This window comes from Gavia stellata, chromosome 1 (assembly GCF_030936135.1).
Source record: "Gavia stellata isolate bGavSte3 chromosome 1, bGavSte3.hap2, whole genome shotgun sequence".
NCBI classification, from domain to species: domain Eukaryota; kingdom Metazoa; phylum Chordata; class Aves; order Gaviiformes; family Gaviidae; genus Gavia; species Gavia stellata.
In genome coordinates, this window is record NC_082594.1 from 59,035,040 (window position 1) to 59,179,218 (window position 144,179).

Genomic DNA, 144,179 nt, shown 5'->3' on the forward strand with positions numbered 1-144,179 from the left:
CCTTCAACAGGCTTAGATGAACAGAAGTTTTCTTTCTTGTCACAGGCCTTTTAAAAGTCTAAATAGTTATGTTGATAATTCTTCCCTTTCATTAGACCAATTATAAAAGGCATTTGTCCTCTTACATGCCTTGTTATTGATTACTATGGCTAAGGTGGCTACTAAAGCTTCACTAAATGAAATATAGCTCCAGACTCATCTCTCCCCAAGCAATGTTCACAGAGTTCTCAGAGTTACGGAATAAGCAATGAATTGAACAGTTTTGCTTAACTAAGATTCTTTTCTTACAGTTATCTGTACGTCCTTGGGAACTTCTTATATCACTTCCATTTACAGTTCATGCCACTGAAAAAAATCACGTTACTCAACAGCTCTATCAGCAGTTTCAGCTCTCTCTTGGTAGTTGTGCTAATAATGTTGACAAGAGCAAAGCAATGCAGCCAAGTTCTGTTCGGATTTCTTCTGGGCTTCAGATTCCATTTTTTCAAACACTAAATGCCAACTTAAACTTACTTATTCGGTGGTTACCAGCATTTTCATGTATATAGTCTGATAACTGTTCTAGACTAGTAGATAACTGGTTTTCCTCATATACTTGAAAGAAATCTGATGTCTCACTTTCATTAATTTGAAAATTATGTCTGTGTAAAGCTGGTTAAACCTTATACCAACTCTTAAAATATTAAATGGAAACTAAACTAATTTAAAAGAATATTTATTTTGGGGCATGAGCCTGTACTAAAGATCTCACCTGCAGTTCTGTCAATTTTGTTCACAATTTTCATGTCCCCTACCCTTAATTTGTCAAGTCAAACATTCACATTTTTGGGAGTCTGGTATCACAGTGACAAACATAAAACCACCATCCCAAGAAGCTACACACTCTGTTCAGGTATCTGGTGTCAATGAATCTTACAGGACAGAGAGGGGCAAAGTTAAAAAAAAAAAAAAAACAAACGGGCAATTTAAAACCAAGCACGCATTAGCTGAGTTCATGTAGTATTGTATTAAACTGGATGCAGCAAATGTGCAGTCTGTGGCTGCGTTATCCAGTATCTGGGGGCAGAAATAACAGGCCTGTCAACCCAAGATACAAGGGAAGATTCTCCACCCAGATGTTGGCTTTAAAAAGTATGGTATCCCTTCAGCCACAACTGCACGGCATTTAAAGTCATCCAAGCCCTCAAGCTTGATCAAAGTAGCAGCTGAACCAGCCCATGCACGGTGCTTTTTCATTCACAACATGTGTCAATTAAACAAGGTGTAGCATTCTCAAAGTACTTTACTAATATCGATTACACCTTGTTCTTGCAGAAAAAGCAATTGCAAGTTTTGCATAGAGAGAAGAAATTATAACATTCCACCTTAAGCAGAAAATGCCAGAAAACCCCCTGATACCTACTACAGTTAAACTTGAAAGGGAAATACTGCCTAATCACTAGATATAATTTAAGTTAATTGATTGTGTCAAGACCAAAAGGTATTTAGAGTCTAAAGGGCTTTTAAAAAACTCATTATATGTTCAATATAACACTTCAGAAAGGAAAAAGCCAGCATAAAAATATTTTAAAGGTGTTAAAATGATCACTTCTAAAAATATCAGAGACAACTGAAGTTAGTCATTATCTGCCTAATATTTCCGTTTTTTCTGCCCTTTGTCCAAGAAGCCCCAGGACCCCTAGTCTGAGCACAGTTAAAGACAGAGTTTTTCAGTTCACGAAAAACACAGAACACAAGTTTTCCCAAACTTCACCAGACAGCCTTCATGACAGATAGACAGTGACTTAGATGTCTTCTGTTTACTGAAACTAAGTCTTCTCACAAGAAAACAAAGATAAAAGGAACTGGGTATCAGAAAAAAGCATTCCTGACTTACTAGACTAGGTGTTTTCATTAAGAGCCAGGTTCATCTAAATACACTGTTTTATTTGAAATCATTCCATTTAATTAACTACTACTTTAAAAATATTTATAACATTATGGTTACATTTAACATTATGTTTACCACATCCAGCCTGAGAAAACTCACTGCAAAGATCCCCCCAAGACCACATTACAAGTTGCTATTGTATGTGTAACAGCAAAATAGAGCATGCTCAGCATCTTGAAAAAAAGATTTTTGTAGCACATGTATCAGAGAGGCCTGGTTTCCTGATTTGTCCATACACCCCCTCATCTCTCCTTGCCTCAAGCCCAACTTGCCTCCTCATTCCTGCGACTTTACCTCCCCTCCTCCAGAGTACCTGTAGTTTTCTTTCCACAGTACGCTACCTACCCACAGTATGCTATGGAGTACACGATCATCTGGGGAAGGAAACCATATTATCACTCATTTTGAGGTAAACTGACGCTAATTTCTTGGCCACCCTGGGCATACTGGTTGGCCAGCTGGAGAGCAAGTCATGTTCACATTGCAGCACTTCCATAAGCAATGCTGTCGATTTAAATCTATCGCCTCTGCCAGCCAATTTTTTCATTAAGCGTGTAGAAACTCTTTAGCCAAATTTGGCAAAGATCAAGACTGGTCAGCAGCTTCAAAAGTTACTAGGGAGAACACCAAATTGTCGGATGAATAGAGTGAACTGCATAAGCGGAATTTTCTTAAGGAATCAGGCTAAAAAGGAAGAACTAAAAATATCCCCACATCTCATGGGTAGGTAAAAAACCTTATCATAATAATCACCTGAAAAATATCATAGTATCTGCTGGTGAAGTACGCAAGAAAGTTGTTCTCCCCAAATTTTCTGAAACCGTGCCTATGTTAAGCATCTTGCCTGTGCAAACGTTTAATGCATGTTGAAATTTTTAGAACTTCAAGAACCAATACCTTATGATCACCCAGCGCAGTGTAAATATTTTTAAATAAGAAATAATGGAGAAATGAATTATAATACTGTGATACATAAAGCAGAAAACTATACAATTATACAGCATAGACAGAAAAAACACAAGAAACCAAGGCAAGGCAGACAAGCAATTGTATTTAGACAGCTTGGCTTTAGCTAATCAATATCTATATCCTTTCATGTATAAGACATTACAAATGTGTGTTACAGATATATACAGAGATATCATTCCCTTGGTCTACGGGCCACCCCTCTAAAATGTGCATTGAGTTCATTTAGTCCATGACTTTGGGCTCCATCTGGTTATGGTGGTCACTCAGGACCTTCTAATTCCTGACTACTGGCCCCAGTATCCCAGCATTGGATAAACCAGCTAATAATTCGCTCACCTTTGCTTATCACAGAATCACTAAGGTTGGAAAAGACCTGTAAGATCATCAAGTCCAACCATTATCTTGCAGCTCGCTTAGTGATCAGGTGGTTTCTGACTTGTTTACGATTTCTGTCTCTTCCCCCTCCTGTTCCTGTGACTGCTCTGCTGCAGAACTGGCTGCCTCTTTTGATTCTCCCTCCTGCTCTCAGGAAAAGCTTCTTCCTCCCTTACTAAACGAGCTGACTTCTGCTTCCATTGTTTCTTCTTGACTATTGGGGCAAATGATATAGTTGAGGGTTAGGTCTTTGGTTTAGCCAGGGCTGTTTGTATGTCTTCAGATCCAGAGACCCTCCTCTTCCCCTTGAGGGTACTGAATAGTGCTCGGTAGGCATATGCCAGGCCCTGGCACAGGGCAGTAAGTTGTGCTTCTGGCATAGCCAAGGCATCTTTTTTTCAAACATTCTGTCACTTCATCAAGATCCTACACTTGTTTGGGGGTGAAGTCCCAGACCATCTGAAATGACAACCCTCCTTGGTACCTGCCCATATTCTTGCACATGCCTTGCTACCCATAACCATACTGCCTTGGGACATATCCCTATGTGATATTCCTAAATAGTTGGTTAACCTTAGGAAAAGCTGGAAACACATTCTTGAAACATGCTAATAGTACTCTGATTTCCCAAGGATGTTCAAGATACTGAAGAGTTATTGTAAAAAGGGAGAAAATATCTACCCCACAGGAAAAGAAGGGGAAGGTGCCATTCATTCCCTCCAGCGATTGGTTCTTGGAGGAGAAAAGGGAAAAAGTATAATTGTTAATTGTCTTCATGAGATGGTTCCTGAAGTAAAGGGAAGGCAACAACGCAGGACCCAAATACTAGATTAGGTTCAAGGCCAATTCTTTTATCATAGTTCTCCCAGGCAAAACACAACCAAGTGCTACACTGCACAGCAAATGGCAGAAGTCAAATACAGCCTTTAACAAGCTCTCAAATTTGATGTACAGCAAAAAAAAGGGAGCATGGCATTGATCAGATAGACCAATGCCAAGGACAAGTAAATCACCGTTGCGACCAGCAACTGTTAAACACATAATAATTATAAGTTCCCTCTAACACGCTGTGGTCAAATCTGTTATCTTAAACCCTTCAAGCCCCGCACTGGGTGCCAAAAAGGACTGCTGTGGTTTAACTTCACACAGCTGATTGCTTGCTCCCCCCCAACAGGATAGGGGAAAGAATCAGAAGAGTAGAAGTGAGAAAACTTGTGGGTTGAAATAAAGACAGTTTAATACATAAAAAACAAAACCAGAGGAAAACAAAACCAAGAACAACAAATGATGCAGAAAAACCCAGCTGCTCACCACCAGCTGACCAATGCTCAGCAAGTCCCTGAGCAACCGCTGCCCTGCAAATTTTCGCCAGTTTTTGTTGCTGAGTATGGGATATCCCTCTGGTCAGTTGGGGTCAGCTATCCCACCTGCGTTCCCTCCCAGCTTATTGCGTGCACCCCCAGCCTGCTCACTGGCATGGCAGCGTAAGAAGCAGAAAAGGCCTTGACACTATGTAAGCACTGCTCAGCAATAACTAAAACATTCCTGTGTTATCAACACTGTTTTCATCAAATCTGAAACAGCATCATACCAGCTACTGTGAAGAAAATTAACTCTATCCCAACCAAAACCAGTACAGAGCCCAAGTCTTTATAAATAAAATAATCCATATTAGATATTTAATTTACACTTTGCAGAAGTAATGGCAGAAAAGGGAGGCTGGTACGGAATGAATTATTCAGGAGGTAAAACCCAACAATCATGATCTTAGTATATCTAAAACCAAAACAATACATTAGAGGGTGTGTTCTCTCACAAATGCATCATGTAAGATTATAAACAAAATGTCTGTATACTTAGAGTTGAACATGTGCTAATCATTAGTACTACCGTATGTAAACCTATGTCAACCTTTTGTCAACTACATTTCACTATTTTTCACAGGCCAACTTTCAGCAAGTAAGCAAAACAGTTACACATATATTTAGATGTATATAAATATACATAGATACATATGCAGTTATGAATACCAACTACATTTATACGTTGGTTAGCAGAAACAACTCCATCAAATCGAGGCGTCAGCACAAAAGGTGTTGTACAACTGGAGGAAACTGTCAGTTCTGCTCCCAGGGCAAAGGGGAAGCTAGAAAAAGTGGGGTAATTACAAGAAGCCTCCATGATCTACAAGATTTCTATTAATATATTGTTATGGAAATCTTTCTGAATGGCAAAACAACTTCACAGGATGTTTCTTTCTAATAATCAGGATATTTTCTCCTAATAATAAAATACCTTTTGAGACTAACTACATTGATATGTAACCAAGTATTCCTACACCCATTTCCACAAAGAACAAAAAAGTGAAAGCATATAGGGTGAAGGGGGGAAAAGAGGACTGTCTCTTACCACAGCATTATGGGTTCACTGTCTAGAAGTATTTATCTGGGTATTCCCCCCCCTCCCTTTTTTTTTTTTTAAGGAAAATAATTTTAAACAAACAGGAATGTTGTTTCAGAAACATAACTGGAAAAAACAGAGTTATCCAGCATTTCACTGTCAGGATAAGCCGTTTTGGAAAAATCTTTGATGAGTAATGACAACATATGAGTTTCATGCTGTGCTACAGAAAATTACAGTAAACTTTATGTCATAAGGAAAATATGATTTCTACTGTCATTTGACAAGAAGTTTTGAAGACTTCCTAATGCTAACTGCCCTGGTGAGTAACAACTTTTAGTTGCTGTAACATGCTACTTGAGTCAAACATGATGGATCCAAACCTGATGTCTTAACTAATAACATAAATTCCGTTTATTGACAAGGAATATGAAATACACCCTAGAGGTGTCTGCATCTCATCTCATACATAAGCTGCAAAAAGCCATTTTTTTTTGATCAAGCTTTCATCTTTCCCCAGTCTCAGGGACGTATCTAAAAAAACCCAGAGCACACAGTAAGAAAAGTAACTACTTTTTTCCTTTTAATATAGATGTAGTACAGAATGTTTAATTACAGCAGGACAGTGCTTCCAGTTAAATAAAATTAAAAACCTTTATTTTCCCCAAATATAAAATTACTAAATTAATGTCTTAAAAGAATATGGAAAAAGCTTTAAATTATACCACCATTTACCACAGTAACCATGATCACCAATTACATACTCCATTGCTTTGGCAAAAATTTTTTCTTTTAATAATTGCGTATAAACCTAACATAGCAAAGACTGTATACATCTTTATATTGCACTTATTTATATACAGGAATAAATGAACTGTAAAGTCTGCATATACTTGGAATGAGCGAATTTTCACAATAAACTGAAAGCAGAAGGATAAGAGCTGGTATGAATATTAAAAAATGCTTAGAAATGTAATACATTTATGTACAGACTGTATGGACTGTATTAACAAACAATATGTACATAACAATTTACTACTATTGATATTTTAGTATAACTCAGTGTTCATTAATACAGACCTTTGGTTGTATTTAGTTGTTTAGTAAGATCTAAGCTCACATACCTCCAAAATGCAACAAGGTATAAAATAACGCACAACAATTTGCCAAATGGTACAAAAACTACTATTGTCAGTTCCATTAAACCCAAAAAACTAGTGTCTCTGTCTAGCCTCAAAATAGTTCTTGTACTTGGAATCAACCTTTATGTGCCATACACAAAAAGAACACCTGAATGTTACATATCTGCAAAATTACACCCCACAACACTTTTTTTGTAATGTGCAATTCATTTTAATAATACTTCCTAATGAAAAAAGAGAAATTAACTTCAACTTTATAATTTTCCAACACGCACTTCTGCAATGACATTGTGAATACTTTTAAATGTTACCAGCAAGGTTAAAAAATATATGTGCGCCTCCCTTACTCTAAAAGACTATTACCAGTAACTGCTATTTGCTAAGTGTGCTCAGACATTCATATGAATTATGCAGCTTGCACGTGCCCAACATTTAGCTTCAAAATCATCCTGAGTTTGCACACAATGAAGCAAATCCACATACTTTTAAGAAAACTGAACATACTTTCCTTTACAAAACAATCATGCAACTGAAGAAGAACTGGGCATCCCATGAACTGTTGTGCTTGTTGGAGTTCCACTTATGGCGTTGAAAATGTGTAGTGAATTAGGCATGACACTGGCCTTTTCTTCAACAGGCGTAATCTTAAAATGGAAAACATGTATTTACCAAAATGTTACAAAATGACACAAGCATTTATAAAATAGCTAACCAATTTCATAACGTGCTGCTTATCAACTCAACTTTTTAGTACTTTCTGAATTGCAAAGAACTTCTTTTTGGGGATGGTTACTCTTTTCAGCCATCCTCGAGGGTAGTAGTTATTTCTCCAGCATCAGTTCTCCTAATTTAGATATTACACTGTCCTCTCTAGAGGAAGCTTGAATAGCTTCTCTCATTTCTCTTGTTAACTTTCAAAATGAGTTTCACAAGGACAACAGGCTTGCTTTTTACCCTTTTTTGTTTGTTTTCTTTTTTTTGACTTAGAGGTATGATTTGAGCATTTCTTATAAAACGCTATCAAAGCACCAAAAAGACTTCATTCTTAACAGCTATAAATCTACTGATGCTAAGATTAGAAATATTGGAAAGAAAGGAATTATATAAAGATTAGACAAACTAAAAACAGAAGTAAAGAAAACTAATTACCATCCCATCTGATCATATTGGCAAGCAGCAGAGGAGAAAAAAGAAAAATCTGTTAAGATTCTTTTCTATATTTTTAATAACAAAATTTTTGCAATCGTTTAAAATCCATGCTACTGTAAGACAGCTAATAGGTTTTTTTTAATTACATTAGACCAAACATTGTGAGAAGCTCTTTTTCCAAATACAGCATCAGGCAGGCACACAAGGGTGACATTTTTAAAGATATCAGTGAAGAGCCTCATGATTCTAAGCCTTCAGGGGAGTGAGCAATCTAATTTTAAAAAAAAACCAAAACAACAACCCAACAACATTGCATGTTTTGATTATTTCAACTAATTACATTTATATAAAAAGAACACAGTGGTAGGCTAATAGTACACATTATTGCAGTCAATGCTGTACTTTTATATTCTGGTCACACTATCTTACAGGTATCAGCTGTTTGCCCCTTCTTCTCTTTGTTTACTTTTAGACAATGTGATTTACTCCTGAAGTTTTGGGCATGACATGCTTTTTCTCATTGTCAATCTTTAGAAACTCATATACCTGAGCATTTTTTAAACACAAATATCTTGCATTGAGTTCAAAGTATTTTTTTGTGTGTACAAACTGTCATTATATACTTTTACTTTTTCCTATGCCAGGGGAATATTAATCTGTCATTTATTATCCTTATCATTAAATGATTTGACCAAAACATTTTCCTCTCTTTTCTGAAGGGGTCTTCTATACAGCTATATAATTCTCCCATATACCTCATTCATCTTAATCAGCTGCCCAGTTATCCTCCTTTCTAAAACCCTCCACTGCTTTCTGCTTTTCAATACATCACATTGAAATACAGTCTAACTGTCCGATTTTTGTCAGTCAAGAAATCTCTTTTGCTTTTCCAGGGATCTTTCAAAACTGTTTTCCTCTATACACATATCTGAAAGACACTGTTGTTTTGTTTTTTTTTTTTTTTTTAAAAAACAAAACAAAAAACCCACACATAACACATGGATCCTGACAAAAGGGTATCACTCCCTACAAACCTTGTTTCACAATATTCTCTGTCATTGGTGGTTAAAAAAAAGTTAGTTTTGTGGTAAGCTTTTCCCTGTGATAGTATAACAAAAAAATAAGAGAATGAAAATAAAGCCTATGTGCTTTCTGTATTCTTGTGCTTCACCATAATTATATCATAGCTACTCACAGCACAGTACCCGAGAAAACCACATCAGGAAATAATGGAGAGCAGGAAAGCGTGTGAAGTGAACTTTAGACACTTGACACATTTTTTTAACAGAAAAAAACTGTCATAGAAGTTTTGGATACCATCTAAGCAAGGGTAGAATAAAGGCAAATCTTTCTTAGATAAGCCTATGGATAAGCTGTTATACCAGCAAGCCAACTAGCTTTTTGAGCAAGTATTTCTTGGATAATAATAAAGTAATTTAGAGATGTCAAAAATAGTAAATGGGTAAAGTCACTGTACATCTAAAGGATGCAATCCTGGAAAAAAAAGCTGGAAGATTAACAGAGCGTTTAAATGTCAGCTAGACTGAACGCCTCAGGTAGGTCTCAAATTTTATTTTTTCTGTACAATTTGATTCCTGAGTAAAGCCTATCGCTTTTGTACACACAAGAGAAACTCAGAGATCCTCTTTGTATCAACTGGTTATCCAGACTAGGACGCACTGGTACCTAGACTAAGAAAAGTTGCTATTACGGTCATACATCTAAGGAGGTCTCATAGACATGTGTAAAATATTATCAGAAAACACAGGCATTTCTTGTGGACCAGAAATACAAGTCTTGAGGGTTAAGAACTGTGAGCCACTCTATGGCTCTGGGAAAAGATTAAACAAATAACAGTGGATGAAAGAAACAGAACCTGAAGTGATGAATATGATGAATAAAATGTCAAGAAAGCATGGATCAAGCATGAATCTTCAGCCCTTCCTGTCCTCCTGGAAATAATACCCTTGCCTCTGAAGTCACGAGACATTTCTACCATAGATCCCAGACGCAAGGTCCTACATCTTGCTCCATAAGAGTTCTGGTTTTCCTTCTCCCATGTCTCCAGCTTGTCTGTAGTGGATTCCCCTCAAGAAAGTGTGTTGGAATACCTCTTGAAAGATGTTTAACTCTTTGTTGCAGAAGTAAATGCTTATACCTCCAAAATCTAAAGAAAAAGAGCTAGGCTTGCAGATCAAATCCCCCTACAGTTACCAGGAAGTGTAGACTAAAACGAGTTTTTTGGGTCACTGAAGAGAGACCCCTGTAACTACACAGATGAAGTATAAATGACATATAATATTCACGTAATTAAATCTGTTTTATCTTTACTGCAATCTTCCTCTCCTACAAACAAAGCAGGCTGGAGCCAACCAGATTTACTTTCTTAATGAGGAAGACATAAATCTGAAGGTCAAGAAAGCATCTGCAGAAAATTCACAAACAGAAAAAAAGAGAAGTCCTGTAATTCCATGATATATATATATATAAAAGAAACAATCCTTTTGTGTAAAGCATTACATATACTTTTCCTAGTGGGTTCACATTACAGCTACATTCTGAATGCTGGTATGTTTAATTTAATTTCAGTACATACTTGTTCATGCATTATTTCAGAAAGCTCTTTTGCCATTTCTCTGTAGTTGGCCTTCATTTCTTCTTGATATTCCAACTGATCTTCCTTTATAAGTCGTTCATTTACACCCAGAGCATGCCCACAAGCTTCAACAAATTGCCTGATTTAGATAAAACAATTAAAAAAAAAATCTCAATCAGGAATACAAAAACCAAAAGATTAATTCAAAATGCCAGCTTAAAGTATGTTTTTAATGTAGTCAGAACACTATAAAAGTTAAAAGTTTAAAAAAAAATTCTTATGGTAACAGTCTCGAAAAAAAGCAATTTTTTTTTTTTCCCCAAAAAAGATACCAACATACCTAAAAACTTCCTTCAGGAGCTTTACTTTATTGTCTGGATATCTTTTGGTGTTTGTGTCATCTAAGAAAGCTCTTGCGTATGCTAATGGGCCAGCATTAACCTGAAAAGAACAAGAATTACAAAATAAAGTCAGTTCTCTGACATACTGTCTCAGCAATAACAGGTACTACAGGTGTCCGTCTGATTTGCTTTTTTTAGGAGAACACATTGATTACAAAAAACCTGGACTTATGAAATAAGAAAACTACTGGAGTTGGAACACAAGAGCAGGAGAGGTCTCTACAGCCCTCTGCATGAACCTGTCCTGGCACAAAGAAACCACTTCGATGATGTGGCACAGTAACTGGTGATATTGCCAATTTTTCATCTCTGTTTATGAAATTAGGGTGGGAAAATGAGGAAAATGAGCTAAATCTAATACTGTCTGGTCTACTTTTCTATTGAAAACACTCTTCCAAGCTGAAAATTCTGCAATAATTAGCGGAAATTTAATTGCGCTATTACGGCACCCACATGAAAAGTGGATTCAACTATTTCTGGCTCATCCCTATTATTCTTTTATATTAACAGTAAGACCCCCTCCCTTCTCATCCCAAATGCTAGCTTGACAACTCCCTGATTCTGGAACCTTGGTTTGGGTTTTGTTTTGTTTTGTTTTTCTTTTCTCTTCAACATGACAACAGTTCATTTTAGATGATTGCGTTTACTGTTCCCTTGATTAGAATCAGTTGAAAGTAATAGAGCAGCACTTCTGTCACTGTATTCTTAAGACCCTTACCATATTGATTTGTACATGCTAGAAATCTTTACTGCTTTATGTACCCTATTTCAGTGAATCTGATGGTTTATTTATACATTCAGTTCTTGCTTGCCTTAGGCAAAACGTTGCACAGTGAGATTTTCTACTATTACCCTCCTCCTATATTTTGGAACTCCCTCTTCATCTCCCTTACCAAAATACAAAAGCAATAACGCCCATGTTGAACTTACTGTCCATGATCAGGTCTGGTCACCAGACCTACATCTAGGCAAAATATGTTAATTCCTCTTCATATGGGAAGTCACTATTTTATGGTAGTTTCAGCTTTACACCAAAACCTGGTGGGGCTCAGACCACCATAGATTCCAGAGATGAATCTTAATCCTTTCATGTAACTGTCCATGATCAGTGTTTATATGACACACTTCTATTGCTTTTCCTATTCTGGAAGTAACTGCAAACAGCGAGCACATTTCTAATTTAGGACATTCTTGAATACACAGAATAGAAAATGCTACTTATATAATTTTTCAGGGAGAGAAGCAAGCGAAATAGCTGAATGGCAAAGTATATGGTCTTACCTGAACACTGACACTTCCTTGTAGCTTCAGCTGCAATTTGATCATATCTACGTCAGCTGAAGAGCAAAGCTGCCTAAGTTCTGCAACTTTTTTACTCATTTCATCAATGGCTACTTCAATTGGGTTTAAATCAGTATGGTGCTGGTACATTACTGGAATGCGCTTTTTCACATATGGGAAACAATGTATAGCTATGGACAGAAACAAGTTAAATATAGTTAGAACAAGGTTTTTGAATTCGGTGTGTTTTGATAGAATTTTATGCTAAAATCTCATTTTTATGTAATCAGTTGCCCAATTTAATAACATATTATACCATTAGAAATACTACCAAATATACAGGGAAACAAAATATTGAAAATGTAAATATGCATAGCTTTATGTGTATTACAGCAAAGAAAGATCATTGTCATTACCGCTACTAATAATAACCAAGAAATAAACCATTGGAACTTAATTCATATGAGAACTGTAAAAAGAATTGCTTATCACCCACGTATCTCAAAGAGGACAAGAATAAAAAAATAGCAAAGCTGTTATTTTCTATTTCCTCACAAGTATTAGCTATGGACAGCTGGCATCATAAAGTAATTTATTTAAGTTGGTTTTACCACTATATTAAGACAGTGATACAGAAGCCCACCCTTAACAGAGACAAAACACAAAATAGTTTTTTTCTAAGAACAAGGAAAGCTAGACTCCAAATTCACAATTCCTGAATCTTGAGGAAAAAACCCAAAAAATTATTTGAGGATTATCCTTTGAAGAAACCAAGCTGAAAACCTAGTTTTGGCTAAAAATATGAAAAGTATTTTAGCTGATAGCTATAAAGGAGCTTAAGTAAGTGAAATGGAAAAACCCATGCAGAACAGAATTACACCATTTGAATCAATGTTTCGAGTCAAAGCACAAATTATTATTGCACAAATTATTATTTCACAAATTCAGATTCACACGTTACGCAGAAACATTGCCAAACACACCATAACTCTTAATTATCTTTCTTAAAAGTATAATAAAATGTTTTGTATCAGTGAACTAGATATCTTTAAAGTTTGAGCATCTATGGGGAGATAGATGGGCACTCTCTCTCCCTTATAAAGCTAACAAATGAGAAATTAAAGCACAGCAATTAGAACAAAGTTACAATGGAACAGAGGCTGGAAATCAAACCAGAACCTGCCCTTCAGGCTCTTTTAGTGCTTTTAGCCAAAAGAACCAATGCTGCATTTTACATGTCCAAAGAATGAAAGAATGCTGAAAGACCCCATACCCAGCAAGCATAATATCACCATTCTTCAATGTTTTATAGCAAAGAGAGGTGAGCATAGGGAAGGGCAAAGGGAGAGATGCAGACACTCCAGTATTAAAAAAAAAACCAAAACACAACAGAATGAAAGGTAGTTAGAACATAGTCAAATATGAGATTTTACTCTCTTTTTCCAATACTTAGTGGTTATGAAATCACAAAATGATACATGTATTCTCAGATGGTCATTTATAAGGGTGTTTGCATATCACTCTTTTGAGTATTACTTTCAAGTATGTACTCAGTTTAAAAGATTGTTTTGTCTAACAATATTTTGATATACTTTGCAATCCTTGTCATCTCCAACAGTCATGTGTGAAACTTTCTGAAGGATTTTTTCTCCTGACTAAATATTCAACATACAGAAAAACCTAGTATCAAAAATTAAGTATAAAAAACAAAATAAAAAAGCAGTTTTCTCTTAAAGGAAATTTCCATCCAGTCAGTACCTGTCAAAATAGTCCGTCGCTTACACTGTTCTTCCACTCCTCCTTGTCTTTTACCAGCTTGAGTAAAAGGCATCTCAAACATAAAGCGGCGAATGTTATGAGTCCTTTCAAAATCCGTTTTTCTTTCTTGCAACTCTTTTTCTTCAAAGTATGGAATTACATGTGTAACTTGAATATATGCATATTTTGAATCCAAATCCTTAGGATTTACCTTAAAAACATGACAAAAAACCAAGTAGCTACATTGTGAATAAAGTGGATTTAATTGTATTCATACAACTTTCAGAAATTAAATTTGGTCTCAACCTATTAATTACTGAAAACACAGGAAACCTTAATGCTTCTCTGCATTCAGTTTGTAGCTATTAGGAAAACAGCTAGATGCATTATAACATGTTGTAGTTTTGTTTGTTTTTAATCGATATTTGCTATATGCAGAACTGCAAACAGAAACATAATACAGAGTTTTACCCATGCTTAACACTGGAAGGCACAGAAACAGAAAACCCTGAAACAAACACTTGCCCGCCATGACAGCTGATACAACAGTAGACTGGAGACCAAAAAATTCTAATGATATAAAAAAAGTTAATAGTGAAAAATAACACCCTACATTGTAAATCGTTCAGATATCACCTTCAGAAAGCACTCCTCCCAACCTGCCTGTCCCAACCCTGACACCCTATGAAGATTCCCAAAGAAGAAACGGGTAGAAACAGGTCAAATTGAAGGCTTCACTATTCAATTAATTTTGTTTCTAGAACCAGATGAGTAAGAGCCTCATGGACTGGCAGATCTTTAATTTGGTAAAAGTGGCAACTAATCCCCAGTACCAAGGATTTTATTTTTTTTTTTTAATTCCCCCAACCATTAGATAAAGAGGGTAATCTAAACCCATGCATCTTTCTAAAAGTTTTGTCTACCATTTTAGTCCCATGTCAAACATTCATGTTATCTCCACCTGTCTCTGAGCCACTTCACTTCTATAAACTAAGTGTGAAAAATGACAATGCAGATACACACATGAAGTCACCAAGCCAAGGAGCAATTTGGGAACAGAATTAAAGCCTCCCTTCTGTTATCGATTTTTACTGGAACATGCTGCTTGATTAATTTTTTTAAAAATCTGAAATGTTTTCAGATTATTGGACTGGAACTTAAATGGTAATTTATGTACTCATTCTGATACAGCTGATAGAAAATGTTCCCCACAAATGCTGACAAACATATGCATTATAATTAATTGTAAAGAATTCTCTTGCCTTCCACGGCATGAACTTTAGCCCTTGCATAAATCCTCCTCTCCTTTTAAAGTTCCAATTTGAGTAGGAGTATTGAAAAGTCCACCATTGCTGCACTTCCAGGTTGACAAGCCCATCACTTTGTAATCTTAGTGACAGAATCAAGGAACAGAAGAGACAAGAAATTTGTATTACAAGACCATAAAGTCTGAAGCCAAACAAAAGTTAAAAATTGGCTGAAGGAAGGGAACGAAAGGAATGCTGAGAGGCATCTCGTGCAGTATGTGTTCCTCTCAGCCTATAGGATACTGTAGTCCTCTTTAGTTCACCAGTTTTAGAGCCTTCAATTACAAAGGAAAGCATTTCCTACTACAGGTCTAGATTTCACCAGATAACTTCATGTGAGCAAGTTTTTTCCTACAGTTTAAGTGTTCATAAAATTGAACAGGCTCAGAGACATAGGCAAAGGGTAACAAGAACAACTGATACAGAATTAAAATGTTATTTATGTATGGTATTTTTCTCAGAAAAGGGATCTGTTTCTTATTTCAGAAGAAAGTTTGAACTCTGCTCTCTATGTGCAGAAAAGGGAAAACTTCCAAAGAATGACTGTGCATGAACGGGCAATAAATATAGATAAAGTAAACACACAATATGATCATAATCCAAATTTGTTCTAAGATACAATTACTATTTTGATAGGTAACACTATGGAAATTAAGCTTTTTCGTTGTTCTTAAAGGTAAACTTATTAGTAGATGATATTTTTCCCACGCCCTTCAACCAGGAGAGTTTTCAGACATATAAGTTTGTGTACCAAATGAGTAAAGGACAGTGATCCCACAGTATTTCAAGTGGATTAGAGGAGGTAATATATGAGATTTTTTAGAAAGAACAAAAATCATACTTTGCCAGAATCCTGAATCATTTTGACATTTTCAGATCCAAATTTGTCAGAGTAGAGTTTTTGGAGTCTTTGGGAAATTTCTGAAAGAGGCGTGAGTTTAGGCTCTTTATAGATGTATTCCTTTCCATCTTCATCCTCAAAGAATCCCTGTAAAAAAAGAAGTAATCAAAATATTGGAAAAAACCACATAGGACAATGATTAAGATGAACATGGTTCAAAGCAAATATAAACATTTAACATCAGGATTCAAGCAAACATAAATAAAGAGAAATTAAAATCTAAATAAAAAAGGTTTCTTAAGAGAATTAAAAAAAAACTAGAAAAATGTAATTATCTACTACAGAATGAGTGAAAGATAATGGAAACACACAGTTAAAATTTTAAAGGGTTGTTGTAATTTTATGGTACGCCAAGCCTTTGAGATAACTTTTCTCCACTTTTATTTAAAAGTGAACTTCCAGCACTGTTTCCCTTACCAAAACAGAAATCTTGTTGCCCAACCGGACTATCTCATTGACAAGTGAGTATTTTGGCAGTGGTTTACAAAAATAATCTGAAAAATTTCTTTATGTAGTAATAAAAAAATAATTCCAGAAAATGAAATTTAATTTCTGTAAAAATCTTAATTTAATGTTGTACTACATTGGCATATACGTCTTTGTTTTCATTATGTAAAGCATTTGTTTTAAAACTATAACTAAATGCAATATAGAGTACATGGAAAGTGAAACAGGGCATTGATTTAAAACAACAAGCCATGTCTGAGTTCATGTTTGAAATCAGAAAATAAATATTTTTGTCATAAACGAAACAGACAAAATAGAAAAGCACAACATATCATGTATAAACACAGGCTAGATTGACAAAAATACCCACATCAAACTAAGGTGAAATGCAGTAGTTTTTACCGCATTGCTTGCTTTGTAAGCAGTTACTATAATTACCTCAACATCTGTTTCACTGTCTGTAAACTGGTATTGCTATAGAGTTATAAAAGACAACAGAATACATGTAAAATTATACTGCTCAGAGCATTTTACAATTCTCCATGCTCAGCTGAACAATTAGCAACTGGGCTATGCATGTAGAAAGTGTATTACTTGATACTGCATGATACCATACTAATACAGATGCATTCTAGACATATATTAGAGGATGTGAAGCTGTCCAATACACAGCCAGAACTTTTGTTCGAAGCATGCAATATTGATGCATAGAAAAGAGTGATTTGTTCTCTAAATGGAACTGAATGTTAATTTTTTTAATTGCAATCGCTATTAATGCATACCAATCTAAGAAGCAGCCTTACAAACCACACTGTAGCACTACAGACATTAAGTCAATACATTGTTAAGAACTGACATTATAGAAAACTTACCGCTGCCTTAAAGGTAGTAAATAAAAGAAGAAAAAGAAAAAAAAGCAAAAAATTTACTGAGGAAAATAAGGAAGAATTGTATTGGAATTGATAAATGTTTTAAACTAAATTATTGATGGCGTTTAATTATTTATTACAGACCATATTTCTTGTGCTTTTTATGTCATGGTATCACTATAGATGATGAAATAGTATACCTTGTAAGATACTTTTTTCCCTACTGCATAGAGCAGACAAATGAAAGTTAAATAATACTCACCTGTCCAAAGAACGCTACCCTGAAATAAGTTCCGAGCAGTCTCTTGCCCGTATGCATAACTTCTGTGACTTTACTGTATGCTCGATGAAGAGTGTCATATAAATGAGCAAGCCTCTAAAAATAAAAGAAAACAATCATGGGGTAAAAGAATAACATAGAACTTGCCTATCTTAAAACAACAATGAATGATGTCCTTGTAGTTAATAACTAAAAACATTGTTTTATTGAACAGTAGTAATAGGTTTAGCACTTGTATCAGAATGACAATACATAAGATTGATTTTTAATTATTTATATTTAAAGCAAAACCTTTTTAATTATTTAAAATTAAAACAAAAAATTCAACACATTGATATTTCAGTTACAATTGTAATACTTTGTGAAGTGCAATGTGTCATGCAGTTAGACTAGAAAAATGAGGATTTTTTTCTTGCTCACATTTACTTATGATGAATACAGTACCTCAAAATCTCTCCGTTTTTCATAAATGGGTATTATAAGTTTATATATGTCAGCAATGAGTTCATAGCGTTCTGCCTTCCAGAGTCCATCAGCACACTGCTCCAACAATTCCATCAGCACATCCTAGATTTGGATACACATTTGAAAAAGTAAAACAATTCAGTACTCATTAAAAGCATGGCAAATAATTATACCCAAGTTCTTCCTAATGAAAAGGGAGATCCTGACTCAAAACAAAATTATCTACTCATAGTAATTTAAATTATTGTGGCAATCAAAAATTGCTAAAAGGAAACATAACAAAACAGAATGGTCTGAGTGTACACATGTACTCTTCGTATTTACCAGGAACAGCATTTTTCTTTTAGATACTCCTGACCTCTTAAGTCTACAAACAACACCTGTATGAGGACCCAAACTTGTCTTACCTCGTAACATGTTTTTTCAAAGTGTTGTTTCCTTGGGGTGTTTTGGTTTTGCACAAAGAACATTTTTAAAAAGGCAGCTATACAAACACTTTACTGTAATGGTTCTGAAGGAAACTATCATACAAATTACATCAACAATAAAACAAAAAGATACAATAACTACTTCTGAGTACAGATTTGGGTATCAAGGTACAACAGTGGAATTTGTTATACTTGACGCAGAATGAAAAGACATCTAACAACAGTTAGGGAAGCTGAGAAATCCTGAAGGGTCAAAACAGAGTCACAAGCAAGAAACCACCTTGGCTTTGTTGGGTTTGATCCTAATATCCTCGTAGCAAAAAGATACTTAAGGTTAAATGAGAACTATGCTTACCCTTACATTAGAATGGAAGCGTACATTTTGCATTAGAGCAGTTACATCATATTTATAAAGTCCCTTCCTTCAGTTTGTCATAATTCTTTATTTTCCATGCATTTAATTTCTTCTACTTCAATAAGCGTAACAAAACTAAGATAACATTATTACTTTGCTCTAGTTTTCATAAATTTAAAATTACCTGGCTAACTCTATTAACACAGTTATAACAGACAATTTTACAGATATTATGGAACAGCTTACAGGTCCTGTGACGAAGCTGTAATATACTTCGTCACGGCTTGAGTGTGACAGAACCACGGCGAAGAAGCCCATTTGCATCCACATACCCTAACAGATCTCAGTCCTCTTCAAACATGTCTGGAGCTCTAAGAACTTCCACAAGAATCCAAGTCTGAGACTGAGAGGTGTCAGAAGACATGACATTTCTACTTCTTGAGACATTCTGGTACCACTCTTGCTTTGCAGTGGTGAAGCCAGAAGCTCGAAATAACTCCTTTTATCCTTAGAAGGGATCCAACGCTACTCTATTCCTCTCCTCCCTTTGGTAGAGGACTAAGACAGCATACAGACATCACTAAGAAAAGTCAACTTTAATACTGAGAGAAAAAAAAAAATCTGAAAAAAAAAATGCTACCCTTATCCATATGCTGCAATGGTCCCTAAAACATCTCCTCCTTTCCCTCAGTCATTATGAGGTTGTATAGACTCCCCAGTATCTCCATCCTCAGCAACCAGGTGGCGAGAACTGAAAGACCAGTGTCACTGCTGGACCACAAGGGCTGTTCACCACCACTGTTTTATCACAAGAGTCTTAACTCAGACACCAGAGGGCATCCAAATGCAGCAAAGCAGCAAAATTTTGTTTGCACACAGGAAAAAAATATAAAGAGCAAAAGCTTCATGTGGGAGAGCTGAAGAAAACATTTCTGGGCCACCTGTCTCAGTGCTTATCCATCCTCATGGGAAGAGGCTTTTTTCCATATATCCAAACAGAGTTTTCCTTGTAACCTGTGAGAACGGTCTCTTACTCTTTTATTGTGCACCTCTTAGAGTCTGGCTCTTCACCTAACCACCTTAGTATTTCAACTTTTTCCAGTTTGTTGACATCTCCCTTGACTTTGGGGGCGGGGAGCGGGGGCAGCACTGGACACAAGATTACTGATGGGGTGCCACAAATGCCAAGTAGGAGGGGGAAAACCCACTTCCCTCCACTTCTTGCCTATGCTCTTTCTAATACAACCCAGCATGCAGTTGGCCTTTGTCGCCACAAGGCTACACTGCAGATTCCCATTCAAACTCTTGCCCACCAGAACTCCCAGGTCTTTCTGCAGAGTTGCTGCCCAGCCAGTCCATCCCCAGCCCGTTCTGAGACACTGGGTGTTTTTTTCGCACATGCAAGACTTTGCACTTCTCTTTGTAGAACTCTGAGAGGCTTCTGTTCCTTCGGTTTGAGGTCGCTCTAAATGGCAGCCCTGTTCCCCAGCGTATCAGTCACTCCCCCTCCATTTAGTTTCATCCACAGACTTGATGATACACTGTATCCCATGACCTAGATTGCTAATGAAGATGTTAAACAGTATCAGCCTGAGTATCCCTGAAGAATAGCATACTTAAAGTATCTTCTATTTTTGGCTAAGTATCTGTTTCTGATTTTCATAAAGTGCTTTAATATATTGAATTACACTGTATGTTGATCACTTACAAGAGCTATAACATCCTCTGAGCCATGAAGCTCTTCTATTGACCAATCTGCAAGTTGGAATTATTCCTGTCATGGAAAGTCATAGCTAACAAGAGACCAGGAAAAAAAAAATAGGAAGGTAGAGATTGACTTAATATCTGTGGTGGAGCTGTATTCTGGCAGGTTTTTTTTGGAAAAAACCAACAAATCTGAATGAAATTGTTTCCAACCTTAATCTGCATGGAATCTGGCACCTGCCACAGGCCTGTTAGCCATAGCCCAGATCTCTCACAGATGGACTGCTTTCAGCAAAGTCTAGCATGGAACAGATATCAGGTTCCAGGCTTTTGCCTTCCAATTTTTGACACCCAGAAGATTTCAGCTCTGCAAGGAGAATTTGACTTGTGCTGCTGAATAAGCTGTTTGGGTAAATGACTGGTTTAATGAAATGCACAAAATAGCTTTGTTAAAAAAAACCCCAAAATTTTGTTTTTTCAACTGGCTAGTTTAGGAAATGAGTCAGGGTAACCCTGGCCTGGGAGAGAATTCTTTTAAAATGAGAAATACATTAAGAATTTAAGAAATTTAATTTTTAAAATGAGAAACTACATGGAGTCTTAAGACAAATTTCACTTAATTGGGAAGAATATGAAAGAAGTTTTGCCCCTTTTAGAAACATGGAGGGATCCCCTCTTGACACACACTACCCGCCCCCCCCCCCCCCCCCCATTTGTAATTACTCTTTGGAGATTTAACTCTAAAGTAACTGGCATCCAGGGAAATCCCAAGTTTTAAGAAATAAATTCCACATGACCCTTGTTAGCAGGTGTAGGAAGAATTCCCATCAGAGTATCATTTTGCTCAGTAGCAGTAAAGTACAGCTTGAAGGATATGTTTCTACTTTCTGATTTCTGTACCCAACTGATCTGTCATACGATTCTTTTTTTCATAGACTAACACAGCTTTGCTTACATAAGAACATATTGAAGAAACACTCCATATATGAGTATGTTCCTGTTCTTAAAGCAACTAGACTATCTGTTTTGAAGTAGTTCTGTAAAATATTAGTAATTGTAATTTATCCATGATTTTTGGACTATGAAAAACCAGTTCTTTCCTATTACTATTCTTCCTGGGGTGAAGTATAAGAAGTTATATGAAAAACAGTAACTTTTTTCAATATTTAATCAGTTAAGACTTCTACATGGTTAAGTTTAAAAAGGGTTGCATGCAGAGAAGAATGAAATCTGGCAAGGTTTGATCCCTTTGCAAGCTCCACAGGCTTATAATTTCACTCTTGGCTTACTTCCGTTTCATGGAAATACTGAGAGATGGAAAAAAATTTGGGCAGGGTTCAATGACCCAGAAAAAACAGTATATTCTTTTTGTAGAGAATGACTAATCAGAAAAAGAATAAAGACATTCCAATTAAAAAAATACAAAAGAATTTAGCTCTGACAAACAGTTTGTCAGGTAGACACCGACAAGAGTTTCTAACAAGTTTCCATCAATAGCAGGCACTAGAAACACAATTCTTCGTTCACTTAGAGCAGCTCACGTCTTGCTTTAAGTAACTTGCTAAATTCCATGCTGGATCCAGAGAATCCTGTGTTTTAAAGACTACAGCACATAAATTTAAAAAAAACCCAATCTGCTATTGGGTGTCTTTGGAAATAAAAAGTGCTATATTTCTCATTTCAAGTAATTCCAATTCCTGCCTTCCCAGAAAAAGGCAAGTCAACAATTTTTTGTCTTAAAACTATAGAGCAAAGCAGTACCAGAACTTGGGAGTAAAACGCAGGTGCCCTAGCTCTAAACCCAGGCTTAAACCACTAAATCTTTCATCTATTCCTCCTAAATCTGTTAGTATAGACTCAATTTGCACAGTCAAACAATTTTGTCATACACTTTTACCATATACAAACTAAACCACAAAAGAAAAATATTTTTTGTTGTACTTACACACCAGGGATTTTTCCAACACAGCTACTGCAAGTAGTGGTCTGTCCCTCCCTCCCCCATGTATCCTGGCAAATACATAGTGTAGAGGTAGCTCTTCGTGAGCAAGATTATGAATAATCCTTTCATACAGGCTTCTTAATAGTAAAATTTACTGTACAGCCAGCACAGATGGATCAGCAAAGACACAAGCAGTGAAACTTAAGCCAGAAAAAAAAAACCCTTTGATGCAAGTCTGGTGTCAATAAAACCACTTTTGCTGTTATGGCTTATTTGCTTAGGGAAACTCTGTAAACCAGCAAAAAATGGTGAACACATTTTCACAATTGCTGGTGTAGTAGCAATCTAAATCAAAGTCAGCTTTAAAACAAAAACCAGATCTTGTTAACTGTAATAAATAAGCCACTCTAGTGCTCATCCTGTCAACTAAAAAAGCCCGTTTTGCTTATTTTTATTCCAATAGTGGTGTTGTGTTGATATGCTAGTGCTTTATTTAAAATATATGTATATAGTAAATTCTCTAAAGCTGGAACAACTCACAGAAATATTTTACTTCAGTTTTAGAATAAGAATAGTGGCTAAGAAAACAATGATAACATATGTCATAATAGTCAGCCTCAGGATTGAAACACAAAACTTGGAAAACCAAACAGCACTTCAATGTGCATCAATTCTAACACTCTTATGTTTACTTACTTCATTGAAGTGAACATCTTGCATTCCAACATCCTCCATCATCGAAGCCTCTTCATCTATATTAGGTGTGATTACTCTGAAAGCAGTACAACCTTGCCTAAACATCCCTATAATTGAAAAAGAAAAATAGACAAATTTACTTTTATCCAACAGGATAACATTAGGCCATTTTGTGATGCTGAATAAGGCAGAAGCCATATTTAAATGTACTTTCCACAAAATTAGTAAAAAAAATAATCCTGTCTTCCATTGCATGATTAAAATACTATAGCTCACATTACTGTTTAAGTATAAATAGGTTGTAATAAACCACAAATGTTAATATGTGGACTCCTACCCACCAAAATAAAATAGGAGATTCAGATGCTACTTATCTTAAACCTATGCCTAATCTACCCCACACCAAGCCTAAGGTAATCAAGGTAACTTTTACAGTATTTAATTAAACTGGTGTGAAGTCATGCTGGAACCGCGTACACAAACAGGCCCTGGAGTATCAGTTATATCAGTTTCCCCAGTCTGAACAATATGAATGGACTTACATCAGCCATACAAAATGATCAGACGGTGGCAACACGGATTATTAAGCTGTAGATACAGAAAGTCAGTCTACAAGCAAGAAAAAAACCCCAGCAATCTAACTTCCTTTACTGAAATGAATATTTAGCAAAAATGGGTTTAGAATGTTCTAACATGAAACCTACCTCTTTTAGTCATTCTGATTAGCTTTTTTTTATTATATCAGATTGCTAAATTAAGAAATCAGGATTTTTGGCCAATAACTGTATTAATTAAAGCCCCAAGAGCAATCAGTAAATACTATAGAAGCACAAGGACTTGCACATATTTATTTCACAGCTCATGCCTACAAATATTCTTTCTGCTTACGTGGGAGTCTGACCACCAGAGGTTTTATTGATTGATCACCTCAAATGCATGGTTTTGTTTTGCTCCTGGAAATACCACAGGTAGAAGTTTGACCCTCTATATTACTGAGGGGAAATAACTTTTATATGACAGTAGACAAAAATAGCAGATCACTCAAAGGAATCACAAATTAATACAGATTATCACTAGTTATTAGGCTTGCAAGAGGACATAGTAGTAGTAGGAACTTCGACAAGCAACTTAGTTTCAGATTTGGTCTCAGAGAAGCTTCTGAAATCATTGAGGCCTATACACTACACAAGTATCTGGCAAGAGGCACAGAAGGAACAGAGAAGAGGCATCCTATAAACCCATGACTTTGCTTCATTTTGAACTGTCACGCAAAGGTAAAGCTAAAAAGTTGCAAACATGAATTTGTCTGCCTACAAAAACAAAACACTATCTCAACATCATAATCAGTCTTAAGTGATTTCTGAAATTTTCTTCCAGAGATATCTTTTTCTTCATAAAAGCCATATAATCTTCTATTTTCTCAAATCCCTGAGAACACCTCTGATTCTACGGATGCAAGATCGTTTTCTACTCTATCTCAAGACGGTAGACAGCTGCTAGCACAAAACACCAAGACAGGTGAAGCATTCTGAGCACTGTTATCACTGACTCAACATCTGAAAATTTGTATTAATTTATTTTAACTTCTCTGGCAATGCCAGGTTTCCCTATGTGCAGTGAGAGACTACTTGTTGAACAAGAATATTCACTGTTAAATTTGCTTTAGAAAGGGTCTCACTTCAGCTATTAGCAGTTCTCGTGTAAAATTAAAATTTTTAATTTCCTAAAAATTTTACTTTACCTTCATCCGAAATGCTGCCCCTTAGATATGCAAGTATGCTCTTAAATACGTAAGTATGCTATCCAGTTAGGTTAGAATTTTTTCCTTGGTGAACACTGAAATGCCTATAACTTCCTTGGAGAAACTACTGCTTTTCCTAAACTATAATGAAACTCAATAAACATTAAAGTAAGGTTTCAAAATCGTACCTTTTCGTGTGAGATATTCTGCAACCAGAGCTGCTACATGGACATAGCACATTGCCGCCTAAAACAGAAATAGTATCTTATAAATTACAATTATAATGGAACTACTGAAAAGAAGGTATATAAGAAGAGCCCTAGTCTGAGATTGTCTTTGGTTTTCCTTTTTGCTGCTTTGCAGGAGATGTCCTATGACTGGTGTAAGAATTCTCCACCTCATTTACGCAAAACAGTAACTGTGCAAGTGCACTCCTTTTTCACCAGAGCATTGAGTAGCGTGGACAGCAGTACACAATCTGAGAGTGATCACGTATCACAAATTACAAGGTAAGAATGCCATGCTAGAATAAAAACAAGCAAATCTCTTTTTCAGATGTATTTTAAGTGTTAGGTGAAACAAAAGAGCTATTAATTATTCTACTCAACATTTGATGATTCTTCTGCTAACTCGTTGTGTCTGCCTTTTGGCTCCAGACCAAGAAAAATGTAAAAAATCTGGTGACAGACCATTTGAAAGCAGCAAAAGAAAAAGAGAAGAGATCTGACCTATGAATGGAATTCGAAGGAATTTGGTTGGTGTAGTCTGGAAAACAGAAGGAAAAGAGGGACAGAGTAGTCTTCACATTTGAGATGTTTTTTTGAAGTTGGCACTGATCACTTTTCTCCACAGAAAGGACAAAAAAAGATTCAAGATTCTTCTTTTACTAAAAAGGTTTAGGCTTACCGCAAGTGTTAATTCTAACTATAATTTGCAACCGAACAGTTTATACATGGAGACTGCGGCACTGGAGTTGAAGGAAAAAGCTAAGTATCTGTCAGAAATTCTCTCTAATTAGTACTTTGTATGGGGTTGGGCTTGGTGATTTACAGAAGACTAAAAGAGCCTGTCTGCTGAGAGCGCTGAAGTTGTTCAAAATACAAGCTAATAACGGAGTATTGTATATACCTTCTGCATTGCTACCATATAGAAAAAAAGAATTCCAGTACTAAGACATGAGTAAGAGAGCAGCTACTATTTCTTGGAGATATTTACTTGCTTACATGATGTTTAACGGACATATTTATGAAATTTAATGATGTGATGCAATGTGATTTACTTTCAGATGGAACAAACTTCCAAAGAAAGACAAAATTCATTCTGTATGCTGATAAAATACTTATCTGTATGCTGATAAAACAACTATTTTAAAAGCACAGTGAAATCAAATAGCTTTCTTCTTCCAAACAAAAAAATTTGCCATTTGTCCATTTTAAGAATATTAGGAGGTTTTCAATAAGCAGTCTGGAATAGAATCAAGCTAATTCTGTAAAGGCAACTCGAGAGGAATTCAAGGAGTGGCTTTAAGTGTTTTAGCAACTGCTAACAAAGATATTTTTAAGTAGGTGGTCTGTGTCTTCCATAGTTTGCACTGAGCATTCCTAGCTTAATAGCGTGTCAGCTACAGTAGTTAAACATATAGCTTACATTAGTAATCAGAAACTACTTAAAGATGTACTTGGGTAGGACAAAAAAACCCCTACTTATCAGCCATTGAAACTAATCTACTAACAACTCAAAATTTATTAAAAATACTTACTATATTATACACTAACAACTACACATAGTACATTCCATTTCAAGAAAGATAAGCTTAAGCTTATTACGAAGCTAAAACTAGTTTTACCTCTGAAAGATCTCCATTTTTAACATGGATCCTTGCCATGCTGTCTAACCATGTCTTCCTTAGTTCAGGTGTACTAGCATAAGACTTTGCCAAACTGTACTGGAGGTCTACAAGCATTTCTGGATCATTCTCATGCTCCTTCATCTGAGCTGTAGCCATCAGTACTGTACGAATCCGTTTTGTTAAATCCTTAACATCAGAAGGGAACGTAGTGTGCTAAAACATGCAAAAGCGAAGTTAACTATCTTTTTCTATTATTTGCATAATAAAAAGTTGAAACATAATTGCAAAAGACACTATGAAAGAGTTTTCAAGCATCCTTCTACAGTATGGAAAGAAGAATAAAAACAAACCTTTATAATTCTGTCATTATTGGCACAATTATTGATGATGGAAAGAGACTGTTGAAATCTAGTTCCTCCAATTCCAACAACATCAGCAATTAACTGGCTTACTGAAATAATAACCTTGAGAGAAACAAACGTCTTGTTAGTGCATATTTCATTAAATACCCTTGAGATGTACCTATGAAGCAATTACAAAGAAAGTTTTGTTCTTTTTAATTGAGTAAAATTACATTTGATTTTTTTTTTTTTTCAAAGTTACTTGTACAATAACACAGGCAAGAAAAAACAGGCTTGTGTAAATTTAATGCACATGCATCCTCTGCTCTAAAGACTGACTGCTAGGTGAACTAGCCAAAGGTCATAAAAATAACAAACTATTGTTCCCAGCTTTGTCAGAACACACCATTTCCTAAGTATTTGTTTTATTTTAGACTTTTAAGTGCTTGTTGCTGCATTCTTTTCTTCTCCAGATGCAACAGGGTATATCATTTAACAAATCAAAGTAACATCTACAAAACAGTATTTGCTACTGGCAAATAAAATTTATTTCCTACAAAACAGAGGGCCATCCAATTGTTTCTAAGTATTTCCTTGTACTGAAACATACTTTTATTGCCATCTTCTTACTCTTAGAATAGTACTATCCTTGTTTGAACCCAAAATAATTTCTTTTATGTCTTTAGCTGACAGGGTTTTGCACACTGGTATGCAACTGTGCATCTAACAGTATTTAAAAAAACAAAAAATAAAGGAAGTATACTAACTTGCAGATGTGTCCTAACGAAAGACTTCTTCCCTGTGTAATCAAAATTATTTCTCATTAAGAAGTACAGTAACTGTGAAGCTTCAGTACGAATTGAACTCAGTTTGGAATTGCAATACTTCAGAATTTCATAGCACAGTGCAGAACACATATCAGCTCTACCTTCATAAAATGTAGAAGGAAACTGAGGAAAAAGTAGAAAAGAAAGAAGTTATTCATTAAAACTAGCTTCAGTTCTTGATAAAATAAGCATGTCAAGAAAAATATAAATATATTAATATTCTCAAACTGTGGAAAAAAAGTAGAGTTATATTAGTTCATGACACAAAATTATTTTTACAGCAATTCAAAGGACAAGTATTCCACACTGTTGGGATCAGATCAGTCCTTATTCATGAATTTTAATTCCGGATTTTAGTTCTTAAATTTTTGCATAGTATATTGTTCATTAAAGAACTGGGTAAGTACTTGAAGATTAATTATTTTTAAACTTCTTACCTTAAAAATAAGTGCCCTTAAAGCAATGAAGACATTTTTCAATGCTGTTTCAGACTGATTCTTTTGAAGGAAGCAGAGGTATACATCAAATACTTTCTTCATTAGTGGATTATGCCCATGATCAGCCAGTAGTTGATTCTTTAAATTGATAGTGAGAATTTAGGAGTTTTGTACAGCGATACATTTATGCTATTCTAAGAACATCCACAGATCATCCAAAAGCAGGAAATAAAAAAAAAAATCTGCACAGTATTATCAAGCTGTTTAATAACACAAACTTATCTGAATTTTAATTAGCTATTTCTAACACTTCATTAATCTTGCTTATAAAGTGTTGGCTTCTGAATAGACTTACAGAACATGATTGTTTTTAACAGCTGCTAGTTAAATCAATTACTATGAACAGTTCTTTGACAGGCACGCTCGAAGTCTTAACACACTTTGGTTACACTGGCTTTAGCAGCTCAGACAGCGGAATTTTCTTACAGCAGTACCTCCTACTACAATGCTTTCAAAAAAAACTCCCCCCAAACTAAACCCCCACCCACTCACAATCTTTCATTACTGTCCTAGAACTGAAACTGAAAGGGCTTTTAAGGACGAAGATATTAGTTACTTTTCAGAGTTTTACCTGCATCAACATTCAAAAGCTTGTTCTGAGGCATGCAATACACAGGGTTACTCTTGATTTCTGCATCACCAACAGCTGCCTTCCACCCAAACTTTTTTTTTAAATCTGGTTTCCTCTAATTTCCCTAGCACAGGCACTGGCTGTGCTTCTACTTTTAACAGTCTGTATTGCTTCTGTTTTGCTCTGGGGACTTGTTTTCTCCTTTTGTCCACTGAGCATATGCACTAGGTTCCTATGGGACTCTAGGATGAAACAACGAGGTCTCTCCTTTCACAAGACACCAGAATAGGTTAATCAATTCAGGGACTGCTCAATCAAGTCTAGGGAGTCCAGAACTGAGAGGTCCATGGTTAAGTACTGCTCCCTCTGACTCCACTGGTACTCCAACATGATTCTACCAGGACTTGCACCTTCTGCAACTCCCCTCTTCCTTGTCATTACTATATACAGGCATCCAAATGGTATGCTGCAAGGCAGCTCCATTACTATCTCAAGTAAGTTTTAAGGTAATATTAACTCAAAGAATCTAGTTTAACAAATGTTTTTAAAAGATTCTTGAGGGCCAGTATAGACCTGGGCTCTTGTAGCATGCCTTAAGTTCTCTCAAACATGGAAGAGATGTCTAACTGCAGATGTCTCCTTTTCTATTCATGGAGATGCAGAAGAAATTCATCAGGCTAAAGAATTTCAGCACAGCCCTAGGCATTTCGGGTGTTCCTCAATATTAAAAAAATTGAAGGAGGCAGTCCTCCATTAAAAGTCATTCTAATAATGTGACTTGCAGACCAGAAGAACTCAGTGGGGTTTCAAGCTTTGTGGATGAATAGATACAAATGCTTGCAGGAGACCAAAGATCTCCAAATGCTATGCAGTGCAGCCACAGACAGGCCGTTTTAGAGGAAACTAGACATAAATGGTTGCATAGAAGCCGGTCAGCCTATTTGGTCATAGGAAAAAGTTTTATCTCTTGGAACAGTATACAGATCTCTGTAGATGACCCAAACCTAAACACCTACTGCAAGTTCTAAAAGATGGTAAGGCTTACTACTTCCAGATTTATAGCAAAATAATGAAACATTGTCTTACAAACCCCTATCCTTATAAGGAAATTGATATAATATCCTTTCTTCAGATGCCCCAACATCAGAGGTAGGTAGTTCAGTAAAACCACCTAGAGCAGTAGGAATTCACACACGATCAGTTAAAATTCTACCAAGAAGCAGACATAACTTGTGATTTCTCTGCTGTAATAGATAACAGAGATCTGGATCCTTACTAGTGAAAGATGATCTTGAGGAAAAAAAGTTGTCTGGCCTTCTATATAATACGCTAATTATTTGCAAAAGAAGCAGATTGGTATTACTAATCTAGTGGCCTTCTATGATGGAGTGACTGCCTCAGTGAACAAGGGAAGAGCTATGGATGTTGTCTACCTGGACTTCTGTAAGGCCTTTGATACGGTTCCCCACAACATTCTTGCCACTAAATTGGAAACATATTGGTTTGATGAATGGACTGTTAGAAGAATAAGGAATTGGTTGGATGGCTGCGTCCAAAGAGTTACACTCAATGGCTCAATGTCCAAGTGGAAACCAGTAACGAGTGGTGTCCCTCAAGGGTCTGTACTGGGACCAGTACTATTTAATATTTTCACCAACGACATAGACAGTGGGATCAAGTGCACCCTCAGCAAGTTTGCAGATGAAACCAAGCTGAGTGGTACAGTTGATTTGCTAGAGGCTTCCCTGTATCATGCCATCCAGAGGGACCTTGACAGGCTTGAGAACTGGGCCCGTGTGAACCTCATGAAGTTCAACAAGGCCAAGTGCAAGGTCCTGCACCCGGCTTCGGGCAATCTCCAGTATCAATACAGACTGGGGCATAAATGGATTGAGAGCAGCCCTGTGGAGAAAGACTTGCGGGTCCTGGTGGATGAAAATGGACATGGCTCATGGACACGAGCCAGCAATGTGTGCTTGCAGCCCAGAAAGCTAATTGTTTCCTGGGCTACATCAAAAGCAGCATGGCCAGCAGGTTGAAGGAGGTGATTCTCTTCCTCTACTCTGCTCTCATGAGACCCTACCTCGTGTACTGCATCCAGGTCTGTGGCCCCTGGTATATGAAAGACATGGACACATTAGAGCAGGTCCACAGGAGAGCTACGAAAATGGTCAGAGGGCTGGAACACCTCTCCTATGATGAAAGGCTGACAGAGTTGGGATTTTTCAGCCTTTAGAAGAAAAGGCTGCGGGGGAGACCTCATTGCAGCCTTGCAATATATAAAGGGTGTTTACAAGAAAGATGGAGAGAGACTTTTTACCGAGGCCTGTAGTGACAGGACAAGGGGCAACAGTTTTAAACAGAAAGAGGATAGGTTCAGATCAGACATAAGGAGGAATTTTTTACAATGAGGGTGGTGAGACACTGGAACAGGTTGCCCAGGGAAATTGTGGATGCCCCATCATTGGAAGTTTTCAAGGTCACGTTGGATGGGGCTTTGAGCAACCTGATGTAGTGAAAGGTGTCCCTGTCCATGGAAGGGGGGTTGGACTAGATGATGTTTCAAGGTCCCTTCCAACCCAAACCATCCTATGATTCTATGATTTTATGTATTTTAGTGCAGTTGACTGAATAGAAGCTCCTGATTCTCCTACCTGTTTTGTTTGGATCTTGTAGACTGTTCTGGTATACTCTACCTACTCAACATACTACATACTAAAACCCCCTTGAAGGGCTGTCACTCCAAGTGTGATGGGGAGCTGATAACTAAAAGATTAGTGTTCATTCTTCTTTAAATCTTAAAACTAGGTATCTTCATTTTCAATTCTGTCATGAAGTCTGTGGACAGAACTGGTTCTAAACTCTATATAATTAAATTACTAATAAAAGGAATCTCATTATAAATAAGTTCATGTTTTCATAACTAGATTAAAGATAAGACGCTAAATTTGAATCCTCAAGCAAGGATCTGGGTATAAAGAGGTGCACTGTTCTAATTAGGGGAGAAACAAGCTACAGCTATCATCTCTCCTTTGTATAGCTTCACCTTTAATGTTTGGAAAAGCTCAAAAAAATCAGACAGGAATTGTATGCAAGTGGGCGTGCTATAAAAAGACTCAACAAGAGAGCTAAGTAACTGATACAACTAAGAAGAAGCCTTACTAGTGGACAAACTGAAATAAAGTTATAGAAAAGGTACACACACAAATTATTGTTAATTAATGAGTGACTTAATATAAGAAGAAGCCAAGTTCAATATAAAAGTCTGACAGTGTCCAATTACGAATTATGGTTTTGCCATACAATAGATCTTCCACCCCACATGGCCTTTAAAAGACAGTTTTACCACTAATATTAGGTAGACACTAAAGTTTCTAGAAATATTTTTAGGAAGTTAGGATGAGGAAGGAGCTTTTCCCACAGATTACTGCTGATCTGAAAGGAGTCTGTGTGCAACGTGTAACTGAAGCCAAAGCATTTTGCTGCGAGGTTAACAGCTTTTACATGACACAATAATGAAACACAATGCTAGAAATGCTAAAAATACAATGCTATATTACTAGACTATAAAATATAATTTTAAAAATATTTTTTCTGAAGGATAATTATGGGACATGTTAACACCAAGTAAAGAACAAACCTTAAAAACCATTGTGAATAATGATAGAGTATCCAGAATTGTAAGGCAAACTTCAGTGGCAATATTTGCTTCAAGTAAAGACTGGTGAAGAACATCTGCATCTGAATGGCCATAGCCTACAGAAATTTCAAATAAAGTGTAAGTGCTGGATATACTCATTTAAATGTTTCTTATTTGCAAAAGACTTGCTGAACTAGGAAAAGATTAACAAGTAAAAAGCCTGACAGAAGTTAGTATTCAATACAGAAAAATAATTAATATGCACTTAAATATTTTTCAAATATGTGCATATAATTATTCTAACATAATTTGCACAAGATCATAAAATACATTAAGGACAAACGTCAACAACAGAAGTATTAAACAGCAGTTAAAACAATAAATATCTGATGTTTAATATATATGTCTATGTATGTGTAAACACATGTATATATATATAAATGTGGACAGTTATATACACACATAAATATTCTTAAAATAAGTACTGCAGTAGGATGGAGTTACAGCTGAAAATATGAACTGGTAATTTAGTGATGTTACAATGATCTCTAAGAGAATCATAAGTCAATCATCATAAAAATACAAAACACTAAGAGTTGAAGGAATACAATCATGTACTTATATGCAGCTGAAGACCCAAGTAATTAATTCTGCTCTGTAGCAATACCATGCAATAACTCCATATTTAAACAAAATACTTTATCACTTCTGGCTCCATACTGTGTTTAAATAATTTAAAAACCATATCCTGCTTCAACACTGGTTATAGTATGTTGTTTATGTTCCCTAACATTGATCTTTACGAACCACATTGACAAGTGTGCCCTGGTTGCTTTATAAAAATTTGGTCTGGATCATGTTGGCATGTTAGATTTACAGCCAACTTAGCATCAATGACAAGCATGACAAACTAGTTGAGACCAAGAAAAGAACAGAAGGAATTACATGCTCTTTTACAATGACACCTGGCCACTTCTTTCTGCACCTTCTTGCTTCCCTGGCTGAACTATACGTGCAGACCCATAACTACCAGTTTCTTTGGATTTATACATTCTTTCTGTTAGGAAGTGTACACCTCTTTCCTATCATCTTTTGCATTCTCTCTGCCTCCACCTCTTCCTCCTCCCATGTATTTTCTTTGTGGTTTCAATCCAGCTACAACCTTCACCTCTGTAATGACTGAAAGGAACAACTGGCATTTGGAAGAAAGTTTTAACACAACAGCCATTTGCCAAATATTTTGCTTTTAGTAAAAGTGTTCTTAAAGAAAATCAAACAAAAATCCTTTTTCATAGCAATCACCTTTGGGTGACCAGAAATCCTTAAGTTAGCCTGTGGTTTCGGTAATGTTGAAGATACCAAGAGATGACAACTATTTTGAGAACTGCATTGAGGACAGGGGAAATATTCTTTAAAGAAATTATTTGTTTGCTCTTCCAGATAAGAGGAAAGGTGCAAAGTTTATTATAAATACTAAGTAAAAACTGTAGTCAATGGACAGGATTCCAAACAGTTCAAATTTTGTTCTTCACATAAATAATTTAGAACAAACAAATAAATAGGTCATTGATTGATTACTCTACATTATTACTAGAGACAGAAGTTTTGGGCAGGATGCAAACTTAAACACTCAATTGGGTTGAGTTAAAAGACTGATTTAGCAGTGCTGTTTCCATATACACGCTAAAAACTGTCCTCTTTTCAATTTGCTATTATTTTAGAGAAGTTAGTATTGTATTCTTCATGTATAACTAACATACTGGATTCTATTTTTCACATGTAATTTAACAAGAAACCATGGAACTACAATTTCCACATATCATATGGACAGCTGCCTGGACACACACGAACATGCACCCATACATTCACACTACTGCAGAGTAACTGGATTTAAAACCATCTAAGAACACTGAAAATGGGATAACCTCTAATGACTAGGAGCTTTGACAATCATCATATGCTGCTATTACAGATCAGGGTATATCTCTTGTATTTCAGTACGTTTGCATGTCACTATTCTACTGGGCGTCCCTCCTCTCCTCCAGCCCCAACCACACACATAAATCTACATTCTTGTAGTCGGTATTGAGATGCTTTAGAAATTTGAACAGAAGGCCTAATTTCTTTCATACTTAAGCACAAAAGTATACTGAAATTCCTCAGAGATGTGAAATATCCCTTAGACCTTTACTTCAGTTCTATTCCTTGCTTAAACGATTAGAAAGGAAGAAATTAAGGTTATAATTTACATTTACAGACAACCATCTTGCCAAAGAATCATGATTTTAGAAACAAGTAAAGCAACTATTTACACCAGATACATCCTTCCTGTATGTGTCCCATACAGGATACCTACCAGATTTATTCAAGTTCTGAAAACTACTTTGGATACACAATACAGGTAGATTGACAACTAAACAGAAAAGTTAGACAACCACAAGACCAAAGATATAAAAATCAATCTCACATTTGACATGGCTTTTATAGCAACATATTTTCACCTTGTAAAACCTTGGTCAATATAAGGTGTAATATCCTGATACTCATTAAATGTCAGACATTAAAAAAAAAAAATTGCCACTTTACGTGAAGTTATCTGAATGAGACACCTTCCTTCATAATTCCCTTCAGATGGAAAAGAACAGAAAGTTTCTTTTTACATAAACATGCATTTATTAAAATCTTTCAGCTCACTGTTTCCTAAAAATCAGTAAACTTTGCCAAGTTCTGGAAGTATGAAAAATCTTTGCACAGGGCCCAGAAACAGCCATGTTATGTATTTCCCAGAGATTTAAAAAAAAAAAAATACTAAAAAAAAAATGTCTTTATCTACAAAGTATTTTACCTTACTAAATGTGCAGTCACATAGTGTAAAAGCTCTTTCTTTCATGTATCAAAAACCACCTCGAAATGATCATGATATAGCAGTAGCAGACTGATTACAAGGAGAAAAAAAAAAGTAATTTGCACAGCTATATACTTTTCTGACATTTTTAAAGTCAAAGAATTTAATTTCTTATATTTAAACAGGTATGAGAATGAATTTATAAACAGAGGGGTTTGGTGGGATTTTTTCAGTTTTCCACTAGACTATGTTGTAAGTCTTGTGCAGTTAGGCTAGCTGTTGCTTTCTATTGCAGATAACGAGCTAAAAGATTTTGAAGTACAGTTAGATATGCTTTGGGAAATAAAAGGATGAACACAGTGAACAGACAGTTAACTCAAATAATTGCTTTACTGTACATAATTCTTTTCAGTACCAGTGTTGTATTTTACTGGATTAGTCAACCAGTTTCATTGCTTTTTGAATCTGAAAACTGAAAAATGGTGCTTCAGAATACTTTACATACAGTGCATTTTGCAGTTTAAAAGCAGCATATTTAAGAAGATAGGCCACAAGCAGATTTAGTTTTCAATACAGCAGTCTTATACAAGCTGACTTCAACCTGATTAAATCTTACCATTGTCTACAGAAATTCCAAGAATACTTGATATCTTTCTCACACTGAAAACAGAAAAATCACGTCATTATTGGACGCTTTTTCACTTCCAGACAAACCAAATCATGGGCTTCACAATCTCTGTAGAAATTCTAAGAAACTTATTTCTCCTTAGGGGATGTCAAAACATGGAGATATGGTCAGAGTGCGTATTCTTACTTTCAGACTAATCATTTATAAGATCAAGTAGGGGAAAAAAAAATGAAGCTTAATAAAGCAAATAGTTACAAAACTTACTTTTTTTTTTTCTATAAGCAGCACAAAGCTGGAGTGCATATAATTAAAAAAAATTAAAATACAGTTTTAAAATACGCTCCATGTTATGACATCACAGCCGGCATTGATTGTTCTATCATAAAGCAGGGAACAGAGCATTGACTGATTCCAGCTATTTGTTTGACCTAGAACAATAAAAATCATTGAAATGCACTGGTACGGCTCTGGGACCTGTCTCTGGTGTTGTGGTACTGGTTGATGATGATGAATGTTATTATGCTATGAGACTTACTGTGGTTAAAAGTGAGAGAGTTATCCAGGCTGCTCAGCTGCTGCAATCTGGCATGCATCATTCCTGTTCTGTTACGGGAAACAGGCAATGTCTGAGATTTTCGATCATGAACTATGGATCCCAACCCCTCCTGGTTCCTGCAAGATGGGTGAAATGGGATAGAAGCAAAAGTTAGACATGTCAAACTGCAGCAAGACAGGAAGCGTTAGTTAAGCACAAGAAGTTTTGTAGAAAGAATTATAATGCAACCTATTTACTGTTTTAGTTATAAAACAAAAATAGGTAGCTTAAAAAAAAAGCATCACAGCAAACTCTTTCTTAAAACCTCAAAGCATGAAAGCAAAAGCACACAAGCAGTTGCTCTTGAAGTGTTAAATTTACTTCAGAGCTTTTGAAAACATAAATATTTGAGAACATAAATATTCTGAAAATATTCAGAACCCAAAACTATTTTGATTGTAAAAATTTTAGAAAAAAGTTAGAAGGACACACAGTGGTAAAATTAGAAAGCATACATGCAACAGAAGAGCAGGAATTAACTGAGGTATTATTATGTACATCTTACCCAAGCAGGAAGGGAGAAGAGCCATATACTTTGTTAAACTTGCAGCAATCAAGTGAAGAAAACAGAAAAGTGATCTGTGTTAGCAATCAGTACAGGCTAACTTCCTATTGTGTACCACCACCAGAGCTGATGAAAAATGAAAACCAGTGCTTGAATTACAGAATTCCCTGTTCCTTTTCATTCTGTCATTTGTGCATTTTAAGAGTACGTGCATTGATTGTGATATACTTCAGTGTAATGACAATGTGAAAGACTAGAAAGCTACATTTACTGGGAAAATTCAGTAACTCTGCAGAACACCAGATGATTTCAAGAGCTTAACGTTTTTAGAATTAACATGCAGTACACAGACTAGGTGATCAGTAAACAAAAAGAAAGTGCAGTAGTCTTCTCTACAAACTAGTCAAAACAAATTACTCTGAAGAATTTTTGTGAAAAGCCTGAAAATTACAGACTCCTGTAAATCCAGAGTTTGAAGTACATTTAAACACAACGGTTACAATAAAAACCTTAAGAAAGCCAGATTTATTTTGGCCTTTGATTTTTTTAGGGTATGTAAACAGAGATGAGATTTTTTTTCTGAAAAATCTCAAAGGAGATAGTCAAGTTTGTTGTTTGTAGAAAGAGATTCACATATCATTACAACTAAATTAAAAACAAAAAAGCTAACATTTTAGTTAGAATGCTTTACCAAAGTCAGCAATAATTTTCTTACTGAGTTAAAGAGGGCCAGTATTTCAACCCCACAAGTTTAATTATAACAGCATTACCATGTCAACTACAGTGCAAGGCCTAAACAAGTTGCTGTATTTTACTCTATTAAAAAACTACTTTGCATTAAAAAACACATTAATGCAAAGATATTAAAATAATTTAGTACACGTTTCTGACTCCCACAGAGTTTCTCCTAAACAACCTTAAATGGGAACGTACAGGTATCTAATGGTACTTCGGACTTCAAATTGAAAAACAGCAGCGTTGGAATGCTGACTACTCACCTTTCAGCAAAAACACTATATATAAAATTTCTAAAACATTTCAACGGACATGGTTTTATGGCCAAGTGTAAATCATAAAATCTCTTCCCAAAGATACTATTTCAAGGAAAAAAAAATGCTGTAAAAGATAGCATTTAAGGGGTGGATTTTAAAGTAATTGATAATAAAACACAACACACACATATCATTCTTAAACAGATACCAGACTTTCAGACAGGATACATATTTGTTAATATAGTAACCAATTACTTCAAACTGTTACGTATCATTTCACAATAACTCTTCTACTCATGCAATTTATTTGTAACAGAGATTCAAGGCATCTTCCACACACTATTATTCTTAGTGAACAAGACAGCAAAATTTAAATTCCACACAGTACCTGGCTATGTATCGTTTTCCCATGTACTGGAACTGATGTAAGCACACTCTGCAGAGAATACATAAGTCAGAGAAGCAACACTTAAAACAATCTCATCTAGATTTATGTACATCGGAATTATTCAACTTATGTCATAAAAATTCTTTAATTCTCCCACCCTTGAAACTCCCTTCCAGTCCCCAAGCCAAGAAAAGCATGCTCTTCTGAAATCAGTCACAGTTGGTTGTTGTTTTGGGCAAACTGGGACTAATAGCAAAAGGCACATAAGGCTGCCTCCGGAGCACACCTATCTCAACACTGAATTAAAACAGCTAGTGTGAGCCTAACAGTGACAAGGTAGAAGGGCCAAATGGTGAAAAACCAAAACACCTTAGAAAACTGTAAACAGTGAGTTCAAGTGCTTCATCTTGTAGAGATTTTTTAATATTTATAGAGAAAAAATGTTTAGCCTCAACTATCAGATAAAATTTCATTATGTGAAATGAGGCCCACAGTTAACAGTTATTTACAAATGAACAGCAGTCCAGGACCAGTAACATGAAGGACAGAAGCAAAGAGATAACCAGACATCATATATATAAACATACTTTGCAAAATGTGTATAAAGGTTCAAAACAAAGGCAATATATTTTGCTTTTTTTTTTCCCCTTGGCCTAAACCCTCTTGGTTACAGGTTGGGTATTTTGTTTTGTTGGGTGGTTTGGTTTTTGTTTTTTTTTTTTTAAGGTCTCCAGATTCCAGGATAACAACAGCAGGGTTTCTGACAGAACTACTTTCTAAAGGGAATCTGCTTTTACAATAAGAAGATGATAAAGGCAAATCCCCCCAAATAATTTTTCATTAAAAAAAAAAAAAATCTATACTTCAATGTGATGTTGTATTTTAAAGAATCATAATACTACTGGTTCAGATCCAGCAAGAAAGTTGAAAGTATAACCTAATCTGCCAGGTGCCTCTGCTTGTCTTCACAACTGATAAGTACACAACACTGACGACTAATAAACTAGAAGTCACACTTTCAAATCAAGAAAAGTTATGTGGATGGAGGCTGTAATAATGATTTTCTTTTACTCTTTTCCCACCGTAAGTAATTATCCTGATAATTCAGAACACAATGCAACTTCCCTTGGCCCCCGGGTAAGAATACTGTTAAAGTTCTTCTTTAAAGTGTAAATCCAAACTGAAAGCCAGTTTTCAGGCTTTCTCTTCCATGTGCCAGTTGTGAATGAGGGAGAAGATTGGCAGTCTCTTCAAACTCAGCTCCATTTTGTACTCAGACCTTAAGCAGATTAGCTGTCTCCAGTCTGCAGAGTCAGAATGGTGTTTGCCTCCCCCAAACTTGTCACTTTGTTTGGAAACTAACCTCAATTCCCCTGATATCTTCTTGTCTTTTTTGGATTCTAAGCCTTTCAGAAAAAGTTTTTTGCATGGCAAGTATTTACCTACCAGAAATACTGTCTTACTGAGATCATGAGAAACTATGGTATTGCCCTGTATTAATAAAAATCATCATCAAAACAAACATTATTTGCATTGGCAAAATACTCCTAGAATTAGAAGAGGTAGACTTTTATAAGCCTTGCTCCTGCTCTAGTTTAAGGAACTGTGATATTATCCACTGGACTAACAAGATGGAAATTTTATTCTGTATGCCATATACTGCTATTGTGATGGAAATCTTTGATAATTAGCAATTTGAGATTACTGATTTGACCATAAATCAATCCTATCCAGACCTCAAGTAAGAATCATCTAATGACAATATACTGTTCGCCACTGATTCTGTACTCTTTACACCTCAGACTTCATGGAGTCTACTAAGTAGGTTCATTTACTTGTTCAGTTCTGTCTCTGGTACAATCAATATCATGCCAGATGTACTCAAATGATGAGTTAAAACTATCTACAGTATATTCCTAAAATAAACCTTGAGTAGCACATTCCATAACACAATTAATGACTGATATTACATTGATTGAGCCTCTACTACAGAAACAAAGGAAAGCAGTCCAGTGAAACAAGCAAAGCAAGCAGAAAGGCTTCTGTTGCGCACCACTTCAAGCTTACAGCGCCTTCTTCACTTTTTATTAATGTATCAGTCAATTCTCATGAACAAACACACTAAGCGTTCATAGGGATGGAGTGTAGCCATTGATAACAAATACTGGATTCATCCTGTATCTTTTCCCCTACAGAATGGCAGAATACACAAGAGGAATGCTAGGAGGATGGTTCATATCCCTTTGTTTCTCAAGTTACACAATTCAATCAATTGATATGCAACCATATAATTTCAGCAGTTCACATTACAAGATGCATTTTAATGCAGACAGGTAACAAGACAGTTGGTTCCTCTTCCATGAGCATGGCAATATTCTGCACACTACTCACTGTTTAGGTACTTCTCGAGATCACTTCTGTATAGCCTAATTCCAGAAACTATGCTGGAATTAGACAGACATGCAATCGTGTACATGAAGTTAAGGACTTCTAAACAGACCAAGATGGCATTATTTTTTCAAATAAATAAATACAAAGGCGTATACACACTTATATCCACACTCACGTTTTTAACAGCATAACTAAACACGTGATTTTATGACAAGCTCAACAAAGATCTTACTCTGTAATCGTGAAAAAGTCCATGAGTTCAGATTTTGTAGCCTTGTTCCAATATGTAAACAATGCATCTAGGAAAATGAAAAATTTTAAAAACAAGACAAAGGCATGAAACACACAAAAATATTAAGTAGAAGAGTTAAAATCAGTTCTTTTCAGATAATGAGGATTCAGAGAATCTAAAAATGGCTTGTGGGGTACAGATAACTCTTACTATTTAAAGTTTTCCTTGAAGCTGATTATACAAATGCACATATCAATTCTCCAAATGAGTATCTATAATATGCTTTTAATTAATCCATAATATTCCCATACAATTTTATATTTAAACAGTAATAATTGTGTAGTCACTAGTGACCACAGTGTTCTAAAAACATAAGACTTCAGAATACTTTGGACTGTTATTCCTATAACCTGCTTCTTTATAGATTTTTAAAATTCAACATTTTTTAAATTCAAATTTATGATTTCTTCTTTTTTAACTTACAATGCTTTACTATGGATAGTTTTTCAGCACAGGTTTCAGATCTTCTTTATTTGCACAGATTTCAAAAATGGCTATATATTTCTTTGAAAGCTTGCAGTTACATAGCCAAGACCTGGTCTTTTTTTCCAAAAATGTTCAAAATTAGCTAACAGATTCAAAGTTACTACAAAGATGTGTGGCAAAGTTTATGAGACACTTGTTCTTTTCCAGGAGAATGGAGACCAAAAAATCCCCACTATGCTTATGTAAATTTTAACTTGAATTTCCTAGAAATCGACTAATTTTTACATATTTCAAAGTGTGAAATAGTAAAAAATATATTTTTTAGTTTTATTATTCTTTGTAATTAAAATACATAAAATAGTATTGATGTAATTACATGAAAATCTAATGGTATGACTGGATACTGAGTACTTACTAACCTTTCAATTCTCATTCTTGATTAAGTGGTGTAATAAATTAGATTTCAACTAATTTTAAACTTGATTCTTAGAAATTAACATCAAAATAGGCACAAAAAATACATTAACTACTTTTGATACGTTTAGCACAAACTGAAAAATTCAATGTTTTTACCAAAAGGGACTTGCCCTCTTTTTTAAATATTGGTCAAGGATAAGGATGATTCTGAGTTGTATGATCCTAGTAAAAAATTAAGATTTGCCACTCATGTAGTATTTCTACACCTCTGCAACCTTCTCCAGGATAATATGGCGCTCTCAAAAATTCAGTGGATCATCTCACAAACATCCCAGGAGAATGAAGAAGCACTAATATCCCCATTCCAGAAATGGAAATATACACAGTGATCAAATAATTTGGTTACATTTTAATACAGGAAGTTCTGCAGAATGGAGGAATGGACTAGCCTAAGACTCTTCTACTGATCACTGAACTATTCTTCACCTCCATTTTCCAAACTGGACTGTACAATCACACACAAATATTTGCTTTCTTACCAAGTCCTTTAGTTAGCTTCACACTTTGAAGAAATCATGAGTACTTAATGCTTACAAGGTTTCAGTCAGAGTTTAATTTGATCAATCACACATATTTGTAAAATGCAGCACAACATGGTACCTACACCTAAAATATTCTGCTGATTTTGAAAAGGTATTAAAATCACAGGCATAAATCCAACACATGATTTCGAATTTGTGAAAAATAGGTGGAACTACCTACCTTCTGACATGTTTCTTAAAATATGAAGGAAACACATGAGCAGACTTTTGATCTCTGCTTGGTCAAGTTTGTCATATCGAACTACAGAACTTCCTAAAGTGCTGCTCTGTTGGTTCTGAAAAGAAAACAGACATTTTTTGGCTGAAGAGTTCTTAAACTGATAATAGACTAAAATGTTTTAAATTGCCTTATTAATTCCTGCAACAGAAAAAGGATCTCAGAACGGAGACAAAAATGTTTCATGTAGAGACAGGTCACTAAAACACACATTACACACATGAAGTATACCAAATCAAGCCTCTTTACCTTTGTTTATTTTTATTTCCTTCTTTGTATGATTTTTTTTTTCCCCCAGAGGGAGGAATAAGAGGAAAAGTTACCTAACAATAATTATTAATCAAGTTAATTACACATAATAGATACCCACATTGTAGAAATCAGGCATACCCCTTCTGCTTAGATGAAATACTTTAAAACTAAATGCTACTGTTAGATGAAACATATATGCTCCTTTACTTTTGAAGAGACTTTATGCTGAACTGTAAACAGACCTTCCTCTACAAAATTCTTTCCATTTAAAGATGTAAGAACCTCAAGGAAAACATACATGAATGGCAATAATATGCTTTCTGGAAGATTAACTACTGATAAGTAACTTGCCCTTGCCTCAAAAAGAAAAAAAAAAAAAAAAATCTTTCTCCCTGCTTCATTTGTTTATAAGGGAGGTTAATCAGCAATGCTCAATACTAAAGTCTGTCCAAAAAAAAAAACCAACCCATAACTGGTCATTCAAAGTGTGTGCACCAAAAAAAAGGGAAAAAATAAAACTGAGAATATATAAATCGAACATTAGGCAAAGACTTATCTGCAAAAGAATAATTTCCACACAATCAAGTGTTACAAAACCCTCAGTCTGAGGCTTTTACAGATACACTATTTAAATGTTTGTTTAAAGGATAAATTATGCCCTTTTTAGTGCCTAAATCTCACTTCCAATATGAGGTCACTTAATAGACATTTAATAAGTTTTCTGTAAAGTCAACAGTTTGGTACAATTGATCTGTGCAACTCTTTGGTTTCTACAAGAAAGTTGGATCATCTTGGCTCCATGAGCTTTTTAAGGACACATACCAGTGTTGGAAGAAATCCTTCATATCAAAATTAGAAAAAAACCAAAACAAAACACAGACTCAAGGGAGAAAAGCACTTGGTTTCACAAATAAAGCGAGAAGTGCCAATACCTCACGGGTAGGACAACCCTTCCAGGAACACTCTTCACTGAAAGCAGGAGACATGCTAATCCATGAGGGAACATTTCACAGCATACACATCAATTGACTGATGAGCCCTTTAACACATTCCGTGTAAAAGGAAAGAGATGCTGTCCTAAAATAATCTGTGTAAATTTGTCACATACTAGCCATTGAATGGATGCACAGTGAAACTGAATGTGAAACTAGGGTTAACACTAGTCAGAAGTTACTGTAATTTAGGAGGAAACGGACACTTATATAAGCCTGATTATTGCAGATTCTAAAGAGTTCACAAACTGTTTATTTTTGAAATATCTCTGGTGAACAAGGAGGTGCTACTATACAGCTTTATGGATACTGAAATAGAGCAGGCAATTACGGGGTGGCAGAGCAGAAACAGAATTTGAGTTTCCTGGACTTTTGGATACTGTCCAGAGCACTAGATAATACTCCCTCTAAAATAATTGAACATGTACATGGATAATAAACATGAACATGTACATAGGACTATAGCTACTCACAAGCTTAATTTAAAATCATGTCAATAACCTATAAAGTGTGCACATATTAAAATAGAAACTGATATACTTCCAGCCAATTCTGATTCCACAAGTACAGTTCTACAGGTTATTCTGAAAGAAAATTAGAACAATAACATGGCTCTTCAATAATTATATCAAGCAACGAGCAAAAACTCGAAGATAACGTGCACCGAACAACTGATCTACTAGAAAGAAAGTTTGGAAAGCAACGAATAAGACGACAGGATTAATTATTATTAGGGGAAAATATTAACAGCATGCAAAACATAAATCCTGCATTACCTAAATTGGCAGACCAGAGTAGAATTTTCAAAGGATGTTGACTCCTTTGAAAACCCTTTTCCTTGGTAAAAACACTACATATTAGTAATTAGCAACATGACAACTAAGTAATAGATGACAGCATTGCCATTTAGCAACAGTGTATGCAAAGGATATTTCTTTATTTACTTGGTCAATGTCAAAAAAGATTTTTTAGTTCTATTTAAAGACCTCAAGACTCAAATTCTGCTGATTGGATTTTTATGCTTAAATTAAATCATGTACATGAACTATTCCAGGTTTGGCATTCGAAGGTATTTTACATGGTTACATTGTACATACTTGGCTTAAGATTCAACTGTTGCAAAGAAGTGGCAAAAATACTGATCACACACTGCACTCAGAAGCTCAACTATACCAAGCACAAAAAACAAATACTTCTTGTAACTGAAGAGAGAAAGCAGCATGCAAAATTTTCTCTGGCAAAGCTGGAATTGTCAGAAGTGAAAAATCCATAGTAACACGGTTTTTCTTTGCAGGGTGAGAATTTTCTTCTTCTTCTCCATTAGGGCGCATAGCATGAGCAGAGTGCCTTCTGAGAAGCTTCTCTCTCTGCCACACGAAGGCATGTCAGAGTCAAGGGGAAAAAGTTAACATGTTGTGACTTGCACAACAAGATCTAAGAAAATGAAACGTGATCAGTAGCAACACAAGGTCTAGTAAGACATGACTGAATACCTCATAGCTACTGCAGCCAGAACTCCTAATTTGTAACAGCTTTAAAGTGAAATTATTTATTAAAGTCAAACTAATATAAAAGAAATCACCTAGAGAAAGCACGGCAACTGTTTTTTCAACATTTTAAAAGTGCTATGTATATTGTGTATAGAGCAGGATGGAGTGAAGGTCTCCACAACATCAAAAGAAGCTGTCCTAACTAGAATTCAGTTCTCACACGAAATTCAATGCACTTCATCTAGTGCCTTTCTCTAGCAAAAGAAAAAACAACTGCTTGCTTATGTCTCTACACTGAAAATCTGTTTGTATTTTCTGCAAAACAGATTAATAAACTCAATGCAAAAAGAGTTCATATGATAATTATTTTGCAAAAGAAAAACTTATGTAAAATAGTGCTCTACAGTTACTCCGGAAAGCCTATTCCCAATGGAGATTAGAGAAGTTAACTCCTATGATAATTAAGATGAAATTTTAGGAATACACTTTGGGTTTTTTATTTTGGTTTGTTTTTTTTTTACCTTGTCAAGAGAATTGCTCTTGTCACTGTGTCTTTCTGGGAGACTGTTTCCTGAGTCCGTACTTATAAGAGAGCCTCTTGAGTCAGCGTTCCTCACGCTATTCATATTTGGAGTTGACGTGGTGTACGGAGAAGCTAAAAAATCCCAAAACAATATGAAAGTCTCAAACAATACATATACTGAAAAAAGTCACTCCATAGTTTAGTCAGAATTCTAAACCCACCATATATGCATATATTTTTTTAAGACGGCAAATAATTAATTCCATTTAGTTACTTTTAATGAAGACAAACTTTTTCTAGAGTTTCAGCAAAGTATATATGTATGTACATACACACAGACTTATGTACAACTACATACATACGTAAAAAACGTATGTAGCAATACATGCACACTTACATGAAGCAGCATGTACATTTAAAAAACTCCCCTTCCCCCTTTTTTTTTTTAATTGGCTAGTAGATGACACAACTAATTACAGCAGACAACAACAAATAGAAAAACACATTAAGATGACAGACAGGAGGATGCCCACAGGTGTGCACAAGCAGGTGGTCTCTAACATGATGTACAAAACCGTGGATTATGGCACTCTTGCCATAAGTGACTAAGGCTAGCCTTGTCTCCTATTTCTCTGCAGCAAGATAAGAACTATCACCTTTGACGGGGGAAAAAGCAGCTCTCTCCAGGAAATAGCTTCAGTTTCAAACAGAAAAGCAAAACCAGAAAGATCCCAAAAGAAAGTTTTCATGTACAGACTGTGAATTCTGACCCATGCTGAACAGCTGAGTGTATTAGGGTTCTGTTAATGAAAGTAGCAGTAACCTTCAAGTATATATGCAGAAAGCAACTGAAGTTGGACACAGAACAATTATTTCTGGTAACAAATGAAAAAGGAAACTGGTTCCTTTTTTAATTATTTTATTGTATTTTTTAAGTGCTTACCAATGCCAGAGATAACACCAAATAGATCTTTAGGAAGATTGTTATCCAATGTGTTTCCTGATTTTTGTGGTGTCACTAGCTGACTTGCAGTTGGCAAATTAAGTGCATCATCCTTTGCACTCTGTTTGGAAAAAGAGAGGAAAATGTGATTAATGTTTTCCAACATTATGGACTTAGTGACTATGACATACTTTATCTTCTAGAGTAGTATTTTTTACATATTTCTTTCTTAAATTTTAATTTCTATTAATTATGCTCAAAAGCATGTAATGAGATGTTCAGGTATTTGCACAAGCTTGGAATAGCCTAAAACTTAAGATACCTCAGGAAACATTGAAGAAATTAACATTCCATTGAATTTTAAACACTGTAAAACAGATATTTCCAAAAGAACCAAATTACTTCTATTTCAAACACCCAAACATTTCTCACCTTGGAAGAGAATTCCCTCTTTTGAATTTATTTTTTAATACCAAATGAAACACAGCAAGATACAGACAAAACAAAATACATTCATAATTACATCTTAGATTCAATAACTGTATGCAACTATAATATACCAATATACCCCTTCACAAATTCCATTTGAATTCATTCTCCTGTAGCCCTCCTACACCACATCTGTTCCAAAAGCACACTCCTTTAAGGTTTAAAATTATTCTCTAATTTCTAGAAAATTAACCATTTTTTGATAGTCCATTTATTTCAGTGTTGGACTGAATTGAAAAATAAGATTTAAAAACAAAAGATCTACCACCAATATACAATCTTTTCTGCTGAACAGCAACAGCAACTACTGAATCTGTTGGGATTTTAGTGAACATAACTAATTCTCTATGTGTTAAATGTTGGGGGAGTATCCTCTTGCATAAAAATGAACTGTGTGCAAATGCCTCCATGCCAGGATCTACAAGAATAGAGGCAAACTGTTTATACAGATTGGCAGGCAGACTAAACAAAAGTGTAATTCTTTAGTAAAAAACAGAGACAATTTAATGAAAACTCCTCTCAGAAACTGTATCAAAACTGGGTAACAGATACAAACAGAAGGCCGTTAAATTGCAGAAACAACTGATATTTTTTATTTCAAATACACTGTTCCTTCAGCTTCTTTGGCTGCTCTTCTTAGAACACTCAAACAGATGCAGTGGATCCAATCCTGTGTGGTCTATAGTTTGTATTGAAATATAGGCACATGCACCAGACATAGAAAAAGGAAGATGTTACATGGCAGTATAATCACATGGCATAACTTAGCTGGACAAGAGAAACTGCAGCCAAAACCATAAAGGTTAACTAAGCTTTAAAGCTCAGAAAAAGCAAGGAGAACAAACTCACAGAATTCTGACGCTTATGAAACTCTTTGTTTGCCAGAAGTATGCAGTGTTTCATATACACGTTACCAATAAATTACGATAAAAATAATTTAGAATACCAAGTAGAAATGGTCACTCACATTGCTGGAAGGGTTAACAGGAAATGGAGACACATCTTTAACATTGATTCGTTGAACATTTTCTATGAGCAGTCCAAAGAGCGGCAAATACATAGTGGCTATTCTTGCTTGATGGCTCTAAATAGAGTTTACCAGTTCATTAAAAAATTATGGATTTAATTTTTAATCACCAATATTTTTTTAAGCTATTCACTCCTAAATTGCAAAAAAAAGCATTTAATAAATATTTGCCAAGCCAGAGCCCACATTCATAAGTTCATAAATGGCAAAAGCGGTGATCATCACTGTATTTCATTCTAATTTACAGAAGGTCAGTAAATTTTATTTACTGTTTCAATATAATGCAGAAAAAACCCTAAATTAATGTGATTTTAGCTAAGATTAACCAAGTAAATTAATATTATGTTAGCTTGATATTAATTAATGATATCGTCCATTAAAATTTTATGGCTTGTCCATAGCACAGCTGATGTTAAAAACAAGTCAGGAAAATTAAAAAAATCACTCAAAATTTACTATCATGACCTGTAGCTTTCTTATACTCATTTTACAAATAATAGATAATGGAAAGGCAGCTGCCAAATATTAAGAGTTAAAGTTTAATGAAAATAAGAGCTTTAAAAATGTTTGTAAAAATCTGTTTACTTTAAGAACAGCAGTTAGATTACACTGTGCCAGAATGTAATAAACACATGTAATTATGTTAAAAGCTGCTTTGTGCTTTCATTTGGTAAAAACATGGGATTTGCAGATTGATTTTGATACAATTTTCATACATATTTTCTTCACAGTCCGAACAGAAATAGCATTGCTACAAATTAACAAATTTTTTGTGAAAGATAAAACTTTCTGCATGTGTGCATGCTTAATCTTTATTATTTTGTACTACTAGCATAGTAATACACTTACCCTAGAGGCATATCTATCATCAAAAGAATGCTTTATCATCAAGTTCTTGAGCACACTAATAGCAATCTGCCGCACCTCTCTGAACTCTTGTAATGCATTGCCCACCTCCCTTAGAAGCAGTCCCACTAAGAAGTGGTTTTTACAGAACTCATCGGTTAATGAATAGTCCAGGTGAAGGTCTGGAAGTAAAGAACAAGTTCTATGTAAGGAATGGTATTACTTAAACCAATTTATCAATTAACTTACAGCTGAACTAAAATGTTTCCAACATTATTGACAAATTCATATATATTCATACATATAGTCATAGTTATTCATATATCCCTAGCCCAATTCACTGCATAATGATGCATTTATTAAACAATGATGATGTATATTCAATCAACAGAAGCTGGAGAAATCTAAATACATTATTTAAAAAAAATATATATTAAATACTGTCCAATATTCAAAAGCGTTCCTATTAAATTTACCTAGACCAGCATCTTACAGCTCCAAATTCAAATTCTAAATCTATATTCAGGCACTGAAAACACACACAGTGCACAAAGGTCGTGCACATTCTATCTTTCAGTAATTTAGTAGTATGGTAGAAGTAAAATTTAATTTTTAGTCTATGGTTCAGTCCCAGGCTAGTAAATTTGAAGGACTGCAAGCAAAACATGGATTACGAAGTTTTAGATTTCTGTACTGTAGTTTTAAGTTCCTTCTTCATTATCCTACACATGTATCTATTATGAATATAGCCTATAAAGCCTGCTAACAACTGTGAACTTGGTTAATTAATATTCTCTACAGAAAATGGTCCCAAAAATTTGCAGTGTGTAGTAGAAATGTAATGAAGAGACTGCATTTGCAACACCCGTGTCCAAATTAAGCAATTTCTTTTCAATGTATCAGAACACAAAAGGACAAAATAATTTTTAAACAATGTAAATTGAATGAATCTATGGAAATTAGACCTGCATTGTAATACAGTAGGCAATTTTTCTGCTACAATTAAACAATACTATATTTTCCAGAAATGTTTATATATTCAGCATTAATTACAATAGAATTAAAGAACATTTTATTTGAACATTTGTGCTTAAACCACTGCAATGTAATTTTATTTCATAATGTATTTCTAGTAGTAACTAACTGTAAATCTATACTAAGCCCCATATAGATATATAGATATTATATAGACACATACACACACACAAAAACACAGCACGTCTGACACAGCAAAGTCAAAGTCAAACTCCTCCCTTTTAAAAGTATTTTTTGTGTAATGAAATAATCCAGTGTATTTATGTACTGAATATATGACAGATTTAAGAGAAACTTTAGCTTGAAGATCTTATTTATTAGAAAATATATATGTTTAAAATTTCAGCTGAGGATGTGTTCAAGAGTTTCTCATATTCACTGTCATTGTTCAATGCAGTAATCAAAAAACAGATGCTAATCTCAAAGCACTTTCATCTTTCAAAGAACTCTTCCAGTAAGGGAATCCATTAAGTCAGAAACATAAATAAGACAGCACAGACATTCTATAGGCCTTCGTGTAACTCAATTAAGAGCCAACCACATCACCTGAGATCTCTTTAGCTTCAGACAGCAAACCTTTAATGTGGATTTACCATGTACATAGTTTTCTGTAGTTTAGCGTATCCTTCAGTGACTAGACAGTTTGGATAGATTATTCTACTACCTAAACTATTCCTTTAAGTTTAAATGAAACGACTACAACTTTAGGCTTCCATTTAACAATTTTGAGGTTTCCAACATCTCATAGACCTGTAGTTACACAGTCTACACATCTAATAATAAAAAGGTGGCATCTAAAAAATATAACATACACTTCTTTGGAAAAATTTACCTTGATATCTCTGAACTCTGCCTTTTCCAAATGGCATTGGTAGATTCAAAGGTATGTAGTGTTCATGATTACAGACTACACGGAGAAATTCAAATTTGAATTCAAAAAGAGTCTGCAAAAATAATTTTAAAGTACAAATTAAACAATGGATGCACTGATTTAAATAACACATTAAAAACAGCTTTCTAACACAAAAGGGTGATTTCTCTCAGTCTTGCATTACGAGGGATATAGACCTGTCAAAGTTCCATATGTCAGTGTAAAATAATTCCAGCATAATTCACACTTGACAACTGGATATAGTTCTATTTTCTGTTCCTGTTGTCTTAAGTTATTTAAGTTTACTAGCATATTATGTACTGATGTAAGAAAAGTTTGGACCCACAGAAGAAATTCTTTGGGCATCTGGTACAATCTTTCACCACTATACTAAATGTACAGAAACTTATCAGATATCAACTTTTCCAACTTTAGCGTTTCTCACATTCATGCTTAAAATTTCTGCTTAGTGTTGCACCCCCACCCCCCACCACTTTTGCAATACACACGCTCTAGGGTGGTAAAGCTGCACCTGAAGATGGGAATCAAAATATGAAAAAGTGATTTGATGGGGAAAAAAATGCTCTAGGCGCAGTGCAGGGACTTCTAATGTAACTGGGAAGAAGTCTGAAGACTTAATGCATGACTCTATTCACATGCATCAAGACGACGCAGCTCCTAAAAATATTTTTTCAAAAAACACTGAGTACCTTCGGATCTCCTGGGGCAAAGCAGCTGATGTAGTTATTAATTTGCTTGAAAACAAAGCCTCTATCCATAAAAGTAAAACACCTCTGGGGAAAACAAGTAAAACCAAGATAGAATTGATTTAGTACTGTCTCAGTGCTCAGTAATTATATTTCTGTATTTAACAAGTTTATTTTCCAAACACATTATTGGTATTTCAGTTTGAATATCAAAATGAATAAAACAAGCAAACTAAAAATATGTATACATATATGAATACCAAATTTTCCCTTAGAGTGCAGATAAAAAGCAGTTTGAAGAGAAGAACTCTATCTTGCCAGAAACGAAAATGGCATGCCACTAGCAGCTTTATCTACCATTTTATTTACCATCTTTTTTTCTCCCTACTGGACCTTATTGGCTGAAAAAGAAAAGACACTGAATGTCTGTCTACATAAAATGCATGCAAATAAAACATTACTCAATGTATGAAGCTTTTGTAGCATTAGAAAGTAACGTAGATGACATTTTTAAAGAAAAAAAGAAAAATCAAAAAACATTTTGGATAAAATACAGATTCATTTTAAAAATATCAAACTTTTGAACAGATGTCTTCTTGATTACAGAAGACACAAATTATACTTCAATGCATTTTAACTTGGACATAGAATTATACTCAAAAAGCATTGTGCACATTCAGTTTTACGTGAGTTGGCTTTAACATTCTTTAAAATCCACGAAGAAGCAGTATTATTGAAAAAGTAACCTCAGAGCCCAAGTCGCTTGTGTACCTACTTTTATAAAGGCAGCAAGGCTATGGTTTGCATTTTTTGAAGCCTCTGGATTGTCTCTGTACTTCTGAGTGATGTGTGGCATTAGCATATTAACAACTGTTTCAACTGCATGATGAAAGGAAGCGGAAAATCTCTGGTTTCGCAACAGCTAGAAATAAATTCAGATACAATATTTAATATGGTTTATAACACTAAAATAGATCAGAAAACTTACCTGAGATAAAATATAGATAACCTGACAGGGAGAGGGAAGACAAAGTTTTCAAATTTTCTCATTTGTCATTTAAAGTAATATTTTCTTTATATTCAATATTTTCCTGAACCTTCTAGACTGAGGGGGGAAAAAGAGCATTTGGTTAAAAGAAAATATTACAACACGCACGAACATCTGTTATCAAAATTCAAGCAAGGCAGTCTTTGATGACAAAAACACGTGTATAAAAGTTTGTAAGTGTAATGCATTAATATTTTTCTATACTACAATAAACTTGATGACAGAAGCTAAGAATAAGAGGGAATCATTTAATTTTATCTATCTTCCTTTTGAAGGCAGACATCAGCTGGTTCACATATAGTAACTGCATTATCAGACTCTCCTTTCTGTCTTGGAAAAAAAACAAAAACAATTTTTGCTGTTCTGCAACTATATTTTTAACAATTCCTTTGCCTTTTGCCATTGTGGAAATTCTCATCCATGCTTCTTTGTTTCTCTTGCTCATCAGCAACTTCAAATCTCAGCTCTTCCAGGCTTCAGAATCTTACTCTCCATGTTTTTAAGTTTCCACAATCAAAACTGTTTTCCCTTGCTTTTAGGTAGTTTGCCAATTAGCTTAAAAGAGTTCATTCATCCATGTTCACAATTTCCTCCTTTCCCCTCACCATCTATATTATCTTCATCAATGATTTTGTACATTCTGACCAATATTGGTCAATAAGTTCTCTTCAGCTCTTCGGCACTGCAGAGCCTCTTTTATTTTTCTACATCTTACAATCTTTCATAAAGATTCTGTCTTTTGTCTGAAGGGACTTAATGACAAGCGGGGTGAGGCTGAAGAAGTTGATGTTGACAAAAACTGATCCAACTGTAAAGTCATTATGTCTTTTCTTTCTGAAAACTGAAATCAAAACACCCAAGTGCTCTGAATACTTTGTTATTTAAATAGTTTTTTTGAACTATATTGAATGCAACATTCCTAGGCACAAGAAGTCATTGTGTCAAGGCCCTGCATAAATTGATGATCACACAATTTGCTCTAGTGTCTAGTTCTATTTTTAAAAAAGTATTAAAAAAGTATTTTAAAAAATAGATATATTAAGTTTGAAAAAGATCCCTGTATAAATATCAACAGTACTAATTAATAAAATAACAATTAAAAATTAAAAATTCTGTTGGTGGGTATGCCAGTCAGTGTCTTGTAACTCAGTCTTTATTGGACAGTAATTAAATATTTTTTTTAAATATTACAAAATTCTTGCCATAGAAATAATTTTGCTGCACCCAGAAATGCATCTTTGTATCAGATCTCATAAGTATTTCCTACGTTTCCTGGATGTTCTATTTATTAGCTTACCCAGTAAGACAGAAAAAAGCTAGCAAAATAATTTATTTGATATTTAAGGAGCTTGTAAATCAAAAAGCAATGTTCAGGAATGGGGATACATGCAAACAAGAGGTGAGTTCTGCTGCTTTTTCTTTCATGTCACAGGGAAGATGACAACGAGGTTAGTTCTAAAAGTGGAAATGTCTTTTTTAACATGAAATGTGGAGACAACAAAAATCTGTCATAAAAAGTCACTCCAGTAGTTTATAAGCTATGAACCTTACTTCATGCGATTGCAGGAGATGAATTAGAAAGAACAGCAGTTCAAGGTGATTCACAGTAAAGTACTGGAATCTAAAGGTAGTGTTAAAAGAATTTGTTTCCTTTGTAAAATTGAACAGTTCATATTTGGGGGTTGCTTTTGAAGATACGATTAAAAGCAAACAAAATATTAACCTGATGTGAATGGGGTTCCTTTGCAACAAGTAAACCTAGCATGTAGAACACTCTATTGAGTGGGACATCAACAGAAACCAGACAGGTATTTTCCAGTATGAAGCTTAGGGCTTTGGGGGTGGGGCTTTTTTGTTTGTTTTGGGGTGGTTTTCCTCTTCAGGTAGAATTACTGCATGCTTCTATACCTTTAAGTCCTAACAAAAAACACGGCAACATTTTGGTAGTTTCAATGTTCCATAAGAAAATCTCTGCATGAACTGTTATCATCTTAGAAAGATTTATGTCTACAGAACCTACTAAATCTATAAAAAAACCTCACTGCATATCCTTATTTTCCAAAATAAAATGGGGTCTCTTATAGAGTTAAAAGTGGCATCGGTATTTAGATGACATCTTGGTGGTTTATCTACTTCTTTCTGGCAACTTGGAATCATAAATAAAATGCAACTAGCAATTTGTACTTTCTTTGAAAGACTCATGCTCTTTCCATGCTCAGTATTTTCTCAGCCCACCTTCTACAAAATGCGTGTTAACAATTATGCTGTTAAGAGGTAGAGCAAACATTCATTAAAATGAAATTATGTAAATTTTTAGCCTACCTAAAGAATTTTGTAGGGCAGAAAGATTACTTAAAATGACCAAGACTTTTTTTCCCCAGAATTTACATGACCATATAAGCCCATGTAATAGACAAAATTTGATGCAACAAGTTGATGTAAAACATCACTTAAAGAAAGGTCATAATTCCTAGACCAATCTTCAGAAATATAAACATACACTGAATTGTCTCTTGCCTACATCTTTTGGTGCATTTTAATGAAAATCCTATGCTTAGTTATAACAACCCTTAGAAATCAATCCCAGAAGACCACAGTTTGTACAGCACGTAATTAGTAAATCACAAAATGAACTGCTCAGTCTTTCAAGTACAGCAAAGTTGAGGCCATTAGGTCTCAGCCACTGGTTGTTACTACTAAACAAAGAAAATAATCAGTGCCTTTTCTTTTAGTTACTTAGGTCACTTGGACATCTAGGTTTTTATGAGTAGTAGCAATTTTTCAGATTGTATTGTAGGTGTACCTTCACACCGTATTTCCATAACACCAGGTAATTAAATCAGTCTCAGGCATCTGTAATTGACACACTGTTCCTCCACCAACTTTGTTTTCCCTAAAATGAAAGTCTTGTTAAATTGAATTTGTTCTTCAGACATATGTGCTGGTGCTCTCCAAATATAATTTATGTATTAAAAATAAAAAAAAATTAAAAAAATAAAAAGGAACTAGCAGTAATGTGAATGCTCATCAATGGTAGTGTACCATACTATACAAGAGATGCAGATTATATGGGAGAGGATACCGAAGACTTGGACATTGGTGGAATCATTCTGAAAAGTAAATTGCATTTGGTTTTTGTTTGTTTACACAGATTCCTGCTTTAAAAAAGATGATATTCTACTGTACTTATTTTATCCACCGTCTGATGTCAATTTAAAAATGTAATCCCTATTGGCAGGAAGATATAATTAAATTAAGGAAATGGGTTTGCATGACAGCAAATTAGTGGTTTCTTTGAAGTTTTTTTTTAAACCAATATGCTGCTTCCAAACTTGTAAAGACTTCTGTAGGTTTGTTAAAATCTGGAAAAATTATGTAAACTTTGTTTAGCCAAGCACAAATCAGCATATTGTTGTTTTTCAGAGTATCATCTACGAAATCCAACAGAAAACTTCCTCAAGCTATATAAGCTTCACAAACACCATGTTTTGAAAAACCTTGCCCAGATGCACCACATTCTGTAATCAGAAAAACTGTATCCTTCTTTCAGAGCTGAACACTGTAAAATAAAAAGTACTGCCAGCACTGTCAGGTAAGTACTGAAACCAACTGAAACCAACAAAAATTATTTCAGTTTTTTTAATAGAATTTTTAAATTATAAAATTTTAATTCAATTCCAGAAGTCTCTAGAAAATTTCAGCTTTAAATAAGAAGCAGTGTTTTCTGCTTTATAAGACTATACTTTCATTTCAGTTGAATTGATTAAAGTAATATAATTAATTTAACTGATTACAATAAGCTCAAAATAGTGGGGGTGAAATAAGAAATACTCCATTCAGAGTGAACAGAAGCACAAACTCCTTCCTCAGGGAACATCAAATCAATAATGGAAATTTAAACTTAAAGATCCATCCTGAATTATTTGAACAGATACTATGAAACAGAAAAAAGTGAACAAGAAAAAAACTCCATCTGAATATTTTTCTTACTTTGGCTTGAAATAACAGTATTTCTATTGATTAGTGGTAGAAAAAGTTGTAAGTCTTTTCTTTCTGCTAGAAATTTTGAGGAATTCCCAAACAGCTGATCAGTTAAAACGAGAAAGAAGTTTGACATCTTAAATGCAAAAGCATGCACGGCACTACATGCACAGCAAACCCTTTGTGCATCTATTTGCATTCTAAAAACTCCTGAAACAAACGGTAGCTGTCACACTTCCCTAGACAGTTTAAGAAGTTAGTGATAAAAGCTTGCCTTTTTCCACATTTCAAAAGATACTTAAATCTGTAGTACTGGTACCATGTAAATATTCAAATTCCCCCCACCTCCTTAAACTAAAGACCTATTTCTAGATTAAACAGACTACAAATACCAGGTAAAAGTTTATGTCTGTATACTAGAGTGCATCAGGTTGTTTTTGCACCAAACATTTTCCCTGACAACAATTGTCTAACCTGGTTTTAAAAAAATCTGCCAGTAAAGGTTCCAGAATTTCCAGAAAAACTGCCCCAATTGAAAGCTGAGATTTTATTTAAAAAACAAAATTATTTCATCCTTTCTTTTTAGTAACAGAAAGGAGATCATTCTCTTCATTATATTTTAAATGGCGACAACTCCTTTTCACCCATACAAAAATGCAACACAGCAGCTAGCATCTCATGACGCTACAAGCAAAATTTTAGGTCCTCTTCAAATGCAAAATAACAGGATGAAGTCAGATAGTCTTTGCAGATTTTATCTACTCATAGAAACTGAAAGTCAGAATAAAACATAGCTGGGCAGACTGAGGTGGGGGGAAGTTAAGCTTAAAATACACAACCGATTTTGCTATTAAATGAGGAGCCTCACAAACTGACTTGAGCTCCTCCTGCATTTCAAAGCAATGGGAAAAATAGTTACGCATATTTCAGATTTTTCTCCTTATTTAATTTGGATTGTTAAAAAAAAATAATTCCTTCTATTTCTACAAAGGGTGCAATGCTGAAGCCTGGTATCTTTACTGTGTGATGTATTTCAGTAGAACGCATAGTTCAACTTGAATCCATAAATCATGCTTTTCTTCTCTATTATTATGATTTTCTGCAAATTATGTCTCACTAATTAGTGCTAAAATGAGTCCAGTTGAACACTGTATTAAGGCAGATTTTTTTATTTACTACTAGATAACAGTCGGTCTGGTGATACAATTTAATTCTTCTAACTAAAAGCAAACCAGTAACATGAACAGGAAAACATTTTTATTCTGTATTAGTATTCTAAGAAAAAGTGATGGTTACTAGGATTTCGACATCAAACACGTTACTTTAGAGAATATCTAATGACGAAAAATTCATTTGACCAATTACCACATGGAGCTTACTTCTTAAATGAAAAATTAAGCAATAATTTCTTTAAAGATTAAATCTACTGAAATAGAAAAGTCCAGACACTTAAAGTAAGTTGAACTGAGACTCAAACTCTACGACCATACCACAGCAGAACAGTATTAAGTGTAGCACTCTAAAGCTTTTTTCCTGATCATTGGCCTATTATTCCCCCCTGCCTCCATGTACTTCAGACTTCCAGTTATGTTCTAAATACACATTGAAAATACTGATAAAGATTTCAGAACAACCTGGTATGTTACTCAGCTGGGACTATTTTGTATACTTGAAACTTTACTTTCAAGACTTGTTTTAACACAGAAGTAAGTAAACTAAAAAGCTGTCACCAATGTAAGAAAAATACTGCTTATAGGCCAAGCTGGTAGAAAAATGCCTGTTTCTAAATTTTAGCATTCTCCTTCCAGCATAGGAAATAACACAGAATTAAACATTGATACTTCTTATCACATACAGGAGGACTGTAAACTGCATGATTCACCATTCTCAGTCATTTTATATCACAGCTACTGTACTACTCAGGAAAAAGCCCACATATTTTTGGGTAGTACTTACATCAAAGCCCACAGTGTTACCTATTGCTTCCAGCTTCATTGTACCGTAAGTATTAAGAAATCTTACTAGAGGGTCTGATGATTTACATAGACTACTCCACTGTACGGATTTTAAGGGGTTTCTATCCTTTTACAGTAACACTGAATCTAGCCCTGCAGTTTTTCCTATCTAATATTTCAACTGATTTCTCCTGCTGCTTTGCTCTTTCCCTCCCTTTCTTACAAATAATGTTATTACATATAAAACATAACCAAGTATATATAAAACTTTTTCTTCTAATAGGCAATAAAAATATGTGATTGAAGAAAGAAGAGACTATACAAATTCTTTTTATAACTTTTTTTTTGCAAAAGTTGACATACCTTCACTTTAGAGTTTTCTATCAAATGCTGAGCCATTGATTTTATCAGAACTTCAAAGAAAAACCATGAATACTGCAGAGAAAAGAAAATTTTCCGTAAAATTGTGTCATGCATTCAATAATTATTTCAATACAATTAGTTACTATTCTTCAGTTATGACCAGATAAGAACATAGAGTAAGAAGTATAGTTCAATATATACCTTAAGTAGCTTGTTGCTTGTAAGAAAGTCAGCAGATGGCTTTAAAATTGTTGTCATGGACTTTGTCAATTCTTCATGTACTGTCTTATATTCAGAAGCAACATAGGGTTCAGCTTTATAAGCATACTGGGGGAGGAAAACAGGAATATAATATGAAACTACGACATAATAGGAAACAATTGAAATTAAACAGATGCAACTAAATCTAAATATACTCTTTTTAGAGAAATGAAAAAAGGAAACATTTACTTTTACCAACCTTGACATAAGATCTCAGGTAGCTATCCAAGCCTTCTTCATGACACTGAGCAACAATATGGATAATAACCCTAAACAGAAGTCAGAAACCAAGTAAGCCTACAAAGAAAGCTATGATTGCAATAGCAAAAATGCTACTCAGTTACAGATTTACGTGATAACCCAGCCATCACTTAAACTCTATGAAGCACTTAAAATTATTTACCTTGTCACATTCACTGCAACTTCCTCTTGAGTTGCTCTAGTGAGAACTCTAAACAACTGGTTTAGAACAGTTGGCAGGAAAGCTATCATCACATGGCCTTCCATAGCATGAAGGCTCTAAAAAAAAGCAGTAATACTGTCACTCCCTTGAAACAATGGCATTTAAATCACAAGTTCTGAAATGATAATATTTACTGCAAGTCTTTTTCCAAAAATACACTGCTTGCACTATTTGGTGTTAATTATCTGAAATACTGCACAGAAAGCAATTGAGAGTAGTTTCCAACATAAATATTTGGTAAATAGCTTCTACATTCATGTAAATTAGGGATAAAAATTAGGTTTTATTTAAAGCATTTTAGAAGTAGTTATTTGTACTTTTCCATTGAAACGCATACTAGGTAATGTGTCAGTGAAAAGACTACCTGTGTACACCATAGCAAGCTGACACTGACACTCTGGTATACTTTGCTATTTCATCCACCAACGCAGACATTTAGCAAACAGAAGTTCCACAAAAACATACAGATTACTCATCTGTGATAAGTGCAATACTAGTTACTGCAAAACAATAAACTAATATGTTAAAAAACACAATTAACTAAAATCCCTACCTAATGCTGGAAATTGGAAACAGTGAATTACTAACCACTCAACTTCACGATATGCCTTTGCATTCCATGACGTGCAAAAAATATTACAGACATAACCACCCTGACATGAAAGGCAGTGTATGGCATTTCATCCTACATTGTTTTATGCCACAAAATTCGCTGGAGTAAAGGGGAGTTAGACAAAAAAAATTTGCTGAACACGCACACAGACAACACATTTCAAACATTTCGATTCAGTGTTAAGTAGCTGTCTTGTCTTTGAATGTTTGCCTGTATGCACATTCACACTATTCAGGACTCAAAACAGTCCTCCTTCCTATGTGATGTATGATTTTTCCTGGAAACAGCAGTCATAGGCTACAGCATCTTTTCTATAAGCCTTGAATATCAGAGCATTGGGTAAACATGTTAATGGAACTTCAGCTCACACTTTTGTTCATGATGCAGACATTTTTTCTTAAAGGTGCTGTTTTAAGTAGGACTCTGAAATGGACGCATAACCCAACTTCTGATGCTGTTGAGTATTCATTTACACTTAAGACTGCCAGAAGTAGCTGTGCCCTTTGATCTCTCAGGCAGCAATGGAAGTAACTACAAGCAGATACCTCAAACTTATGAGATGCTAAGTGATGTTTGGGTTCATGAAACATGAAGGAGAGCATACAAACATCTTGAGTCCGGTGAGTCTCAGAAAACCTTTAATTAGAGGTGTCAAATGGTGCTTACACAAAATCCTGTTAGGGAGGGCAAGAGCAGAAAGAAGAGAGAACAGGAGAACACTTGTCAGGTTCGGTAACCCAAGCTACTCTGCCAGTAGCACACTGACTTCGTGGAGAAAAGTAAATCTTAAGTATTTAAATGTGTCATTGCCATTATAGCATAGACAGTACCGTAGGAAACTGTCACCAACAAACTGAAACACTGATCTTGAAGAACATTTAGCACTCAGGCTGGCCAAGTCTGCCACAGGTAGGTACAGGCTGACACACAGAAGGCAAGCTCTCAATACACAGGAGAAGTATTTGGGTCCCTGTGAGGCCTAGCTAGACAGGAATTTGGCCCAATGCAATTGAGAATAGCCATAATTTGTAAATGACACAGAAGATAGCATTTGTTTTCTGCTACCATGAAGTGAGGCAATAAAGTCAATATGATGTGTTAATCTAGTGGTGTGGAACATGTCCATACTGTGTGGTGAGAGTGTTCTGGTGTTTGACAACAAGCAAAAGTTATACAGAGGCTCTGCAGTTGCATTATTCTGTCCCAGGGATTTTGGCAAGACGTGGTCTTGTCACTGAAGCTAAAGATTTTGCTACTGTGGAATTAATATAAATAAATTAAGTGTTTAAGCAAAGGAATAAGCTACCCAAATATGTTACAGTATATGTGATCATACATGATTTATATCAGTAAATGATGTGATTTGGGAGTGATCTGAGAAAGTGTTCTTTGGAGCCTTCCCTAAAATGATACTTTAATATCTGATGGTCCCTTTGTTCTACCAGACTAACAAGAGTTGTGAATACCAAGAAGAGAATCAAGCCTTGGATTCCATCCAACTGTCATTTTTGATGGTCAGCAGGTAACAAGATAAATCTGAAATTGCCATGCTAATCCCTGGAAGATATTTTGATTATATCAGATTCAAGTAGAGCTCTAGCATACTTAAGAAACAGTGGGATTTCTTGAAGTACTGTGAATCCCGATGAATCAAACAGGTCAGAAACTGACTGAGGGTTGTTTACAACGTCAGCTCCTGAGGTGAGAATCAACCAACTGCCCACAAAGTACAGAGTTGTTCCATTCCTCATAACATGAACAGTCACTGCTGCCAGGACCCTGATAAAGAGGCTCTCCATAGTGCGCAAACTGATTTTTTTAATAGTAGTGATTCAGACTTGTTATGTATGCAGAGATTTTAGTAATAATGGTTCTTTTCATGTAACATCTGGCTGTTTCCCAGACCAACTGCTTTATATTACAGCACCAGAAAGAGCAAATTCTGTTTTTTCACCTGAATTTATCAATAAAGGCATTCAATTCCCTGAGGTCCAGTACGGGTAACAAGCCTTCCCTTCTTTTCGATACCAGAAAACATCTGCCATTTTCTCTGGCACCTCAAGTAGCAGGAAGGCTACACCCCTTGAAAAAAAGTGATGGAAATGATACTGACAATTTTAAAGAGCTTCAGTGAAGACCTCTAAGACCTCTAATTCATGATGACAGATACTCAGAACATACCACCTTTTTTTTTTTCTCTCTGTATAATAAAGACAGGTTAAGTCCAATGATAAAGGTTCAGTGTCCCAACTGATCTCAAAACCACAGCCAGAGGACAAGAAGGCAAAGCTGCACTAAAGAGAAAAATGCCTTTTATGACTAGGACTTCTGAAAACATGGGTGATTCCTTTGTTTGTAGTTTGATAGAACACAGGAGGAAATTGAATACCAGTAACTTCAAATCCCTTGCCAGAAAAGTACAAACAGTAGGAAGTAAGAGGTAAAGAGTCTCCCTTCTTCAAACAGAAATCTCAGACAGCAGGACCACAATCTCCCAGAAGGATTACTTGGGGAAAGATGGAATAATCCCCTTAGCCTCAAGGCAAGATGAAACACTCTGAAGCAGTGGTTCTTGTCTTCTGTCTCTATTGGAGAGACTTCTTCAGGGCACAAACCACATATATGCAGTTAGAAAGACTATATTTTGAAAAGTGTCATGATGACAGAGGATTTGCAAGTGTGGTACCAGGGAGGGATTCTGCCAATAAGCTGCCTCTAACTCCAGTAGGGCCTCTTGATACTGCAGAGTGCTGACTTTTAAAGCCAAAACACTACCAGGCTTAGTGCTAGTGCCATCTAATTTGGGGCTATTTGGTACAATTACTGCTACAGAAAGCAGTGGAAATAAGGATGGCTCCAGATCTAAAATTATCAAGGAACTCGGAACAGACACTTGAAGTGAGAAACACAGACAGAGAAATGACATCTTATAACAAAACAGGAACGTCAGTAGCAGAAACCCAAGTGAGAGGCATCTCTAGTGACTCATTAAGTAACCATGGGGGATGATAAAGTTCAGCTACAAGACTGTTTGTTCTTTGCCTTACACTTTATGTGAAGCTACCATGGCCAGAATCCCTTCTAAGGGGTTGTATTATTGTCATACGCTTTGCCAGCCCGTTTTGGGATTGCAACATTTCAGAATGATAAGGACAAATAGAAGATTGAGAAACAGGTCTATCAGTAAAAAATGGTAATAATAAAAAAACCTATTTCCAAATAGACTTATTCTCTCTTCCTGCTATTAATGTACTGTGTCCTGTTTTGTACCAAAGTTGATCACTGAAGTCTTGAGGCAAGGAATATGACATGGTTTTGACATAACCAAGGTCACAAAGCAAGTCCAGTCCAGAATTGCACCACATTCAATAGCTAAGTTGTTACTTAAATGTCCTGAGTAGATAGTCCAGTTATATTAATTGATGGTATTCAATTACAACAATAAACTCTGTTGTGCCTAAGAAAAATCAGGAGTTACTTGTGATACCTTACATAGATTTTTTTAAGGTGACTGAATTTTGGGCTTCATTTTAGAAATCTGGCCTACTTGGTTAAGACAAAATTGCTGTGGAAACCATGCACTCTACTGCTCTAATCCTGAAAGAGAACTGTAGACATGACAATGATGACCTCCTAAGCAAAATTTTAGAAAATCAAGAGTCATCATTCCTTACCAGTCCCACATGCAATTCAATTTGATTATTTTGACAAACTAAGCCATTAATGTTTCAAAATTATCGCTCATAAGGCTGACCAATACTGTCTCATTATTTCCTCTTATATTGCAATTGTAAATTTTTCTAGGGCAGGAAGTATCTTTTTGTTCTTTTTATAATGCATATTCCACTAATGAGACCTAGAAAATGTCTGAAGCCCCTAGATTTTGTGAAAGTATAAATAAATAATACAATCTGTTATTCACTGACATTTTATACCTTAAGATATTTTACAAGATCAGTTCCTAGTGCACGAGCTCCAGACTCTGTTTTCTGACAGTACTGAAAAAAATTATGCAAGTGCTGGTCCTGTCAAAGACAAAAAGAACAACAAATTAAACAATATCTAACGTAACTACCCATAATCCAAAACAGAACACATTACAAATATTTAAATAGAGAAAACCATATACAAGTCCATAGATTCAAAAGTAATTGAAATACTCCGAAGACTAATTTAGTCTACGTGTAACATTGATTTTTTTTAACATAAGAAACTTCCAGTGATTTTTTAATACCTGTTATACAAAACACCACCTATATTTGCTTCAAAGCCACTGACATGCGGAAAATAGCATACCTAATGTTAGTTATCCCAAGCGATCATAATGTGTGTTTTATCAGCAGCTATAACAGGACTCACTGCTTTGTAGACATGCCAGTAAATAACTTTCAGACAACTATGACCTCTCATCTAACAGGAAAATTCAGATTGGAATGGACGACAATGAACAGCTTCCATTTAAGATCAGCTGTTTTTCACAGCTGATGTGAAAAAGAGATACCATGCAGAGTGTCCAAGAGACAAAAAAGTAAGAGACCAGCATATTGAGTTTAAGAATCTTCCCAAATATTGTATATACATAACAAACATACAACATATACAAACATATAACAAACAAACAATCCTAAAACTTTCTCTAATTTAATTTGTTTTATAACTCACCTGCGTATACACAGTAGACACCAGATGAGTGGATATTTTTAACAGTTGTTTGCCTCCATCTACCCATTTAATTTCAGGACCAGAATGCTGCACGCACACATGCAGAGGAAAAGTAAAATAATGCAGTGGTATACTAGAGTAAAACAATTTGTATACAGTACCACAAACACCACTTCTTTTTTAAAAACAGGTTGAAGAAATGTGTGCAATGAATAAAGTCATAAAAAAAGGAAAATTATGCAGCCAATATTACCAAAAGCATTTATGAAGCTTAACATGTTTTTTTATAAGTCCCAAAGTAGTTTCCTCACTGGCTAACAAAATTGATTTTCTGTAAGTCACAGATTTCATGTTTCCCCTACAACTCTGCAAAGAAACTTCTAACTAGAGAGAAATATCTACTAGTTTTCTGAGAAAAATAACACAAGAATTTCCACAGGTACCGACACAGTTTAAACCTTAATATAGGTCACCAATAGGTAGCAGCCAGTGCCTCCTTTCCATCCCATTTCCAAAGAACTGAGAATGGCAATGCTCAGCTGTCTACCATGACAACCAGTTAGGGAAGAGATTTTACTGACAGATCTACAACTAGTCATATTGGTCCTAACCTTCTACCTATGGGCATGAGCAGAGACAAACAGCAGAGGCATAAAGAATACACCTATAATGTGAAAAGATGAAAGATGTGAAGGAGACAATGGTTGGAAAGCTTACAGCAGAGTTTAAAAAGGAAAAAGTGGTAGAATAGGAGGAGATCAGCACCTCTTGCTGTTGATTTTAGACCTCTTCCACCAGAATGAGTCAATTTTGTCTCTGCATTTCATTCTCTTCGTCAAATCCCCTACCACATTTTACATTTTGTATCCTCCTCAGTATAATTTTTATCACTACAATTTTGCAAGCTTTCTGCTTTGAAAAATACAACCATAAATTTTACTAGTGAAGTATAAAGATCACAAAAATCAAGATGTGAGAATAAGACTTTTTCAGGAATAAAGGACTTACTGAAAGCAGACAGCATGAAATGCTAAAAAAGATTTAGTAAAGGACTTCAGATTATTTGCATATCTTCATAAACTCAGAATAGTTTAATATATTTAAAAATTACTGTAACTTCTAGTTAATCATTACTACAAAAAATGAAACTTAAACATTTCCTAAGTACATCAGCTAAATAATAACAGAAATAAGTATTTAACAATTTAAACAAAAAACTGTATCAGAGCGGTTGATTCAAATTCTTGTAAAAATCAGAATTTAGTCATAAGTTTTATCTCCCATTTCTGTTTGGGTTTGTTTGTTTCCTTTAAGTCAGATGTCTAACTTTTGCAAAGTACTCCATTTCAACTACAAAAGAAAAAAATTTCTACTAGAAAATTACTTAAATCTTATCAGACTGGGGAATTACAAACCTTCTCTCCACATTTTTTTTTTTTAAAATTAGAGCAATTTTTTTATAACATACCTTTCCAACCCCCACTTCTTGATAACTAAGATAGCCTGACGGAAGATTTACTGACACTGGGGTGTGTTGCTCATTGGTCACCACTCTTCCATCTTTTATTAAAGGAAGCCAAGAATACCCAACTACGGAACATGAAAGGTAAGTAATTTTAAACATGTTATGAATCTTTACATAAACCCTTACAAAAGTCTTACTGTACACTTTTGATATATAATTCATAAACCAGAAAATGTTACCGTAAGGGCCAAATGATTTGAACTCAAATTATTAGAAATAATTAAAAAAGCAAATAAATTGTCATGAAAAAAAACCATACATTTGATAGACATTCTAAAACAACATTTGAAACATTTAAATTAAAAGAAATATTTAATGAAATCTTTCAGTCAGTATAATGCAATTAGAAAGCATTATATGGATCACAAAAGTCACAGGTTACCAAATATGCATACTTCATAATATCTCCCCTATTGTTACTGGAAGTAAAGCATTAGTATACAAACCTTGTGTTTCAACAACATCTTTCTTCTTTGTACTCCCTTTGCTTGAATTATCACAGCTGACATGGTAGAAGGTAAACAACAAATGGTGCTTTTCATGTAACTGAGTGGGCAATTCTATTTTAATCTGAAAGGGAAAGAATCACAAGCTTTGTAGAAGTCTTCAGCTAGAGTAGTGACATACCTTACTGGTTGCACGCTTAAAAAGCAATTCCAGGTTACATGTTATTCGAAGCAAGATCAAGAAACACACCCACAAAACTTAGAAAAATTTACTTCAACTGAAAAAGGGGGTCTGATTTAACTGAAATCATTATCTTTGCAATCCTCAAATCTTTTCTTGTATTTCTGAAACTTACATAATACCTAAACCAGTAAAAGTTACCTCAGAAAGGTAGCTTACCTCATCATAAAACTCTGGATTTTGATGGTGATGTAGAACAGCAGCAAACGCACTTCTAGTAAATACTGGTCCACCTGGCCTACCATAGATACACTAATAATAGAAAAAAGAACAAAAAAACACAAACCCTGTGATCCTTTTTCACTGTCAGCTTAGAATCTGTTTCACCTAGAATTTGAAATATTTCAACTTGTGTTTAACTTGGTTCCTTTGCACAGACAGGGGATTACATGATCTGTAGTCTGCCTGCTGTGCAGTAGAGCTGACACTTTGATTTCACCTCAGGATTCCCATACATTTTTCTCCTTCTTTTCTTCCAGGCACCTCTTATACACTGTGGCAGCTCATAAGCGCAGATCTTGGCTCTGCAGTTGATCTAAAGCTTTACTGCTTTAACCTTCTGTGAAGTAGGCATAAGCCACCCTTGTTTGCAACAAGGTTATTCTTGGAAATTTTGTTGATATAAAAGAAATGAATGAGGGTTCTTTAGTAATCTTTAATATTAAAAACAAGCAAGTCATCTAGAAGTTACTCTTGGGCCAAATGCAAAAGGAGGACAGAAAGCCACCATCCTAAACTAGATAAATTAATCCGGTACTACTGTGTTACTTGGCTAACTGTTCACTATTTTCTTTTATCAGTCGCAAAAATCAAAAGACTAACCTTTAATGGCAAAGAATCCTCTTCATCAGAATCCTTGAACTCAATGCATACTGCAATATTTCTAGCCTAAAGCAGTATTTAAAAACAAAAACCCAAACACTTAATCGTAAGGATCATCACAGAAATATAATGTGTAAACAAACTTAACCAAACCTGAGAAAGAATAACGTACAGTTTTACTGTACTCACCTTTGCAAAAGACTTTTGACTGTCATATTTCAAGTATTTTGGATAAACATAAAGATGATTGTTGTAGATGGTGAAAGGCTGAGTGTGTTTTGGTATACAGGGAACAAATTCCTCTATTTCAAACGTTACTAGTGTCTTGGTACTGTTTTCAAACTGTTTCATGGGAATGTATGATGAGTTAACATAATCTGAAAATACATAAAAAACAATAAAAAACTGAAGAGAAAAAGCCTGAATGACCATTTAACAGTGTTTATTAATACTTACTTGGAAAATCTGGTGACACATTATCAATTGTAACATCCAGATTTCCTAAAATAACAGGAAGTTTGGCCATCTTTTCAGGTCTATAGGAAGGAAAAAAACCTCAAAGTCAGGCTAAATGCAAAACTATCAGATGCCAGAGAAAAGTCATAATAGGAAACAGAGGCAAAAGTAATATCCTGAAATAGGAGTATGAGAGGAAAGGCGGTTTGGGAGTAGATGACTGATCTGATCCTTGTTTTTTGCCTAGAATCACAGTTTTCTTCTTTAAATTTTAAAAAAAAAAAAAGTAAGGCTTTATTCACAAGTGTGGAGAAGGTTAAGACAAAGCATGATGTTTTTCTTTCTTTAAATCCAAATGAAAAACTTTGTTAAAGATAGGTTTTGTTTGCCATATCAAAACTCACTATCATTTGCAGCAAAGAGGGGAGCTATAAGTAAGCTTTTTAAATCTCGATGGCCAATGATAAGCATTTATGGTAATGGAGTAAACTTGGGGGAAAAGCAAAGGAGGAGAGAAATCAGTAAGTTAACAAAATACATCTTCTACGCAGTAATTTTTTTCCTACCTCCTCCTTTTTCTAGAGTAATAACTCACCCTGCAAAATATTTACTATTAACTAGCCTACTATGAGATTTCTTAGATATTATCATGTAGCTAGTTCAGAAATACTATTTGAAATAGGAGTATTTTCCATGTGAAAACACCAGTGCAGAACCCTTGATTAGTAAAAGACAGTCAGCAGCATGGGTTTTTAAAAATTATTACAGAGGAAGTGGATACAAAATTTTCCCAAAATGCAATCCCATGCTGTGAAGCAAACAACTTTTTCTGGCTGGAGTCTGGATTCTAATTCCAATAGCTAAGCCTTAGACATTACAAACTCTTTCTTACTAAAATTTGTGTGAAATACTGTACATGATTCCACAAACAGGATGCTGAAATAGCCAAAAGCATTTCCTTAATTCACAAAGTAAGTGATGTGGCAGGCTAATTTGCTATATTAGTTTCAGTTTCAATAATACTGTTTATGGCAAGGAGTATCAGTACACAGCAATTTCAATGCTATGTGAATTTCAATGAAACTTTATAAGCAGCTTGCTAAACTAGAATTAAAATATCTATTACAAACCACATCTCCTTGTCAGATTTGGTAAGCAAGAATAAAATTAAGCAGCTATAGCCCAAGCCTCTTGCGATTAGCGATTGTTCAAATTAATACAACTCCAGATAACTGTACCATAACAGAAGTGGAAATGCCTTTGCAAAGTAGCAAAGATTGCTCTATTATTTTACATCCTATTTAATAAGAAAGGGGATTAAAACTAGTTTATTAATAAGGTCATCTGTTAGTAGGAGATTCTTAAGCCTTGAACAGAAACTAATGCAGTCTTTAAGAATACTTTGTAAAAAAGTATGACCAATGTTCTGTTACTTAGGCATCCTGCGCTGCATGTACTCCCAAGGAAGGTGGAATGGATACTGGCTTGAATCCCTTTCCCTGAGAGCTAGCATTCTCCGTCCAAGGTCAGTGAACACATGATTTATGCTAATACTTGCTTTCCTTTGAGAATCAGAAGACTGTAGTGTACAAGCATAACTCCTAACACAAATCTACTTCAGGATATGATGCTTACTGCATGTTAAACATGCCATAATACTTCAGTCCTGCTTGTGGCCCCCAAATACTGCAAAGGAAAGATCTGTAGCTTGTATGAAGGCCTTGATTATATTTATACAACTTCTATATTTGAAGTGAAAACATATAAATACATACATCAAAAGATTAGATGCTCCAGTTCAAGACCATAACAAAAAATGGTGGGGCTTGGGGGTGCCTGGGTGGTCGTCGTGTGTGTTAGGGTGTGGTTGGTTTGTTTGGTTTTGTTTTTTGAAGCGGGGAAATTACACTTACTTCCTGAAATCCGCTAACAATTTCAGCATGTCTTCATTTGAAAGTTTATTACTGTCTTGTCTGAAGAGAGGAGAAAATCTTGCATTTTTGTCCAGGGTTCCTGAGGCATCTTTAAACAGCGTCCTGAAAGTCAAAATCTTGCTTTAAGCTGAGTTTATGAAAGTGTTGAAATTCACTTCAGGAATTTTCCTTACCACAAATAGAACGTATGGCACCACCCTTCACATTAAGCATTTAATACTCTTGTCATTGTAGGTGAGTTTTAACATATAAATATCTCACAGTCTAACAAATCAAGTGTGAACTATTTCACTCTTAGTAAAAAAAATATTGACCCTAGAAAACAGTTGGTAATATTCAATGGTTTGAATAATAATACAATGAATGTTTCTAACTTTTTTCCCTACTACAGAGCTGAAGTGTAAGTTTGTCAGAAATCTTTGGTTAATTGAGAGTAAGACAAGAAATAATTTAAATAGCACATTGTTTTAGAAGAAGTGTAATGCAGATAATAATGTTAAAGAAAAGTTAGGAAAAAATACAGATTGACAAGATCTGTCCTTACCTAGCTGCCCAGGCAAAAGGCATTCTGTATTGACCTAATCTCTGGCATGCCTGCTTAGCATTCTTCAAAACTTTCTGTGCAACCTGCAAGGGACACAAGAAATAGCCACATTTTAAAAGCTACATTTTTTGCACCATTAGTACACAAGGAAAACCCCACATATTGACACTGATATGAATTGGAAAATTTTCTTTAGAAGATTAATCCTAAGTATGCGAGTAAAAGACAAATGAAAATACCTCTTAACAATTCATTTCAGGTTAAGCAGGGCCTGCTGATTTCACAGCATTTCATGGGTGAAAACACAGACTCATCTACACTCCCAATAATACATATTTAATTAAGCAAGAAAAAAAATTGTTATATACAAAACTCATACAAAAGCTAGAGCAAAATTCAACTGGAATTTAAGACAAAATTGGGACTCCAGATAAAAGCATTTCCCCTTTCACTTGCTCCCCTATTCACCACCCAGTCTATGTACCAGAACACATTCCTGCAGAGTAAATAGTAAAATACTCTGCAATACTTGTATTACAAGTACACACACAATATGGGGAAAAGTTGTATAAAGATCACACGGACAATCCTATGTATGGACATTGCAACATTGTTTTCATTAAAACTTGAAATTTTTGGGTTTGTTAACTTTTAAGTGAAGACACAATTCCATTATACAGAACCAACATGTGTAAGAACCAGAGCTAGAAACCCACTAGGTTGAGTTGTTCAACACTGAGCTGAACCACTTAAGCTAAAGCAGAAGTTCCTGCCAGAGTAGCAGGCTTCTCTTTTCCAGAAACCAGATTCTCCTATGTGCCTACACAGAGCAAAATTATTTGCCAGAGACAAAAAACCCCCACAGAATAAACCTGCATGAATATCATCCCTGATCTATGCTGTTGACATTATGAAGAGCTGTTTCTATTAGTGTGTTGTTTAAGCCAACTCTCCATTATCCTTTCCTATAAAAAGGGGGAAATTGCACTCAGAAGTGTAGAACCTTGATAAGTAATCATCATTAATTCACTGTATTCAGTGAATTCACTCTTGGCTACAGAATTTGCTGCTTCCATTTTTCCTTTTTCTTGTCCAGAGTAGTAATTCTCCAGGGAACTGGAACTGGCTCATTGCACTGACACACATGGATGGCTGTATGGTTGGTAATGTTCTGTTTTGTTTCAAATTAATACGGTGTAATCCCAGAGAGATCCCAGAGAACAAGAACAGAAAAAAATTCAAACTAAGTGTTCAATTGTATAAAATTATAAGCAAATGAATACCAGAAATGCACAGCCTAAGGTGGTATAACCATGAATGTCCCTATTGGCTACTCCCGCAGTACAGGGCAACCCAAGTCTAGCACTCTACATCAAATTTGGGAACACTCAGGCTTACTTAACCTTCCCATGTGGATCAGGCTCAAGATCACCTAAACCAGTTACTCAGTTCAGATTTGTTTTAACTCAGGAACAGTCAGCATACATTTCAAAACCAGACTCCTAAAATACAAAACTGCTGTTTTCCAATGATAGCTGAAAAAAGAATCTCAAGTATTCCTGGAAAAGCAAATCAGTAGTTTGATCTATATTAAGACCAAGTGAAAAATACAGGTTTTTTACATGTAATTTAGCCAGCATTAAATCAGTAGGAATGAAACTGTTCCTCTGCAGAGACTGCAAGTTAACCCTTCCTTCTTCCCTTTCACTAGCTGAGAACAGGAAGAATGTCAACAGTAGCCAACACTGCTTACAAAAAACTTTTCTCCAAGTATCCTGGTCCAACTATTTAAGCACAACTGTAAATCAACAAAATTAAAACTCTATTTCTTCAGCGACAAACAAGAAGCAGCAACTGACAAAGCTTCTTGTAGATATGTTTCAGAAAACATCAAAATGTTATGTCATCCTAGAGTCCTGCAAATTTAAGATGTTTCAGTGGTTTATGTCCAAAAGTGATCTGGAGTTCTATTAAATCTGCAAAGCATTTTCTACATAAAAACACAGGCTTAATGATCTCAATGGTTCTGAAAGGAAAAACAGCAAGAGTGCAGACAAAGTTACAGTAAACTACGGTCACCAAAAGTGAGACAAAGGAAAAGTTAACAATGATACAGGAAATAAGATGCATTAACTAAGAGAGACAAACAGTTAATTTCTGACCTATACTTAATATTTCATTATTCAACAATTTTCAGCTCAACTTTCACATTGAAGCCTAATACTCTCTTGCCAAATCAGTTTACTTAAAGCCATTTTGAAAATTACAGATTATGTCACGATTATAAAAAGCTAAATAAATATTTCCCAATAATATATTAGACTTTATCTATAACATTTCAATTAATAATATTTACTAGTAGTAACTACAACTTCTAAATCAAATCATCCAGTTATCTGAATTTCCTATAAAAGAATTAAGCTTTTGATTGATATTTATTAATTTGAAATCAACCTGTCTTGCCTCGGCATTTTTTCCGTGCCACAGAAGAAGATAACGTACCTTTGAAGAATCTGAACTTTTCATATACGGTTCAGCACAATGTGTAATACTTCCCTGCAATACTTTTTCTATTCTAGCCACGAGGAAAATGTCAGTATGAGGACATGTGACTGAGAATATGCCCTAGAAATAAAACAAGAGATAAATATAAAAGGAAAATGCAGGCACATTTTACATCACATAACAGAAAGCCATCTGAAGCATGTAGAAAAACTCTCTACTTGTATCCAAAATCCTACCAATTTTTTAGGTTACTAGTTCTTACCTGCTTTGGATATTGTAACACAGTTTCGTGAATGTCTTGAATTCTGTGTAAGCTATCACCACTGCCATTCATCATTTGTTGAGATGCATTGCATATCATGTGCCTTACTGAGGCGTGGTTCAAATCAACATGGAAATCTGCTGAAATCTTCCGGTTGTTTTTAATATCAAATAGTGATAATGTGACAAAGAAAGGTTCTACCTAGACATTTTAAAAAAAATAATCAAGTGTCATTGCTGGCATCTATATTACTGTAAAAATGTGCATGAAAGGAAGATGAGTAACATTTTAGAAACAGTTACACAGGGCCATCACTCTAGATATTACTGACAAGATGTAAAAGGCAGTAAAAGAAAAATTCCACTTTCTACAACCCAACAAAAAGATTAGTAGCAAAGTTACTTTTTGTAGGATTTAGGCTCTCATTTTGATTTAAAGGAGTAGAGAAAAACCCCACAATATAAGTTTCTCAATCACAGCAAGTAATTCCTGCCATTAACAACAGTGCCAACAAAACATTACAATATTAACAGAAAATAATTAGATGAATTATTTACATTTGTTGTTGGTCCTTCTTCATTTTCTGCAACACAGCTTTGCAAATTAAAAGATAAATCGTTACACTTCACAAGAATTTTTTTTCCAAATTTCTCTTCAAATGGCTTCACTTCTGGTTCAATACCAGAAAAGTCAAGTTTCTTTAAAAAGAGAAAAGAAGAATTAAGGTAAGTTGTTTCTCACCTCAAAAGGATCAACATAAAAGAAAATAACATGCTTCCCTGTAAAAAAAGTCTAACCTGTGCATCTGGATCCAAGGCAAAAAGTTTAACTCTGCTTTCACTTTTCAACTTGATTTCTGCTTCTCTGGTACTCTGTTCAAAATAAGAAAAAAGTCTTAGTATCACACAATTAAATGAAAGTAGTTTTCAATTTCATTAATTTTTCTGTGACGTTAAAGTTTTACATGTTTTTAATTCATGCACTCTTCTCCCCCTAACTGAGCTTTGCAACTCCTTCGTTTAAATTGCTCCATCACGTCCAAGTAAAAAGCGAGAGCAGGCTACTCTCCTCTAAAGGCTTTTCCAGGCCTCAAAACACAAAAACATCCATCAGCAACATGTAACCTTCCAAGCTCATGGGAATTATACTCCAGCGTAGCTCATATAGCACTTTGCCTCCTTAAACAATAAATAACTTTCATAACACTATTTTATTTTTAAAAAAGAAGTACAAATGTAGGTCAAAGCTCAGAGTTATCCTGAGACCACAAGATTGCTCAGGAAACAACAGGTTACCTAAATTAAGAAACACCATCAGAGCTCTTTTTCTTTTTTTCCTTTTTCTTTTTTTTTTTTTCCTTTTCTTGCACTCTACTGCCAAAGAAGTGATTTTCCTGGGGGTAGATGGAAAAAACCCCAAAACTTCCAAAAGATAAAACCCTCACAATTAAAAGTTAGTTTGCAGAGTACACTGTACACTGATCCTGCCTGGGATTTCTGGATATCTACCTATTAACAGTAAAACGAAAGTAAAGTGGAACAAAATAGAATGTGAAAACTGATGGTAGACATAGGTTACTTTTTTTTTTTTATTTAAAGAGTATTCTATGATTTTTAAAGTCACAAGACACGACAAATGGATATATGTATGTGCCAAAATTACCATGTAGGAGAGCTGCCCTTCCCAAAGTAGTAGCTGGCTAAACAGGGATACAAAGTATTACATTACAGACAGGTGTGTATTTTTGGATCAGCCTGTATGGGTTAAAAGAAGTTACCAACTCAAAATGCTCATCACTGACCATCAGCTGGAAGTGGGCTACTGTCTACATCTGCTTTGCTGGAGATTGAAGAAACTCCTACTATGTCTCAAGAAAAAGAAAAAAAACAACAAAAAAAAACATCAGCTCTAAGAGCTCAAAATCCTGTTTTAGGTTGATAATAATAATTAAAAACAAAAAGAATTTGACTTAAAGGACGCATTACAGAAGAGGAACTTCTGAGGTGTGATTTTGAGTATAGATGCTCTAATGGATTTCATTTACTTTGTTATGTTTAACACACGCAGGAGATCTAGTCATAGGAGCAAGACAGAAACTGTTTCAGCTAAATCATCTTGAATAGTTTTAAATTCTTTGGTGTTTTGTGCATGAAAGACAAGACAAGACAAAAATATGCATTTTTGACTGACAGATCAGGGGCAATCAGTCAGAAGTCAGGAACGGAAAATGTATGTAGTCATCAACCGTGTCTTCAGCACAGCAGTGACTCTGTAATTCCGTTTCCTCAACTGTAAAACAGGGACAATATTTTCCTACCTCAAGGAATACTGGGACCCATAATGGTTAAGGAGGTACTTGGCACACTGATCATGACAGTCACATAGTTATTTAAGATAGAGGTCTAATTTGTTTTCTCCGAAGATTAAAAAACACCCCCAACAGCGCCCCCCCCCCCCCCCCCCCCCCCCAAAAAAAAAAAACCCCAAAACTGAAACCACCTACATTCACTCTTTGTACTTAGGTTACAGATAAAAGGAACATGAAGTAGGCAGGACAGACAGATTGAGATATATGTGTGCACATCTGTGCACTGAAGCACACAATACCATCCTGTTTAGTTTATGTTATAAACCAACAGCTGTTGATAGAAAAATTAAGGCTTGGAGATGTATTCACAAGGCTTAAACCTCTCCTAGGAAGACAGTTTTTTCCCCTATTGTCAGGTGCTCTACAATCACCCCTGAAGGAATTTCTCTTTCCTCATAAGGATATGAGGTCAGCTATTGTGAAAATCTCTTCCTAAACCCAACAAAAATAATAGAGCAACTATAAACTCTTCTAAAAGAAGGCTCAATGCCTTGTAAGTCTTCCACTGGGGGAAAAAAGAACCAAACCCAAATAACAGCTGAAAAGACAATGCAAGAAAGAATAGAGGGAAAAAAAAAAAAATCCTCAAAACAAACAGCATTTATATAAAGTAATCAAGTTAAGGCACAAACAGTGTACTAATGCAAACCGGCAGATTTTTTCCTGTACTTCTCCTCAGGGAAAAAAGGCTAGAAAAATACTTTAGAGCAAATTATTTTGAAAGATACTATTTAGTAAAGATGAACTAGAATGGGAAAACCAAAAAACTTATTTTGAAGAAAATAGAAATTTAAATGGGTTATAACCATAGGAAAAAAAAAGCGCCAAGGCTTAAAGAGCTGAGAAAAATACCATGCTAGAAAAACACCTAGCTTAAAAAGCTGCATGATTCCTATCAGAACGTTATGGAAACAGGAAGCAGCATTTGTAGCACTAAAAATATATGCAGGTGCTGCAGCCCTGAATAAAAGTCCCCTCTGGAAGTCATACAGAACCCAAACATTCCAATAACTCTGACTATAAAGAAAGAACAATCTTCCATACAACAAGAGCATCTAATTTTGTATTAGTTTCTGAAATAAATTTTCATAGCCTCACATAAGTATACTGTTTGATGCTTACAGCTCTTCCAAGGAAAACTTGATTGTCTGCATCACAATCCCAATTAATTTCCAAATACAGCTGCAGCTGGAGTTAGATTATCACGTAATAGCTTTTTGTGTACATGTGCTAAGTTGATTACAAAGCAGTAACAGAAAGAATTAAGACAGCCAACCAATTTGGGTGCAAAAAGCTTGTTAATGTATTCTGGTTGGATCTTTTGATACGTTAGCTATTGTAATAGATAGAATTTGTTGTACTGCTTGTTCTCAGTTTATAAGCTGCACTTCCTTCATGAGTAGTTACTAGCTCAGACAGAGCCTCAGAAAAGAAGCATCTTAAAATACATTCACATCATCACTGCTATTAAGCTCCTCTGGACTTCTAACTATAAAAATAAAACTTGACTTCAGTACAATTAGATTTCTATAGAAATACTTTAGCACTTACCCGCATGCAATAAAACAATACAAAATATGCAAAATACAATAAACTAATAAAATAAAACAACATGCTGCTTTTAAACAGCATGTAAAGATTTATATAAGCAACTTAAAGACAGTAGCTAGTTCGCTTCCAAAAACAGAAAATGAAGAAGCTCAATAACCACATCTATTCACGGAAGAGCTTCTAAGCTTTCAAAGCACCACAAACTGACTGGATGCTAGAAGCCAATACCTTACCTTTACTGCAAATTCCTGTGGCTAATTCATGTTTAGTACTTTATAACCTGAGTTGGCATTTACAATATATTACCTTGGCAATTTCAGGATAGTAGTTATCAAAACTACTTGATGAGCTTTCCATTTTGCTTTGTTCATCATCTGCAATTATAAAACCACATTTTAAAAAAAAATATATATATATATATAAAAAAACAAAACCAAAAAAACCCACTCACAAAACTCCGTAGCATAAATATTTCTGATTTTTTAATTTTATTTTTTTTTTAAACTCCTACCCCCTCAAAAATTACAACTGTTAACATAAACAGGTTGAGGACAACTTCATAATTTCATTTTGATGCAGTGACTTCTTGGAGGATGTAATCAGTTACATGAATTGTTAAAGTTGCAGTTATTTCTAATCTTACCTGGAAAACAGCTTTAATATTAATTTTGATATCTGCATGGGGAAAGAGGATACTCAATGCACAAATTTATGTTACGCTTTCCACTACGCATTGTAACTTGCTTTCAAAACAAGTTCCCTCTGTTCATTAGGTTCCCAGCTCTACTCTCCAGCAGTTACTGGATTTACAAAGCAACCATTCAGTTAGCTATAAGCATCTTAGAGTTCTAAGGTCAATTGGGGACCACTGACCAAAACGTCGTTACAGAGCTACAGGCTTCTCTTTTTCCAATTCACTTTTGTTGCACACATCATGTTAAATTCCAGCAATCTTCACCAGAGATATCCAATTTTAAACTCTAATAATCCTTTTGGTATATTGTGCTATTTATAAGCAGAACAACCTTCTGTAACCTCTTCCAGGTTCTTCTGGATATGCATACACTTGGTCTCATACCAGTTGCCTTCCCCATCCATTCTCAAGAGGAAAAATGCACAAGAGGACATCTAGACTATCCTTTTGTCACAAAACTATCAACTATACCTACATCACATTTCTTACAGATATCTGCCTTATCTATTCTTAAAGGGCTCAAACAGAAAAGATTTTACACCCAAGCAATCTATTTCAGCACTTTAGGGAAATATTTGTGGTCAGGGGAGTTACATCTAAATTTGTAGTCCCTCACTGGAACCGCAATTTCTTATTCTTCTACCTACAGTGACCACAGAACAAATTATTCCATTTTCAGCAGCATTTTACACATTTCAAAACAAGTCTCTAAGTTTTCTCTTTTCCTTAAACTGCCTCGGTCCTGAATTTTCATTGTGGGTTCTATTTTTCTAGACTTCTGATCAGGCTCATTATGCTCTTCTGGACTTAGCTCAGTTGGAAGGAATACACAACAACAGTGCTATTTTAATGCCAGAAGGTCAAAACTCTCATCAGTTCAACCAGACAGTGAAAAGGACTATAATTTTTATGACCAAAGAAAACAAAAGAAATTTAGCCACAATAAAGCCTTTCTTTCCAAATGCATGTGTGCAGATGTTATCATCTAACTGTATTAGCATTGCTAGAAACTCTGCTTACCTTCGTGGGACTCTCCATTTCTTTTTTCTTGCATTGCAGCCTCAAAGTTAAGCTGCAGGATTTTGTTCAGAGTGTTTATCCATTCTTCCATTTCAAGTTCACTATCTGCAGCTAAAAGGTAACTACTCTTGTCTTGCATCTTGAGCTCAAATGCAAAACGTCTGACTTTATTGTTCTATAAGAAAATAGAAGAACTTTATAATATTTTTACATACTGTCTACTCACAATCAAAAGAAGTTACACATATTTCAGATCTTTTAACAAAAATACATAGTTTGATATTTTGAACAAGTGCATTATAATGACACTTTTTTCCTCTCTGACATTTAACCTTTTGAAGTTATCTGTATCACTGCAACAAGTGGAAGTATGAAAGATAACAGCCTATTTCTCAGTTTCCCCTCATCATTCTGCTTGTAATCATTTAAAAAAAAAAAAATCCAATTTCCAAATATCAAGTCTTCATGTACTCAGGTCATCTAGTAATGAAGCTAACTAAGATCTACTGATAAAAAAAAGCATGAAACTCTATTAATATTTGAGTGAGAATCATTTGCACATTAGGATTCTATACCAGAGGTTAAATCATAACCAACCTCAACCCTAAATGCCCCGACACTGCTAGTCTTTTAAATACAAATGAAGATGGGAATCAATTCCTCCTTTGTTCCTCAACCATTATTGTCATCCTTTTTTACACAATTTAAATCAAGGCATCAAACACTACCTAGCTTGACTCATGTTCCTGGGAATGAATTCACAAGTCTGATGATAACATAGACTTTTCATTTAAATTTAATTTTAAAAACTGGTAATTCATTAGATAAACTTTAAAATAAATAAGACAAACTTAATGGTTAGGAGTTTTTGTTTGTTTAAGTTAAATTAAATGCCAAATTACATTTTAGTTTCACTATACCTTAGATTTTTTCAATTAACAGACAAACTAGTGGTTGGCAAAACAGTCAGCTTTCTACCAAAGATGAGTTTCTGCTAAGGAGGATACAAACAAATGTGTGCACTGCAGATCTAAGGCAGTCTTACCAACTAAAATCAGTACTGAAGTAAATGAAAAATCTTAAGAACACTAACCTTTAACTTTCACAGTATAAAACCTTGACATAGGTGGTACATATCACACATCTCGGTTTTCACAAATCACTGAATTAGAGCAACCATGCCTATGTGAGTGTATATATATACACTGTTTATACTATGTGACTGCACTTCTCTGTGACGCAGAGAAGTCTCAATATACTTCAGCATTAAAACAAAACAAAAACCCCAACAAAACAAACCAAACAAAAAAAACCCCAAACAGTATTTTGGGAATTCCCAACTTTTCATTTAATGTTTTTAAGTTGTGTGTGTGTGTGTGTGTGTGTGTGTAAAAAAAAAACCAAACACCTAAACAAAAACCAAACAAAAATAAAAATCCCAGAAAACCCCTTTTGCACATATTCAGCATTCCTTTTATACAAGTACTGATGAAGGAGCATATTCTCCTCTCGTCTGCTTTATCTTTAATGTCTGGAAGTGAAGTCAGCATTTTGCCCTTTTGTGCATATACTGCCTTTGAAGAACAAGTAAGCATATGTACTAAATGAACTCAAAACAGAAATGAGAAGTGTTATACAAATGCAATAGGAACTAATCCCCCCTCACCAAAAAGACTTACTCTGAAACAAGTAGTTTGATTCTGAGAACAAAAGCTTGTAAGCATGTCTACCTAAGAAGACTACTGCAAAGTACAGTGGCTGGGGTCCTTACAATTTTTTATATTATTTTCCTCTTCCATTAAATGGAAATGCAATTTCTACTGCGTAGAGACCACTTTTTTCCCATACAAATTTCTAGATGCTGATACAACACTAATAATAAGTAACAGTAAAATGATTAATAAAGTAAGATCAGCCAAAGAGGATACAGTACATAATATGAAATAATAGAATCACACATCTTAAATAGGGCCATTATGTATAATATTTTATAGTTCAAAATCTCATTTACTTGCCCCTCACCAACAGTTCAAGTGAAGAAAATAGCTATTTCCAAACTCCTTTATTCTAGCCATTGAATGACTTCTTGGCTTCATAGAAGGGAGCATTAACTGCTTTCAGTTTTGCACCTGATGTCGATCCATAACTAGTCTCAAATTTCTACATGCAGTTCTGAACATCCAGATGCCAAGATGAATGCTATTGGTACTGTAGAATACAGCATTCAAGACACAAGCCAACTATAAACTTTAAGCATCCAAAGTACAGTTTTACTTAAAGACTACTGTATCAGCCCAAAACCTTACTTGCAGTAAAACAAAGGAATAGTAATTAAAAAAACCAATCAAACAAACAAAAAAAACTTCTGACAAAGTCTGAGGAGATGTCAGGTTACTTGAATTGAACTGATGGAACTGAAAATATGGAACAGTACTTCATAAAAAGATGATTTAGAACAAAAGGGGATTTTCAGGATTAAAAAGAAACCCCAAAAACATAGAAACACAGAATGGTTAGAGGTTCGAAGGGGCCTCTGGGCATCACCTGGTCCAACCTCCCTGCTCAAGCTGGGCCACCTAGAGCCAGTTGCCCAGGACCATGTCCAGGCAGATTTTGAGTATCTCCAAGGACGGAGACTCCACAACCTCTGTGGGCAACTTGGGTGCTTCATTACCCTCACAGTGAAAAAGTGTTTTCCAATGTTCAGAGAGAACCTCCTGTGTTTGAGGTTGTGACCATTGCCTCTGGTCCTGTCACTAGGCACCACTGAGCAGAGCCTGGCTCCACCCTCTTTGCATTCTCCGTTCAGGTATTTACAAACATTGATGAGATCCCCCTGAGCCTCCTCTTCTCCAGGCTGAGCAGTCCCAGCTCTCTCAGCCTCTCCTCATAGGAGAGATGCTCCATCCTTTCATCATCTTCATAGCCCTTCACTGGAATCTCTCTAGTATGTCCATGTCTCTTTTTTACTGGGGAGCCCAGTATAGGGCACAGCACTCCAGGTATGGCCTCACCAGTGCTATTTAGCTGTTCAGAAGTGAAGGATCACCTCCCTTGACCTGCTGGCAACAATCCTTCTAATGCAGCCCAAGATACTATTAGCCTTCTTTGCTGCAAGGGCACATTGCTGGCTCATGTTCAACTTGGTGTCCACCAGGACCCCCAGGTCCTTTTCTGCCAACTGGGTGGCCTGTCCAGCATGTACTGGTGCCTGGGGTTGTTCTCCCCAGCTGCAGGACTTAGCACTGCCTTTTGCTGCAGTGCCTTTCTTTCATTTGTAACAACTTAATATCTCAACGTTTTCTGATGACGTAAACTAGTATTGTAGTGCCCACAATAGTCTGTATCAGAGCCACAGGCTGAGAACCAGAAACAAGCCATCACGTAAGTGGGAAACAAGAGGCCAGAAACAGCCCAAAAGATGGAAAATTTATATTATCAGAGAGACGATCGCCAAAGCAGAGGAAGCTGAGGAGCAGAAGGAAAGATACAGTTTAAGTGCAAAACAAATACTATAACTGTATTTAGGAACCACTTTGTTTGTTGGTTTGTTTGTTTTAAAAACACAAATCAAATTCATTTCAGTGGAGTTGGCCAGAATTCCATCCCTAAGGCAAAACAATTTGTGTAAATCAAATTGCAATAATTGCAATTAATTGCAATTTAATCATATTGCATACAACTTGCAATATGATTAAATTTACTACAGTTATAAGAATTTCCATGCAAAAGTATCTATTAAAAGTGTATCCAAAAACATTATTACAATATTTGGAAAAAAATAATCCTCTGTAAAGCTGTTGTATCTCTCTGCATAAATCTTCAAACAACTTTATACTAAAAAAAAATTATTTCAGAAATATATTTTTATTAAACTTTGCCTATTTCTATCCAAGTTAACAAAACCCTAAAACCCAAGAGTTTTTTCCAGGTATGCTGTGCCTAACAAAACAGTTACATGTTGTACTGTAAATACATAATAGAATCACAAGAAAAAAAAAAAAGAATCTTTTCTTTGGCACTTGCTACTGTCAGCAAAGCCCTTAGCTTTTTAAAATAAAGAAAAGCACATGGAAGTAACATTATAAAAGTCAAATGAAAGCATCTGGAAGGGTGACTGAATTTAATACAATTCCCACAACAAAAATCCCACACAAGAAGTTATGCAAAACATTTTACAGCTCATGTAAGCACAAAATGCAACTGAAATGAATTTTAGTTTTATGCTGTCATTACTTTGCCATGATTTAAGGTTGGGCTTTTTGCATGCTTGCCTTAAAATTTGTTTTATATTTTTGATAAATACTTGACATCAACTAGTAATTTATGTTCTTTTCAGAAAGATTTTTAAAATTCAGCCTCCTGCCCTTTAAGATCTTGTTCACTGTTTCTGCAAGATGCAGCATATCTAATTGTTCCTCTGTATAATAGGTACTTATCTACATCTGACAAAAGTTATCTCTATTTTTAAAAAAATCTATTTGCTATCAAATACAGAATTAACTGAAGAACAGGCAGAAGAATGATAATTACCTGAACCACTCCCATGCATGAATCTAGAAATATTGATCCTTTAGGTTCTTTTGATATTTTTTCATCTTTGTAGAAATTGAGATTATAGGATCCATCACCAAGTTGGATTAAGTGGAAAAATCTTCTTTTAAATGACTAGTGAGAAGAAAGGAGGAAAGAAAAAGAATTACAACACCAGTATTAATCAGCTTCATATTACAAAACTCGTGCATGCTATTTATACAGTAGGTTATAGAAAAAAGCTTTCATTTACATATAACCTAATCAGTATACCCGGAAAACAAAACAGCAACCTTTAATTTAAACAAAAAAAAAAACTAACTTAAAAACCTGCAGCAAGATTGTAACATATTATTTGAAAGTATTTTTGATCCATTGACAGGTATTTAAAACTGACTCTACAATATTATACATAGTAGATATTTATTGTGATAACTGTAAAAATAACAAGTTTGTTTCTCTATAAAGAGGCAATACAAATAAGAACTCATATTACATAGTCCTTTTCTACTAATAACACACCAAGGTTCAGTTAAGAAAATTATTTAAAACACTGGAATTCTGCCACATACTGGATTTTTAATGCATTTTTTCTGATTTAAGTAGAGTAAAAGGAAAGTAAGATTTCACAGCTGTAAATGACATACAAGCTTCCCTCTTTCATCCCACACTATTATTTTTTGTTTTAGAAGTAAACCACATAGAAATTGAATTCTCAAAGGCACAGTGGTATTTTAGTATTGGTGTTCAGTTTTTACCATGTGTAAGACATTCTTAAACTTACTCTCATTGTCACACTGATTGCACTGTTCATGTTGCCTTTGTACAGCCATCCTTGTTTTGTTATTCCACCCTTCTGAGACCCAAGAGATGCTGCATCCTGGACATGAAGAAAGGGGGATGGGAAAACAAAAAGAAGTAAAGTTTTGCATGACAGTCTGAAACTGTTCTATTTATCAAAAATTTCAGAAGTCATTTTTAAAAGATGGAACAGTTATGCTTATGATGTAATGATAATAACGTACTATGAGACCCTGCTGGAATTCTGTAGCTTTCCAATTCCAATTATTTTATTTAAATAATCTCACCTAACTTTTTATATGTAACCTGGCCACTTATACAGGCTTTCTCTATAGCCAGCAGCATGATCCAACTTCTAGATAGCTAATTATTAGTCAAGATAAATCCCACTGAAATAGGAGAAAGAGGGAAAACTCAAAACATTTACTTACATTTACTTTGTAAGCTTTTTCATATATTCTAATCTTCCAGTGCAAGAATTTTTACCAATTTCCATCACCAAAAAGAACAATGTAAACTTACACTTATCAAAAACTTCAATTGAGATTTCTTACACCATTTTGCTTTATATGTATTACTGTGAAGACATTACTTACTTAAGAATTTACAGAGAACTAAGTCTTGAATTCTTGAATTGGATCTGCCCTTTTACAGATCAGAATCAAAGCTTTCTAGAAAGAACAAGACCAAACCTGGCAGTAATGGCAAGTTCACAAACAGCAGATCCAATGCATGCATCACACATCACACCCACTGCCTGTATACCACTTCCATCTGCTAGTTGATGGAACTTCATCAGTACATCAAAACCCATAGGATGTTAACAACTACCAAAAAGCAGCACTCTACTATCAAAACCAATTACAATGACAGATCTACAGTTGCCACACAATAAATATTAAATCACCAATTCAAGTAATCTTTTAGAGCAGTACCAAGCTGACTTTACCATGGTTTCCAGTTGACATAACCCATTTTGACACAACAAAAACACTAATGAATTAGATGTGTAAGAAGATTTTCAGCCATCTAGAGGAGAAATATTCCTGATAATTTATTATCCAAACATTCAAAATTAGCTTCGTATCCAGTTGAAAACCAACCCACAAAACTTCCTCAAGTGCCTCAACTACTTTTTCTAATTCCTTTTCTCAGCTATTAAGAGAACGTACAATAAAAAATGATTACATATGGGGGACAGAGTCATTAGCTCAACAACTGAACCTTAAAACCAAATTTTGGAATAATATTAATTAGTTTCTGGACCTAAATCAAGGAATATTCTGTAAAAGTTACTAGTTAATTTATTACAGCTTATTTAGTCTGTCTAGCTTGCATATTCATATGCATATGCACATGCGAACTTCAAAAAACTGCAAAAGAAGGCAAAAGATGCATCAATCCATTCCTTCAAAAATTCTAGTCAGCTTGATACTATGGAAGTTAGGCCCAGTAACGATGATATGGTCACCAATTATCAGAGCATCTGATATAATGCCCCAGAAGCATAGACCAGAAATACTCCGTAAATTTTCATATGCCCCAGTGATTCTCACTGTCCAAGCAATACAGTCTACTTGTTTCCCATTTTCAAGTCATTAGTGCCCACCCCTGTTCTATTACCTAGATAACCATTTTTCTTGTACAACAATCAATATACAGAGACAACTTAAAACACTGGGTTTCCAACTATGATTCTCCACCTTCGCTGGTGGGAGTTATCCCCAAAGAAAGGATGGTTTAAAACCACCTTTGCAAGTGTAAGATGATGAGTAGATGACGAGTTATCATCAAAACTTGGCACAAAACAACCAATGCTTTTCTGTAATTTCACAAACCATACATAGGATCACCTGACACAACAAGAATTCATTACCTGTGTTAACAAATGCAAGATTTAGCTCTCTTAAGACTCTCTTTCCAATTCCAAGTCTCTGAGATGCACTGTTTCCCAACTCTGTTGAGCTGCATGCTGTTTTCTAACAATAAAACTGACTGTCATTTGGGCCTCTCTAGTTACACCATTTCTTTCTGTCAGACAGAATTCCTGCCTACAGAGCCAAAAAGCTGCTGAATCTTTCCAGCTGACCATCTGTTAATACAAAGGAACCCCGAACCCGGTTGTTAACACACAACTTCTACACTGAAAACATACTTCCTGTTTCCAACTGCTAAGTTAATTTCCTCACTTTTATTATTACTGCTGCACACTGTGCCTCACTTTTTTTAAATTATCTTTCCCACAAAGTCAGCTCCAAAATTTACTTCAACAGCAACTGTTTCAACAAAAACAATTCCTTATCTTGATCCCATACCCCAGGCTGATTCAAAAATTCCATTTACAAACATCAACCTGATGGCCTGATAGCCCAAATTAGTTTTGGAAAGGTAATTCTCTCCTTTTTAATGATGCAAAATTAAACTAATCTTTATCTGGTTTTCCTCCAATTTTTAATCCCTTGCAGCTTTTTGTTTTCTATCATTCTCTTCATAAATCATCTTTCTTAAAAAAACCACAAACAAAAGCGAACCAAAAAGAAGAACAAACAACCTTTAATCTAAGATTTGCATATACACTTTTTGGCATACAAAGATGTTAATGTTTGAAAGAAAAACCTCTTGCATTAATTCTTCCCTTGAGGAAAGAATTTATGGTCCCCCCACCCTATTCCCACTAAGCTCCCTTTTCTTCCTAGCATGCTTTTATCTTGTGTTTATATTTTGAGTTCCTCCACAAAGCACCGCAGACCTCTTCTCCAGTGACTGTACCTCTGAAAGAGATATTATGTTCCTGCTGCCCTAACAGGAAACTGGGCAGAAGGAAATAGAAAGTCCTCCCACTTATACTTCCTAGTAAAACACATACCACCTGATAATAGCCAAGCTATAGTTTTTCGGCGTTTAACTAACTCTAGCCATAAGTATTTTTCCTAGTAACAATCAGTCAATTATATCTCCATTTAATTTTTTTCATGTTTAACTCACTGTTTTCTAAAACACTTCTGTTGTTTGAAATATTACCACAGTAAATAACGCCAAGTCTTTTTAACTTCAGTATAATAGAAATCATAATTATTCCCATCTTACAAATAGGAGGATTTGGATACAGATGCGTGACATTATTTGTCCAAATGTCACAATGCAGATTAACAGCAGCAGCGCTGGAGAAATGGCATCCTGAGACTATCTGTTCAGGAATCTACCCTATTCAGACGCACTCCCTGAACTACTTTTTCACATTTAATCCAGGAAAACTTGTAAGAAATTAATTTTCTTTCATATGCAACCTTTCTGAATATAAGGAATTTAGAAGCAAAGTAATTGCCAAAGGGTAAAAACCACAAAAAATAATTTTATTTTAATCCTTTTCTGTGATGCAAGAGATCAAGTACTTATAAGAAAAGAACACACTGGCATTTAAACACTGTATTTTGAAACAGGGCACAGTAAAAATTAATTAAATCACACAAATAACAGAAGCAGTTACTGAAAAAAAGTCTTTGACATTTGAAACATACTTGAAAATTACTTGAGGCTATAGATCTCTGGTTTCCCTAAGCCGATGACAAAAAGAGAAAATACCTTAGAGTTTTAGACAATTTTTTTAGCTTTTATTTCCATGATGGCTCTCCAGGCCTTATCCTATAAAATTAGTCTGTCACAAATTTGAGTAACTCACACTGTATGCTATACTGTCATGCATGCTTAAGTGTGCGTACTGGCATGTTGGAACAGATTAACCTATGATTTTACTCAACTTCGTGATTAAACCGCATGAAACATTCCTCTCTATATACCTGTCTACACAGAAACAGTACAAGACAAGACAGATTTTATGAAAGCTGAAGGATTATATGTCACCAAGTATTACAACTTCAATTTCACCATCTGTCAAAACTTGTTCTAATCAAATGACAGATCTCAGGAGTACAAGGCTGTTTGAAAGTAGATAGGTAAAGTAACTACATTTGTTTCCCAGTCAGGCTGTTCAAGCTAATGTCTGTTTTCATTTACTGATATCAACACCTAACCCAACTTGTAACCTCTCCTTACCCAACGTTCTTTGCTGAAAGCAAGAGAAAGTAAGGAATTACTATTATCTCACCTCATCTTTATCTGCTTCTTCATCCACTTCATATAAATGAACCGGAAGCTTCTCCGATTTTGTCCCTTTACTATGAAAGAAAAAGCTTCTAAAATACTAGAAATCTTGTGATTAGTTACACATTTTACAGCTGCAAAAATAAAGATGTTATTTTCCTAACTGAAAAGGAAAAAGCACAAGCATAACTGAGTAAAAGCATGTATTTTTCATGAAATGTATTTCTTAGCCAGCAATTTTCCTGATTTGCATATCTGCCCACAGTCTTTCTTTTGTTCCGCTTGTCACTGTCCTTATGTGCAACTGGAGAGAACCAAATGCCTTCTCATTCACTGCAATCCTAATACCTTAGGAGCAAGATTTCATACCTGTAACCATTCGCTCCTTTTAGGACAATGCATTTATTCAAATTCCTATTGACTAGTGTGGTTTCTGTCCAGGGCAAGTAAAAACCAGGCATTGACTTTTACAAAAACTGTGAGTATAATCAGAACTTTTCACAGGGAAAGAAAGCTATTTCTTAACTGATAGATGCAGGAGAGTAGGTAGGGAAGGCATAGATCTTCCAGAGTTGTGGGATTTGGAGTATTCAGCCACTCTCAGATATTTTAAGTTAAGGGTCTAATCTCTAGACTCTCCCTACAAAGTTTTGAAGAAGTTGGAAAAGATTTCTCTAGCAGATGGTTTAGAAAGTCTGTAATAGATGTGGGTTAGGCTTTTGCTTTGATTCATCCTGTGAAAATATGCACTAGTTCAAACATTTGCTCTAATCATCTCAGTTAGGTTCTATTCTAAAGAGAGTTCCAAAAGCTGCCTTTGAAGCTACAAAAACAGGATATCACCATTTTAGTTTCATCTAAACATTAGCCGGTTTTAGTTACAATACTTACATTCACATTGTCAATGATACAATTTCTTGTTTTGACCTGCCTATTAATAAGGCAGTGTTATTACGGTATCTTTCCAACAAATGGTTTAACGAGATTTTACACCTTCAAGTTCATCAGTATAAATGCCATCCAAGAAATCCTTATCATCTCTACTGACTACTAAACACTGATATAGCGTATTTCAAGTTACGTATTACATGTATTAATACATTTCTGTAATAAATACATTTATATTAAATACAGTTAGAGTTCCTTCACAAATTCAAAGTCTTTATTACACCACTAGATAACACACTTACTTTGGAAGCTGTCGAAACTCTCCTGAGTAATCTTCATATCTATAGTTAACAACATGCCAGTCTGAATTGTAGGTTTTGATGCACTGTTTTAATGAAAACCAAATATCAATATTAATTGAAAGAGGATTAACAGCATACCCTAGACACACACACAAGAACCTCTTAAGATATGGCTGTTTATAAACTACTATGGTTACATGTTGATCTCTGAAAATGTTGTACGCTTCCTTTCTTTTGCAACAGTCTAGTGCAATACAGCTTTTTGCAACAAGTGATATGTTTCAATAGGACGTTATCACCTGTTAGACATGTATCTTATAAGACCAGAAAACGGTGAATACACTCAGCATCTGGATTAACCATCTTCAGTTGTCTGAAAAGTTAAAGCAGCATTTTGCTGCAGCTTGAAAACATGACTGAGCCTTTAGAAAACTCAGCATTAAAATACAGATGTATTATTAAAATAGAATATTCAAATTTGCATGTACAGGTATGGAGAAAGTAAAAACATATTCTCCTTAAATTTATACTTCTAGTGCAATTACATTAATATTTAAATTCAAACTACATGCTTCCAGCTGTTGAAAAGCAATTATGTCATTAAGCTCTGCACTAGATCACAGGAAATACCATTTTACTCCACCCATACTGCTACAACATAAAAGTACTGATTTATCTTGGCTTTGACCAAAGTAACATAAAACTGACAAAATCTGTTGCCAGAAACCATACGGTACAAAATTTTACATGTTACACGAATAGACTTACATGTACACAAAAACAGTGTCTAATAATCAAAAAATATTTTCTTTATATTTCAAAACACAAAGTTAATACTTGCCAAGCAATTGTTTCTGCAGAAACTCATTAAACTTCATGAATACCTGTAACGCTCCTCCCTCTTTGTCTACCTTCTTCAAATTTATCTTAGAGCTGTTTAGGTTAGGTATTAAGGGTATGTATCACTGTGAAGAAAACACTTTGAGGTTTGACGTAGATTCAGCTATTTGGAGGTCCTTCAGTTTTCTTGGAATTACAACAGACTTTTACTTGTTTCAGATGTTAAAATATCAGCTTAAAGTATATCAGTAGAAAACCAGTAGATAATATAAAAAAGACTAAAATTTTAAACCTTTCATTCCTAAAAGGCTTCAACAAGACACTAAATGAAACAACATCAGAGTCAGAATCAAGGGAATGCCAACATAAGCAAGCAATTACGAGAAACTTTAAGTTTGAGGATGTTTCTTCTACATATAGTAATACAAACTGAGCAGTCACAATGAATTCTGGCCTCTACAAGTATTACAGTTATGAATACCTCTGCTCCAGCAAACTGTACAAGATTATTATGAACAAACTAAGAATGACTGGTGTGAAACACTATCAGGGAAAACAAGTCACATTGATTCATTCAGATTTACTATTGCTTCCGATATTATATATGGAAATTACCCATGTTCATCTAGGAAAGCCAAAAGTATAAAGAAGGTGGGGGAGAAGCATCTGCAAAAGCCAATTACACAAACAAAATTATTCAAAGATATCCTGTAATTCTTCTTTTCCAGCCACCAATGGAAAAAATACTAGATTTTCCTGGAAATTTTCTCTTGAAATCATTGACAATTAAATGGCAATATACATTTAATAATTTTTTCAGAGCTTTTTTTCCTGTTTTTTAAATGGTAAATGAAGCAGAAGAAAAACAATTTAGGTATAATACTGCTATTACACACAGCCACACGCAATTCCAATATTACCTCAGTTACAAACAAGCTTTGAGCTTCCTTCTCTGCATTTTCAGGAACTGTTGAACGAATGTATCGACTCTGCCGTTTCAATAATGCTGTCTGATAAACAACAAAAACAATTAATGCAACTTGCAATTAAAGGAAAGATGACACATTATGGCAACACTCAGTTACATCACTGTAACTAAGACAGAAGCTTAGCAGAAAACATCCTGTGAACACACTGTTTCAGAACAGCCAATTGATGAGAATTTGCTTTCATTCAAAGATTAGCAACGTGTTCCTTCTCTCACAGCCAGTGCAAGATTGGAATTAGTAAGAAATAGGTGCCATAGAAAAGTGTTTTCCTCTATTTTCTGAACACAGGCAAGATAATACTAGTAAAAATAATTCTACCATGACAACATAATTCCAATATTTTGAAGACAGACATTAGGGCAGTGTTATTACTACATACAAAAACTATTACTCAAGAAAAGTAACAAACCCACACCAAAATAAGAAGAGTAGTTCAACGGCAGATCTCAGCTGGCAAAAAAATGAGATTTGTACTGTTAAACTGAAGGTTTAGAAAGAAGGCCTGGATCACTGAAGTATACTGCTTACCAAGTCAGAACTTATTCCTATCCTACACCAAAGTTCAGAGAGGCAGAGAAAGACTGCCAGAGAGGAAATTTCACTGTGACCATGAAATTCTGCTTCTCAGATCAACACTAAAGTAAGCCTTAGGGTACTTTAAATTTGTACGTGTAAAAGAGGAAAACTTCACAAAATCTTCTGGATCACAAATGCAAATAACTACACAGCAACAGAAATTACTTTGCATAGTGAAATTTCTTTCAACATTTCAAAATAAGTTACTGTATTTTGACTAGTTTACTTTGTGCTCTCTAAAATGAGGACGTTACTTGAACATTTTTTTTGCTTGTTCCTTCTACTCAAGATGTGTTGTAGAATTACCTGGGTTTACTTTTATTTCTGCAAAGTTGGCATAATATCTATTTTTCAGAGTTACTTAACATTACCTAAAAGCCAAGAGCTTTAAGTGAAAGTGTGCTAAATCCATATGGCTCAAAACCAAATGTAACAAAGGTGAAACAATGTCTAAGCTAAACAGCAGAATGCCTTCAAAATAATGTGGGATAACTTTGTAATGGTGTATTTAATTTGGAGAGGAATATACCCACATTGTATTTGCTACAAGTAAACTTATCCTGTACTGGGATAATATTTCCTATAAGAATGGAGGTAGTACTCAGAAGTTAGGTATTCTGAAACAAAAACATTTAGATACAAGGCGTCTTATTGCAAAGTAATCACTAGTAGAGTTTTGGGTTAAGGTTTCTTTTAATAATTTACATACTATGCAGTTAACAAACATCACCAATTTCACAGTCATTGAGCATATGATTTTCATGTGATCCATGAAGGTGGTCTGTTTTAAACTAATGCTACTTAGTTATGAAGCCACTTCATTATTGAGTAAATTACTGAAATTCAGGTGACTTGGAATAATTATAATAAGCCACGAGGAGGCACAAAATTGGATACAAGAGTACCCAATGGATATAGTCATTCAAGGTTATGAAAGAGAAGACTGTCTTCTCAGCAAGAGTCTAGAAGAGCTATAGCCTCGATCGACTGACAGCATTGTAATTGAGAGTAGCAAAAACATTAATTGGAGATGTTCCAATGGGTGGCAGGAAAGTGGTTCTATCACCTTAATTAAACAAATGCATTATATGGGGACCATAATGAAAACAAAACAATGACAAAAAAGTAGCTAGAAATGAACAGACTACAAAGCACGAAGGCACTGAAAGTTTAGACAGCCCAATTACTAAGAATGAAAGCAAACTCAGTGATGTTCACAGTAAAAAGGGTCTCCAAACGCAACATGACTGCCCATATAAATTTGATGAGAACGAGTTAGGGAATAACCTGATTAGTGAATGCAGTGCAGAAAACTCAGAACTTGAGCTTGTGGAAAGCAACTGAAAGAATCTTGAAACGGTGAATTAAAAAATGACCCAATATGTGGAGAGAAAGTTCCTGATAAAGAGCTCTTCTGGAAACTACAGAAAAGCAAAACTTGCTATTATTTGGATATAATAGCATCAAGGAAAATGTAGATACTCAAAAGAAAGAAAAAAATTATACAGCCTACTTATTTAGATTTGAAGATCTTCACGAAGCAGGACAAAAATCATGCTTTTCTGAAAAGTAAATGACCTGCTACCAAACATATATAAAAGGAGAGAAAACAGGATTCATAACCTCAGCTAACCAAGTTTAGGACGATGGCAAATGCAGTTAAGTGGAAGTCTGGAAAGGTTCAGGTAACTAAATCAGTCGGCTGAAGAACAATCCTTCAATCTTTATGAGTTTTCCCAGAACAGAGCATCTTCTGCTTCATCCATGCTCAAGTATTTCTTTGGTAGTGGTTTGAGCTTAGAGCTACTTCTGACAGCATGTTTGGAGAACAGTCACAGCTGAACAGAAAAGATGACTTACTGGGTTTTTCCCTTTCCCCCACTAGGCAAATAACTTTCATCAGGGGAAAGAAAGAAAAGCAAGCTGTACATGGTCCAAAGAAGCCAGTTGCTGTGCAAGCTTTCTTTTCTGATATGGACTAACAATTTATATCAGCTCTCCTTTAGTATCTAGTTTCTAACACCTATTAAATTACATTTCAGTTATCGAACTGCATTACCTGAAAAAAAAAGTTATCCAAATTAAGCACAAACTTTTAGCTCCAATTTCTCCCAAAGGAATTCCAACTTCAGCACAAATTCAATAGCTGTATCAATCTGCCTCTTTGAAACTACATAGCTGCTTCTACAATCTACTGAAAACTGTGGAAGTGATATCCAGTGCTGAAAAGTAAGTATTTTCAGTGCCATTTTAAGTGCTAGTATTAGGGCCATGCTAAAATAGCCTTACTCTTAATGTCTTTATAAATTAACAGGGCTTGGCTTCCTTTTTAGGCAAGTGTTTTTTAGATTGTAATCAATTTAACCTAAGGGTGAGGAAAAACTTTGTAAAAATAAAAACTGAATGCTCTAAGAGGAAATGGCTTGAACAGGTTTTTAGACAATGGTAGGAGTTTCCACCTACAAACTGTTCTGAGTGTGCATACAGGTAGTTCTAAATACTCTAACTCACTATTTTAAATTCATCTTGTGGGGGATGAGGGCAGTATCAAACATTTGAGCTGAGGCTTACCCAAGAGCTGCCCACACATTGTATGACAGCAACAAGTTAGGAAAAAGGAATTAAAAAAAAAAAAAAAAGAAGTGAAGCAGAATGGCAAATACAGGAAATATGCCATTATTTAAATGATCCAAATTATACTGGCAACCATATCAAGACTAATGGTTTCAAAATTGTAAATATGATTATGGAAAACTGCACAGGGTTAAAAGGTTTAACTTGCAAAAGAATAAATAAGCACATAAGGGATTTCTGTCTTCTGACCTGGTAATATTTTCTTAATACATTGAATGACAGATTTAAAAACACTTTGTTGAAAACAAGCTAGATAGATCAAAGTAATATTGGAGAGTCATGTGTACAATAAAAATATTTGGAGTAAGTTTGTGCCAGCAAATCTTAGAAGGAAATAGAAGTTTGATACCATAAGAATACAATTTGATAGTACAAACCAGTTCATATAAATCAAGTATAAAATGAGACTCTGCCAGAGACTATATAGGGGAAACCCAGAAAATGTGTTCAGATACTACACTACTGAGGGATAAAGAAACAGGAAATCTGACTATATTCCAAAACTGTGACTACCTGAAGGAAAAACTCTGATGTAACACACACTTTAATGACTGCCTTGATGAAAATTTGACCATAGAATCCGAACAAAGGATGACAAAAGGCATTACAGTTTGTGAACAAAATTCAGTCATTCCCTTTAAAGGACCAGACTGATAACTATGGACTAGCTTCATTCATACAGGCCTGAGGTTAAGAATTGGAGAAGAGGCCTCTTGAAACAGCAGTTAAACACTTCAGACAGCCCCCACACTGTTCAAACAAAATGCCTGAGAATATTCTTGATAGTTTGTTTCTGGTCCATTGATAATTCAGAGCCATTCACCAGAATGACCCCCAGTAAGTGTCAATTAGATAAGAGTACACTTAGGAGAAGTATCCTTGACTCCTCTTTATCTGCAATACTGAAGAGCCACACTGTAGAAGAGGACCTGGGTGGTATAGCCTACTCACGCTCTTCAGTCCCGAAGCCAATGCCTGGTGTAGGGCATCATCATGAGTGATCTAGCATTTGAACACTAGTATCATTATGTAATGTTCATAGGCAGTACAACTTCCTTTCGTATGAAGTCTTACCTGCAGTCCTTCAAACTTTCACATGTGGCTGAGAACACATGAAGCCCAAACTATTCTTTAAATACCTGTAGCTTGCTAAAACCAAAATTTTTAGCTCGAGTGGGAAGGCTACAGGTAGAGTTATTCATGTAAGAATCAGCACACAGACTGTATTAAAAACAGAGTCCAGGTGCACTCAGGTAAATACTTTAATAGGCCAGAGAGAATTCATGAAAAACTCAACATGTGTAATTTATGGGACTTTATATGCCCTTCTGTGGAAGTACACCAACTCATGACCAACTTTCCCCATGATAAACATAAACTTAGCTTCAACCACTTGGCTGAATGAAGTGCTCCGCTTTTCAGGTAGGTTTTTACAGAACAATTCTAAGGTATTCAACAAGAACACAGTCCCTAGAAGTAGCTAATTTACAAACCATTCAGAAGTCTGTGTACTCTTCAAACACAGGTAGACATTTTGACCACAGGTATGGGCATGTGTGAGAGAGACTTTCCTCACTATTTACAACAACTCCAGTCTCTAAGATGTTTGGTGGTTATCCTAACTGCATCTACAACAAGATTCAAAAAAGTGTGCTTAAATAAACTATTTATTTAGATAAACATGGTTATTTTATAGAAATATATCAAGATGATCACAAATCTTGGTTAAGTCTGGGTTAATCAAGTCAGAATTCTGTTATGCAGGGGATATTTTGCCAAAACCCAATTTTGGCTGGTAACACGCAGCTGAGAGTAACAGCTTTCATTTGAACACGTTCACGTGCCCCACTGTTAAGAAGGGGCGGGGGGAATCACCAATTTAAGAATTAAAGCATGACAAAAAGCAGGTGCTGTTTTTGAACAAACATCACATGATTTCCTACATCAGAACGGGGGGGAAATATCTAAAAATGACTGATCACCTACTTCAAAAGGCAGTAAGATTGCTGAGTTGCAGAAGTAGACCTTAGAATCTGAACAGATGAAGAAGTTGTGCTATTTCTTCTTCTGTAACCTGACAGAATAAATTGAGCAGTGTAAAGGGACTCATGGCAAAGATTTTTTTTTTTTGTAGCTAAAGAGAGTAAAACCGAAGAAATGGGAAGTTACCATCTCATGACTACTACTGCTAAGAATCTGTCTTATTAAAAAAAAAAAAAGTGAGGGGGGATTAAATTACCTGGAAGTCATCATAAGGAAATAGTAGCATCTCACGTAAAGCATCATTCAAAATCTGTGTTTTCCTCTGAACGATGACATTTTCATAGTCTATTGGTTCTATGAGCTTTGGTTTTGCCTAGGGGGGAAAAAAAAAAAAGGAAAATATATTCAGGTATATTGAGGAAAAATTACAATTGTTGACTCACTTTAAGAAGTTAGTCTTTAAAAAGTTGGCAGAATGAGATTTTATCTACATTGAAAGCTTACAGTATTCAAAATGCAGACTTTATGTCACACTATACCATATGGATAACTGCAACTAATAATTACACAGACAAGCATGCTATTTGCCTCAGAAGGAAGAAACAGAAATATTTCACAAAACATACTAAGTCAGTGCTTATCAGAATAACCATGTATGTATTTTCACTGCAAAAAAATTATAAAGGAATTACTAGTCTCTTACATTGGTGGTTACCTTTGCTTGATACTGACATTCCTCCTTCTCTATAGTTTTTTCAAAATTCCCCTACGGCATCTGCTTCCTCTTAACTGCATGAGTAGCTTTCTTCAGTTACTATGCATTAATTCAACATTTAAACCCTACACCGCTGTCAAGGCATTACAGCTGGCTGTGTACAATCAGACAGAGAAAAACCCTCACCCTGCCAAGCATTCTGTTAAGTGGTCAGATGGCAAAGCAGGTTTAGAGAGCTCTCAATGAGGCAGCACTACATCGGAATGTGCAAACTAATGCAAAGCTGGAGTTATAATCTAGCTTGCACTTTCTGCAACTAAAATTGTGCATCACAGTATCAGACATAAAATTACCATTTTTTTTTTACAAGTGGCAATTACAAAGAGACTTTCCAATTGATACTTTTTTAAGAGCAGTGGTACTAATTTCGAAGTAAGGTATATTAAACATAAGAATAGCAGGAAGGCCAGATTATACCATCATTATAGGTAATCAGACAAGATGAGATTTATATATATTTTTGCATAACTTATGTTAATAACCTTTCAAATTCCAGCTGTACTACACAGAAGAAGTATCTTTATGTCTAGCAGTAACTGCTCTTAATCTTTAGTATATTAATAATATTCCTGAGAAACCTTACAGGTGTTTTCTTCATCCAAAAGTGAATCAAATAAATTTGTTTTTCAAGGAATTAGTAAAGCTTTAGTCAGAGAAAGTTACCAAAGTTTTCAGGCTTAGTTCACAGGCTACTCAAAAGTTACTTGAGATTCCCTCATATCTACCACATGGCAGTTTTACTGTTAAGAAAAGTGCAAGAACATAACAGAGCATAACAGCTGAAAAGGCCAAAAAAGCAAAATCTGAAAAACAAATCTACCAAAAAATTATGAACAAAATGTAGCTTTGTCAATAAAAAAAAAGCTACCATTTACAATCACACTGGAAGGATTTACTAAAAGTTCATAAGCTACATAACAACATGCTCAGCACAGACCAATACAGCTAGGAGCCACAGTAGAAAATTATTATATTGAGCTTGCCATCTTTCTCCTCAGAGATGGAGAACAGTTGCTCGGTTTGCTGTATATTGTACCCCAAGACATTTTGAAAGCTTAGCACCTGAACCACAGCTGCTGCTACTACATCTTCTCTCCTTCATGAACATGGCTTATCACAAAGCTGAAGTGGTCGGACCGTTTTGACTTGGCTCGGAAAAGTATAAGAGAAGTATGTAAAAACAGCATAAGAAACAGTTACATCTTCTCTAATGTACTAATTACACAAAATACTTTGGCTGGAAGAAAACTTTCTGTTAAGTCTGCCTTGGAGTATTCAGACTGCTGCAGTGAATCCCAAATTAATGAAATAGTGTGCTCCAAGCTTCCTTAGTACTCAGAAGGCCAGATGCACCTTCTTTACGCACTATTTGACACATTTCCTAGATGCAGACTCTACCAAATTACCCCTTCAGAAAATTTCAGGTTGAGCAGCCCCACTGTGACAGACTGTCATAACCAGTTCTGATTTCAAAGAAATACCAGTAACTTCACCTACCCTCTCCAACTCTTCACCAAGGCAATAACTGTCTAGTATAAATTTTCTTCCTCACGTACACGAGACAGAGATAACACAGAGTATGAAGAGCCCTTCAAACTTTACTGTTCTATAAATGAAGTACATGACAATACTTACCATTCAGAAAGCAAGACACCCTTTGCTCACCTTTCTCCCACTTTCAATGTAAGTAACAGGTCTCTCTCTACCTATCCAGGCAAGCAGGATGTCCACCTGTCAATCACTGAGCTTGAGCTCTTGCGCAATATACTCTTACGTTAAAACAAGCTTTAGCGACTACTACAGTACTATGGCCAAGCCACTCCATTTGGTCAAGCTGACCTTTACCATGTGACCATTCCTTCTGAAGAGTTTGTCATGAGACATTATATGCAATGTGCTGCAGTGACAGGTTGATTTGAGTGTGGAGCAGGATGAGTGACCTTTAGGAGAAACAAAAATAAATACTCCAAATTAAACTGGGCCTGAGAAATGAGCAGGGGAGAAAGACCATTTGAGTTGTGTATACAATCAGTCTCTTCTGTTAGCTAAAGATTTGGCTTCACAATTGCTTTAAATTAATTGAAAGGAGGGCTGACACTAGAAGGACCCTCTCTCTCGTGGCACGTTCCTGAGCCTTCTCACCCTAGTACCAGCAACTGAGCCAGAGCTTTTGAGCCAGATTAGGCAGTGATCTGGCTTTAGAGGGTTTCTCCCAACTGGCAAGCTTTCAGCCATACTGTCTCTCTGAAATGCTTATCAGATGGCTGCATGACCACTTGTGCTAATAGACAGCAGCTGATGGGATCCTTTCAGAAGCAGGACAGATTCAGATTACTAAACAGAATGTGAAACTGTCCTTATTAAAAGCTGTTACAAAAGGATTTTTGAATTCTGCTACTCAGCTTCAGTACAGCTCACCATTTCTAAAATGTCGTTAAAAAAAAAAATTAATCCAGGCCACATACTTTAATACACTTAAGACTTAATTTGGGAAGCTTTTTAAAGGGAAGAATAAATATATACATGGTCAATATAGTCAGAACGTTCATATATCAGGACATCTACTACCTGAACTAGCAAGCAGAGAGATAACAGCACCAATTCCACGAACGGGTAGCAAGGGAAAGCTGTCACCTCAAATCACAGAATCACTAAGGTTGGAAAAGACCTGTAAGATCATCAAGTCCAACCATAAAATGGGTAATGGATTTTTATGTGGTGCTGCACATGATCAGCATTTTCATCCATTTCTCCCCGGCGCTGAAGAGCTACGTCCGTCCTCCTGTTAATTCTCTCGGGAAGGTGATAGGTAAAGACTGGAAGAAAGCTAGCTCTGGCTCCTCTCATTTTACCAGCAAAAATAGAGGAAAAGGATTACTTTTAAAACCAACGTAACTAAAATTATTTCATGGGCGCACTTACACACTCACAAAAAAATCACTTCTCTAGCACAGCTAATTCAAAAACCAAAGATGCATATAATGCAGCTTCAAAAAGCATCCAATTCATTGCAAATGCATGTCTCTACCCTATAGTCACAAAACAGGTCCATCACAATCATAAAACTGATAAAAAAGAATCTTAAAAGAAAATGAGCTTTGCTCACCTTTTGCTTACATGCTATAAATACAAGATTAAAAAAGAATCCTCCCTCATTAGAAGCTTTTAAAGAAACTAAAGCTGAGGTCCTGAATATACACCTCTCCTCTAAGTCAATGGGACACAGAGGTAGCTACTGGTACCAGAAAACCACACCATCTTCGTATTTTAATCAGTAGAGTACATATTTTGGAGAAATATCATTTCTGTAAAAATTCATGAAGAATTTACTTCCCCAGGTTTCTCCAAAGTGTTACTCATTTCTTTCTTAGTCATTTGTCAGATTCAAAAGGAAGAGGATGTTTTATCAGTTTGAACCAGATATGAAAAAAGAAAACAATAAACAGCACACTGATGTTGGCATTTAGCCAAACCTACAATACCACAAGGAAGCAGATTCTGTCTCAAGCTCTTCTTCAGAAAAAAAGATTTTCCAGTCTATTATTCAATGTAATATAAAAGAAAAGACGCTGGGTAGATATCGTATTGTTGAATATGATTTATGGACCAGCTGACACAAATAAAACTCAGCCCAGTCAAAACTGCAAAATCAAGTTTACAGGCACTAAAAGTCAGTCTTTCAAACAAGGCTTAACTTTTCCTATTAGTTTGCAACAAACAACATTTTTATTTCTGTAATCTAAGAAAACGCTAAGAGCACAGGGCTTCATGGGGTCCAGCACTCGAGCTAGCCAATGCCATATTTGTAGAAAGATAAAACAGCAAAGTATCTGCCGTACCACTTTGGGATTTGTCAGTGTATTATAGGTATGAAAACTTATCAGAAGTAACAAGCATTTCAAAACAGCGGTCATGACACCCACATGGTCACCATTTTAATGTGCCAGAATATGGTTTATAGATGTGGACAAGCAGTATCAAAAGCCATCAGATAAAAGGAATTCTAAGTTAGGAGTTCAATGGTTGCCTACATTATATATTACAGGAAAAAAAATACAGTACATTTTTTCCTTGTATGTTTAAATTGAGACAAATATTATCTTCCTCTTGTCTTCTCATAAAACAAAGGATGGTCAGGTTAAGCACACTGAGTATTGTTAGCCTTATGCTACAAAACATTATTTACCTTATAAAAACATATTTAGCACATACACCTGCAAATTAACAAAATGGAGCAACAAGCAGTAGCAAGCAACACAGCATATAAATTGATCAATATATGGCGTTACTTATTTCTCAATATTGGCCTGAGGCAAGCCACTTTGGACAATACGACTATTTAATACTAAACATGGGTAACAGCTCCCTGTATCTTATTGTCCCCTAACCACAATAAACTCAAAATAAATTGCCCAGGTTGGGTTATTTTCTAATCAACCTAAAAATCCATTCAAAAAGTTTTATGTATCCTAGAGCTTATTGTTAAATATTACATTACTCATTATCCCCTTTCTTACGTATGGTTAACTTTGTGATGTAAACTTTGGGACAGTGGGAGGGAGTAAGCTGCTATAGGTTTATGTAAGAAACTATCACTATGCATATGTTTAGCAACAATATGCTTTCACTGACAAATTCAAAACTTCTAAGCAGTTGAAAGAATGAAATGCATTAAGTCACCTGTTCTCATGCTTACATAAACAGATCAGAAATTCTCACAGGTGCTACAGACACAGAGTGAGCCATGCAAAGAGTAGACAGTTATACAGGCTTTTTTTTGCATAGTGTTTCTTTAAAAAACAATAATTAACTTTTCCTTTTTTTTTTTTTCCCCAGTTTAACCTGAAAGCCTGAAAACTCTTGTTCTATTGTTCACCCAAGTCTTCAGGGGGCTGTAACAGAAGAGGGGGGTTTCCAAAACGCAGTGAACACAGTCTGAATTACAAAGCATCATGCTTTTACTTATAAGTAGTATTTCATTGATGCCTAAGGTCCATTTAAACACAAGAACACTTCTTGTTGTAGAAACTTCTACACCAGCTAGCACAGCAGCAGTTCATCCCAAATAAGGTTTTGAGGCACCACACAGAAAATCTAAATGGTTTTTCCATGGGCTCTTCTTGCTTGTTAACCTCAAAAGCAAAGTTATAACACAAATCTAATTCAAATCACAGGAAAACAAGAGAGCACATGTACAAACATGCTGGCACTGAAAACAGCAGATGATTCCTTTTGTGATCCTACCCACCTATCCAGGAAAAGTTAATTCAGGCACAGCTGTCAACCAAATAACATTGTTTCAATATCACATGGGATCCTTACAGTTATAAATACTCAGTTCCCTCAATACTCTAGCAGACTCTCTGTGAACTACATTTAAAAGAATTAAACGAATACCACAAAAAACTTGTTGCTTCCTTGAAGTCCTGACAGATTATTCTGTCTCATCTTTAAAAAGAATACTCAAAAAAACTTGAGTGCTGGGTAAATCACATCATAACTGCCCACACAAAAGGAATACATCCATACCTGAAAAAATGTTTTAGACAATAGTTGATGAGAAGTATTACTAGAATAAACCAGAAGCCTCCTGTTCCAAATGCTTTTGAGGGTTGCTATCTAATACAATTCTAAGGTTTCTAATCCAGAAAACAAGAGGTTCTGCTGTTTAAGTTCTGTTACACTACTAGCAACGTTAACAGTCTTACTTACTACCTTACTGCACCCTATACCAGTGAGAAAATACCTACTTCCACTGTGGCAGTAAAAATCCATTGAAACCCATTGAAATGAAAATGGACCCAAATGTCAGTGTTAAATGAAACACAGCGCCCTACTTTTTGCTTTGTGCCTAGCAGCACACTTAGTGCAAAGTGCCCTTGCACCATTTCATCTAGTTTTCCTCAATAAACTAGACAAAAGCGGACGCAAAAAGGGATATTATACCATCTATAATTATATGCCATATATATGCTTGTCTATATATGTCACAGATTAAGACCAAAATAGCAACTGAAATGACAGCGAAGACATATTTTATGTGACCTATGCGGAACCTAAATGTTCTTCCCTTGAAATATTGACCTTTGTTTTGAATGCACCCACTTCATCTGGAAACGAAAAAAGGGAGGGCAAACACTGGAGGTATATTAATCCATGAACATTAAATTTAGTAGTACCTGGAAAATTATAGGGTTATAAGTAAACACAGTAATGTTTTATACTTTTTTAAGTAAGTATGTATGCTTGCTGATCAACTGCAGTACTCTAAGTATCTGCAGAAACACTAATATCCTCTCTGAGTATTCATGGGGGAATAAAAACAGTTCTAAATAAAGTTAAACATTCCAAAGGCAGGAAAGCACACACAAGATTAGCTCATATTGTACTGATGAAAATCTGGACCAGAAATCAGAACACACCCATACGAAAAAAACACGTTTTACTAACAACTGCTCTGAATAGAATGAAACTAAAGAAAATAGTGTAATGGAAAAGAAAATTCATCTTACTAACACACATGAAAGCTTTCAGTTGTATACAGTAACAATTCCCATAAAGTTACATCTGTGTATTATATAGATAGCCAAAATGTTTTAGTTCCATTCTTAAAAGTGTAGCATAAAGCTCAAATAAGGGGGGGACCATAATTTGAGGACCACAACTCCCACTAACTTCAACCATAGCCAGAAAAATAAAGAGGAGACCGTCATCCTTTAATTCAGTAATCTCTCATACTTAATTGCTAAGAAAAATTGGAATTTCAGTAAGAACTATCAAAGTACTTCTTTCTACTGACATATAAGTTATTAGTTTAACAATCCTCCTCTGTTATTTGAAAAGGTTTATTGTCCTAGCTGGAGAGAGTTGGTGGATTCATTGCAGCTTGCTTATTATGTTCTCTTGCTGTACTATTAAAATTCCAACAGAACTAAATGTGTAGCGATATTAAAAAAAAGTTGTTATTTGATTACTTCCCCCACATACAGCTATCCAGCACTGGAAGCTACTTTAAGACTTTAAATTGCTAAATAACGTGCGCTGAAGTCACTGAAAAATAGCTCCTTTAACAGAACTACACCTGAATTATTTAAACAGTTCTTAGAACATTTAAGTAAAATTTAACCATTACACACACAGTCTTTACAGAGTTCAAATATATTTTGATTGAAAGATATACTGGGCAGTTAAAAAATAGAGGTGCTAGAATGTATTTTAAAGCATTAAGTAGTTTTCATGCTAGGTTCAAAGAGCAGTACAACTATGCAAGACAGATCAGACACTGAAAAGCTGCTAGGATGAAAACCAAATGCCAAAGTCAGACTCAGAAAGAACCAAAGATTTGGTAAACCAAAACAGCAAAAATTAATTAAAAAGGCAAACAACACACAAAGAATCAAACCTAAATCTTAAACACACCTTCTTCACAAGTAAGAATGCTGGAACTTCTCATTAGCATCAGATTACGCAGTTTTTCACTGACAGACAGTACTGGAATTATTAAAGGGAAGAGATAGCTTGTTTAAACAATTCTTACCAGCACTACCACAGGACTCTCCACTTCTACTTCACAAGGACCTGCATCCTTGCACTGCTGTGGAGATTCTATACTAAGCTCTTTCTTAGGATTTCTGTTTGTTCTTGCCTGCATTCTTTGATTGAAAATACAAACAGCAGCAGAACCGTATGCTTTTTGGCATCAGAGCAATCAACATGCCAGTGATCCAGTGAAAACAATAGCTTTTTCCCCAGCACAAGCAGCAGAAAGTACAAACTAGTCTAACTTCTTAACTGCAGTTTGCTAAATCTGTCATGGTGGGAATGCATGACAGACAAAGGCCAGCCCCTAAGCATGTTGTACTCCTCCGGAAAAAAAAAAAAAAAAAAAAAAAAAAAGGTGGATCCATTTTAATGCCTTAAGGTTATGAGTCAAACACAAAAGAGAATGTGCATTTCTAAAATGACCATCTAAAACAGTCCAATTGTTTTACAGCACTTATAAAATCAAGGCTTCAGTATTTTAAAGTATTTTTATTGTAAAAATTAGCCACTTACTGACAACTGGGCCTCTTTAGAAGTATAAAACCCTAAGTGTTACTTTCTTATTTTAAACATTAATATAACTTACTCAGGTACGATCAACAACCAGCCACTAATCAAGTACATTCTCCAGGACCAATGTCCCAAACAGATACGTTGGTCTTTTTTGGGGGTAGGGTGTGGATGCTCTTTTTAATCTTGGTGCTAAATCCGTATTAAAAATTTACCTTAAAATCAAATTGTCTTCACCCTAAAAATCTTACATACTTTACAAAGATACTAACTCAAAAATAAAATTAAATAAAACCTCTTTATATAGTCAATTTTTAAGCATTTAACTCTTCAAGTAAACTACGAGTCTCCCTCAGCCTCTTTCCTCACTTGAGCCAGTTAGCTCACTTCTGTCTTGTACATTATTAGTGCTCTCAGCTCATTCCTACCTCCTCAGAACCCTCCAGCACTGTAGATGTCCATCACTGATCACCCTCCAAAAAAACACTGAGAAGACAACGCAAGAAAATCTTCGCACATTTTGATTGAAGGCACTTGGGGGAACTTTAGCTCTCCAACCATGAAGACCAGCCAGCCATCACTCACTGCCTTTGGCTTCCAGAGGATTTTCTTTTTGCTGACAGTACAAAACACTGGGTGGGTGTCTCCCTTGTCTTGTGAACAGTTTTCAGAAGTGCCTCTTGGCCTCGTAATTCAAGGCTACACAGCGCTCGGTGGTTAGTATCTTCCATTCATGTCCTTAACTGCAACATAAACTCAAGTCATGCTTCAACTTTGCTTTTGTCATCCGATCTATCCTTCTACTATACCGCTGCTTACAGACACTGTTCAGCATACATACGCTCACAAAGTAAGAGGCAGCAATTTTTATCGGGATCATTTCTGTACGATTCTTTAGTGTAGTGCAAAGCAATTTTGTGTGCAACTTAGTTGACATTTTTGTTAATTTTGAAGGTTTGACTCATCTAGCTCCCCTATGCAGTAGTTTTAGCATATGACTGTATGCTAAATTCCTCCTGAAAAAAAGTGAACTGTCATGAGCAGTTTTCTCCAGTTTTGAGAGGGGTATTTTGGTTTTCCCTTTGTTCCTTTTTAACACTAATGAGTTGGAACCTCCAAGTGCACAAACCTCAATGGCTGTATTTACCAAGCAAAAATACATCTGAGAGAAAATTCAACTCCCCAGAGAAGCACATCCCTATTTTAGACTCCCTGTCCACTAGAGCAACCAGACAGCTGTGGAAACTAAGCCACCACCTACATTCAATTCTCAACTCTGCTCCACTTCTTTGGACAATTAATTATCTCCCTTCAATATAAGTGACATCCTAAATTTAACTTGACATCAATTTTGATCTGTTCTCTAATAGAAGAGAAAGTCACCTTAATCTGCAGAAAGCAGATCAAGTTGTGGAGAAGCCCAAATATCCTCTTTTATTGCCAGTATTTTTAAGAAGGCACAACTTCAGGCACAGGTTTCTTAGCTTTCAGGCCTAACATAAAACGTCAATATCCTCTCTGCTCTCACACCTGCATGAGATATTGTTATTTCAGCTTACTGCAATCATGAAATTGAGTCTGACCACGAGTTTGCCCATCCCATCTACAATGCAAGCACATTTCTAATGAGTGGACTGAAAGAAATAATAAAATTAACTATTAATCAAGACAATAATGACTTACTATGCTTCTGTCTTTTTCTCTAGGAAAAACAAATTCAATACACTTACTTTTTAAGCAGTCCCTTTGATATATAGACAGTCCCTTTAATATATAGACACTGAACTCTAGAAATAGTCTATAAAGCTTCTTTAAGAGTTAAGAAGGAAATTAGCAGTTTAGTCAAATTTACAAAAACAGATCTTCCTGTGTAAATCAAGGTAGACAATAGTTCAAGAACATTTAGTTACACTTTACTTTTATTTTTGCACCAGCCCCTTTTGTTTTCAGAAAACGGAAGTACAGAACAGCTTAGACTAAATTATACCATTTCTTAAGGATGCAGCTGCCAAACAGGAATTTGTTTCATTGAGATGGGCTGCAATTATACTTAACTGCAACCAGAAATGCACAACCTTATTATGCACAAGGCACTTGCAAACACTCACACTAATAAAGACTTAAAAAAATTATACACTTTAAACAGTATTTCTTCTGGTTAATTTAACAAAGGATTCTACTTTTAAACTGCAACATTGTTCTATCCTGGTCAGGTACTTCTCTGAATGCATCTGAATTACTTTAATGCAGTATAGATGTGATTTTCTGTCCCCATCATTCTCCCTACTCTTCTCCAAACATTACGAGGGGTAAAAAGAAAACCAACAAGCCAGCATTTTTATAACATCTGTTTAAAGATACAAAAGTTACTTTTTCCTACTGAATGGTTAACGTAATTTCTAGCTTGCATTTCATTAACACACATATACCATTAGAGGAGGTTTCTTTATTTAACAACAACAAAAGTGTGAAGCAGTACCTCCAGAGCTATATCCTGCATGAAATAGATCTTAATTGCTAAACTGAGGTGTATTTCCAACATTTATTTTCTGCTGAGGACTTAGTGATTATCTCAATAATTTAATTAACAAAAAATACTTAGGGAAAAACAAACAAACACACACTCCCCAAAAAAACATAAGATACTGCTTACCGAGGCACCACACAGTCAAAAGAGGTAAGTTACTTTAACGAAGAGGTATATTAAAAAATTTTACCAATAACACATTATGATTCAAAAATCGGAAGATGAAAAACAGGACTTTAAGACATGCTGAAAATGTATCATCTTTTTACATGACCTGTAGTTTTAAACCATTTAACCGCAATTAAAAAAAATTAATACATATATATACACTACTCAGCTTGTCGTATCAGGCAGTTACCTGAATAAGGATCAAGAGACAATCCAGGAAAACAATACACGTACAAAAAGAATGTCACTGTACGAAAGTTATTTGACTGCATTTTCAACATGGCTCCCAAAATTGCAGGAAATTACTAGCTAAATAGAGACCTATCTGCAAAATAACTCAGATTATTATGGAAACACTTCATTTCATCTTTTTTACAAAGACAGCGGCCTGAAGGACTTCCCATGGTACTTTTAACAACAGTACTTTTCATATTACTTCCAATAGCCAAATAGTTGGGTCTCTTCTCGTATCATATACCCTTAAGGAATCACCTATGTAAAAAAGTTCTCAGTATTCCCAGCGTACCTCAACGATTCATCCAGCAAATTTGCTGCCCAAAAGACAAGTTCCCCACATACACCCTCTTATTCCTTCAAATTCCTTTTCACTCCAAGAGCTTGCTTCCCTACCGCACAATACCACATAATGAAGAGTACGTGATAGCAAGGGAACAGGCAGCGTATGAGAATTTCCTCTGAACTTCAATGGAAGAAAGGGTGGACTACACAGCCTCACTGTAGGAACAAGCTAAAACCTGAGTAGTTTGGTTTAATGGCACTTCTTTTGCTCCAAGTCCCACTTACAATCTGCATCAAGATCACCAAACCCTGTTGGGTGGCCAGCATCAGCATTCACTAAATCTACTAGCTATAATTACAACAAACTTGTCTCTTGGCTGTTCTCGGGAAAGAACTGTTGCTTAACCTGTAGCAACTGTGGAGAGGAAGGAATAATCTTGCTGTAGGTTTGCATGTCCTGTATATGTGAAAACAGAAGGATTTGACAACATCATTTACTAAAGCCCTATACCTGTTTTCTACTCCTTTGTGGCTCTTTAAATTCCCTGGCAACTCAGAGTGTCTCTTAACGAAAAACTTTCAAAAATGAAAAGGATGGATGACCGGAGGGGTTTTGATGCTTTGTTTTGTTGGGTGTTTTAGAGGGGTTTTTTTTTGGTTGGTTTGTTTTTGGTTCGGGTTGGGTTTTTAATGCAGTAGCTCATATGAAAATATGGACCCACTTTAGCAGAATGACAAGCACCATTAAAAGCCAATATTTCTTGCTCTCATCTGTACTAGTAAGAGATATGCTAGCACTGCCCTCCCACACTTGGCAGCCTGCCTTGCAGCTGTATTAAAGGCATAACATTTCACGTATCAGTGGAAGATTCAGTGTTGCAGCTATACGTATCTTAATACTGCTGAGTTTCATAAGTGACCAACAGATCTGCGCTTGCCCTGGAAGAATAGATTCACAAGTGCAAGAGAAAGGCTCAGCCAGCTGATAGCAGATGGAATACAGCATGCCATTCACCTGGCAATTCCCTGCCATACATGCTACATTCAGATGAAACAGAAAAACTTTCACAAGAAAGTCAGTTAGGAAGACTCATTCCTCCTATGGCAAATAATTGCAAACATGGAACTTGCAGTCCCACCGATAGGGAGTACATTCTGTAGCAATAAAATCACAAAAAGGGGGGGGGGGGGGGGGGGAAGAGAGGGGGACAAGAAAAGGGGAGGGAGGGGAGAGGATAAAGCATAAGACACAGATCTGAGTGTGCCACACATTATGTAACTTTTCATGTTGTCAACATTATAACTAAAATAATCCCATTTCACTGGAATTTCTTGATAAAGCAAGAACTGTGAACTAAGACCATTCTGGAACAGGTAGAATCACAATCCCTCTTTGGGAAGGCATCTCTTTATATCAAAATGCATCACACAAATCTCAAATTTTGCATTACAGTTAAAATTACTCTCCAAACATTGTAGCCCAGACAGGACAAAGATGCTGAGATACCACATAGAAGAGGTCTCTATCGTAAGTAGGTTGCATTGATGAAAAAAGGTTAACGCCAATGTACAGGTCTGTATGACTACTCAAGGAACTGGAATAAAAAACTGATCTGCCTGTTTTAGTGGCAGCATAAAGTTAAAGGATTCTCCCAGTCAGTGCCTCTATTGGGTCCATAATGGTTTTCTACAATGCATTTTTTAAAAGCTCCTTATTTCATGGAATAAGAATTTGGCTAAAGTTGTTAAAATCAACATGGCATATCTCATTAATACCCTCTGCTAGACATTACTATCTGTCAGATAAGATACAGTATCTTAGTTGGGACACTCTTACTCCGTGACAAATACAAACTAAAATAAGTTTAAGATCACAGTGGAGCTAAGCAAAATACAGATTAATTTAAGTCTTGTCCATATCATACTTTTGCATACTGTTATCTATGAAGTACCAACTTAAGCTGCACTTGCTTGACTCACTGGTGACTGATTCATTTCATACCATCTTAGTAGGTATCTCTCTGTTTTCAGGGAAAACCTGACTTCCTTATGGTCCCAGGGGAAAGAAAGAAAGAGAAAAAAAATATCAGTAGAATTTAGTCAGCATAGGAGACTTCAAGATTAAAACTGCACTTCTGCTGAAGGAACTATTGTTCTGACATACCTCCTTACAGACAGGACATGTACAAGCAGACTGTGAGAACAGTATTGGATTAAAGACAGCTTTTTTTCCTACCTGGGCAGTACCTTACAATTATCAGAAACTAATATGACAGCACAGACACCAAACCAAGGACAAAAAGCAAGTCAAAACCCAAGCCTGAAGATGTCTCAAACTGAAGTGGTTTTGTGCCAAGCATGCCTGAGGTAGGGGTCTTCCCCCTGTGTAACACCAATCTTACAAGACTTTTTCCAGGAGCAATTTGCTGCTTGAGGGTATTGTTAATTCACCTCTATCCTTGGGCTGAACTAGGAGTCCATCTTGGTTTGCCTCTAAATTGAAATACAAACCTGTCTTGGACTCCACACTGTAGAGTTCTAAGAAACCAGAACATTGCAAGAGTTCGCAGTTGGCTCCCAGCTTTACTTTAATTGCATTTAATTTCATGACAGAATAGGATACCTGCATCTGTAGATGATTCAAATGAGTATTTCAGGCTGTTCTTAGAGCAGGTGGAAGGAAGTATTAATCAGGAAGAAAGAGCAGAGAAGTCAACTCCTTTCTGTGTGTTCACTAAGTGTAGACTCTAGTCCTGAAAGCACCATCCATGCAGCTTCTCCACCACAGAAGTCTTCTTCCTATTCCTCAAGATCATATAAGGCTTTAAAGGTTTTTTTTGATTGTTTTTTTGGGGGGGTTGGTTTTGTTTGGGTTTTTTTGGTTGTTTGGAGTTGTGTTGTTGTGGGGGGTTTAACTCCAGACGTGTTGGTTGTTTTCAAAGCAGGATATCCAGCTCCCCCAAGATCCCCTGCTGCTACATTCAAAGGGAACATGTTTTCCACTACCTGGATGCAATCTAATGCCATATTTTTTGGGTCGGATATCTTTCTGTGCTAGTCCAAGCTATATTGTCACAGATGAACAATGGCTTATGCATGTAGACATGACCAACTATCGTCAGATTTTTATCTTCAGTCTTGAAGAAGTTTTCCTGAAGACACAATGTTTAATCTTATCTTTTGTATGCTAGTGCACTGAGTGCCTGCCTACCTATGTCTGATATTCCTCTCACATGCATCTTTCAAAGAAGTATATTTGCTGCAGGAACTTCATGTTTGGTGAATCTGTGCTGCAATTTCCCCTGCTGAGAGGGCAGAGGGATACCAGAGATGGACATTTGAGCATTCTTCCTAAAGAAGTCTAATGAAAGGTCAGAACAAAAAATGTCTACAGAAACCATCAGGTTTTTATTCACCCAACGTGGTAAGATGAAAGGAGATGAAAGAAGCGCTCTCATTCAAGTGACCCATGAAAAACTATGAAACAGTTAGATGCTGTACACATGTCTGTTTCTTCCTTATTAAGAGACCTAATGAGGCCTAAAGCTCCAGTTGCTGATGAATAAGTCACTTGTAATACAGTTACAAGTTGAAGCAAGTTATGAGAGTGAAATAACAGACTAAGCCATACAAATTATCTGCACACTATTAGAGAATTGCTGCATAAGCTGTTTAAGCACATTAAAGAAAAATCCCAACTTCTACTTACTCAGCAGAATTACTTCCTTAGAACTCTCTCCTTTATATATTTCTACTTTATTTCTACTAAACTTTTCTACTTTAAATAAACAAATTAATATCAATTTGTTAATTCAGACAGCAAGAACAGGCCTTAATATAAGGCCTTTTAATAAATGAGTGTTTTAAGGTTTATTTTAAACACATCACATGTTAAATCAAGAAAAGTCTTTTTTGAAAAATCATACACATAATTTTATTCTGAAATCAAAGTATTTGCAACTTGAATGTCTACTGTGGAGTTATTTCCAGAATGACATAGCTCACTGCTGTCATTAACTAATCTTCCCACATGCACAGACTTCGGTATATCTTAAAGATGTCACAGTTTATTAATAAACCAAATGACTCATGAGCAGCACAGAAAGAGCGGTCACACAAAAACTCAGTAACACCTAATGATGACGTTGTTGTCAAGTCAACAGGTGACAGGCACTAAGAAACTGCATTTACTAAAATATAAGGTTAGTGGTTCTGCTTCCAGCAAATTCCTAAACCTATCCTATTAAAAGCTGGACATACACTATTTCAAAATGCCCTGCATCTCTTCTTGGAAATTGTGTAAGCAGAAATTGAGTAACAGTTATTCAAATTAAGGATATTTTCCATATCAGACTTAATAAATTAAAAGACTACTTACAACTATTAGGCCACATCTTGCACACGTGACAGCTACTAAACTACCTTAAGTAGGTTTACCAAACTACGAGGTTCTACAGTTTAATGAGAGAAATGGCAGTGTTGAATAGGCCATTAGAAACAAACTGAGCAGAAAACATTTCAAGCATGGAAAAAAAGCAAGTTGCTTTCTGCAATTTTCAGACAAATACAAATTAAAAAAAAAAAAACGTTAATGTCCTTCAGCCCACTGTGTCTCACTTTAGAATTTTCTAGCTCCTCCAGTGGCCTTGCCAGCACACTCACCTGGCCTCTTCCTTCACTGAATACTTCAAGGGGCTTACTAGCAAAACCCAACTTTTAAAGTGTTGTTAGCTCTATTGTCACCACATCATTCTCCCTTGCTCATTTTCCACCTTTGTCTACCATCTGAAAGAGCTGTTTAGGCCCTAAACCGTACAGTAACACTTCACTCTTAGATAGTCATTGGTTATACAATGATTACCAAAAAAATGGAATCTGAATATAAAAATAAAGGCCATGAAAAAAAACCCTCCTAACTCTTAAGATACTGAAACACAGCAGAAATAATGTGTAATATCATGCTGAGAATGGATTAAAAAAAAAAAACATAGGAAAATCAAAACAAACTAAGTAATGTAGATCAAGCATACAAGCTAATATTTTGGAACTGTATCCTTCAAACTTACTACAGAATTAAGCAAACTAGAATGTTTTCTCAATATTTGCAGAAAATAAATGTGCCCTAGGTGGACATTTGGGGAAAATAAATTTACATTAAATTTTGATGCAACTGTTAATAGAGTCTCAAACTAAATTTATACTCTTTTACTAACATACTGATTTTTATCCATGTGGACCTAAAGACCCTAAGAGATCTTGTGTTCTACCAAGATAAAGTGTATCTGACAGACTAAAAATGGTCCCAAAGACACAGCATTTTCATTGCACGTTTGAATTACATCAGATGGATAGAAATAAACTGTACTCCTGAGAAGACATTCTCACCCAGGCTTCACTTTATCTTTCCTTCAAGCAATCAAAAGAGCAGACCTGCTGAAGATAAAACTTTAATTAGATTTAATTAAACTTTAGATAAAACTTCCTGACCTCTTGATTACAGTGTAAATAAGAAAAATGTATGCTAAATCAACTACTTCTGCCTCCTTATTTCTTCACAGAACAGGAGATTTTTTTCCTTCAAGGATAACTACTTCCCGAGAGCTTTCTGTTCATAGGAAATTTTCACAGATTTTCAACACTGGTTTTGCAAGAAAATCAATGTGTTCTTAAATTAAAGGGCTCCCTGAAATTCATTGGTGTTTTGACAACAGCAGTGTATCAGGAGATATTTGATCCAAAATAGCTAAATAGACCAGATAGCAGGTACAGCCAAAAAGGCAGAGGTAAGAAATTGCAGCTCAAATACGAGTTACAGCACAGACAAATAGGCGAAGCCATATGCCTACACTTGGCATCTCTTGCAAAAACTACCAAAATAAAAGAAAACACAGGGAAGTGACATACTGCCGCTCTCTTTTGGTCTTGGCCGTACAGCTTCTCTTCAGAGAAGAGGATTCCTGTAGTCTTCACCTCCCTGCATGGCTTCTCAGAGAGAAGCAAGGTAATTTCTCTTCCTGAAAGCCACCCCTTCAGAGGGGGAAGAGCTGGCCAAATTAGCTTTTATAGCAAAGAGTACAAAAATTATGTAATTTAAGAGCTCTATGTATATACTTAGACGAATTTCATAAAATCTCTTGTCACTGTTGCCAGGACTGCAGTATCTTTCCCCCTCTTCAGAGAATCCTGCTTTCCACTCTTTAGGGGTAAGTCAGTAGGCAACTGCTCCCCAGCCTCAGATGTCTCAGAAAGCGACAGCAGTACCAGCTCTGACTATCAAGGGTGTGACCTTGTAATGAAGTTCCATTTTTTTACTTGTAAAATTCTGACTTTTGTTCTTATGGACTACACTAGTCCAGCACAATGAGCAGGAAGTCATTCTGACCCCTCAATTCTGCACACTCTTCCATATTAACCTTCAGGTATTTATCCCAGGAAGAAACTTATCTTGATCCAATCCTTCCAGTTAAACCAAGCTGACAAAGCCATACAGGAAAAACAAAAAAAACCCAGTATCATTACTTAAAAGCATCTAGAAAATTTGGAGTTGGAAAAAAAATAAAACCACCACCCTAAGTGACATATGGGAAACTTCAGCTGTAAACGGCAGACTAAGCGTATTTTGTGCTTAATCTTGCCAGTTTGCAAACCAATTCTGTAGGGCTAAAGTAAAAAGAAATTATTGCTGGAACAGTACCACATGAAACAAAGAAGGAGAAAAAAAAATACAAACCATTTTCACTGCAACCTACAAGTTACAATAATTCATATTACATTTAAAAAAAAGTATTTCTTCATTCACTCATCTAACTATACCTAGAATTCAAGGCCAGTAAAGGTGCTAGGTCTTAAATTCAATGGAGTACAAGAGTTATTGAAAGTATTCACTGTCTAGAGTTTAACAAATGTCTAATAACAATCTGTATGAAGCTAACTTAAAAATGGCTAACAGTGTAAAACGGTCTCTAATACCTAGAGGAAGCCATTTTATTTTTAATATCAAACCATATTAAGAATTTATAAAATGTAATACTGTCATGAAGGGTAATGTACATACTGAAACTTATTTTAAGCATCTGAAGACAGTCCAGATTATTCTGTATTCTTTCCTGGAAGCTTTTCTGTGTGTATCCATGCATATAAATATATACATATATGTGTGTGTATGTATACACACACACCCCTTTTTTCTTATATGTGAGTTCAGCAAGAAAGGACCTGAACAGTATAAAGACAACAAAGCTTTGTGAAATTTCTAAAGGCTTTCCATAACTGCAGTTGCATAGCGTGTGTACGCTAGCAGGCACTACAAGCTTGTCAAAATCTGTCCTGTTATTTCAGTGTACCACACCCCTCTTATTCCAACTATCTAGCCAGTGACCATGCAATTAACAAGTAACCCCAAATTATTTTAAATAAATATTTAAATCCTTAACTAGCCCAATTCTGAAGCAAGCAGTGCACATTAGCTATTGCAAATCCACCCCCTCAAGCCTAAATGCAATACATCTGACGCACAAATGCGTCATTAACCTGGGGGGTACAAAGAAGATAGTCTCACTTTAAAGCCTGTTTTCTTTGCATCAGGCAACACCTAAAAAAGCCATTGAGAGCAAAGCAGGTTCAGAAAACAGTTATTACTCCCTTTAACCATTTTTTTTCTTCTAGAATGCTTCTGTATCCCTTTCAGTAAGTTAAACAGAAATAGAATAGTTTCAGAGAAAAAAAAGAAAAAAATGTACTCAAATCCATCTGAAAAAAATAAACCTTAAATCCTGGGTTACTGTTTTCCCAACAATGCATTCCTTAGCTTTTCCAAATAACGTAATCATCTGTTGTTCTTCAATTGAAGTGCCAAATACATTCCAAGAGTATATTTAGAAAGATCTAACAGCAGACAATCTTCTACAACAATCCTGTTTATGGAGTGCAAATTCTTCAGAGCTATCAATACAAATTTAAGTGATATAATGAATATGAATCGTAAGCTTAAACATTACAGCTGCATGCACACATGTATTACATGTCACATACATGCACTAACATCCTACAATATCAGGACAAGGTATATTCATGTCTGTACATAGTAGATGTTAAATAAACACAGTATCCTGTTGTTAGTTTAGCTTTCAATTAGCAGGTAAAATTGTTAATGAAACAAGTTTGTATTTACCAGGGATGAATGAATCAATATTCCTGAATCTTCATTTGGCAAGCTGAACGCTGTATATTCAAGGGCATTGTTTTCCCCTTGCTGTTTGCAAATATAACCACAGTTTCTCTCAAAAACTGTACGAATGCCTTTAAACAGAACCACACTTGTAGTGCAACCCATTCCAAATCTGTTGAATTTTGCATTTCTAGCAGCCGTGATTGCATTTGCAGAATGTCGTCTTCCTTTGCTCAACTCGAATAATTTTCCCGTGCTTCGCAGAAATACGTCTTTGTACAATCTTCATTACGTCCGACATTTAGTATGCTCCTCGACTAGAAACCATCAGCTACTGAAATGTAATCCTATTTGCTTTAGCCAAACACCGCCAAAAATCCAGCCGCTGAAGACAAAAATCAGAGGGTGATGAAAAGCAAAGGATACCTCAACTGTAGAAGATAGGAGGCTTTCAGCATGTGCTGTACTCTGCAACAGAGATGAAAAGGTATTCCAGAGGGTCAGGGAAAGAGCTCCTATATTTCAGAGATCCTTAGAACATAATCAAAGATGAAAGGAAACTGCAAAGATACTGCTGCAGTTTCTGCTGCCAGCCACAAAGAATCCTCATCTGCTGCAAGAAAGCACTCTCCCAGAATGCTTAGCACAGAGTTCGTACTGGCAAACATTTCTTTGCTTGACCTATATGTGCTTTTTAGTGTTTAAAACAAAACCCTTCAAAATAAAAAACTCAAAATATGAGGGGAAAATTCTTAAATCACTGCTGCTATTGAAAAAAACCAATGTGTTACATAAACCTACTTCAACCAAATCTGTATGTTACAGCATGCTATTATCAGTTCAGGCAAACCACAAGGGAGATGAAGGCTGTCTTTACTTTTTCCTTTCTTCCTCGCAGGCAAAGCGCTCAGTTAATTCCCACCTGCCAGAAACTGACTTTTATCTAGTCCTTGATTGCAAATTGCCAATAGTCATAAGAAAAGGATAAAAAAAGAACACAGCTGAGTATCTATTTCAGATCAACAACCACATCTAAAACAAAATTACAGAATGAAATTCAAAATATGTAAATTTCTTGGGTTTACAGTGAATCACACCTGTACTGATTGAATTTAGCACTACAGGATTCTACTCCACATACTATACTGGTATCTGTTGTACAAGTATGTAAAGATCTTTAACTGACACTGAGAAGAAGTGTTAAATTTTTTAAACTACTTTCAAAGGCAAGGAATTTGCAAAAAATAACTGTCCCATCCACACCATAACAGTATCAAGCACCCTGCCAGCGATTGCTGGTTAGTTTTATATTTCTGCTAAACTAAAAGCACTGAGATGTATTTACTTACTAAATTGTAAAACTGGATGAAAGAGTGAACTTACAAACTCAAAATTGTTGCAATGGAGTTAAAATAAGCTAAATTAAAAGGACTTAGGTTAAACATGAAGGGAGGGAATAAACACATTAATGATGTCAGCCACAGATTTGCCCCATGCAAATTAACTTATCCCAAGGAAATGCTTGCATGCTATAACGAGACATTCAGAAGAAATATTTAAGATTTATTAGCATTTTTCCCTAACATCTGGCTAGTTAATACATCTCAGTCTGCTCCTCATTACATTTCTAACCTAAATACATCATAATAACATGCAGACATATTGATTTAAAAAAAATAAAAATAAATCCATATTAGACAGTGATCCAAGTAGTTCCTGCCAGTCCCATATTCTCAAAGGCAGCAGTTAGCACATTCCACGTATTGTAAGAAATACAAATTGTGTTAAGGCAGTTCTCTTAATAAAGAATAGCTTTTTATGGGGGGGGAGAATAAAGAAGGTAAGGGTGAAGAATTTAGCATAAATTCTACTCTGAAGGGCAAAGATACTGCATACATAACCATGAACCTTGCACAGCAATGTCTCTGTACCTTCTTCTGTCTCTTTACCTATCCTACATTCTTTGAAAATAAGAAGCAGGTCAGTGAGGGAAATGCTCTGCTCCATTCACTAAGGTTGGATAAAGACATCCTTGCAAGCATGTGAGGGAAAACAGTCATGGGAATTACCATGGACAACACCCCCAAAAAATACATTCAAGTTAACTCTTTCTAGTGCAGAAGCCCACTTCATTCCCATCTGGAATGTAGGATGAGAGACCCAACAAAGTTCAGGTTCCAAATGTGGTATCAAGAGTTAAGAGATCATTGAAAGAAAGCACTGCTTAGAGGGTTTTCCATGCAATTTCAGAGACTTCATAAGAAATGGTTCTAGCAAAAAAAAAAAAAAAAAGTAGCTCATGCCTTAAGAGAGTATGAGAAAAATAAGTCAGTTTACAACAAATTATCATGCACTAGATAGTTCCCTCAAATGCCTAGAAAATGACCTCACTTTTAAAGCACTAGGTAGGGTGTGTAGAAACAGGAAGACAAAAAGATTTCATTTGGAAAGACAAACACATGGCAGAATCATATACCAAGTCAGGTTGGAAGTGACCCTGGAGGTGTTCTAATTCAAAACCAATTAAGAACAAATTCCAACTATATCCTAAATAAATTTAGCATCATGTTTCTACACTATTTTAGAAAAGGCAACTGAAATGGACTTGGATCAACACAGTGGTAACAACGACATAAAAAGCATTCCAAATAGAGCTTGAAAGGGAGACAAATATGGGGACATGAGGGGTGGGAAGAAACCACAGGGAGGAGGAGCTTGACCAGATGCTTAAATAACAGTATTGTGAGAAATCTGAATAGTATGCAACGTAAAGCAGCCTGCCAACGACCAGACTTTTTCCTAAGACATTAACTTGTTGCAAAGTGGAAGTTTCCAGGTTCACTAAGGAGATTCCTGCAATTGTAATGAACAGCCACCCTGCACAAGCAGTGAACATCCAGACAGAAATGTGACATGATGTAGTATTATCCATTATATTATTACATCTCAAAGTGAAACGGGAAGCTGGAAGAATTCTTGTAAAGGTCTGACAAAACTTTCTCTACCAATTAAAGAGCTAAAGGACAGCCTATGGTAGGTAAAAGTCTTAATCCAATGGTAAAAAACAGAACAAAAAAATCAACATATGAACAAGCCTGGACTGTACATCAGATGAACAGCAAGCTAGACATTGCAAACTGCCTTTAGCTGAGCCTGGGGAATGAAAAGGTCTTTTTCCATAAGGAAGAGTAGAGGGAAGGAAAGGAAGGTTGTGAAGAAGAGACATCACTAATGTCTGTCTTCTCTTGGTTTGTGAAAAAGGGTCCGCACCAGAAAGCATCCAGACTTACGAAGAGCTATTTGAGTTAGTATATATTGCAAATACTACAGCCCTAAGCTAAACCACCTGTTTATGTGGGGAGCAACAAGCTCCTCCTTGCTGTATACTATATTAAATCTGTACTGACTGCACTATGAGATTTCCGAAGACAAAAAGATTAATTAAGTTGTGTTAGCTCCAAGTTGTCCATATCTTTTTGAGATGTGCTCTCTTGGACATGCAATAAAGAAGCAGCTCTACTTCTCCTCCAAAAAATTGTTGGGAACAGTTTAACACTACAGTTAGACAATTGCTTTAAGGATCTAACCACCAGTCCTCCTCTGATTACAGCAAATGCCTACAGCACTTTTCACTTGGGAACTGAAGGACTTGAAATCAAGGTGTTAAGCAACCCTTTGACAACCAAATGAGTTCCAGCAAGCATAATCACATAGGTACAAGTAAATGTGCATGCTAGACATCACACAGTTCTAATCAATGTTTACAAGTTTCAGTCTGACTGACATTGGTTCACACTTGCGAAGGTAGATTTCTTTAGGGAATAATTACTTGGGTTGATTTAAAATCTTCAGGGGATCCTATAAAATTCTTATTAACAAAATGAGAATTTATTAGAGGCACCTAGACAGAAATTGAACAGTTGAGAGAGTACAGATCAAACTAGGGAGACCTTCCAATCGATTGTGTTACTAAAAACATGGACATTCTGTTTTCAGACATGCCATCACTATAGCAAAGTATTTCATGAAGACACAGGCCCATATCTTCAAGAGAACATAATGCAGGCAAGATTCAACCATCTAGGTCCTAGGATAAAAGCCACAAAAATATGCTTCATCTCTTAAAACATTAGAAGTAGGTACTTACATTTTTACCTACAAAGTTGTCCTTGGTATTTAACATGTCCAAAATGATGCCGTCTTGACAGTTACGAACATCTGGTTCCTTAGAGATCTTAACACATCCTGACTGAATTCAGCTTTTCACAAAACATGACAGTATCTGTAGGCGGAGCACTACCTTCCATCTGGAAGATGTATCAGCCTGTATATCAGCTCAGAATGCTAGAGATGTGGGCCTAAAGCCTCCTCAGCCCAAAGAGATTAAAACCAACATCACTTATCACTCTTTGGCATGCCCTAACAACCAGATGATAGTATATCAAAGCCAACATACTCGCTTCTGCCTCGTAAAGCTATACAGCAGGAAAGAACTGAACATCCAATAGCCCAGCAAGGGGGAAAAGAAGTGTATATACAATAGTTCATACTTACCAGGAATGTTCCTAGAGTAGACGAAGAAGGAAATTCAGGTGCTATTCCTGTTGCAAGGACTGTCTCTGCAATGACTGCTCCATGCAAATTTTATAGAATAACTTTGTCAGGTAATTCTCTTCAAGAACTCATGTTTCTTCAGAAAGAAGAAACTGTGCTAAAAGCTTCTTTGTGGCCACAACAGTGAGTTTTACTCTGTCTTTAGAGTAAAACTCCTAAGCACCAGAGTGTCTGCTTGGATATGGATTATTCTTAGTAACGCTTACATCCACTATCCAGAATGGCAAGGAGGAGGATATGGGGAACTACAGGCTGGTCAGATTCACTCCAGTCTCCAGAAAATTATGACACAACCCTTCCTGGAAGCCGTTTCCAGACATATAAAGAATAAGAGGGTAGTTCCAAGTAGACAACATGGATTTACGAAGGACAAATTATGCCCGATCAACCTGTTTGCCTTCTGTGATGAGATGCCTGGTTCTGTGGACATGGAGATAGCAGTGGATGTTGAATAATGTTAGTAAAACAAGGCTTCTGACACAGTCTCCCATAGCATCCTTGTAGCCAGATTAGGCAGATGTCATCTGAATGAATAGATGGTAAGAATGACATCCTGGTGGACAGCAAGTTGAACACACTGAGCAGGCTTCTCAGTACAAGATAGATATTGAAATGCTGGACTGAGCCCAGTGGAGGGCCATCATGACAGTTTAGGGGCTGCAGCATATGATGTATGAGAAAAATCTGAGAGACCTTGGATAGTTCATCCTTAAGTGAAGGCTAAAGGAAGATCTTATTGCTGTCTGCAACTACCTAATGGGAAGGTAGAGAAAAGATAGAGCCAGCCTCTTCCTGAAAGTACAGTCAGAGGACAAGAGGCAACAGACACAGAATATTCCATTTGCATAAAAAGATACTTTTTTTTTAAACCACGAGGGTCGTCAACTATTGGACTTAAAGTATTGGCCTAGCATCTGAGCAACCTGCTCTAACCAGACCTGCTTTGAGCAAGGGATTGCACTAGGTGACTTCCAGAGATTTTCCTTCCAACCTGTTTCTATGATTCTGTGCCATTACACCAGGTAGCCACACACTAACCACAGAGACAGAGAAAAGATCCAAGAGAATTCTGTCCTTCAGAAGAAAGCCAGTATGATTACTGCAGGAGGTAGTCTTGAGAATAGCATGTTTGGATTCCCATGTAATTTTGACCGAGAATCTGCACGCTCAGCAAGGCCTTAAGAAGAGATTTGCATCAAACAGAAACAAAAAACTACTGTGACATTAGAAATACTAAGTATATACCAGGCTGAAGACCAGAGGCAGTTTATCATTCTTACAACATGTCCCTAATGTCAAAGATCATATCAAAAGTCAAAAATAACGCTTATGAAAATTGGAGCAAGATTTAATTCTGTCCTATATAGTCAAGGAAGCTGGCATAGCAGGCTAATATCACAAATTTCTTTTAATTGACAAACAAGGGAATGTTTGTGTCTATTATGCCTTTTATACATTTAGAGAAGTGGGAAAGGAGGCATAAATGATACAGCCCAAGAAACGCTATTCCAAATCTTGCATACACAGTATTACATATGTGCTGATGGAGAGATGCACACAAATTTAAGACCCTGCTAGTTACAAAATGCTAAATACCTTAGCTAATAGTTTTAGATCACATAGTTGAGAGCTGCAGAAATGTCAGTCTTCTCACAAGTCCATTCGTACATGAATAACAATACATTTTCATCAACAGATGAGCAGTGGGAGCTGCCAGTAAAGCATGTGCCTTAAGTTCAAACTTAACTCAAGTATACCTTGAGGATAGGCATACCAAGAATAACTCAAGAAACTTTGGGAAGTTATCCAAGTCAATCTAAACTGAACAAATGAACATTTATTGTTAAGCATGAGACACAAAACACCTAGCCCTTTTAACTATTTCATATTTCAAGGCATAACATCGGATTTCTGGTATTGAAATATGCTCACTGGACTCCATCTAGTGGTCACATAACTTTCAGCTTTCTGAAGCTGCAGTGATTATTCTGGGCTCTTAAATAACTGGTAAGATAATCACAACAGAAATTTATTATTATTAGAGAGCTACAGAACAAGTCACTAATTATAGGATATTATTTTCAGAAGCACTAATGAAACCATGCCAGAATAAATAATGGTCAACAGGACAGTAGACTAGGGAAAAAAAAAAAGTTAAAACCCAGTTTTTGAGCAGCCTTACTATGTTCAGTAAAGAGTAATAGAATCTTCAGGGCTCATACATCCTTTTAGACTTTTAATCCCTCTATGGAGGTTATTCAGGTCTTTCTCCTTCCCTTTGTTCCTAGTTCAGTCAGGAACAAGTTCCAACTTCCCCTCCAGCAGACCATTAGCTGCCAAAATATTATGCTGGAAGTATTGTCCCTTGAACTTTGCCAGCAAGACTGTATACAGCAGGATTATTTTTTTTCCTATTAGAAACCTCATATTTCATGAGAGGAAAAACTTACCGGATCATGCTGTACTCTCTGGCTGGGAAGAAATTAATATATAACATTATTGGTCCACCTAAGGCCATATACAATACCACGCAAATAACTCTACAGTGATAACAAGCCTGGCAAACAAGAATCCCCAGACAATTTCTGAAGGAAACTAGAATAGCATGCTTCAAATAATTATGACGTGTGTCATCTTTTCATTAACCTGAATGCTGCTTTTAAATTCACTGACGTTTGAGGTCCAACGTGAATTTAAAATCCCTCTTGGAGTAGCAAACAGTAAGAGTGAAGCCTCCTTGAACATTCTTAAAGCAAACATAATACTATGATTTTCAGCTAAACCACCTACTAAATCAGATGACATTACGCTACACAGGTATTAGTGCCAGTGCAAGTGGGTGCAAATATGCCTGGCAGAAAGAGGTCTGAAATACCACTTGTCATCACACTGTACTGGGGCAAGTGAGGAACGGTATAGATGAGGTGACTTGCAGTCTTATTTTCATAAAGCCTCAGTTCTGCATTATCCTATTCCCTGGCTGTAGTCACTTACAACCATGCCTACAAATGAGCCGATAAAGGCAACAAGAAAACAGCGCCCTGGCGAAGACCAGTATTTCTTCTGAAACCAAAGGTTATGCAACATTAAAGAACAAAGAGCATGAAATAGCATCGGCAATGCCATCAAACTGGGAAATGGATGACTACCTTTCCATCACCTTAAAACCAAAGCCTCTTTTCTATATGTTAATATCCACAATGCTAGCTAGCATTTCCATTTGACTTTTGTTTTCTTCACAAACCTGTTAAAATGAGACCGAGAGCAATCTTATTAGCCTTTGCCTCTCCCACTGAAAACACCCAGCTCTTTCTGTGGACTTTCTATTTTTCTTATTCATATATGTTTCAATACTCCCTTCAGCATATGAAGGGCAGCTGTGCCTTGGGTAACCAATAAGGTAGCGAGGTCGTATCTCTTAATGTCAAAACACAAGCATCCAAAGGCAGTGGAGGCTCTGGACTTGCAAGCTGAAACCAAGTTAAATGTCTACAAACTCATGTACATTCAATTCCAGGCTCCTGAAATCAACTACATTTCACTTACGATAACACAAAAATTGCAATGTATTACATTCTGCATTGATGTAACCAGATACTTAAATGCTTTCTCTGCCTAAAATTATGCAAACATTATCCATTCTGAGTATAATGTGTAGTCACTCTTTGTAGGGGGATTAATTTTAGAGTAGTAAAAACATAAACCCCTGTCTTAGCTCTGAATTCACCAGATAACTCCTTCCCATCCACAGAGTACCTGGCAGTACTAAAAGCAGTTTAGCCTGTGCCTCAAATTTCCAAACCTAGATCAGTATCTGTCAACATGCTACCTCTCTAAGTCAATAGCTAGAGGTGAGCATCAAAAATCACCCAGAATTACACAAAGCAGCAGCTAAGGATTTACTTACACTGATGGATCTGTATTATAGGCTTCCCTGTATTCTAGCAGCTCTGGATCAGCATTAGTCCTTCTCAGCTTTGTTGTGACTAAACATAAAGCTTTACTTTTTTTTTTTTTTTAATTGTTTTGCGGGGGGTTGGAGTAGTTGTTCTTGTTTTGTTTGGGTTTGGGGAGGGTTGTGTTTTAAAGCATATTTTGGTTGTTTAGTTCATTTTATGTGAGGTCACTTGATATTCCCACTGCACGAACAACTATGTTTCTTAGTAGAAGAAGCCGCAAAGGGACTATTTGATTTGAACTTGTAAGAACCGTAACATTGTTTACGCACAAATTCATTCATCACTGAAAATTTCAAACAAGTTCAGAATAGCAAGGTATCACTTCGAAAAGTGGACTGTTTTGTTGATTTAGTGTCCCATATTTTTTAATTTCTAGTATTCTTTCCTAGAATTATCACTAGAAGAAATTTTTCAAGAGTACTACAAAAGCATTAGGAGAAAAAAAGCCACTCTAAACCATGTTTCCTTGATTTGCTCAGAATTATAAAGTTGACATTTCTTCCAGAACTACCGGCATTGACAATATTATACATAACAATGTCTACTTTACATTTAACCTTTCCACAGAAATCCTGTGAATGAGATTTTTCAGACTATGTTCAGCCTCAACTGACTTACTTCTTCCTCTTCATTGTCTCAAGATAGAAAAGTGATCCACAACTTTCATGTTCTTTCTTGACACAACTCCAGGGGCTGAATAACAAGTTTCTTCTTAAACTACCTGATATCCTTTCCTTCAGTTGGTAAGCAGAAAGAAATTCTAGCTGGTCCTCTAATAGGAATGGGCCTTTTTATTCAGAGAGGGCCCCAAACCAAAGCTTGGCCTGGGCCCAGAGGCTTAAAACTATAATTCCAGATAAGGCCTCGATTTACACTGACACCAACAAGTACTCCAGTCTGAATCAGCCTGTGACCTGCTTGCTTCCTCAGCACACTGAGCTAAGATTATTTTGTTCTTAAAACAGCAAACTAACACCTTACAGAACAAGTACACAGAAGAGTCCAGTTCTAGGCTCCCCAGAACAAGAGAGTCATGGATGTACTGGAGAGAGTCCAGCAATGGGCCACAAAGATGAAGGGACTGGAGCATCCCTCCTTTGAGGAAAGGCTGAGAGAGCTGGGACTGTTCAGCCCGGAGAAGAGAAGGCTCAGGGGGATCTCATCAATGTATATAAGTACCTGAAGGAAGGACATAAAGAGGACACAGCCAGGCTCTTCTCAGTGGTGCCCAGTGACAGGACCAGAAGCAATGGGCACAACCCGAAACACAGGAGGTTCTCTCTGAACATCGGGAAACACTTTTTTTACTATGAGGGTGACTGAGCACTGGCACAGGTTGCCTAGGGAGGTTGTGGAGTCTCCATCCTTGGCGATCCTCAAAAGCCATCTGGACACAGCCCTGGGCAACCGGCTCTAGGTGGCCCTGCTTGAGCAGAGGGTTGGACCAAATGACCTCCAGAAGTCCCTTCCAGCCTCAGCCAGACTGTGATTGTGTGAGAGAACCATGACACCCCTTCACACCACATCCTTTGGAGAGATCTTTCCTGCTGCTTTTTTTTTTATTCTGGATATTCACCAGTAGCCCCAAGGCAACACCACTACCTTAAACAGAGCACTACTCACAGAATAGAGTGGTTAGTTTCACCAGTCTGAGGTGCCGGATCCAGACAGAGTTTTCAACAAAGGCTCTTGATTTCTTCTCATTTTTCCCCTCACTTGAACTGCCTTGAGTCTCCAAACCAGGCAGCAATCTCTGGACAAGCCAGAGAACGCAGAAGACAGGATCTGGATTCCCCATTCCTCCTCTCATATCTGATTCCCTGGGCACAGATGAGGAGATGACAAACTGTTCTAACAGATGCAGTAAGTAATTCATCCTTACGCCAACAAAGAATCCCCTCCCCCACACCTGCAGTGAGATTAAGATTTTTATTCTCTTAATGTTTCTGAAGCAAAGCTGCTATTTCTCTCAACCAGTCACAACGGGAGTGTAGTAGAAGGCAACCTCAGCTACAGATGTTGGATTTCTCTGACCAAACCTTTGTGCTCCAGACCACCTTTCTTCAGAAAATTGAGCAGAAGCTCTGAAGGGGGTTTTATGAAGACCTTTAGATGTCTATTAAACTTTTTTCCAAAGCAGAATCCATTGGACCAATGAAATTCTGGCCCTTGCTTAGTACAAGGTCTCTAAGACTGTTAACTTACTGGGGTTTTAATATTACAGGAAGTCTCTATTTTGAGATAATACATGCTCACTTTCATTCTCACAAAAAGAACTTTAAGGACCCTTACAGAAAAATAAAATAAAAAAAAAATCCCATAGCTTTCTCATGACGTGATACCTAGCACTATTTCACAGATTATTAAATTTAAGATACTCAGGACATCGGTGGCTCTGGAGTAAGACAGAATGCAAACCTCCCTTCACAAACCTATCTATCCTCTAAATTAAGGTCTAAAATAAGTTACATTATCAGAATTATTGAAGTATCTTCTCATCTTTAGATACGTTATTTCAAAAATATTTCAATGAGAAAGGAATTGTGTAATACATGGAACTACTTGTGCAACTTAATGCCTTTTCTGCCTTGCATAATTAATGCTTTTCATGGACACAGACAACCTAAGGGGGGCTAGAGAGAATGAATTTGTCTTTAAACTATCCCAAATGAAGAAGCTTTGCCTTCAGTATCTAAGTCAAGTGGAGTACTTGAGATCATTCAACCTCAAAATCAAAAATAAACACGAGCTAAGGAAGGAAGTTTTATTCACTATATATAGTATTTTTTAAGATCACTGCACTAGGTAAGTTCTTCAATGGCCATCAGAAATTTCAGGTCTAAATAACAGCTTCCTGGACACCAGCACTGAAGATGTTACACCTTTTCTTTATCTCCATAAAGAGCCACCAGCACCAAATCACCTCTAACAGTTAAAGAAGTTCTTAAATAAAAGCAATATAGACAATACATTTCTCAGAAGGTCACAATCAAGCTTCTTGCTACCTGGAAAACTGAACTTCCCTTATTTGCTTCAGTGACTTACCAGTCAATTTTCCTTACTATTTTCAAAGCAAACATGCATGAATTTGGCAGAATCTTAAAGCTACCTCAGAAATACAAATATCTGGTTAAACTGCCAAATTCACAAATTGCTGAGCTTGCATATACAGGCATATATCTGATGGTTATCTAATCTCAGGCACACACTACTTGCATACAAGTGACCATTCAGTCCAATAACCATAAAAGTAACTTAAAAGTAACTTGAACAGCTACACCTATGCAATAGAAAAACCAGCTGACCTTAAAGGTCTAGTTTTCAAAATGAGTAATTACAGACCCATTTGAAACATTTGCATAGAAGCACAATGCAGCATAACCAAATGACTTTAAGTGGGATATATGGTTTTAAGTTTATTGCACAATACCTTCAATATGGGGAAAAAAATAATTACGGAGTTGTGAAATTGCCAAGTTTAAATTCAGGTGTAATGAGTTCTACTCCCATTGAGATATAAATATGTGATCCTGATTGACTATTAAAGGGCATAAGTAGGAGGAAGAGAGGAAAGAGAAGGTATGTTGTGGTACTCCGTGCTTTATGAGAGCTGCTGCTCCTATAGACTGAAAACCCAATCCAGCATCACCCTACATCTGACATTTGCTGTATTAGAAACAACTATTTTTAAAGCGTTTACTCCTCCATTTTAAACATAATTATCCTTATCTGGTGGGATAGAAAAAGTTCCAGAAAATAATAAAGAAATAAGGTGCAGCTAACAAGAATGATCTAATGGTGTTGAATGGTTAAGTGTATTTTTGTTCACACAGAAATTCAGCTGTCCTGTATTTTTTCCCTCATATTTCCTTTCTGAAAAAGAAGCTTACTGACATTTAAAATTCAAATAAGTTTAATGGTATTTATTAATAGAAACTTTAGTACTATAGCCTCTGAATCTTCACAACCACAGAAATGTCTATCATGCCCAGTAAGTCTTCTTAGCAGTATCAGACTTGCCAGAAATAGCACATAGTTTTCTTACTAGTGTTTTGTATCCAATCGAAGAGGTTTTTACATGCACGTTGCTGAAATAAAATTAGCATCTTTATCAAAAAGATCTTATTCTCTGCCAATTTTTATTTCCTTTAGGAAAGGTAAGTGGTACATACCATAAACTAAAATAACTTCTTCAGGGTTGAGTATCAGGTTTTTCCCGCCAAGTAAAGAGAAAGTTCAACAGTTCAGAGACTGACTGAATAAGCAATACCGTTCACATCGAGTTCCTCCAAGATGAGTTCTGTTAGGATGACATTCACTGACAGCAACGATTTTTCCTTTAAAATCTTGAGTGCCAGTTCTCATCTCCCTGCTTTCACTCATGCATTCATAACAATTTGCTTCTTCCAAATTCCTTACATACACAATTTCAGATTCCTTAACAGGAAGCTCAAGCCTTATCCATGCTTCCAGCTTTTCTGTACCCATCAGCTCTAAAAGATCCCAGTCCTCACTCATCCCTTCAGCATTACAGATCACTTTTTAATTCCTACTTTCCTAAAGCAAGACATCAACTATCTCTTTCTACACAAACACCGCAACTGAAATCTTGCAGTTAATGAGGTTCTAAATACTCCATTCATCATATCTCCAGTTTCTTCTGCACGATGTTAATTTTGACATAGGGGAAACAACTTTTGCTGCATTATTTGGTATATTTAAACATTTTCATTATCTGCATGTTTGATAAGGGCATTTTATTGACAGCTAGGTAAAAGCAGACCAAATCTGGTATGACAAACATTCTTTTAATTGCTTATTATCCTTAAGTGCCAGCTTAATTTAATATAGGGTAAAATTCATCGTTTTGTCACTGAGATAATTTATCATTAACATATCATTGAACAAGACAACACATATCGCTCCAGCAGTGCTACTGATCTATATACAACATGCTTTGGGTAACTCATCACCACTTAAAGAGACCACTTCCAGTTATGCCTAATACTAAAATTGTATTGAAAACTGGTCTCGGTAAGATTGCTGGTTTAAGAGACAGACTTGTCATCCCCACAGTCTTCCTCCCCAGACATAAATGTATTTGGGTGGCCAGAGGCATCACATTAAGTCAAGTGGCTAGTCTGAAGTCAAAACAACGTCAACAGCACACAAGACGATATTCAGCAAGGATGCTACTGTCAAGCAGAAAACAGCAAAAACTGAAGCCAAATAAGATCTGTATTATGTGCCTTATACCACAGTGACAAGCTGATTGCCAAATAAGAAGTTTCCAGTTCAGCCAACTAAACTGTACTTGTCGGTTCAGCAAACTAAACCTAACAGAAAGAATGTAGGAGATGTCAAACGCTGACAAGATAGCTTGCTTCATTCTGTGATGAAAACTAGCTTGGCTAACCACATCTGCTTGATGGTTTTTTACTATTCAGCCAAGCTATTTAGTCTGTCAGTTGGCTGAAAATCTCTGACTTGTAGTTCCAATGAAGAGCAATCTGAAAATATAAGATACATCATGCTATCCTACTGACATGCTGTATTCAGCCCTCTTTCATCAGGATGATATAAGAACATTTGTAAAGCAGAAAAAACAAGCATATTTTAGAAATATGATTTAATAAACCTCATTTAAAGATGGGGAATGTTTTTTTTTTTGTTTTGGTGTTTTGTTGGTTTTGTTGGTTTGGGTTTTTTTTTTAAGTCTAGGAATACATCGTTGATGGTAAAAATGATGGAACTGTGAAACAGTAGCCACAACAAGAAGTTAGAGAATCTCTACAACCTCAGAGGTATTAGCAGTTCACTTTTATCTGCTACTGCAAGTATGGATTATTTGCATCACTACTCAGTACATTCTGCTGCACAGATGCACAGTCAGAAGCAATATTTGGTTGTACATATCTGGATGGATCACCCACAAAGAACTGCTAGTTTGAATTCATTCTTTCCTATCTCCAGGTTCTACACCGCAAGCCTAGCCAGTGGAAAACAGCTTCAGTATTTTTTCAGTACTGGAAAACTTCAGTATTTGTTCATGAGCAAGTGATGACAGTAAGATCACATTAGTTACCAATGCTGGATGTTTTAAGCAAGACATTTTGTTGACAACCCAGTTCAAAAAATCCTGGCGGGGTGCTCTATCGAAGAGCTTTGAGACGCAGCTTCGGAAAGAAAGTGGGTCATCTTTTCTTTAAAGCCACACATCTGAATAGAGTGTTCCACAACTACTATAATACTGGTAAGAATCCTATGTTCACCAGGTCAGCCTAAGAGATTTTTTCAGACAATAAAGCCCAGAAGCTCCAGCAGCTAAGAAATGGGTCAACCTGTCAAACTTCTAGAAATAAATATTTTTTAAAAGTCTTTTATAACAAAAAAAGAACCCACTATCCCACCTAAACTCCTCCTTTTAAAAAAAAAATAAAAAAGTACAACTTCATTCCAAACATCACAATGCTCAACAAAACGAGTTACAGTACATTCAAAGGAGGAAGGAAAGGTAAAAAGGTAAAGGTAAATCTGCAATCACTAGCATTTTATTTCATGATTTAAACAGCAGGACCATAGGAGATCAGTGATAAAATGAACAGCATTTATGACAGTAGGAAAGACATAACCCCAGGGGCAAAATATGGCTTAAACAGGAAGGTGAACTTCAGCACAAGATTGTATGGGAGAGAGATGGGGATTCTGCTCCGTGCATCAAGCTAACAGAAAAGGATCACAAACCTGACATGAATGTTAAGTCTCCATGAACGCTAAGTCACTATTTTTATTTTCTAAAATAGTGATCGAAGACCTTATCCAGAATAAGAGCCAGTACATCACTTCACACCATCACTTCTTTCACCTCCTTAAAGTTCTGCAGAATATGCTGTTGTGGCAAAACCACCTGGAATATTAGTGAATATCATCCTATTATGTATTTGGGCAATCTGAATGAATTAAAGAATCAGATAAATATTTTCCAACTCATCTCAATGACACTAGTCATAAGTGTATTAAGGAAAAAAAACTTCTAAAGGGAAAGGGAGGGAGGGCAGGGTTGCTGATTACTGCAAAAGAAACATTTATTTGTGTCATGAAAATACCTAAATCCCTTTCATGCTCCCCCAATATAAAAAGTATTTTTAAATATATCTATCTTCTTCTACTCTTCCCAGGAAAGCCTTGATCCCTGGAGAAGTGTTAACATATATTGGATGTTCATTACATGTATATGTGCTAGTGTCTTGCGGAAAGCTGTCAGTATTCAGGTTGACCCTGAACTATGCATATTAGGTCTTCTGTTACACATTCTGTGACCCACAGTTAAATAAAGAGCAATTTAATTTTAGAGCCAGAGTTTTATTAAAGAAAGGTATTTGTCTTTGAATTACAGCTACAGCATTTGTTACTCTCACAACACAAGACAAACAGTTTTCTGACAAGCAGTTTAAAAAAAGTTAGCCAAGACCATACTTAGCATTAGCAAGAGCAAAAAACAAATGACAGATCAGCTTCCAGTATCAGGAACCCCAGCACCAAAAACTCTCTACATACACAGTGTTAAGTGCTTACTAAAACGTTCCCCTTGGAGATAACAAAACCACATGGAAAACAAATGCATACCATGAATAAGAGCCCCAAGAGAGAAACTCTGAAAAATCTTGCTGAGGCTGTGTACATCACACCTGGCTACAGCCGGGCCGAAAAACCAAACTTCTCTCTCTCGTGGTCCCAGCTGCCTCAGCTCACCATCTAACACCTTGACACAAATTTACTTTCAGCAGTTTAAATTAAATTAATGAGCCCAGTTGTGAAGTGGCAAGAACAACTACCATGTGCTAGCACAGCACAGACAATAGGGACAAATAGCACACTAAAGCATTCCTGCTACACTTGCCAGCACTCATCTTTCATTCCGTACGATACAACAAAAACTGCGGTTTAGGTGGAAGCGTGCAGACAGTAGTAAGACGAGAACTGACTTTTGCACCACTATTTTCACACACACGAAAGCACTTCAGTCAAATAAGGCCAAGTTCCAGCTGCAGCCGCTCTACAGGTGGAGGAGGCACGCAGGCCCCTCCACCTGGCCTCAGGCCGGTTACAGCGAGGAGGGGGCCGCTGCCTCCCGGAGAGCTCCGCCTGCCCCGGCTGTCCCGCACCGCCTGGCGCCGAGGGGAAGTTCGCAGCGGGGAGGGCGGGAGCGCCCAGCCGTGCCCGCCGGGCGCCGCATCCCATGGCGCCCTCCGCGCGGCTGCCGCTGGGAGCGTCCCCGCCCCGCCTGCGGCTGCACCGCACCTCACCCCGCCCGCAGCAGCCTCCGGGGGAGGCGAAGAGCCGCAAGCCCGGCACGGGGCCGCGCCGACCTCCCCCCGCTCCCGCCGGCCTGACAGCCCGGGCGAGATCAAAGGGCCCGTCTGCCCGGCCGGGGCCGGGGCCGGGGCCGGGGCCTGCCCCCCCCCCCCGCGAGGCCCCGGCGGAGGCCCCCCCCCGCCCGCAGCCTCGCCCGGGCCCTCGGCGGGACGCCGCTAGCCCTCACGGGCCGCCCCCGCACTCACCAGGAGGACGGAGCCGCGCACCACCTCGGAGACGCTCTGCCGCAGCTCGGCCGCCGTGCCGGGCTTGCTCAGCGCCCGCGTGAACTTGCGAGTCTCCGGGGCCACCAGTGCCATGGCTGCCTCCGCGCTCCTCCGGCCCGGGCCGCCCGCTGCCCTCACGGCCCGGGCGTCGGGAGGCGGGCAGGGCAGCGCGCGAGCCCCGCCGGCGGGTGCCGCAGCCGGCGCCGCTCCCGGCAGGTAGCCCCTCCCTCGCGGAGCCGGCGCGCGCCGTGCCCCCACCTCCAAACACACCCGCACGCCGCCGGGCCGGGGGAGCGGGGCGCCGCCGCGAAGGCCGATTGGCGCGGCCGCGAGCGGGGCAAAGGGGCGGGGCCGCGCGCGCGGCACGCCGAGGCCCCGCCCCCACCTGTTCCCGCGGCGCCTCTCTGATTGGGCGCCTGGTTACCTGCCCGGCTGCGACTCCCCACCCTCATTGGCTTAGCGCGGACCCGAGGCCGAGGTGAGGGGCGGGGGCGGCTGCAGCCGGAAGTTCCCGCCCTTGCCGGGCAGGCCCCGCCCTCGGCGGGGCGGGCCGTAGTGAGCGGCGGCGGCGGCGGCGGCGGCGGTGTCCCGGTTGCGGGCCGCTCCCTGCGGCCGTGCTTGTCCCGGGTCCCCGCGGCGGGGCGGTGAGCGCGCTCCCATTCGACCCCGAGCAACGGATTCGGCGGCAAAGCGCGGCCGGTGTAGCCGCCGCGTCCTGAGGGCCGGGGATAAACCGCCGCAAGCTGCGCGGGGCGCGGGCTGCAGTGCGGTGTCGGCGCGGGGCGGCTGTGCCCTGCCCGCCCGGGCCCTGCGCCAGCGGCTGCTGCGCGTGGTTCTCTCTATGTGTATAAGCACACGCGTACGTACGTGGGTCTGTATAAGCACATAGCGAGCAAGTAAAAAAGTTGGGAAACGGGTGCTGAAGCTGCAACAGTCACGGTTCGGAACAAGGGTCTTCGCCGTCAGTAGCGCTGCCCGTGCATCCTAATGAAGCGTCGTTTTTGAGGTTTTCCCGTGTACGGTTTTCTTCTCACAAATAGTTTCTCTTTGTAGGTAAGGTTGCACGCATACGCTCAGTTGCGTAAAAGCGTGGATGGCTATAGTTCAGTAGTTACTGTGAATTCCTTCTGAGAGACTGGTCAGTAGCAGCGTTAAACCCGGAGGGTACGCCAGCATTAGACACCTTATGACTACAGTTAAATGCTTGGAGCACTTGAGAGCATTAGGGATTGCAGGCCTTTATTTTCTGAGGTGTCTTTTTGTATAAACTAAAACCACTTTTCTACACTGAATATACAGCTCACCACTGATGGAGGGAGCAACTGTGTGCTGTGGACAACGCTGGGGAGGGCTTTCAGGTGGAAAAAAAAGATGACAAAGTGATTGGATCTGAGGCTATGTACTCCAGAAATGCCTGCCAGAGGAAGGGCCTACTTTTCTGGATGCTTCACAGATACGTTTGTAACTAACATGATTCAAAATAATTGAGGCAATTCCTTCAGAAAGACACAGGATAAAAAGGCCAAATACACAAACGTGTAGCTTACACAGAGGGAGTTTTTGTCAGTGAAGTATCTTTCTGCAGATACTTTGCAGACTTGTATCAAAAAGTCATTTATTCAAATGTATGAGCTGTGGTTTTTTAGTACGATATCTGTCACAGCTTGAGCGTATTAGTTTATACCTACTTTGAGAAAGACAGAATACACAGAGAAGGAGACTCATCAGGCTTGTTGAAGATAACTAGAGTTTCTGACTTCACAAATCCAAGACCTGGTGTGTTTATGAGTCAATGTTTAGACTGATAAATCAGAAAATTGGATACTGGTGAGACGCATTATCTGAATACAGAACTGGATGAGCAGCTATGTAAACATTTAGCTAGAGTAACTAGGATGAGCTATCTTAGGATCATCTTTTTTTATCTCAATCTGTAGGATATGTCTAGATCTCAAACCTCCATGAGTAAACTTGCCCTAGATTTTATATAAATAATAGATGAATATTTTCTAAAATAAAATCACATGTTATTTTCAGGTGCTTTGAATTCTGACAATTCTGACCAAAAAATAGTCTAATCTACTGATTTTATAGTTGCTTGAATGGAAAATGGCATAATTTAACTATATTTGCTATATATAAATATTTCCCATATATGTTATGCAGCTTTACTGGAAAAGTGACAGTGTTCCAAGTCTGATAGATAGAGATACGTAGGAAAAACACATCAAATAGGTAAATAGTAGTTTATTTAGGAAGACTGTACAAGGTACCCAAAAGATGATGTTAGCACAGTCATCAAGGTTTCTTTTCAGTTGAACTCAATTCAGTTAAAGAAAATGAAAGCTATGATTAATATGTATATAAAACAAAAGGAAAAATATGGAAGCTGATAAGCAGAATGTAAGTTAGCAGTTGTGAAACAGTGAGAATGAATAATAGTAGCTAAATATATGAATGAAAAGTCTTGGCTCATTGCCTAAAGGACAAAGGGAATACGTTTTTTAAAATGTCAGGATCAAGAAAGAAAAAATCTAGACAGTGCCATGGTTCCCCTGCTACTTTGAAATGTACAATTTTCAATAACAATGTCAATGTGCAAAAGCATTTCTTTATTTAATAGAAACCTGGATAACGCAGTAATACTTTATGGATATAATTGCAAATTATTTGTTCTGTCATTACTTAGTAGGGACGCTAAATAGCAACAGGTAAAGGTAAAAACATTTAAACTTTCAGGACCATCTAAGTCATGTCCTGGAATTTTATGGGATTCTGAATCATTCATGGTAATAATCAACCTGTCTGTGTTTGTTCCAGAAATGAAAGAGAGAAACTGATTTGGTGCCAATTAGAAATGTAAAGCAAAAGGTTATTTGAGTTAAAATAACATGATGAGAACCTTTGGCAAAATCACGGAAGTCAAACGTAAGAATCACATGTACGAATTAAAGAATTATTGCGTTTCTAATATCAGCAGCACTTACTGGAATTTAGGCCTGTTCTTTAATGGGTTTAGTATTTTACCTGGCAAAGGTAACTGCATAGTTTTGAGCTTCTATGAAGACATTATACCATATTCTATTTAGTGCCAATATTCTATTTTAAAATATTTTTATACAAAACTTGCAGCATGTTTACCTGAACAAAAAAAACTACCCAGCAGATCTGAAAAGTAATTATATCTTGAAAATCATCATTGAATGGAGACCTGTTTAGCAAAGTACAACAAGGATTTGGTTTTATCCCAATCCTATTCATAATCTTTATTAAATTATGTAAAGAAACATAAAATGATCACTAATAACATAGATGCAGCTGTAAATATTTATAGGCAGATATTACTTCTGAGGCAGAACCTGCTTTTTTTGCAGGGCGGGTAGAATGGTACTTACTGTTTATTTGAATACAGACATGAGTGGAAAGGCATCTAAGTACAAAGAATATTTTTAAGTCAAGTTATAGAGGTGTTATAGTGTGGTTATGAACAACTCTAAGATTCATGCTTATGGTACAAATCGTGGATGTAAAAGCAGAGCAATATTAAGAAGTAGTAATAATAATGTTGTTGTTATATATGGCTTCCATCAAACTATTACTGAAATAGTGGTATTGCATTTTAACACAAATAATTGACAAACTGGAAAAGCCAGGAAAATCTGCCTTGCAGTGAGAGACTGAAGAAGCATCCGTTTAGCTTATACAAAAGCTTGATCATAACATACTGGGATTTGTAAGAGAAGAAAATTTCAAGTATTAGAAGTCTCTTTAATCTCTCGGGTAAGATGACAGCGAGAACCAGTAACTGGCAAGTGAAATCACACTAATTTAGAATAAGCACAAGATACTTTTCTTTTAGCCACAAGAGGAGTTGTTTGGTATAAGATCCATAAGGACCCACTAAACTCTATCTCCCAAATTCTAAATTAAGATTCAATAACTCTTCTAAATTCTGGGCTCTAAGTCATCCCTCAAATTATGGACTCAAAGCAAAGTTCACATTATAAAAATTCTTGGCTTATGTTGCTATGGAGGTCAAGCTAGATGATCATAATAACCTTTCTGGCCTGCAAATCCATTCAGTTAGGAAAAGAAAAGAGCTGATGAGCTAATGGCCACCAAATCATAACAAATGATGTGGTCAGAGTAAGTGCTAAAAGAATAGAGGAAGCAAGAGAGTACTCACTAAACATTAGATATGCAGACAGTCTGGAGGTTTTACAGATAATAAACAACTTAGAACTGGATCTTAAAATCCAGAGAAAATGCATTCTTTTTTTTTGTGCTCTAAAAGGCAGAAGCCTAAAAAGCTACATTTTGATAGCATTTTATCAGTATGTTAATTTAAAATGAGCTACTAGTTCTGTATACTTGTAAAAATAATACTGCTGATGGATGGCTTTCTTAGCATCTTCAAACGTACAAACCCATTCAGTGATGTGCTGGAGTGGGTTCATTTGAGCTCCTTTTTAAAATTCTCCCAATGCCTGAAAGGAGTAACAGTGTGTTTTTTCTGCATCTGGCTAAGACTGACTTTTTCCCAGATACAGCTACTCTATCCTTCCAAATATTATGCAAGCAGTGCACACAGTTATTTCTGAATAGCAGCTTTTAGCTCTTTTTTTTCCCAGTGGAATGTAACAGTGTGCCAAAGTTAATGTACAGAAATGTACAAACATTTACAAATTACTTTGTTTATACAACACTGATATACCACATGAAATCCATAATATGCATTCTTAAGATAACGTAATTTTTTAACAGACAGTGTCCCCAGGTCTACAAAGCCTTTTATTCATCTTAAATTCAAATACCTGAAACCAGCTATTTAGTGTAAGGTAGAGGAAATGTGTATTTCCACTGAGCGGATACACCATAAATTACTTTGATGTTGTTTCCTTTGATTATATTAGTAAGAAAGAGCACGTATGTATATTTGTGTCTCTGTTGCTCATAAATGGAAATGCAAAAAATACTCTGTTTTACTCCTTACCTGGAAATCTGGGTATTTCATGTGGTGAAGGGCAGGAGGATTTAGTGGAAGTTTCTCAGTAACTTCCAGCGTGTTACTGTTCATAAAACTACATGTGTTACCTGCTTCACAGAATGGTGTCATCAGTTTCAGTGTAATTCTGTGGTTTAGGCTTAATTATTGCAACCCTGCCAAAAGAAACTTGAGGAAGGACCAAGTAAATGCTCTGTGATCTTTCTACCCATTCAGGTGCAATTCTAAAAGCTCATTTTTCCAATTGCATTTCTCTTGTTCAGAGGTGGTATTGCAGGATTAATATAAGCAACTAAATCTTTCTCTGCACTGATGCATGGCATAAATATAGCTTTTTTTTTCTTAAAAGCAGAGGTGATGCTACTTCTTATGCTCTGGCTAAACTCTAACGAGGGTAACTATCGTTCTATGTAAATAAATTCCTATGCAAGTTCAAGACAATACAGAATAATTCACTTCCTGCCTTTTCCACTGACTCATAAGACAATTACGACACTTCTTTCAGTTTATCAGTCAATTAATCAGTTTAATTCAGGCTTCTGGGATAATATTCCTTCTTTGGTGTTAGTTATAAGAATCTACCCATGAGTATTAATAACATCTTTTGGGGAGTTAGTCATGCAATGTGAACAGAATTCCACATAATTTTCTTGTTTTCAATGGAGTACAACAAATGTGTGATTTTTAAACCTGACAGGAAATAGATGCAGAACTTCTGAGTGGCTGCTCTGATTTTGGTTTAGATTATTTAGGTTTGTCTAAACTCTGTTGAGATATCTTGTGTTAAACTGAGGTAATGAAGGCTACATTTAACAAAAGTAAAAATGGATGCATTAGGTTTTGTACCAATTAAGTCAGATTTTTGTAATGATTTAGAGTTTAACTTCTGCAATTTAAAATGTTTATTTACTTTCACAGCTTTCACTGAGCTGCTGTTTAGGGTTGCTGTGTACTTTTAAGAGATGCTTCATGTTATGTCATGACCATCAGCAGCTGCTTAAGTTCATGCCATGGGACACATCTTTCTTTTATTATCAGCATAAGGGTTGTTGTAGCCTTTAGAAGAGGATTTTTCTGCTCAGTAGTGATAGAGATTTCCAGCTAAGCCAGACCATATGCTGATTCCCGGATTTCTTATCTGTAATCAGTCTTTTTTGATGTGGTCAAAGATGTTTCCATTCAAACTGCAGAATGATTCTGGTACTTCAATTCTTCAGTGTTCAGGTACAATATTTATTATTATGAGGCTACATCCCTTACTACACAAACCAGGAATATATTTCTTGCAGTGTTAATATTTGTGACTCCCCACCCATTTTAAACTACGAGCAGCATGGAGAAGATGGCTGATAAGCTTCTAACACATAAAACTACTGACAAGGTCTCCTGCAGACACTGTAATTCAAAGTAGACTTTATGACTACAAATCCTCCATTATTGACTTGCCTGCTCATTCCCTTAATTTGCCATAGCTCACATTTCTTTCATTCTGAGTAGGTAACTTTTTCATACCCAAAGAATTTGGGTAAGTGTTCCTTTTTTCGTGGTCAGTTTAGATTCCAAGACACGAGCTGAGAAATAAGTAATAGGATGTGAGCTGTATTCAGCAAAGTGATCAAGCGGTGATTGTTTACACTGTATGTGAGTCCAAAAGCTCATAGTTCTTATCTCCATGGCAGAGTAACTCATGCAGCAGATATCTTTGCTGGCACCAGGGAGCAGTTTTCACCATACGCTGTTCACAAGAAAAGGAAAACAGAATTTTTTTGTATAGTGCATGCTTGTCCAGTATCCATTACAGTAGTGTATTTAGGAGCTTGTTTCTCCAGCTTAAATATGTACTCCAAAATACTAGACTTTGGTTCCTATGCTTTCTTCCTTGCCAGTTCATCTGACTGTCATTTATAATAACCATAGCAGTTACACGGTCACAAATAGATGTCATATACTGTCATAAAATAATCTATACAATATTTTATTGTATAGATATTTGTATTTTTATACAATATGCAGCTAATAAAAATAACTGCATAATTGCTAATTTCTACTAGCTAAAGGTTTGGCAGATTTTGAAACTGCTTACTATCCTGTGGTTGACTTACTTAAAGTAAATCAGTGGAAGCAGTTTTTAAACTTTTTAAAGCTATTTTTAAATAGCTGCAGGGCAATCTTAAAACAAAACAAAACACCCAAGCAAAACCAAGAAAGAATACATATCCAAAAACAAAAGAAATTACTTAAAGGGTTTGAAAGTTTCCTGTCCCTTTATAATTTTTGCATATTTGTAGCCTATGATGGTATACCACAACAATAAGCCTTATTCACATGGGTAACCACAATGAAACTACTAGAAATAATCACATGAGGAACAGCTGCAAGAGTGAATTTGTGGATGTGGTGTAAATAAGAAAATCGTAAAACAGAATGCTGAAATTATCATGGCTAGTACAGAAGGAAAGGGCAAAAGTCAGACATCTTTCCAAGAAATAAAGATAAATACTTCATAATCAATCCTGGACTATATAACAGACTTTGGAATTTATAACCTGGTGCAATACTACCTAAAACTAATATCTCCTAATCAAAATAATAATTCAAATGAGTATTTTAAACCTTTCAAAGGTGGCCAATGTGACTTAGGATAAAACTCTGGTTTCTTAGAAGAGCAATTGGAATGTGCTTAGCTATTAAGCAGAACAGTCTTGGAGGAGGATCCCTGTGTATGAATCAATACAGACCAGCTCAAGATGCCTACTGCCTCCTATTTTCCTATGAAGCATGATGAATGGAAGCTCATGAGCATTTGTCAGCTTTCCTTTGCAAGCATAAAGGAAAAATATCATTTTAGACTTGATTTCCTAGGTTTTCCTGATGTGCTGTTTAGTACGTATTTATGTTGTTTCAAAAAAAAAAATACACAAAAGGAAAAGAAATTTACATTCAGAACTGGTCTTGCTTGCTACAGAGGATTTACATTGCTTAGATTTTACTCTTTTGTCTTCCAAAAACTACCAAACAGTCCTTACATTTAATTTTAATTGCATGTGTGAACAAAATAAGTTGTCACCAAACGATCAGGTTATTGTCTATTTGCAAGCTTACAGCTACCCTGTTCTGTGTAGTATTATCTGTAGCAACCACAACAACTAAGAGCCTTCCAGAAGCTTATTAAGCAATGTGACTAACTTGGTTTTTTTCTTATGGAAAAAGTGTGTTTGCTGGAATGTTTTGATTTTTTTCTAATAGGACATATTCCATCCATTCATCCATCCACATACTACCATTTTTTTTTTTTTTTTGTTAGACAAGAAAAATTCACCGAAAGAAGCCTTCAAAGCCTGTGGTGTAGAGTAGAGAAGTAATTGCAGGAGATCCCTGGAAGGCTCTGTCTCCTCCACTGGAAGTCTTTTCTCTGTAGAAAAGTCTCATGTGTCAGAAGATTGAGTAGCCAAACACAGTCTTATTTTGGAGCCATGCTGTCCTTAGGTTCTCTCCTAAACACACTACAGCTGTACTCTAAACTGGTAAATCCTTCAGAAGCTAACATGGCTTACACTCCAAATATAAAAGCACCTGTAAGGAGATGCGGGGCCACAGATTTGCTGGGACATTCGAGTGGCTGCAGCAGTGACAAATTGTCTGTAAACCTCACATTTGCTATACAAACAACCATATAAACATTTCTATTATTTTTGTATTTTACATACAGAATAAGTAAGCAAACGTAAAGCTATGTGTGTCATTTCTTCTGATGCAAATATTGTTTCCGTTTCTCAGCATGGTTGCTCAATCCCATGATAACAGTGAGTAGAATCTAACTGAATACAAATGCTACTGCTTTCAATAAGCTTTGCATTTATTTCACAAAGAACTCCGTAATATGTTGGGCAGTGAAAAATAGGTCTTCAGTCCTTATCGTCTTTCAGATCTATGTTCAAATAACAGACAGATAGGATCAAACAAACTGTCCTCTGTCCCTGTGGCTGGCTCTGCCAGCATTCCAGCCCTGTCCTTTCTCCCTTTTTCACTTTCTCGGGGTCATCTGCTTGCATCTTAATTTTAAGAAAAGGGGTCATCTGAGTTTGCAGAGCAGGGATCTGTTTGAGATACCATCTG

The 144,179-nt window shown here is 36.2% G+C and overlaps 1 protein-coding gene across 8 annotated transcripts; it reads right to left on the minus strand.

Moving 5' to 3' along the window:
* Positions 1–6,244: 6,244 nt before the first annotated feature.
* Positions 6,245–118,068, minus strand: DOCK9 (dedicator of cytokinesis 9). 8 transcript variants are annotated; one of them, XM_059835924.1, is made up of 56 exons: positions 106,008–106,199; positions 97,952–98,068; positions 92,434–92,523; positions 90,674–90,756; positions 89,488–89,557; positions 85,366–85,461; positions 84,582–84,716; positions 80,049–80,223; positions 78,641–78,708; positions 75,213–75,287; positions 74,973–75,113; positions 74,416–74,616; positions 74,151–74,273; positions 71,649–71,731; positions 71,084–71,206; positions 69,171–69,250; positions 68,904–69,091; positions 68,715–68,780; positions 68,052–68,144; positions 67,652–67,775; positions 67,149–67,270; positions 65,681–65,767; positions 64,954–65,043; positions 60,346–60,461; positions 60,142–60,211; positions 59,883–60,008; positions 59,682–59,753; positions 53,110–53,256; positions 52,338–52,421; positions 51,589–51,700; positions 49,725–49,903; positions 48,816–48,932; positions 47,360–47,480; positions 46,415–46,548; positions 43,103–43,217; positions 41,438–41,504; positions 38,815–38,862; positions 36,870–37,006; positions 32,862–32,977; positions 28,591–28,728; positions 28,094–28,276; positions 27,336–27,449; positions 26,983–27,198; positions 25,299–25,382; positions 24,832–24,867; position 24,377; positions 23,396–23,502; positions 18,250–18,372; positions 17,788–17,901; positions 17,095–17,130; positions 16,150–16,296; positions 14,002–14,212; positions 12,244–12,434; positions 10,902–11,002; positions 10,562–10,700; positions 6,245–7,460 (listed from the first exon to the last, which is right to left on the minus strand). In XM_059835924.1, exons 1-56 carry the CDS (start codon positions 106,119–106,121, stop codon positions 7,338–7,340), a joined length of 6,369 nt encoding a protein of 2,122 aa, XP_059691907.1. In that variant the 5' UTR covers positions 106,122–106,199; the 3' UTR covers positions 6,245–7,337. The 8 variants fall into 8 exon arrangements, with proteins under 8 accessions (XP_059691907.1, XP_059691926.1, XP_059691890.1 ...); XM_059835943.1 differs by lacking the exons at position 24,377; positions 24,832–24,867; positions 106,008–106,199 and adding exons at positions 17,529–17,534; positions 117,907–118,068 and having other exon boundaries at positions 25,325–25,382; positions 36,870–36,937; XM_059835907.1 differs by lacking the exon at positions 17,095–17,130.
* Between the last annotated feature and the right edge of the window lie 26,111 nt (positions 118,069–144,179).

What these genes read in the sequence shown, in the direction of transcription:
- DOCK9 (XM_059835924.1), bottom strand. Translation starts at nt 106,121, where the DNA reads ATGCAGGCAAGAACAAACAGAAATCCTAAGAAAGAGCTTAGTATAGAA. An exon ending in TTGCCCCAGGAGATCCGAAG is followed by an intron (nt 51,701 to 52,337) that starts GTACTCAGTGTT and finishes TTATTTTTGCAG; the next exon opens with ACTCTTTTTGAATTCAAATT. An exon ending in AAAATGGAGATCTTTCAGAG is followed by an intron (nt 25,383 to 26,982) that starts GTAAAACTAGTT and finishes TTTCTGTTTTAG; the next exon opens with GCGGCAATGTGCTATGTCCA.